Source organism: Mirounga angustirostris, unplaced genomic scaffold (genome assembly GCF_029215605.1).
Source record: "Mirounga angustirostris isolate CCGP_5_RB_7025 unplaced genomic scaffold, mMirAng1.0.hap1 SCAF_3, whole genome shotgun sequence".
Classification (NCBI taxonomy): domain Eukaryota; kingdom Metazoa; phylum Chordata; class Mammalia; order Carnivora; family Phocidae; genus Mirounga; species Mirounga angustirostris.
The window spans coordinates 99,519,442-99,663,620 of record NW_026991711.1 but is presented as its reverse complement, the minus strand read 5'-3'; the positions used below and the strand labels follow the sequence as shown (position 1 = coordinate 99,663,620).

Genomic DNA, 144,179 nt, shown 5'->3' with positions numbered 1-144,179 from the left:
GAATGATATTCACTGTGGGCTTTTTGTAGATGGTTTTTATGATATTGAGGTATGTCCTCTCTATTCCTACACTGTGGAGAGTTTTAATCAAGAAAGGATGCCATATTTTGTCAAATGCTTTGTCTGCATCAATTGAGAGGATCATATGGTTCTTATCTTATCTTATCTGTGATGTATCATGTTGCTTGATTTGCAGATGTTGAAGCACACTTGCAGCCCAGGAATAAATCCCACTCGGTCGTGGTGAATAATCCTTTTAATGTACTGTTGGATCCTATTGGCTAGTATGTTGGTGAGAATTTTGGCATCCATGTTCATCAGAGATATTGGTCTCTAATTCTCCTTTTTGTTGGGTTCTTTGTCTGGTTTTGAGATCAAGGTAATGCTGGCCCCATAGAACAAGTTTGGAAGTTTTCCTTCCCTTTCTATTTTTTGAAACAGCTTCAGAAGAATAGGTATTAATTCTTTAAATGTTTGGTAGAATTCTCCTGGGAAGCCATCAGGCCTGGACTCTTGTGTGTTGAGAGGTTTTTGATTACTGCTTTAATTTCCTTGCTGTAGGTTATGGGTCTGTTCAGGTTTTCTATTTCTTCCTATTAATTTTGGGAATTTATATGTTTTATTAATTTATTTTTGGTAATTTATGTGTTTCTAGGAATGCATCCTAGATGCATTGGCAATTTATTTTTGGTAATTTAATTAATTTTTGGTAATTTATATGTTTCTAGGAATTTGGGGTAATTTATATGTTTCTGGTAATTTTTGGTATTTTATATGTTTCTAGGAATGCATCCATTTCTTCCAGATTGCCTAATTCGTTGGCATATAGTTCCTTATAATATGTTCTTATAATTGTTTGTATTTCTTTGGTGTTGGTTGTGATCTCTCCTCTTTCATTCATGATTTTATTTATTTGGGTCTTCTCTCTTTTCTTTGTGATAATTCTGGCTAGGAGTTTATAAACCTTATTAATTCTTTCAAAGAACCAGCTCCTAGTTTCATTCCTACTGTTCTTTTGGTTTCTATTTTACAGATTTCTGCTCTAAATTTTATTATTTCTAATCTTTCTTTACTTCTCTACTCCTGCAGGGTTTAGGTTTTATTTGCTATTCTTTTTCCAGCTCCTTTAGGTGTAAGGTTAGCTCGTGTATTTGAGACTTCTCTTGTTTCTTGATAAATGCCCGTATTGCCATATACTTCCCTCTTAAGACTACCTTTGCTGCATCCCAAAGGTTCTGAACTATTGTGTTTTCATTTTCATTTGCTTCCATGAATTTTTTTTAATTCTTCTTTAATTTCCTGGTTGACTGATTCATTCTTTAGTAGGATGCTCTTTAACCTCCAAGTATTTTAGTTCCTTCCAATTTTTCTCTTAGAATTGAGTCCATGTTTCAAAACATTGTGGTCTGAGAATATGCAGGGAATAATCCCAGTATTTTGGTACTGGTTGAGACCTGATTTGTGACCCAGTATGTGATCTATTCTGGAGAATGTTCCATATGCGCTTGAGAAGAATGTGTATTCTGTTGCTTTAGGATGAAATGCTCTGAATATATCTGTGAGGTCCATCTGCTCCAGTGTGTCATTCAAAGTCCTTGTTTCTTGGTTGATCTTCTGCTTAGATGATCTGTCCATTGCAGTGAGGTGGGTATTAAAGTCCCCTATTTTATTGTATTATTATCAATGTGTTTCTTTAATTTTGTTATCAATTGGTTTGTATAATTGTCTGCTCCCAAGTTAGGGGCATAAATATTTACAATTGTTAGATCTTCTTGTTGGATAGACCCTTTAAGTATGATATAGTGTCCCTCTTCATCTCTCATTACAGTCTTTGGTTTACAATCTAATTTGTCTGATATAAAGATTGCTACCCCAGTTTTCTTTGATGTCCATTAGCATGATAAATGGTTTTTCACCCCCTCACTTTCAATCTGGTGGTGTCTTTGGGTCTAAAATGAGTCTCTTGTAGATAGCATATTGATGGGTCTTACTTTTTTATCCAATCTGATAGCCTGTGTCTTTTGATAGAAGCATTTAGCCCATTTACATTCAGAATAACTATTGAAAGATAGGAATTTAGTGCCATTGTATTACCTGTAAAGTCACTGTTTCTGTAGGCTGTCTCTGTTCCTTTCTGGTCTATGCTACTTTGGGCTCTCTCTTTGCTTAAACAATCCCCTTTAATATTTCTTGTAGGTTGGGTTTAGGGATCACAAATTCTCTTAGTTTCTGTTTGTTCTGGAAGCTTTTTATCTCTCCTTCCATTCTGAATGACAGCCTTGCTGGATAAAGTATTTTTCTCATTTATCATCTTGAATATATCATGCCAGTCCTTTCTGGCCTGCTAGGTCTCTGTGGACAGGTCTGCTGCCAACCTTATGTCTCTATACTTGTAGGTTAAGGACCTCTTGTCTCAAGCTGCTTACAGGATTTTCTCTTTATCTCTGAAATTTGCAAACTTCACTGTTGTATGTTGGGGTGTTGATCTATTTTTATTGATTTTGAGGGGGGTTCTCTGTGCCTCCTGGACTTGAAAGCTTATTTCCTTCCCCAGATTAGGGAATTTCTCAGCTATAGTTTGTTCAAATAAACCTTCTATTCCTCTCTCTCTTTCTTCATCTTCCAGGACCCCTATTACTCTAATATTATTGCCCTGTATGGTATCACTGATTTCTTAAAGCCTCCCCTCGTGATCCAGTAGTTGTTTTTCTCTTTTTCTCAGCTTCCTTACTTTCCATCATTTTGTCTTTATCACTCTCTCTTCTGCCTTCTTTGCCGTAGCAGTTAGAGCTTTCATTTTTGACTGCATGTCAGTAATAGCATTTTTAATTTCAGCCTGATTAGACTTTAATTCTTTTTATTTCTGCACTAAGGGATTCTCTAGTGTCTTTTATGCTTTTTTCAACCCCAGCTACTCTCTTTATAGTCATTGTTTTGAATTCTAGTTCCAACATTTTACTTATATCCATATGGATTATATCTATGGCAGAGAGTATTTCCTCTGGTTTTTTCCTTTTTTGTGAATTTCTCCTTCTAGTCATTTTGTCCAGAAAAGAAAGGAGGAAGGAAAGAGAAAGAAAAAAAAAAAAGGCAGCAAAAACAGCAATAATATCAACAACAACAACAACAACAACTTTAGCAAGTGTTTCTTGTATATGCTGTGTACACTCTGCTGTTGTGTTTTGGCTGCTCTTTCCCACTGGTTCTTCCTTCTACAGAGTTCCTCCTTGCTTGTAGTGGGGAGTGTTTGTTCCTTTAAGTAGGTATGCTTTGATTTGTTTGTGAAGTTAAGCCAGAAGCTGATGTTTTGGAGCTTTCTTTAATCAGTAGACTTGGTATATGCTGGGGTTTGTGTTGGTCTTCTGAGGGAGAGGCCCGCTGTGCTGGCTCATGAGCTAACTTGGGCATGCAAGATCTTAAACAATTTACTTCTCATATACCCTTTCTGTGGAAGTCACTGAAAGAAACCAACCAAGAGGAAGATGTGGGTTACTGGAAATAGGAAATCCAATTTAGGGGAAAAAAGCAAAAGACAATGATGAAGATGGTAAAGAGTCCAGGATGTTAATTATAACCCTGAGCAAACCAGTCCACACTGCAGATTGTACCAGTTATCTAGTACTTCATAACCAATCAACCCAACATGTAGTGGCTGAAGACAACAATCTTTGCTCACATTTTGCTGGGCAGTTCTTCTTACTGACCTTAGCTAGATTGACTTATGCATCTGTGGTTAGTTGGCAGTTCAGCTGGAATTGATTGGTTCCAGATGGCCATCCTCACATGTCTGACAGCTGACTGGGTGTTGGCTAGGGCCATCAGGGTGCATGGGGTATGTTTCTCTCCTCTTCAATCGGGTGAGTCTTGCTCTTCACATGGCAGCAGGGTTCTAAGAGCCCAAAGCACAAGGACTTTTCAAACCTCTACTGTGTCACATTTGCTAACATTTCATTGGCCCAAGCAAATCTCATGGTCAAGTTCAGAATCAAAGTGGAAATTGTACTCAGAGTTATATAGAGCAAGGGAGCATGGATACAAGAAAGGGAATCTTTGTTGACCATTTTTGTTAGCAATCTACCACTGAGCTTAGCAAAAGATTCCAGGAGAAAATTCTTTAAGATGACAAAATTGGCAAAATGTTCTCAATGTATCTGAACATGCTGAGAGAAGATTTTGACAATTGTCAAAGAGTTTGATGTTCAACTTATGAGAATCATAAAGATAACTAAGCAAGGGGGAAAAATAACAGGATATCTGAGGATATCAGAACATTGTTCAGCAAATAAAAATAACCACAGTTTGCAACAGACTTACTGGTAGTGTTTAGTCATATGCCAGTCAACACTGAATATTGAACTAACCAAAATTACAGATTGACCATATTAGGAGAAAAAAATGGGGTGCAAAAAGTGGGTATAGATAGTGGGGCAGGAAAGATTAAAGAGTGGAGCCCTTCTCTCTGGTCCTCTTCCTGAAGGAAAATCAAGACATCATATTTAAAACTAGAGAGTCCAGAAATAATAATGCAAGAATGCTACCTACAGAAATGGGTACTAATACCAAAACAATCAGGTAAAAGAGGAGAAGCTGCTGCCTCTGGGAAGGAGGAAATGATAAGTGGGGGGAGGAGGACCTGCTGTGTTTCACAATCAGCTGTACAGAAATATTTGTATTCAACATGTGCATGTTAACTTAAATACAAATAAAAAAAGAAAAGAGACAGAAAATAAAATGATCAGTGTCTTTAATACAGAATGATATGTAGTAGTCTCTAATATCAAGTGACAAAACTCAAGATGCAGAATAACTTGTATATTAAACAATTATTTATGTTTTAAAAATGGAGTGGCAGATATAAATATATATTTTGTGTGTGTCTTTAATAATTCAACAGCAAGCTCTGTTGAGTCTACGTTCAAAATAAATCCCAATTCCAGCCATATCTCTCCCTGCATCGCTCTCATCCTTCAGAAAGCCATCACGTCATGCCTCTGCTAGGTTAGCAGCCTCTCATTGCTTGACTGGCCTCCCTGCTTCCATCCTTAGGTCTTGTCTCCACACAGCAGCCCAAGGAATCCAGTTAAAGGAGAAATTAAATCACATAATCCCCCTGTTCAAAACCTTTAAAGTATTTTTTCAATCTGCCAAATAAAACCAGACTCCTCACCAGAGCTCCACAGCCTCATATGATCTGGTTCTGACCTCAGTTTTTCTTGTTCTACTTCATTCTTACCTCAGAGTCTTTGCAACTCATAGCCCCTCTGCCTAGAGTGCTTTTCTCAGATACTGTGAGGCTGGCTTCTCACTCAGATCCGTGCTCAAATGTCATTTCCCCAGAGAGACCTTTCCTAGTTCCTCTCTCTGTACCCTCCCTCCCTACACACCACCTACCTATCATTGTCTATCACCCCACCCTCATTCATTTTTCTTCATAGCACTTAGCACCACTCGACATTTAATTATATATTTAATATTTAGTTGTTTATTAGCTATCTCTCCCAACAGAATGTAATTAGTGTCCCATGAAGAACCCTACAATCTATAGTCCCATGACAGAAGCCATATTTGTCTGTTTTGTTTATTGCCTTTATCCCCCAAGCACCTAAAACAGGGTCTAGTGCATAGCAGCTATTAATACATTTCTCTTGAATAAATTAATCAACAAAAATACACACACATACACACACACCAACTATTTATAGTGGCTGCTTTGGGGAAGGAAATTGGGAACTTGGGTGTCAGGCATGAGAGAGCAAGAGAGACTTACTTTTCACTTCTCTATGTCCCACGACCTTCAAACTCCTCCAGCAGCCAGAGTCCGGGTGGTGGTCTCCATGGTACCACACACCATGGTGCACTAGGGCGAAAAGGGGAAAGGTGAGAACATTTATTTAGATTTACTTTATTCTTAAAAGAAAGAAGACATTATTCATATTGAATTCATAGATTTTTGAGTACATGTAAATTATTTATAAATTACATTCTGAATTGCATGTTCAATATTTTTTTTTACTGACAAGGATATAAAATCAATAGAGTTTTGGTCTGTAAATTTGGTCACAAACTGACACGTTTGATTTGTCTCACACTGTTTTAAAATTGTTTGAATTAACATTCAAGTCCAAAATTTTCACCTAAGATTGCAGATATCTGGGGTTTTTTGAGACATCAGAGTTGCTGTGGATACCAGTTCTATGATTCATAGAGCCATGTGAGCACAGCCCTGTTTAGAAGGTGTGTAATCCTGTGCACCATGGTTTTCTCCAATGGCTTTCTGTGGGTTCTCATGTTTAGCTCACCTCACTTCCTGCAGGCATTTTAGTTTACGACCCTTTTCTGACTGTTTTTCAACCTCAGCCAAATAATTTGTACCTCACAGCTCAGAAGATTGAGTTTAGAACTATCCCTATCTCTGCACTGCACTTACTCATTCAATCCTGTTGGGCAAGAGTAATAGGGGACAAAACAGATGTTGACACAACCATGATTAATTGGAGAGTGTGAATCATAGTCCTGCATTGTGTCCTGGCTGAGAGCAGGCTGAGAACCACTGTTCTGCGATTTTGTGCCTTGATATCCTGATTATATGCAGTCCTTCTTTGTTATATTTGTATTTACAGCCTCATAGAAACTTCTTGTAAGGAGGGCTTTACATAATATGTAAAGTAAAATACACAATGATTAACATAAAAAAGCATGGATACTCTTGAAACTAATATAACATTCTATGTTAATTATACCTCAATTAAAAAAAAAAAAGCATATTTACTGCCAGTACTTTATCACCATCGTTTGTATAGCTAAATATATGGAGATAGTAAAAGACACACACACACACACATATGGTCCTTTAGTAAAAGCAAGAAGAATGTCTTGATCATTTTTCTTTCCCTCTAGTGCCTAGGGAAGTGGCTTTGCTATAACAGGTGCACTATAATAACTGGATGAATAGATGAATAAATGAGTGAATAAAGTCCATGATATCTACCCGGATAATAATCATAGATACTATTTATTAAGCATTATCTGTGGACTGGCCACTGAGCTAAGTCCTTAATGTCATTTTCTCATTTAATCCTCACAATAATTATATACGGGCAGTGTTGTTGTTTTTTTCTTTTACTTCTACAAACAAGGAAATAAGACTTTGAAAAGTGAAATGAGTAGTCCACAACCACACAACTACTAAATGGCAGACCCAGGATTCAAACCCAGGACTTCCCAAGGCTAGTAGTCTTTACTAAGAAAAACCAAAAACAAACCAACCAAACAAAAAACCCTCTGGATGAGAAGATGTTGAAATTTATCCAGTATTTACATCCACTGACTTAGTTGTCATGAAAAATAAGCTATAAAATCAGCATATTCTGCAAGAAGAGAACAGAAGTTAAGGATGTCTTTAGCCGAATTAATAGGGAGGGAAGAAAATTAATAGGGCATTCAGAATAAAACCCAGGACAGGTTTAAGCACATGGCCAATAGAAGTTACAACATTCACATTTTAAAAACTTGATCGGAAGTTAGAAATGACCTTGAAAAATAGTAGACAGTTGGAAATTACCTGTTATAAAAGGGGGAAGTTGCTCCCTGGGCCCAACTTCTATTTATTGTAGATAAAAAGTAGTGAGCAGACCAATTAAAAAAAAATACAAGATCAAAACTCCAGTTTCATTCATCCAACAGGAGCGCTTCCTACATGACTAAGGGACTGCTGGGCAAAAGAGACATCAACAGGTTGTAGGCTTAGGCTCCACTCCCAAGGAATTCATCATCTGCTAGAGGAGTTGAGGAGTTTACACATGAGAGAAAGAGACGACTAGGTCAAGTGAGACCCAACCTGGGTGCTCCTGCCAGGAAATCAGAAAATTTTGGACCGATGGCTGTTAAATGGAGAACTTTGGGGCAGCAAAGGGTTAAGAGACCCTCTCAGGGGCACCTGGGTGGCTCAGCCCTTTAAGCATCTGCCTTCAGCTCAGGTCCTGATCTCAGGATCCTGGGCTCAGGTCATGATCTTAAGGTCCTGGGATTGAGCCTGACATCAGGCTCCCCGCTCCACCAGGAGCCTGCTTCTTCCTCTCCCTCTTCCTGCCGCTCCCCCTGCTTGTGCTTTCTCTCTCTCTCTCTCTCAAATAAATAAATAAAATCTTGAGAGAGAGAGAGAGAGAGAGAGAGACCACCCTCAGCCCAGTCTGCATACAATAGCACACACCACTGAGAGAGAGATGTTGTAACTGGAGTCCTTAAGATAAAAGATTTAAATAAATTAATCAGAATTGTTCTGAACATGATGATAAGGGGCACAGATGGCAGAGGGTGAGGCAACAGTTGAATAAGAAGAGCTAAACATATTTCTCCAGAAGATGGGTTCAAAGCAATTTGTTTAATGAAAAGGAAAATATGTTAATTAGATGGAAAGCTGAGGGCCTGGTGTGTGTGTGTGACTATAAGTAAAAAATCCAAGAAGAACTCCTAAGCTGGTTGGCAGACCATTCATGGGGTGATGTGAGGGAGATTTTTAGTTTACTTTTAAATTTTTTCTATTTTTTTCCCTATTTGAACAAATAATACATGAATATGTTTTCCCTTCCACAATTATAAAAGTTATAGGTCAAAATAAAGTCCCCTTTGGCCACATCTCAACTGTACCACATCCAAATCTCAATACTTCCTCAAATGATTTTTTCTGAAATGTGAAGTAAGACACATGTAGTATTTGAACACGAGCCCCCAAAAAAGAGGGGGTTGGGGTAGCTTGCAGTAATAATAACACTAACTCCCCTTTAGTAAGCAGGTGCTGTGCTACTGTCTACATATAAATTATTAGCTCATTCAGCAAATGTTTTTTTGTGAACTCCCATGTGCCAAGAACTAGGAATACAACAGTGACCTCAAATAGTTTGGAAAGCTTGGCCTATTTTTCTCCGCATACTGTTAAGAAAAGCAAGACTCCGAGAGATGAAGGCACTCCCCCAAGGTTACTGCAGAGACAAGTGGCAGTGCTGGGATTCAAACCTGGTCTGCGTGTCTTCAAAGACTGGCATTCCTTCCTCCACTATTCCCCGGTTGTTTTCAAACCTTTCATTTTAAAAGCAGAAGTCTTTTTTAATGCAAATAAAATGATCACCTCGCAGCTCAATACAGGAAAAAAAAAAGTAGAAGCACTTTGGTTTCCTTTCAGTGGCCTGCTTGTAAAAAAATAAGTGTGTTCTCAGCAAGAGGACCAGATGGAATTGCTCAAGGAGTAAAAACTCACAGGACCAAGTGTCCTGTTGTGAAAGAGCTTCAGGGACAACTAGCAAATGTTAATGTTGATGGAGAGCATTAGGGCTAGTGAATTACAAACCTGAAGATGGCTGGGAATGGCAGATTCCTGTCTGTCTCCCAGTACATGTGACCCTGCATTGCTGATCCTAGACTCACTGGGATTCTGAGATCTGGTATTGTTAAAAGTTCCCCTTGGTGACTGGTGCTCACCCAATCAATCTTCCACCCGTTGTCCCAATCTGGAAATATTTGACTAGACTTGTACCATAGGGTCACTGTTTGGGATACCGAGCATTTGTGGATTATCATCCTGAAATGCCTTGTTCCCCTCCTTCTGCTTTGATTTTTCATTTCTACCTACCCCTCAGTTACGAGCCACATAATCCTTTCTAGAATGATGTAGGTCCAGTATTCCTTGCTTGGTCTAATATTTGCTTCCTAGTTACTGCTCTAATTTCTCATTCTTGTTGGTGAGTTAAAATGCTCTTCCAGATAGTGCCAAGCTCATTTGATTCAGCACCTCGGCTTCGCATTCTGATGCTGTGTCCTGGAAAATCCCATATCCCCCTCCCTCTGCCCTACCAATTCCCCCAGGTCAATCCTGGCTTCATGGATTGGACCCAGGACACCATTCCTTATTATAATGATCAGTTTTACCATTTCCCCTCTGAGGAATCATCCAATATTTGCTTCTTTCTTTTTTTTTTTTTTTTTAAGATTTTTTTTTTTTTTTTAAAGATTTTTTTTTTTTATTTACTCATTTGAGACACAGAGATACAGAGAGAGAGCATGAGCAGGGGGAGCAGCAGAGGGAGAGGGGGAAGCAGACTCCCTGCTGAGCAGGGAGCCCGATGCGGGACTCGATCCCAGGACCCTGGGATCATGACCTGAGCCGAAGGCAGACGCTTAACCATCTGAGCCACCCAGGCGCCCCTTTTTTTAAGATTTTATTTATTTGGAAGAGAGAATGAGAGAGAACATGAGCGGGGGACTAGAGGGAGAAGCAGGCCCCCTGCTGAGCAGGGAGCCCGATGTGGGACTCGATCCCAAGACTCCAGGATCATGACCTGAGCAGAAAGCAGAGGCTTAACCGACTAAGCCACCCAGGTGCTCTATCTGCTTATTTCTACTCATGGAAAGTTCCTTCTTCACTAAAGAGCCTGTCCTTTGCTGGAGAGTAACAATGGCTTTAAGAAAAGATTCCTCTAAATCTTTGGCTAAAACTAGCTACTCTATAGTTTCTGCCTATTTGTTCTCCCCTCCAGAATAGCGTTTCTCAGTGTGGCCCCCAGACCCAACTGGTAACTTGTTAGGAACGCAAATCCACAGGCCCCGCTACCAACCTGCTAAACAGAAACTCTGGGGAGGGGGCTCAGAAATCTATATTTTAATAAAAGCCTTCAGGTGATTCCGATGTACTCAAATTTGAGAACCACTGCATTAGAAAGCAAGACTCTTGGACCAACTTTCCTGGACACATTTAGCTTGATGTAGAGTTTTTAGTTGCATTGATACTACAACGTGTTGGTCCAACTCCCAAATGACACTTCACTCTTTCCAGTATAGTTTGTCTCTTGGGCAAAGGGCATATCATTTGTTGTAGGTTTTTTTTGAGGGGTGGAAACAAATCTTTTATTTTTTTTTATTTCTAGCTATGCCTAGGGAGAAAGTGTTCTTTAGGCTAAGTTTGATAAGCACTGGTCAGTTACAGAAAATAGTCAATATGTTTCTAGCATAAACACAGAACCTTAGTTCTTGATACTTAGTGTGTCCTGTAAATATTTAACTGACAGATGGTTTTGAAAATGTATGAGAGATGTGATGGTTAGTTGTGGTCAACATCAAGCTTGGTTAATCAGGAAGACTTTAGGAGGGACATGAGAATGATGTTGGACATGGACAGAACAAATGCAATTTTACAGGCAGAAATAGGGATAAGCACAATGTTGCAGGCAGAAGTCAAGCTAATAAAAGTGGCCTCATACACTGGTTTCAGTGGTTTGGGAATCCAAATGCCTGGAATTCTACAGTTCTGTCACTTACCAGCTGTGTGACTATGCTTTGCATCTGTAATCTGGAGTGTCACAGTGGTACCTCCACGTGGTGGGCAGCATCTAAGACGGCCTCGAGATTTCTGCCCTGTGGTGTGCATGCCCCTCCCCTGCAAGTATTGGATGGCACCAGTGAATATGATGAAATATCACTCCTGTGAGTAGGTTATTAATCAGTTGCCTTAGAGTTAATCAAAGAGAGATAATCCTAGGTGAGCCTGACCTATCAGCTTTTAGAAGAAGGTAAAGCCTCAGAGAGACTCTCCTACTGCCATGGAAGAAATCAAACAACTCACGAGAAGAGAAGCCACATGGCAAGAATCTGAGGGTGGCCACTTGGAGCTGAAAGTAGTCCCCTGCTGGGAGCTAGCAAGAAAACCAGGACCTTGGTCTCCTTGCTGCAAGGAATGAACTCTGCCAAAAACCAGAGGACCAGAGCCCCAGATGAGTTCATAGCCCCAGCAGACACCTTGTTTAAGCCTGTGAGACCTGCAACAGAGGACCCAGCTAACTTGTACCTGGACTCCTGACCCACAGAAACTGTGAGAGAATAAATTAATGTCATTTTAAGCCACTAGGTTTGTGATGACTTGTTACAGAATATTAGTAATAGAAAACCAATATACTATCTCAGAGGGTTGTAATGAAAATATGCTTCTAGGGGTGCCTCCAGTACCTCAGCGTCTGCCTTTGGCTCAGGTCATGATCCCAGAGTCCTGGGATCGAGCCCCACATCGGGCTCCCTACTCTGCGGGAAGCCTGCTTCTCCCTCTCCCACTCCCCCTGCTTGTGTTCCCTCTCTCGCTGTGTCTCTCTCTGTCAAATAAATAAATAAAATCTTAAAAAAAAAAAAGATGCTTCTAAAGTATTTATCATAGTGCTTAACATATAGTAAATGCTTAATAAACTTAAAAACATTAGAAATGATTTTGGATGACCAGATTTGAGAAAGAAAGGCCACAAGGAGCAAAGGTTCTGTTGGGAAAGAAGTTACATGTTGCTTGCAGAGGGAGCATGGTTAGTGAGGCAGATGTGGCCTGGTGGGAAAAGGCCTCAAGCCCTCTGGTCTTTGGGGGCCATTTGGTGGGAGGGGAAGTGAGGTACCAGTAGAACAAGACTCCGGTGAGATAGAAACTGAGGATCTCTGAAAGGCCACACTCATTGGGCCATCTAGAAGGATGACATCTTATACATGTGTCATTGTTCCAACTGTGTGCCTTGTCAGTGAAGGGATTCTTGAGCACTTGAGCGTTGAGACAGCGTTTCTTTCTCAACACCCACCCCCTCGGTGCTGTTCCCTTAGCAATGCTTTCTTCCTGTTTCACTAACAAAAGCCTGACTTGCAACTTGGGTTTGTCCTTTGTTCCACACTCACCTTGCCAGTCAAATGGACCCCCATCACCCACCCTCTGACCCCAGTCTTATTAAGGACCTCGTCCTGAACTGACCCCATCCAGACCTTACCAGTAATCTCAGTTGTTTTTGACCCCTATAGAATCAGCCTCAACCATGTTTCATCGCTGTCCTGTCCTACCTGATGGGGTTCTGGCTAATTTGGGCAAACAGGGCCCCTTCTCAAAGAAAACATATTTTTAGTTGACTGAAAATAATTAATTAATGACAAGCTTTAAGGTGGTTTGAATTTAGAAGAATCTAAAGTGGGAGAACATTGACTAAAATTGTCAAATTTACTTATTGAGAACAAATGGCATGCAAAGTACTGGCCCTGATATCATGGTGATTCAGAGAGTGAGAGGTGTGGTTCATCCTCATTTACCCTATTTAGGAAATGAAACATAAGAAATTACCAACGCAAATCATACCTAATAACTTAATATGGCAAAACAAGAGATGTTACAAGAGAGCTCATGACTGATTACCAGATGGATGGTAGGGATAATAACTTCCACACAAGTTCTAGAAGGACCGTGTCACTGTGGGATTTGGGGATCAGAAAACATCATGGAGGAGGAGAAAAATGTCGATCTGTATTTTAAAGAATAGGCACTGTTAAGGGCTGAATTATGTCCCCCCTCCCCCAAATTTTCATATGTTGAAGTGCTAGCCCTCCAGTACCTCGGAATATTATAGTATTTGAAGATGGGGTCTTTAAAAGGGTAATTTCCAAATGAGGTCATTAGGGTGGGCTATAATTCCATATAACTATTGTCCCTATAAAAAAAGGAAATTAGGACATAGACACACAGAGGGGAAGACCATGTGAGGACACAGGGAGAAGGAGGTCATCTACAAACCAGGGAGAGGTCTCAGAAGATACCAATCTTGTTATTGGATTTCCAACCCCCAGAACTATGAGAAAATAAATTTCTGTTGTTCAAGTCACCCAGTCATGGTACTTTATTATAGCAGCTCTAGAAAATTAATGCAGGCAATGTTTGGTATCACTTGCCCTTTGAATGCCAGGGAATTAACTGATTCCATAAGAGAAATAGGAGATAAAGGGGCAATAGAAGAGGCTAGATAAAAACAAGAAGATGAATTTCAGGAAATGGTGGAGATAAAATTAAACGAATAAGAAAAAGTGGACAGTGATTGCCAAGATGAACCTTTGCTGAGGAAAGAGTAGCAAGATTATGTACTCCAGCAGAGATACCTTTGTTTTGAGTCAATGGAGGAGAAAAGTTTATAAGCTCAATGACAGAGGCAGGAAGAAGTAGGAGGAAAGGGGTTCCAGGGAAATCCATGGAGGTGAAGCCCAAAGGAGATAAGAAGCCCCGTGGAGAGTGCCTAAGCTATTGAAGACAGGAGGATAGAGGAAGAGGAAGTAACATGAGTCCTGAGACTAAAGGAAGTAAAAAAATTAAGAATCTAAGGAAGTAAAAGGAGTTCAAAGTAAGCCTAGAGGAGCTAAAAATAAACCATACACATATGGGCCAAGCATTATATAAACCAGAAACAGGTCATTGAAATAACAATAGATCCCTCAAATTTAGAGTTACTGGAGGTCAGAAAGGAAAGAAACAGGGAATAATTTTATTTTTTTAAAGATTTATTTATTTATTTTAGAGAGAGAGAAAGAGTGCAAGCAGGTGAAGGGCAGAGGGAAAGAATCCCAAGACTCCGACGCTGAGCACAGAGCCCAATGTGGGGCTCTATCCCAGGACCCTGAGATCATGACCTGAGCTGAACTCAAGAGTCAGACACTTAACCAACTGAGCCACCCAGGTGCCCCCAGGGAATAATTTTAAAATAAGAAACAAAGTAATATAGGAAGAAAGATTGGGTTTGGGCATCTACTTTTTAATCCTTGACTGGATCCTCTGAGTTAAAAATTTCCCCATTTTATACCAAGTTGGAAACCAACCTAAATAATAAAATAACCAATGGAAAAGGGAAATTAATTACTTCCTTCAGATGGAAGGAAGATTCCTTTTTGGCTATGTTGAATAGATTAGATATAATTTACTCAAAGTAGAGCTATGGACAAGTGAGTCACTACACAGCTCTTTGGGGGAACCACAAAGCCTGTGACTCCTACTGGGAAGGTAGGCATGTTCCATACCACACAACTGATCCAACCCCTGCCTAATCCCTCAACCCCCACTTCTCCCACCTCAGTGTTAGCCCACAAACAATTTTTAGATGTGTCAAAGGCCTATGAGATGTTTTGGCATAGAACATGTATGCAAAGAGGGATATCATCAGGTCAAGCAGACTCTGTCTCCTAGAAATTTGATACAGAACTGACAAGTTGCGAATAAGTTGAAGCTTTGCATTATTAGAAAAGGTGAGCAAGCACACTTAATGAACAAGCGAAAACCAGGGTAAGTTGAAATCAAAAGGTATTCACAGGGGAGTTGAGAAATTGGTGAGTAGGAATGGAAATGGAGTGGTGCAGGTGGAGGGCTGCTGAGTCACGGTGGGATCCCTGAGCTCGCCAAGATGACCCAGGTCAGCGACTCTTCCCAGGATGCCTCTAGTGCCTGAATGACTGCCAATATCCATGAGGTCTAACCCCATCGCTTCCCCTGAATTCCTGGGAGGTTCTTAGAGCCCTTACTTCCATGAATATCCTCAAGATACCCCTGCTTCGAGGAAACAGTCAAAAAAACCAAAAGACAACCAACAGAATGGGAGAAGATATTTGCAAATGGCATATCAGATAAAGGGCTAATATCCAAAATCTATAAAGAACTTATCAAACTCAAAACCCAAAGAACAAATAATCCAATCAAGAAATGGGCAGAAGACATGAACAGACATTTTTCCAACGAAGACATCCAAATGGCCAAAAGACACATGAAAAAGTGCTCAACATCACTCAGCATCAGGGAAATCCAAATCAAAACCTCAATGAGATACCACCTCACACCAGTTAGAATGGCTAAAATTAACAAGTCAAGAAACGACAGATGTTGGCAGGGATGCAGAGAAAGGGAAACCCTCCTACACTGTTGGTGGGAATGCAAGCTGGTTCAGCCACTCTGGAAAACAGTATGGAGGTTCCTCAAAAAGTTGAAAATAGAGTTAACCAAAGACCCAGCAATTGCACTACTGGGTATTTACCCCAAAGATACAAATGTAGTGATCCAAAGGGGTACACGCACCCCGCTGTTTATAGCAGCAATGTCCACAATAGCCAAACTATGGAAAGAGCCAAGATGTCCATCAACAGATGAATGGATAAAGAAGATGTGGTATATATACACAATGGAATATTATGCAGCCATCAAAAAAAAAACCACAACGAAATCTTGCCATTTGTAATGATGTGGATAGAACTAGAGGATATTATGCTAAGCGAAATAAGTCAATCAGAGAAAGACAACTATCATATGATCTCACTGATATGAGGAATTCTTAACTGTGGGTTGCTGGAGTAGTGGGGGTGGGAGGGATGGGGTGGCTGGGTGATGAACATTGGGGAGGTTATGTGCTATGGTGAGCACTGTGAACTGTGTAAGACTGATGAATCACAGACTTATCAGACTTGTACCCCTGAAACAAATAATACATTATATGTTAAAAAAAAAAAAAAGAAGAAGATAGTAGGAAGGGAAAAATGAAGAGCGGGAAATCAGAGGGGGAGACGAACCATGAGAGACTATGGACTCTGAGAAACAAACTGAGGGTTTTAGAGGGGAGGGGGGTGTGGGGATGGGTTAGCCTGATGATGGGTATTAAGGAGGGCACGTATTGAATGGAGCACTGGGTGTTATACACAAACAATGAATCACGGAACACTACATCAAAAACTAATGCTGTCATGTATGGTGACTAACATAATATAATAAAATTAAATTAAAAAAAAAGATATCCCTGCTTCTATCACCCAAATGAACCATTAGTTTTTGTAGTGTAAGGATATTGACAACCATCTCAATAAAAACATTGGCTAACATTTATTTAACATGTGTCATGTGAAAAACACTGGCTGTTAACTTTATATATTCAGCTTATTTAATTTTCTCAATCTATGAAGCAGTATTATTATTCTCACCAATTTATAGATGGAGAAACCTAACTCAGAGAGGTTACCTCACTTGCCTAAGGTCACACAGTGATTCTGAGGTAAAGCTGATTCTGAATCCAGATCTGTACAACTTCAGATCCCAAATATATATAACTATATTTAACTACTATCGAGTGACTTTCTTTAGGGTCATTTTGGGACTAGAGAGTGGGAGTCAATTACTAATAAAATAGTCGTGCATCTTGCTGAAATTTCATAAAAGAGAAGTTCTGGAAAGTTCCCCCAAAGTAAAAAATGGTGAAGGGAAATTAATTACTAACTTCAGATGTGTAATACATGCCAGATGTATTATTTTATTTTAATATATGTTTAAGGAAAATATGTATTTTTTTCTAGTTTAATTATGACCTGATTTCCCTAAACTGTTTTTCCTCACAAAGCCTTAAGCTCCTTAACAATGAATTCTCTACAGAGAGGTTTTTAGAAACCAAACTTGGATATAGAAGAGATATTACTTTGCATTAAAAAAAAAGGAAGTGAAACTGTAGAGTTTGAAAATTTTTATATGCAAGAAAAAGAGGCTATGAAATATAAAGTACAAGACTAACTCCTTTACTAATGCTGAAATAATAACTAAGATATATTTCTCAAAAATTGGGAAACTTAGCAGAGGTATAAGGAGGATATATCTATTTGAGAATGAATAATAATGTCAAATATGTATTAACACCATGAGGGCGTAGATTTTTTTTGTTTCTTTGTTTCCTTCACTGCCGGCTTCTCAGAAGCTACAACTTCCAGCATATAGTTAGTGCTCAGGAAAAATGTGTTAAATAAATGGATAAATGACTCAAATTCAAGACACAGAGTGCTCTCTGAACTCTATCTCTAATGATACATGCATTTGAGCAAGTCATTTAGCATCTTTGGGTGCAATATTTATTTATTTACTTATTTATTCATGAGATTTGGGGGGGCTTCTTTATTATTTTAAAAGATATTGTAAGAAGATAGGATTTGTTCTACTGAATTTCAAAATTAATAGCATGCTACTGGTTTAAGAATAGGCAGGAAATCAATGGAATGGACTAGAAAATTTAGAGATAGATGTGTGTGTGTGTGTGTGTGTGTGTATCTCAATTTAGTCTATGTATGTTGTGTGTATGCATTTAGAATTCCATAAAGGGGGCATACAAATTCAGTATATAAAGTGAAATGAACTGATTTGGGACACCTGATTATTGTTTAGGACAAAGAGTAATGTTCATTTCCTCTCATATCATATACTTAATTCCAGATAGATTAAGGACCTGAACACTTTTTAATAAAAGAGAAAATTATAAAACTACTAAAAACAAAATCTACAAAAATGTTGTTATAACTTAAGGTGCTAAAATCATTTTTTGGAGTAACATTAAACATGTAACTTTAAAGAAGACCAGGTAAAATGTGAACAATTATATGTTTTATAATTTATATTTAAAAGTACTATAAACAAAACCAGGAAGTGAATGACAATCAAGGAAATCACAATTATAACATAGAAAATAAAGAATCCTTAGCCATGATAGAGATCGAGTGCCACAAATCAATTAGAATTATAAATAATGTATAACACGGTAGGAGAACAGGAAAAGGGAATAAGCAAGACATTCAGAGAAGAAATTATATAAATGGATAACATACATCAGAAAATCTAATGGTAAATATATACGTGGCCAATAAACATGAAAATTCACTGATCATTAGTATAAGTTGGTACAACCGTTGGAGGCCATCTTGGCAATATGTCTCAATAGAACTGACCTAACTGAACATGAAAGTGTAGGGCAAGAGAGTGCTAGTTTTGAACTGAGGCAGAACTGGGTCTGACACTTGCCTCTGCTATTTACCAGCTGCATGACCTTGAGCAAGTTTTTTAAGTGATCTGAGTCACAGGTCCTCATTGAAAAGGAGAGGGTAACAGTGCCTCCCCAGCTTGAGGGAGTATTGAGAAAATGCATGTACAGAGCCTGGCAGATGGAAGGGGCTCAATAAATATATTTCTTCTCCTCTTACTTTCCTTGTTCTCCTTTCCCCCTTCCTCCAGATTATCTGCCAGCTTTGATTGGACTGAGGAATGATTCAAGGCAGGAAAGTCTAGCTCCTCTTTCACAAAGTCACAGTTGGGTTAAAGCATTTATATGTATGTCGGGGAGAGCTCTCAAGAAAAGCAGCAAAGCGAAGTGTTACAGTGAGTGAAGAAAACAGAGCAGAAAAAGCAAATTACAAGTAAAGATTTGGCAGCATCAAGGTGATAAAAAGACAAAGAAAAAGTTAAACAAGAATGAGAGTAACACCAAATGCAAAGCTATAAAGAAAATAGATTAAAATGCAAATAATTATGCACATAGGAGTGCATGAGAAAACAAAAAGTGTCATGGAATTAGGAGGAAAAGTTAGACACAAGGAGATGATACCACACACTGATGTTAATGATGTTACTTTAAAATACTTCTGAAATTATGAAGGTTATATCACATTACTAAAGCTTAAGGGAAGTAAAAGAAAAAATACTCCCTACATATTTCATGACTATCATTCTAGTTTATGCCCTGGTAGTATTTTTTTCATAGGCATATTTTTTTGAGATATATTTCATGTACCATAAAATTAACTCCTGTAAAGTGTGCAATTCAGTTCTTTTAGTGTATTTGCAAAGACGTGCAACCATCACCACTAAGTCTGAAATATTTTCGTCACCCCACCCTTCTCAAAAGCCCATTAGCAGTTACTCTCTATCCCCATGCCTCCGGCTCTGGGTTCTACTTTCTACCTCTTTGTGTTTGTCATAGGCATGTTTTAAGCCAGTTGAATTGGAGGCGACTTCCTTATTTCACTTAATAGTTTATCAGAAACAAGCTTTCCATAAATGGATAAATAGTTTTTAAATTTTTGTATAGAGAAACCATTGCTAAAATGTTTGCAGAGGGTACAAATTAAAAGAAAGAAAAGAAACAGAGAAAGAAAAACAAAGGATCATTCTAGGATACCAATTAAAGGATGAAGATGTAAATAATTTATCAGCAAGCAGGCAACATAGCTTAAGAAGTAAATACCAACTTGATCAGATGATTGAAGGGAGGGACATTTTCTTGGGTTCAATGATCTTAACATTGTGCTATCTTCTAAATCAAAGCAGTAGAGGTGCACATTTACAAAAAAATCAATGGTGCTGAAGAGCTTATTGCAAAAGGTCAGAATGCTTTGCTGCTACATCCCAGCCCTACCCCACCCCCTTGCTTTCCACCCAAACCCTAGACCCAGACTTGAGGAGGAACCAAGTTTAACTTTGTAACAATATTCTTAATTCTTCTGCATGATTACTTCCCTATCTCTCAGTAATACGGTCAAATTGTCACTTCTTCATTTATCAGACAGACTTTATCTGTGGGCTTCCTTCCCATTCTGATAGAGGAGTGCTTAGTTCACTTACACCCTCCCCCACAATATGACTGCCTCACTATTTTTAATTCCTCTAGTGTAATTATAGGTAATGCATTTACTTTACTTCCTCTTTGTACCTTTCTCAACATATGTAACTTTGTTTCCTGTTCCATTAACTATAACCTACATCTCTCAACTCTATTTTGTATGGGTCCCCTCCTCTTCCAAAATTCTCTTACTGATGTTTTCTGTAACATATCAGTAAAGAAGTGTAAATGACCAGCACAATGGAATAAAAAGTTTTAACAATGACATTTTTAAAATTGTGAAATATTTCATGCACGTAGGCAATAATAAAGACTAATGTGGGAACATACCCATAATTACAGAGAATATAGATCCACTTTTCAGCTTTATCAGATCTTAACATTGTGACATAGTTTCTTCCACTTTTTAAAAAAAGAAAGTGTTACCAATCCATTGAGGGCCTCTATGCTAAGTATTTCTCTTCCATGTCAGTGTTTATCATTATATCAAAATCTCTCTTGTTAATTCAGTGTGTATCATTCTAATGCATGATTTTATACTTTTGACACATACTTTGGCATCCATATATATTATATACATATATAGATTGTATATTAACAATGACATTTGCAAAAGAAACATGGAAGCTACTGGCAATTGGGAAGTACGAGTAATTCTAAATTCCCAGATTTTTGGTCAAATCTTATCTCTAAGCAAGCAGAAAGTTCCCAGAGCATGACTCACAAGGGACAAAGTATACCTTTAAAGAGTAAAAAGTAATAATAGCTTGATGACTTAAGAGGAATTATGGGATAGGCCAAAGGAACGAATCAGGAAAGTGATTTTTAATTTTGCACCAATACAGATTTAAGATTGGGCCACCCATGAAAGAAATGAAGGGCTGAGATTAAAGAGGACATCCCCTAGCAGAGTCTCCTCACTGCACACACAGGGTGGGTAGCAAGAGAGTGTCAGAGAACATGAGGCAAGGCTGATCTTTGTGGTGCGTAACAGTATGGATCACACTTCAGAGAAATGAAGTTTAAGGAAGGGCCAGAGATCTGTGTACTGACCCCATTTTCAGCTTACGCAGAAGAAGCCATCCAGTAGAGCTAGAATGTGTAACAGAAGAAGCCTACCATCTAGCATTTGAACATTGAGCACATGCCAGAGAAGCAGAAGTGACTGTCACAAAAGCAAGTTCAAAGTTAAAAGAAGGGGAGGCAAAGGAAAACTCAATGCCATAAAGATATAAATGTAAGGACATTCGTTTTTCTTTTTTTTTTTAAAGATTTTATTTATTTATTTGAGAGAGAGAGAATGAGAGAGAGCATATGAGAGGGGTTAGGGTCAGAGGGAGAAGCAGACTCCCCGCCGAGCTGGGAGCCCGATGTGGGACTCGATCCCGGGACTCCAGGATCATGACCTGAGCCGAAGTCAGTCACTTAACCAACTGAGCCACCCAGGTGCCCCGTTTTTCTTTATTACTAAACAGACTTAAAATTGTTACAAGGAATTTTTTTTTTTAAGATTTATTTATTTATGTTGGGGGGAGGGGCAGAGGGAGAGGGAGAGAGAATCTCAAGCAGACTTCCTGCTGTCTGTTTGGCTGGCGAGGAGTCCAACAAGAGCCTCAGTGCAGGGCTCCACGGGGGGCTCAATCTCAGGACTCTGAGATTATGACCCTGAGATCATGACCTGAGCCAAAATCAAGAGTCAGATGCTTAACCAACTGAGCCGTCCAGGTGCCCCTACAGAGATTTTTTTAAAGCCACCCATAATTGCCATATTACTATACAGTAATCTTTTGTTTCTTCAGATTCCTTCATAATTTTATACAACCCCCTCTACACACACACATACACACACACACAGTATGTATACAATATTTACCTGGTTTTAATCATAGCATAATATACAATTCAGTATGCCACTATTAAAATTTCATGTTTACATTAACACAGTTTGTTATTAGATTTACTCTTCTTTTTTAACATTTATTTAGTATTTAATATTTAATTTTATTTTGTTTTATTTTTTTTAAGTAGGCTCTAGGCCCAGCGTGGGGCTTGAGTTCACGACCCTGAGATTAAGAGTCACATGTTCCAATGACTGAGCCAGCCAGGCACCCCAGCTTAGTCTTTTTAATGTCTGCATCTAGTACCTTTTCAGTTGTATGTTATAAATATGCTCCTGTAAGCACGGTGGGTATTCTCACCATAAATAGGGGTGGAGATACTAAGAAAAATTAGGAAAGGAGCATTTTTAGAAGGAAAAAGGTAAATGTGGGAGAGTTAGAAGCCAGTTGATTCAGCGGAATTGGGTCCCTGCTTCTTGGACATTAATTGTGTATGTTTTAGCACATATGCAGTTCTGCTTGGGGGTATTTTTAATTTTCTTTTAATTTGAAGATATTTTTAGTGCAGGAAAAAAATCCCCACAGATGATAGGAAAACAATGTATCCAAAATTAAAGTTCATCATTTTTTTTTTTAAATAAAGAAATACCCCTGAAAAGTTGAAGTCTCCTTTGGATCCTCTGCAGTCACATGGGTAGCCTCTTAAGGACTCCAAGGAACAACAAGGCAACTTAGTTCAAGGCAGTTCACGTAAATGGTGATAAAGGAATGAGGGGTGGGTGTGATCTACGAAGGAAGACTTCAGTCTTTAATGCGCTGCTGTTTCTAACATAATTGCAACAATACTCTACATTTGTGCAATGCATTAGAGTTTGCAAAGTGCTTTTGTGGCCTATAGAATAGGGAGATGTTAGGTAAGCTTCAACCCAGGCTGCCCCACTCCCCAGGGGTGCATATGGAATGAAGTAGCAGCAGCTACAGAAGGGGCTTCCTGAGCTGCACAGAAAGTAGTCTTCGTCCTTCCTGAGCTGCACAGAAAGTAGTCTTTGGTCCTTCCTGAGCTGCACAGAAAGTAGTCTTCGTCCTTCCTGAGCTGCACAGAAAGTAGTCTTTGGTCCTTCCTGAGCTGCACAGAAAGTAGTCTTCGTCCTTCCTGAGCTGCACAGAAAGTAGTCTTCGGTCCTTCCTGAGATGCACAGAAAGTAGTCTTCGGTCCAGTTAAGGAATATTTATCAGGTCACACTACTTCAGGCTCTCTTCCTATGAAAATGTGAACGTGCTAAATGCCTTTTCTTTAGATCAGTGTGACTCAGGAACAGCTTTCAACAGGTCAAAGCTGAGAGCTCCAGCAAATCTACTGTTAACAGAAAACACTCTTGGCGCCATCAAGAGAGCAATACGGGACATAGGGCTTCTCTTCACAATAAAGACAGCAGCGCTTTCCAAAGTGCACACCTATCTGGAAATTGCAGTGTCTGTGGAGGTATGAAAGCAGGAACAGAGGCTGCATGCTAAGCCCACAATGCTGAGCTTCTCCAGGTGTTTCTTTTAAGGAATCCTGAGGTATGTTGCTGAATTACAGGCTCTTTGATGCTGACAAAAAACATGGTGAAGAAAACACAGAAAAGACAACAAAGATGCAAGTTTTAGAAAGAAAGAGAAAGAAAGAGAGAGAGAAAGAGAGAAAGAAAGAGAAAGGAAGGAAGGAAGAAAAGAGAAAGCAAGCAAGCAAGCAGGTAGGTATTTTGGGGGGATTAGTGTTAATAGGGGTACATGTGTATATATATGCATACTGACTCCAATTTCAACTTATTTAGAAGAAATTACCATTAGTATCTACAATGGAGAAGCATAGATTCAAGCATATTTAAACACTTTTAACATAGGCTAGAGAAACAGAACCAAGAGTCATAAAAGAAAGAACAATATTTCTAATATATCTATGTACAAACACATACATACATATCCATACAAACGCACACATGTATATAATGCACACACACACACATATATATTTATAAAATATAAATTTATGGATAAAGTGAAAAGATCATTAAGAAAAGATACAAGAATTAGGACAGACCAGAAATGTCAGTAAGCTGTAATTTTTCTCGTTTTCACAAAAATAACTGCTGGCTAGAACCAACATGGTGATCCTAATTAGTATCAGGACTACCCTTTGGGTGAGGTGTCCTGTTCCGCCCTCTTCCCTCCCCCCATCACAGTTGACTGCTCCCCTCTATGACCCAGAATACTTTCACTTTGAGTCTTTCTTAGCATCCGTCGCAATCATGATGTGTTGTCCTATGTGCTTCATTTGTCCTCCTCCACTAGGCTTTGAAGTCCTTACGATGAGGGCTGTGTTCCATTCATCTTCATATCTCTGGCAGCTAGTGCAGTATTTGGCCAATAGACGTACCCTGTGTCCTCATGGAAACCTAGCCACTGTCTGTCTCAGACATCAGTTGTACTGTTAAAGCACCTTCTCCCTACCTTCCAGGCCAGTTCTCCCAGCATGGCTCTCTTCTTTATGCAGAGAATCAACATCTGTCCTGTTCTGTTCACAGGGGCTTTCTTTTACTTTCTTCTATAGGGGAAGAAAGGCCAAGTCTTTGCCACAAAGGCTGATGCTAATTGTTCTTATGTGCTGTTTAAAAAATAGGGGCGCCTGGGTGGCTCGGATGGTTAAGCGTCTGCCTTCGGCTCAGGTCATGATCCTGGGGTCCTGGGATCGAGTCCCGCATCGGGCTCCCTGCTAGGCGGGGAGCCTGCTTCTCCCTCTGCCTCTGCCTCTCTCTCTCTCTCTCTCTCTGACTCTCATGAATAAATAAATAAAACATTTAAAAAATAATAATAATAATAAGACTATTAGAGACCTAAGATTAAGTGCTGAAGTGGAAAAGCAGGGAACTTGATCTAGACAGGAGGCAGAGGTCTAGGAGCCCCTCATAGATGAGATTTAGGAAAGGAGAATGGGGGTAGGTCTTTTTTTTTTTTTTTTTTGTAAGATGTTATTTATCTGAGAGAGAGAGAGAGCACGAGCAGGGTGAGGGGCAGAGAGAGAAGCCGACTCCTCGCTGAGCAGGGATCCCGATGCAGGGCTTGATCCCAGAACTCCTAGCTGACTGAGCCACCCAGATGCCCCAGGGGGTAGGTCTTTTAAAGCCAAAACTCTTAAACCTTGTCTGTCCCATATTAACAAATTAAAAGGTTTGAGTCATGTTGTTTGGCTGGTGATATCTGCATTTGTTGTTGTGTAATTACAGGGCTAATTAGGATGGTCTTCTTTGGAATACAGTATGCATTTGGGCTATTTTGGGATTATGGGATGCAGGTGCCTCATGACCTGCCCGAGGGAGATTATGTCATCCACTTGGGTGTCAGCAGATGCCCTGGTTTCGGCAGGCTTGGTGGATTGGTCAGAGTTCAGCAGCACACACAATTACCCTGGGGTTTGAGGGTAGAGTTTCCACCTCTATTTCTGGCAGGGAGATCAAGCCCCAGCCCTTGTCACGTAAACTGTGTGTGACTCAGCACTTCAACAGTCCTTCTATGAGGTAAGGGAGAGGAATGAATATTCATTCAATGTCTATTATGTGGCAGAAACTGTAGTGCACTTAGAAACTTTATAAATGAGGGGCACCTGGGTGGCTCAGTCGGTTAAGCGTCTGCCTTCAGCTCCGGTCATGATCCTGGGGTCCGGGGATCAAGCCCTGCATCGGGCTCCCTGCTGGGTGAGGAGCCTGCTTCTCCCTCTCCCTCTGCCTCTGCCTGCCACTCCCCCTGCATGTACTCTCTCTCTCTCTCTCTCTCTGTCAAATGAAAAATAAAAAAATCTTAAAAAAAAAGAAACTTGGGGCGCCTGGGTGGCTCAGTTGGTTAAGCAACTGCCTTCAGCTCAGGTCATGATCCTGGAGTCCCGGGATCGAGTCCCGCATCGGGCTCCCTACTCAGCGGGGAGTCTGCTTCTCCCTCTGACACCCCCTCGTGCTCTCTCTCTCATTCTCTCTCTCAAATAAATAAATAAAATCTTAAAAAAAAAAAAGAAAGAAACTTTATAAATGGTAGCAAGTTGATATCACCACTTTACGTAGGATGCCATATAGCTATTAAGTGGTAAATCCAGGGTTAAAAGTCGGGTCTAGCCTGGCTTTAAAACTTTGGTTGATAGCCCCTGATGCCCTTTGACTACCTCAAATGGCCGCAGTGGCTCTCACGATACCAATGAAGGGCTGGGCAGTTGACTATAATATTAGGGTCCAGATATTTATCCCATTGTGAACTTTCTCTAGGTCTTCTAGGTTTTGTGTTACTTTGCCAAGTGAAAAACTAGAAATTTAGAGCATCAACAGAACTGACCAGGGGCATAATAACTCTCTAATCAGATGGAAAGAAAAAGGCAAAACTGAGTGAAAACAAAGAAAGGTTGAGAGTATTTAGGGTATAAGAAACTAATGAATTAACCAGGTCTAATGTTTTATTGTTTTTTTTTTTTTTTTAAAGATTTTTTTATTTATTTGACAGAGAGAGACACAGCGAGAGAGGGAACACAAGCAGGGGGAGTGCGAGAGGGAGAAGCAGGCTTCCCGTGGAGCAGGGAGCCCGATGCTGGGCTCGATCCCAGGGCCCTGGAATCATGACCTGAGCCGAAGGCAGATGCTTAATGACTGAGCCACCCAGGCACCCCTGTTTTATTGGTTTTGATAGTGGAAAAGCAGTATGTAAAAACACATGATATAGAAAATGCCCTGTATGATAGAATTCACCAAAATTCCAATGAAGTAAGTCATCTGAAAGTGCTCTAAGAGCATGAAACACCCCACAATTATGAGAGATCCTTTGTGCAAGGAGAAACCTTTATCTATGTATTTTTTAAAGATTTTATTTATTTGAGAGAGAGCATGTAAGCACATGAGAGAACAAGCATGAGTGGGGTGAAAGGCAGAGGGAGAAACAGGCTCCCCCTGAGCAGAGAGCCCCATGTGGGGGTCGATCCCAGGACTCAGGGATCATGACCAGAGCCAAAGGCAGATGCTTAACCAACTGAGCCACCCAGGTGCCCCAAGGAGAAATCTTTATCAGAGGAACTTGAAACATCCTTATGTTTGCCTCTCCTTCAAGAACTAGAGCAGGTTTAACAGTTGCTCCTTGATGAAGAAACAGCTCATGCTTCTTTTCTCAGTTTGGCAGGTAGAGAACAAAATTAACCTTGAGGAGAAGAAACTTTCTGGGACTATATGAGGCTCCATAACTGTATTCTGAATTGTGGCCAAGAAGGTTGGGTAGCACTTTTCAAACTATTTTTAGAAAAATACATAACGAGTGCGATAAAGTTGTATAATCTAAATTAAACATTAATGGCATGCCTAGGGACTTTGTACCATGAAAATATTTTTACTTAAAAAAATCAATTTTTATTTTATCTCTTATATTCACTCTCCTTCCACTAAGTTTCTTAGTGCCCTGTCAAATCCTCCCCTGCCACTTCTCATTCTTTTCCTCTCCAATCTTAACATCTCTCACTGTACTTAGGAGAAATGGTTTTTTTGCTGTTCCTTCCCTGATTCTTTGAGGTACCTGATCAAATACTTTTCTGAGTCTGAGTGCACATTGTGCCTTCCTCCTTTTATTCTACCCTTCTCCTTGTTCTTTTATTCCTATCCCTACCTCCTTAGAACTTCAAGTTCCCACTACAATTTCAAATATAGTATATTTTGCTGTTCCTTCTACAAGAGAGTTTAAATGCCTCTAATTACACCGTTTTTCCCATTCTTCCTCTCTTTTGCAATTCAGATGAAGCATAGCAGTACCATTTACTTGATTCTGCTCTCTGATTTGTCATGTCATGTTGATGGATTTCATTTTACATGAGTCTTGCTTAAATGGTGTCCCAGCACCCCATCTGTGTCTGAAAGAATTGCTTCACAGGCAAAGCAAAAGGGCCACAGAGCTGTAGCCACAATGGGCTTTCCTATTCAAACAGTGCCAGGTTGCTATTCAACTCTTGGTTGGAAAGTAAGTTTAGTTACATTTGCCTGAAAAGATCCCTTCTATTTAGTCAGATTGGCAAGGTCTTGTTTTAATCTGGACATGGTCACAAATGAAAATTACTATAACCATATTTCCATGGGTCTAGACTAGTATTCTTCAAATAAAGTGGGGTCTGTGCAACTTCCTTGGACAATTCTTGGACATCCTCATTCCTTCCTTCCTTCCTTCCTTCATTTATTTAGAGAGTGAGCCAGGGGGAGGGGCAGAAGGCAAGGTAGAGAGAGAATCTTGAGTAGACTCCATGCCCAGCACAGAGCCCAATGCAGGGCTTGATCTCAGGACTCTGAGATCACAACCTGAGCTGAAATCAAGAGTTGGATGCTTAACCGACTGAGCCACCCAGGCCCCTTCTCCTTATGCTTGACAACTACCTGAGAAGTTGTGTTGAGAGAAGAATAACACATGTATGTGGCAGGACAGTATTTTGAACATTAACTTACGTTTTCCTCTTTTCCCATCCATTCTTTCCTGTTAGCCCTATCCCTTCCCTGACACTCACCCTTTAGGCTACTAATTCTTTTTTTTTTTTTTTTTTTAAGATTATTTATTTATTTATTTGACAGAGACATCGAGAGAGAGCACAGATAGGCAGAGCGGCAGGCAGAGGGAGAGGAAGAAGCAGGCTCTCCGTGGAGCAGGGGGCCTGCCACAGGGCTCAATCCCAGCACCCCGGGATCCTGACCTGAGCCGAAGGCAGATGCTTAACGACTGAGCCACCCAGGCACCCTAGGCTACTAATTCTTTTGCCTTTATTGCCTCAAGAAAAGAATGGAAGCAAACACAGATTTTTGGGTTGTTTTTGTTTTTTGGGTTTTTTTAGTTAGAAAAATAGACTTTGAAACTCTAAGCAGGAAAGAGTTGGAGTCTGTGAAGGTAGAAGATTAAGCTTTTGAAATTTCAAAGCCAATGCCTTAAAGGACTCAAGGCTTGGACTGTGTATAATATGTCAGAGCCAGACTTTTCTGCCTTTTGAGACTAGCAAGGGTCTGGATCCAGGAGAGCCAGTGAGGAAGCCAGTGGTGGTTTCAGAGATGTACACTTTCTGCCCGAGAGCAGAGGGAACATGAGCCTCCCAGGCTAAGGTAAAGGCAGTGGGATCCCAGAGTTCTGTTCCCCGGCCAATAAGGAGCAGAAAGCAGAAGGAATGACTGGGAGAGCACCAGGGCTCCTGAGCCTGAGGCACCTCCCTAGCACAATTCTAGGGAATGAGTGGGAAGTGGTGAGAGGAGAAAATCCTGACTTAGCTGATGTCACATCTCTACCACTTGGTGGCATTTAAGGTCACATATAGGAAAAGAAAGTTAAACAGTTCTTGTACATTTATTTTCATGGCCTGAAATTCATATACACTACTCAGTGGGAACAGATCTCAGTTCAGGTCAGGAGTCTCTTGAAGCTGTGTGTGTCACTGGGCAGTTACTCGGCTTTTGGGAACCTTGGGTTCCTCATCATTAAAATGAGGATGTTAATATTAGCTGAATGTAAGCAACAGACATTTTTGTAGGTCAAAATTGTTAAAAATCAGCAATTTCCTGTGATACAACCTAATAACTACTTCACAGACATAAGAAAAAATTAAATAGAATAATGTTCTAGTACTGTCCCTTGTGTTTAGTAAGTGCCTAATAAATATGTGATTTATAAAAAGGTATGTAAATAAAACCCTGTGATCTAATGGTCATAGCATAATCTGTGCTTAAAATATCTGCTCCATACTACACAGAATATGAAATGCCTGTTAGGAGTTCTCTTTCTTCTCCTTTGATCCTCTTGCCCTTCTTCCTCCTCCTCCTCCCCTCCTCCCCCTTCTCCTGTTGCTTCTTCTCCTCCTCTTCCCCCTTCCTTCTTCTAAAAGTCTAATTCTTATTCTCTTTCTTCTTTATACAGTTTAATTTTTTAAAGAGTTAATATGTTTTCATGGTTCAAACACCAGAAGAAATACAGTGAAACATCTCCCATCACATCACCGCCCTCCATCTATCTAGGGTATTATTTCTTGTATATTTTCCTGATGGTAAACACATGTAAAAAAGTGAGCATTGTTGTGTGTGTTAGAATTCTAAGATAGCTTTAAAAGTATCTGTATTTATATGTATATGAACGTATGTATGTATATACTTACACATGTTTTAGCTGTAGTCCAAGCCTATCATCTAATGAATAAGAAGCTGAGGCCCACAGAAATCCTGCCTTTTTGCCCGAAGTCACTCAGAGAATCAGTAGGGCTCGAACATTAATTATACTTATACACCACTCTACAAGGTCTCACGTTACAAATATGAACCTTAAATGTAAATAACCTATTTTGTTAGACAAATAGAGCCTTTTTTTTTTCTTTTGACTTATGGGTCATGGAAGCCAGATTAAAGTACGTCACTATTCTTGACTTCCATGTTTGGAAATTCTCCTACTCAATAAAAATTTTTTTGTAACCCCAAAATCAATACCCATGACACTTTCATGCTCATTCCCAGACATGAACAGAGTGGCAAAATTTGAGTTGCTGACTGTGCATGTTCCCAGCTAAGGTCCAACAAGGGGATTCTTTGCCTTCTGATACTATAAATAAACATCCCTTTTGTGGTCTATCTACTGCTAATTTTTTGCATTTTTGTGCTTTTTGCAGTTGATTTTGCTGTTTAAAATGGCCCCCAAGCAGAGTGCTGATGTGCTGCCGGCTGGTCCTAAGTGCAAGAAATCTGTGATATGCCTGAAGGAGAAAACAGTTAGACAAGCTTCATTCAGGCAGGAGTTGCAGTGTTGCTGGCCATGAGCTTAATATTCATGAATCAGCAATGTATATTAAGGAATGTGCCTTTAAACAGAAGCACATATAAAATAAGATTATGTATTTGGTTGACAAAAATGTTGTGACCAGAGCCACATAGGAACCTAACCCTGTATTTCCCTTAGGAGCAATGGCTCAGTACTTGCTAATTCCATGGTGACAGAGACTATACAATATAGATCCTGTGACTATTAAGAATCAGCTGTGTATTAGAGCACAACACATAAAGCTTTCCTATCTTACTTTTTAGTTCTTAGTGTCAGTTTAAGTTTTTCTTAAATATGATAGCTGTGCCATCATATCCCACAATTTTGAGCCTAAAAAAGATAAATTTTCCATTGCAGTGCACACATGGCTTTTAAATGGTAGGGGTAGAGGTATTATAGGAGGGCACAGACTTAAAAGAAAGCCACTGCTGCTTTGAGTGGTTCAAATATCTTGCCAATTTCATAGATCTTGTACCATTTATGAAATAAATAATGTGGCAGTAGCTACCAAGTTTATAGTTCCTTCAGCAGTGTTTATGTTTTTTGTTAGTGTTAAAGAAGTTTACAGTAATCTTCAGTAAGAAATTATGAGTGCATATCATTCTCTCAATAACATGTAATCTAACCTTATTTTGCCAATAATAGAAAATGCAGTTCTTATCTCACTGATATGAGGAATTCTTAATTGCAGGAAACAAACTGAGGGTTGCTGGAGTGGGGGGTGGGGTGGGAGGGATGGGGTGACTGGGTGATAGACACTGGGGAGGGTATGTGCTCTGGTAAGCGCTGTGAATTGTGCAAGACTGTTGAATCTCAGATCTGTACCTCTGAAACAAATAATGCAATATATGTTAAGAAAAAAAAAAAGAAGAAGAAGGTAGCGGGAGGGGAAGAAAGAAGCGGGGGAAATCGGAGGGGTAGACGAACCATGAGAGACGATGGACTCTGAAAAACAAACTGAGGGTTCTAGAGGGGAGGGGGGTGGGAGGATGGGTTAGCCTGGTGGTGGGCATTGAGGAGGGCACATTCTGCATGGAGCACTGGGTGTTGTGTACAAACAATGAATCATGGAACACTTTTTCTAAAACTAATGATGTAATGTGTGGGGATTAACATAAGAATAAAAAAAAAAAGAAAATGCAGTTCTTATATTAATTACAATGAAAACCAAGGGCTGCTTAGCAAGTTTTACTTATAACCCCAAGTGTTGCTACCATTCACATTACAGTGAGGAATGGGTATATCCTTGTGATTTGATAAAAGGTACATATTTCCAGAAGGGACAGCATATTAAACTTTATTGCTCTCTTATTGCTGCTTCATATCCTTTTGGACTGTTATACTTTATAAATAGACAAAGACAATTCTACTGAATTATACTTCAATATGAATGAGTTTACCAAATGGGCTCCCAACCTAAATTCTACCAGAAGACTGTGGTGGAAAGAAATGGGTAGGTGGGCATGGGAAGAAAGGTTCAGCAAAAGACAATGAGCTAATCTGTGTAAATGACCAGTTAGAAGTTGAGCTGTGTCCCTCTCAACAAGATTTGCTGAAGTCTTAAGCCCTAGTACCTCAGAATGTGACTTTATTTATAGATAGGGTCTGTGCTGAGGTGATTGAGTTAAAATGAGATCATCAGGGTAAGCACTAATCCAAAATGACTGCTGTCCTGACGAGAGAGAAATTGGGGTGGAGAGAGACACACACACACAAGGAGAATGCTAGGAAGAGATCAGGATGATGCTTCTGCAAGCCAAGGAACATGGAAGATCGCCAGCAAACCACCAGAAGTGAGGAGAGAGGCCTGGTACACATTCTTCCCCCCAGCCCTCAGAAGGGAGCCACCCTGCCCACAGCTTGGTCTTGGACTTCCAGCCTCCAGAGCTGTGAGACAGTAAATTTCTGTTGTTTAAGTACATCCCCCCCTCCCCCTGGTTTGTGTACTTTGCTACAGCAGACCCAGGAAACTAACACATGGCCCATCACTCCTTGGAGAATAAAACTAGTCCCTTATGGGGCTTCCAGTTTGGCTTCATCTCAACAAAACCAGAAACCCATTTGCTTGGGAGCTAGACCTGATGAACTGAATCCTGCTCAAGATCATGAAACCACAGCCTCAACCTTGCATGGAGCACAAAATCTGATTTCAAAACCTATCTCAAAGGATGGCTCACCCCCAGGCCCTTTAGGTCACTGACAACTGTCTTAGACTCTCGCATCCAATGAAGCTTGACTGCCTTTGTGTCATGGGAAGTTCAAATTAATGCAGAGAGAGAAAGAGTGTCTGGGAAGAGCTGCAGGGGACTTTAGCAAGGTCTTCATTGTTATTTAACAGTAACAGTGTAAATGCGTCTTGATTCCTACCCTGGGTGCTGATTACTTCTTTTTTTCTTTTGTGCAGGCAACTCTACTTGGAACTATTTCGGGCTCAGAGTGGGCATGATTCTTTGTTCACTCTGCCCCATTCCCCGAGGTTTCCCTATTGATGGGAGATTACTAATGAATGAAGATAAGAACTAAGTGAAAGTGGCTTTAAAAAAATTAAATAACTATTTCCATTGTGTTATATATTTTCAACAACACATTCATTAGTTATTTTATATCTCTACTGGACATTTTGGGATGTGAGCCTTGCAGTACCTACATAAATTCTTCTGTGATGATAATTGTTTGGTTCTTTGCCTAACCACTTTCCAGGTATTGTGTCCTCAGGGTATGAGATGGGGTCCAACCAGAAATCAGAGCCCAAGTGAGGTAGTTCAGTTGAGGGAATTTAACACGAGGAACTAGGTACAAAGGTGTTGGAAGGATTGGAAAACCAAACTGGGGAAGGATGGGCACCCCAGTGAGTAGCCATAGCAGGAAGCCTCTCCTATCCATCCCTAGGGTCAACAGAGTCCTGGAGCCATTGATGCTGGCTGGACCTGGAATGGGAATCATAGAGAGGCAGCCACTGTGGGAGAAGCTCCCTGAATCAGAGAGGAGGAGAAATACCTTGGTTTCTCCTCTTCTTCTGCCAGTGCTCCTACTTTGTCTTTTTATCTTTCATTGTCCTAATTTCTTTGTGGCATAGGCAAGTGAGCCTAGCAAATGGAGTTGGCAGGAACCAACTTCCTTCAATATAGCTAGAACAAGAGAAGAGCAAGAAACTAGCACACGCATACCGAAAACGGTAAGTTGAGAAGCATAAAACAACCTCCTGGAGATCAGGGGAAACAGGAAGTTATAGGTTTTCACAATAATGAGGCTCTATGAAGTACATTTACACACACTGGGAAATAACAAAGGGTTAATAGGCTTAGAGAGGTACAATTCAGTATGTAAAAATTTAGTACAAATACCCAGTTTGAAATGTAGGCATTAGAATCCAAAAAATACTTTTTTTTTTTTTTAAGATTTTATTTATTCATATGAGAGAGAGAAAGACAGAGAGTACGAGCAGTGGGGAGAGACAGAGAGAGAGGAAGAAGCAGACTCCCCAGCGAGCTGGGTACCCAACGTGGGGCTTGATCCTAGGACTTGGAGATCATGACCTGAGCTGAAGGCAGATGCCATCCAGACGCCCCCCCAAAAAATACTTTTCTTAATTTTTGCTGATATCTTTGCTATTTTACATTTTTTGGTTATCTGAAGTTAATTCCCACATCTGCTTGGAAATTGCACTTTGAAATTGCTGATATTAACTTGCTTACTTGTCATTGCTTTTTCTCATGACAGTAGATTATAAAGAAAAGTAACTATTTGAGTTTTCTGTCTATTTGAAACTCTGTAAGTAAGATGTTCCTGTTTAGGGGTACCTGGGTGACTCAGTCATTAAGCGTCTGCCTTTGGCTCAGGTCATGATCCCGGGGTCCTGGGGTCGAGCCCCATGTCCGGCTCCCTGCTCAGCGGGAGACCTGCTTCTTCCTCTCCCACTCCCCCTGCTTGTGTCTTTAAAAAAAAAAAAAAAGATGTTCCTGTTTAGTACTCAGTGGGCACTTATCTGCAATAAGGAAGCCAAAAATAATAGGGAATAAACAAAAAAAGGAATGATCTAATCAATGAACAGAATGAAAGCATATACTTTCAAGTTAGCCTTACATTTTCTGTCCTATTATTTATTTTGCATGGTAGTGACTCCTTGGGGACTCTTATTTATTTATTTATTATCTTATTTATTCCATGTAGCATCATATGAGAAAAAGATTGATACCTTAAAGTGATCTACTTAAAAATAATCTCTGTAGATCCATATGCACTTAAATTGAATTGAAAATTACTCGTCTTTAATTAATTAGCTTAAAAGTTTCAAAAAGTAATTTTTTTTATTAATCAAGCTCTTTTTGGTAGAATTTAAATATCTGTGGCAGATGCCTGGTTCACTAATTACACATGCATCTTGCAATAATTAATGTTTGGAAGAAAGCACTGTATCTGGCATACTCTTATTCATCATAAAAATGTGTATTTTGGAAAGTAATAAAGGAAGCATGTAAAATTATAGAAACATAAGTTTCTATAACCACACACACACACACACACACACACACACGAGGCCTTAAAACTATACAGATAAAATGAGGCTGCTGTAGCTGTAATTATCTAGGTAATTAATAAAATTCATTCACCTAGAAACATGAACATCAAGTATGTGCGGACACTAGGGTAGGCTCTGAGAACATACAGTCACATAATCCCTGGCTTCAGTTTATAAGCGAGAGAGAAAGCCTAAGTAGCTACTAGAGGGGCTGTGAGAAATGACTACTGGCAGGGACCCCACCTAGCGTAAAGAAAGGGGGTATCCCCCGGTGGAGATCATTAGCAAGTTTTCAAACTCAGATCCGAGCCTCTGGATCTTGGACAGCCCAATCCCAAGCCTTGGCTTCCTGCCTGTGCCAAGCTCCAGCCTGGTCTCCCACCTTGAGCTAACATCACCTTGCTGTACACACAGCTGCGCCTCCTTGCTTGCCTCTTACTTCCAGTTCTCAAGGGCGCCCCTTATAAATTAGATTCCACCCCCATCCGCCCACACACACCACTTCCCACATCAAACAGATCGTTAGGCCCATGCGTTACGTTTCTCAGAAATATCTCTGAGTGTGTACCTCCTTTGCACCCCCACAGCCTCGGCTGTAGTGTGGGTGCTAGCCATTTCTTAATTTGTTCATTCACAACGGTCTCCTATCTGGTCTCTCCATCTCCTGTTTTGACCTGCTGTACTGCAACTTTCCACTGGCAAGGAACTATCGTTCCAAAACATGTTGTTCTCTTTCCCAGTATCCTCTGGAGGATCCCCGTTGTCTACATACGGTAGTTCTCAAACTTGCATGTGTTCCAGAATCACAGAGGGAACTTGCTTAAAACACAGATTCTTCCTTAACCCAAACTTCCAGAAGTGGTGCCTGGGCAATCTGTCTTTTTAACAAGCTCTCCAGATGGCTCTTTGCTGTCAGCTGGGTCCTAGTTTGGGAACCAGAGTTTTGGAACTGCAAGATCAGGTCCAAACTTAGCACACGAAGTCATTCACATTGACCCTGACCCTGTACACAACTTATACCACAGCTGCAATTCTATCCCGTTTCTTAAACTCCCACAGTTCCTTTAAGCTTTTGTGTCGCTGCACATGTCATTCTCTCCAGAATTGCCTGTCACCTGCTTTACCCTGGCAAGAATGCCCGACACCTTCTTTTGTTGAAGCATTGCCTGGTCTCTCAGTGAGTTATGGGTCCTCCTCTGCTTCTAAAGTCCTGTACAAATCCCTTTTCACGGTGTACTTTAACATTTATTTGTCTGTTTCCCTACCTGCACCTTGACTTCTTCAAGGGGCGAGGCTGCGAATTACTCATCTCTTTAATCTTATGTCCAGCCCTGTTCCTGGTTCGTAACTGGCCCATAAGTAAATGAACGAATGGATAAATGAATGAGCAGAGTTCTAGTTACACTGTGATAAAAATTAGCTATGTATGAGGCCATTACTCTTTATGAACTGAATAATTATATGCCTTCCACTGGAATACGATTAAGTGAAGTTAGCACAAGCTCATCAGCATTAGAGATGAAATGGAAACCAAAATAAACAAATGCTACTGCAAAACCATAATGGTTGCTTTCCCAGTGCAAGATTGAGGGAATAATTAATCATTTAAATTAATATAATGTTTGGCACATGTCCGACATCTTAATTTTTCATTTGCCTTTGTGTTCATTTGTGGACTGACAATATAGACATATACATGCCATACATTTTTTTTTTTTTGGCAAAATCAGTATTTTTCAGTGTATTTCTGTTTTTGTTTTTTTTTGGGTTTTTTTGTTTGTTTGTTTTCTGGTCTTGCAATATCCTCTTCTAGAGGGCTGGTAGTATTTTTTTTTTTTTTTTTTAATGAAAATACTATGAGCCCCCAATGACTAAGCAAGAAATTAGCATCAGTTACAATTAAATTCAGTTACAAATTTAATTGTAAATTAATTTTAATTTGTAAATTAAAACTTAATCGCATCAGTTTACAATTAAATTCAGTTACAAATTTAATAGACTTTGTTTTATGCTTGCCTTATATTTATTACTTCTCTTTGGGTAATAAACACTTTTTCCCCTGTGTGACTACCTCTCCTCCACTTCCTATCTACGTGCTTCTTTTTGGTGGGGTTGGTAGGGAAGAGGTGGAGTATGTGACCCAGGCTTAGCCAACTAGTCACCAGGAAGGGGCCAGGAAGGACACCCAATCCAAGCCAGCCAATGAGTGTTACTCCCCATTTCTTTGTTGGGGCCATTGAGAAAGATGTACTCTCTGTCCTGCTGTTGATAAACTGTTAGAACATAGGCCATTTTTGCCACTGTGTGAGTAATGCTGCCTGAGAATGAAGCCAACACAGTGGCAGGCAAAGCCAAAATGAAGGAAAGGCAGATTCTGATATTTTTGAGCTTTGCATCCAGAGATGCCTGAACCCATATGCCTCTCGGAATTTACACTTATTTGAAATCCACTCATTCTAAAGAAAAAAATCCCTTTTTATTTTTGAGCAGACTTGAGTTTGGCTTTTCTTATTTACTACCGTAAGTGTCTTGACCCACTGGAAATTATGCCAAGATTTTATAGCATCATTGAATTTGTTATATTTCACAAGAATTGTTTGGATTTTCTTTCTTTCTTTTTTTTTTTTAAGATTTTATTTATTTATTTGACAGAGAGAGAGAAAGCAGGGGGAGAGGGAGGAGCAGGCTCCCTGCTGAGCAGAGAGCCAGAGATGGGGCTCGATCTCAGGACCCTGGGATCAGAACCCGAGCCGAAGGCAGCACTTAACCAACTGAGCCACCCAGGCACCCCAATTGTTTAGATTTTTCTATATAGCTTTTATCCTCTATGAATCTCTAGAGATATATTTAAGTAGAGGTACACTCTACTAGTTTGTTGTGAGAGCTTAAATAAGTCACTTAATTCTGTGTTCCAGTTCCCTCATTTGCTAAAGTGGGGAGGTATACTAAGCCTCTCATGTAAAATTATTATTCTATGAGAGAAACATCAACTCGATGTTAGAGCAATTGACTACTATTCAAGGACCATAATTTCCTAGGCATAAATGCTGCGGTGGTACATGGTGTATGTCAGGGAGGGTTGGGGTTAGGGGGAGAAAGCACAAGGAGAAAGTTTGATAACTTCATTTTGGATAAACCCCAAACAGTTAAGTAATTTATTATTTTTCAGGTTGTCATTATTAGGTTCTTCTATAATTAGTGGACTTGTTCCAGAAATGTGAGGACTGTCACAGGTTGTCAAATTTACCAAAGGATGAATATAAATGTGTCTGAAAAAATGTATTCACAATTTAGTTTCTTCTCCTCAAACTGGAACCAAATGCAGTTTTAGATTGAAATAAGAAGCCCAGACATTTTTCAAATATGTGTTTTCAAGAGCATTGTAATGACTGAGAGGCAAGCAGAAAAAAAAAGCAATAAATACTTAAAAATCTGAGTTGCTCGAAAACTAGAATCATTTTTTTTTTTTAAGATTTTATTTATTTATTTGACAGAGAAAGACACAGCGAGAGAGGGAACACAAGCAGGGGGAGTGGGAGAGGGAGAAGCAGACTCCCCGCCGAGCAGGGAGCTCGATGTGGGACTCGATCCCGGGACTCCAGGATCATGACCCGAGCCGAAGGCAGTCGCTTAACCAACTGAGCCACCCAGGCACCCTAGAATCAGTTTTAATAAAATAGCATAATATGTTAAGCTAAATGCAATGTACACATTGGCCACATTGTAATTTTAGAGAACTAAGAACATACTTGTTTTTATCCTTCATTGAAAAAATAATCAAGGTACCATTTCCTGGAACATTTTTTTTCTCTAATTGGCAAGCATATATATGTGACCTCCAGTTCATCTACACCTAACAAAAGTCACTGTAACCTACAACGTGTGTATGTTTTCCCTCTCAAATCTATATTTTTTAGTTTTAGGTATTAATACTTAAATTAATGACTTGCTCCTAAGACAAATCGAACTTCCTCTGATTGGGTTATCCTAAAAGCTTTCTATGATTATGTTGTGACATTTGCATTGGAGTTTCAGTCTGGCTAACTTCAGCGATTTTCCTCTTATCTTATTAGACCTTTTTAAATTACAAAATTAATGTGTATTCATTGTAACAAGACAGAAAATACAGAGTAAAAGGAAAAAGTTAATAACCTCCCTCTTCAATCTCATCCCTTTTAGGTTTCCATTGTTTTCTATGCAACCTTCCGTAACGTCTCTATGTTTATACCACATATAAGTATGTACAGTGGTCCCTCTCGATCCTTGGGTGATACATTCCAAGACTCCCAGTGGATTCCTGAAACCGTGGATAGTACTGATCCCTATATATGTTTGTCCTGTACGTACATGCCTATGATCAGGTTTAATTTATAAATTAGGCACAGTCAGAGGTTAACAATAACAATAAAATAGAACAATTGTAACAACATACTGTAATAAAAGTTATATGATTGTGGTCTCTCTTTCTCAAGATACCTTTTTTTTTTTTTTTAAAGATTTTTTATTTATTTTTTGACAGAGAGAGACAGCAAGAGAGGGAACACAAGCAGGGGGAGTGGGAGAGGGAGAAGCAGGCCTCCTGCTGAGCAGGGAGCCCAATGCGGGGCTTGACCCCAGGACCCCGGGATCATGATCTGAGCCGAAGGCAGACACCCAACGACTGAGCCACCCAGGCGCCCCCCTCTCTCAAGATATCTTATTGCCCTTGTTGTGATGCTGTGAGGTTATAAAATGCCTACATGATGAGGTAAGTAGGGGAATGAAACAGGTGTTGTGATGTAGTGTTAGGCTACCGTTGACCTTTGAAACTACCTCAGGTGCTTCATCTGCTTGCAGACCATGGCTGTCCCTGGGTAACTGAAACCATGGAAAGCAAGACAGAAAGGGGGGACTAAGGTACATATAAAGTAATGAGAGAAAAACTCTCTAAAGGCCTCATATACAAGGGAAGCCATTTTAGCTTTCATTGTAAGTCAACATGACTGTACATAAACTTCGTTCAAACCCAAAGCCTGATTTATGGCCCGCCACGCATGGATAGTACATCTGCTTTGTGAATGAGCAGCCCAATGGAAAACCGTCTTGTCCTTGAGATGTCCATCAGTGCTCCCACTGCCTGCATTCCTTTACGATAAAATTCATGATTCCTCCCTGTATATGAATCTATTGTATGTTGAGCTTTGACAAGACGTATTTAATTCTGGGGGCGCCTGGGTGTCTCAGATGGTTAAGCACCTGCCTTCAGCTCAGGTAATGATCCCAGGGTCCTGGGATCGAGCCCCAAATCAGGCTCCCTGCTTGGTGGGGAGCCTGCTTCTCCTTTTCTCTGCTACTCCTCCTGCTTGTGCTCTCTTGTTCTGTCAAATGAATAAATAAAATCTAAAAAAAAAAAAGTATTTAACTGTGTTAAAAACTGTTCATTCTCCGGAGCACTTTCTTCCCTGTGAAGAGCGTGTTTCCTGGGCAGCTGTCCTAACTTGGGCTCGAATTAAACTCTCCTTCTTACTTTTAGAGATTCTTAAAGGTTTGTTCATTTTGCATCAGTAGAGCTTTCCTTCCTTTCTCCCTCTCTTATTCCTCTCCTTTTTTTATTTTTCCAAATATTCGATCACACTAAAGATCAAAGGTCACAAACTGGTGGCCTACAGTCTAGATAGAGCAAAGAAAATGTTTTGTTCGCAAAACATTGGGGAATATTTAATATGAAAAACTGGAAGATCTGGCTCCACATGCCTACATGGCAATGATATTACTGATGCTGCATGGGCTTTCCAATTTAACGTGGTCCTCTCCATTCCCTATTGCTCACCCACTAATCACCTGTAAGCATTTGAGTTTATATCCTTCTGATATTAAGCCATACCAGTTGCTCAGTAACAACTTGCTTTTTGTATTTAGCATTGTATCATGGCATTATCAATCAGGATTAGATTCAGCTGCATATAAAAGAAATACCAAATTATGGTGGCTTCACCACTAAGGGTTTATTTTTCTCTTACGTAAAATAAGTCTGAAGGTGGGTGGTCAAGGGCTAATATGGCACTTCAGGGCAATATGGGACCTGAGCTCCTTCCATTTTTTTCTGCTCCATTTTCCTTAGGACATGGCTTCTAGTCTCAAGGTCAGTTAATCATCCATAGTGGCTGAAGAGCTCCATGTACTTTATCCATGTTGTAGGCAGAAGAAAAGTAAAGGAAAAAAATTGGTATTCTGAGTAAACCCTTTTTAAAGTTATTTTCTAGAAACTCCACTCAACTACTTCTACTTATATCTCACTGGCCATAACTTGATGGCACTGCCACAACCTGGTGCAAATGAGATTGAGAAATGTCGCCTTTTGGCGGGCACATAGGTACCCGAGTAAAATCCAGGTATTGTTATTAAGGAGAAAACAAAAATATCAATCTCTGCTACATTTCCCTGCAGGTTATTACTGACATTTGAAAGAAATTGTGAATGCCTCTCAAGACCCAAGCTCCCCTTCTTCTATGTTAAAAGAAACCTGAGATTTATCTGGTCAGAGAGGCACTTGAAGAATGTATTTCTAAATCTCCAAATTTTAAAATAATTCTTTTTTTTTTTAGATTTTATTTATTTATTTGACAGAGAGAGAGACAGCGAGAGAGGGAACACAAGCAGGGGGAGTGGGAGAGGGAGAAGCAGGCTTCCCGCGGAGCAGGGAGCCCGATGCGGGGCTTGATCCCAGGTCCCTGGGATCATGACCTGATCATGATCAGACACTTAACCGACTGAGCCACCCAGGTGCCCCTAAAATAGTTCTTCATGATCATAATCTTCTCTCTCTTCTGTTACAGTACTTTTATTTTTTTCGGATTCGCCAAAATGGGATTCCTAAGACTAATATGTACTAATACACGGAAATAAATGAATTGATATCGATAGCTAACTCTGTAGGAGGTAGGGCAATTCACATTCTCAGGAACAGTGTACAGTGCATGTACATTTCTATACACTTATCAGCACTGGATTTTTTTTCTCATTTTATTTTTTAAAAGGTTTTATTTATCTGAGAGAGAGAGAGAGAGAGAGAGAGAGAGAGAGAGTGCGCGCACATGCGCACAAGTGGGAGGGAAGGGGCAAAAGGAGAGGGAGAAGCAGACTCCCCGCTGAGCAGGGAGCCCGGGTTCAGGGTTCATCCCAGGACCCTGAGATCATGACCTGAGCCGAAGGCAACCGCCTAACTGAGTGAGCCATCCAGGTGCCCCTTTTATCTCATTTTAAATGTTGTGAATGATGGGTTAAAAATGGTATCATTGTTTAATTTGTATTTCCCTTACTACCAGCAATGAAAAGCCTCTTTTTCTATGTCAATTGCCCATTTTAATTATCCTACTCCTCTGTAGGGAGTTTGTGTTAATGGTCTTTGCCAATGTTTCTGTTGGATTATTTGCACTTCTTAAAATTCTTTTTAATTCTTAGAATACTAACTTTTGTTATATTTAATATAAATATTTTTTAATCTATAATTTCTAAAAAAACCCTTAGTCAATGAAAATCCAATTGTTTATGTAACCAAATCTTTCTTTCTCTTTTTTTTTTAAAGATTTTATTTATTTATTTGACAGAGAGAGAGACACAGCAAGAGAGGGAACACAAGCAGGGGGGGTGGGAGAGGGAGAAGCAGGCCTCCCGCCGAGCAGGGAGCCGATGCGGGGCTCAATCCCAGGGCCCTGGGATCATGACCTGAGCGGAAGGCAGACACTAAATGACTGAGCCACCCAGATGGCCCCCAAATCTTTCCATTAATGGCTATGGGTCTCTAATTAAGAAAGTCTCCCCCACTTTGAGATTATACAAATATTTTCCCAATTTTCTCCCAATATATTTAAAGTCTTATTTTTGCTATTCAACTCATTCATTCAATTGATATTTGTTGTGCACTTATTATGAGCCAGTTCCTTTTCAAATTTTAGAGGGCACGTTTTCTAGTTGGGAGAGAGAGATAATAAGCAAATAAATCCATATATAAGTAAGGCATTTCATTAGAAAATTAAAACATGGTGACATGCGGGAGTGAGACAGGCTCCTCCAGAACAGGTGGTCAGGAAAGGCTGTCCTGAGCAAGTAAGATTTAAATGGATTCTGCAATAACTAATGATTAGGGCAGAAGTCCAAGGAAAAGATGCAGGTAGAGATGGCCTCAGTGTGTGTGAAGAAGAGCAAGAAGGCTGATGTGGCTAACTCATGAGGGACAGCAGAAGTTGGAAAGGGAGGCAGGCACCAGAATACGATGGGCTTAGCAGACTACCATGAGGAATATGGATTTTACTCTATACTGCAGATTTGTAGTCCATCTGGAACTTGTGTTTATATGTAATATGATGTGTGTGGGTGGGCGGCGGTTGGGAATCTAACCTGTATTTTCTTTCATATTGATTTACATGCTAAATAAATTATTCATTTTTTGTAGTGGTGAGGGAAACGAGACAGTGATAGATCCCACAGCATCTCACCTCATTTCAAACACTGTACAGATATTATTACTATATGAAATATACTTTCAATTGAAATCAAGCATATAATGAGTATAACATTTTTTATCCCAGGGATGTGGCCATTGAGTAAAATCCTTCCAGAACTTCTTTTTAGAAGTTCACGGGCAGCAGCAGCTGGTAAGTCACTTATGAAAACCAGTTTTATTACTTTATAGTCACACAAAGCTGCTGATCAAAAAACATAGCTCTTGTTAATCAGCCATTTTATTCACTGGACTTGGGCTCTGAAAAAAGTGACTTTAGACCAATTCCAAAAATCAAATCTACCCACAAAAGGCCAAGATTTGCCACCAACGGAGACATTTAAGAGAATGTGCCAGGGGCTCTGAAGGCAAGTCTGTAAGAGACCTTCTAAAAATATTCTGCACAATGGTAGTATTAAAAGAGTAAACCCATAGGCCCCAAGATAACTTCTGTGATGAGGAGGACACATTTTTGGATGTTTAAGTCTGTATGTTTAGGTAATAAGTAAAAGAGTCATTACTTTATAATTAAACCACAGTCCTCTTGATCTGTCCATAAGATCATTCTGTAACTCATGCTTCCTTAAAATTCAAGCTTTACAACAACCCCATAGGTTAGTTATTTCTGCAAATTTACAGATGACAATAGATTAAAGAATTCACACTCAAGACTCTCTTTTTTTAAGATTTTATTTATTTATTTGAGAGAGAGAGCGAGTGCATGAGCAGGAGGGTCAGAGGGAGAGGGAGAGGGAGAGAGAATCTCAAGCAGATTCCATGTTGAACATTGAGCTGGACAAAGGCTTGATCTCATGACCCTGAGATCACGACCTGAGCCAAAACCAAGAGTCAGATGCTTAACCAACTGAGCTACCCAGGCTCCCCCACCCTCAAGTCTCTTGATTCTAAGTTCAGTGCTGTCTCTACACACTAAGTTAGTTGACTAAGATCACACAACTGGAGTAGGGAGAAGCCAAGGTTCACAGCCACTCCCTCTAACCACTAGGCTGCATGGACAGCTTGATCATTTATCTATCTGCCCTTAATCAATACTCTCTGTGGATCTGATTGGTCTGCTAATTTGCAAATAGTCATTCTTGTAGAAATTATGTTGATTTAAAAATAATAACATTTCCCATTTTAAAATAATGGAGATTGAGGGATATATGAATTTCTTGGACACTTAAAATCCAGAGACATTTGCTAAGTTGGCCTGAAAGCACAAATAACCTAGGAAATCTCACAGTAACTGGTAACTAGCATATCACTCAAAATTAAATAATACTGTGACATTACAACTAAAGAGCCCTGAAAAGAGCTGGGCTTTGGTCTGGGTCCTGTTCCCTAGTTTCTCTAAGATACTGGGAAAGTCACTTGCATTCTCTGGTCTTCTGTATCACTTAGTATTCTTAAATTTGATGTAAGTAATGAAAGCTGATTACTACCAACTTAAGCAAAAGGGGCTTTCTTGGGAGAATATTACAAGACTCACAAATGTTTGAAATGTTGGGGACCAGGCTTAGAAAGTGACAAGCACCTGGTTGATCTGAACTAAAAAGAAATCGGGGTGCTATTAGGGAAGAATGGATATGGGGCAGTCAAGCAAACCCCACCCATCCACCACTGCTTTCCTTTTCATGTCTAACAAGATCATCTTTGTGAGCTCTTCTAGCTCCGACATCCTCTGCTTCTCTGTATTTGGAGGAAGGGTACATATGCAAACAGGGTGGTCAGACGTGTTCCGGCTAGATGTGCATCTGAAGGCTGCATGCTGCTGAGGAAGGCTGAATCACAGCAGCACTACAGAGGTTCACCAATTTTGGCACTAGCAAGTAGGAAGTAGGAGGGGTCTTAAGCAAGCAAAGTGTTTGAGTAGACAAATTATGAGGAATAAGCACAAATCATTTTTCTGAGTGTTAGAAGCTTCCAAAGGTTTCTAACAGTCACATTCTTTACAAAGGGCAGACCTGACTACATGAAAGAGACTATCCTAGAAGGTTTCCTCATGCCAATGAGATATAGTATCTAGCACTGACCTGAGCTGCATATTGGAAAGCAATATACATGTAAATGTTAAACAGCTTCCCAAATCAAAAGTTGAAAACTGGTAGCCCGCAGGTCAGATATAGCCTGCAGAGAATTAGTTACCAACAGATAAAAATACAGATTTTCAATTTTTCTGGAACAAAGGGAAGCTCAGGCAACACTGGGTCTACATCTCTGCATAGCAAGAGTTTTCTACTGCCTTTGCTGGGGATGTGGACTCTCCATATTGCCAAAATTCCTCAGGGTTCCCTTCAGTCATAATGGCACTTGCTTGGACCCTGGGAGCATTCCAGTTCTTGACCGTTGATGTAACTACTTCTGTGACAACCCACACAAAACCTGTGTGTGAGCAGCCATCTTGAGGATCCACCAGTGTGGGTTTCCCTGAGCGACCTGTTCAAGTTCCTAACCTCGGTTCTTGGGGCCCCTTTGGTAAGATCCTTTCACTCCGACTTACTACTGGTAATGCTGGAAACAACTATTTACCCCAACCAACCCACATGTCCCTTTTCTGTCACAGCTGATCTTCAGGCATCTTTTCTCTCAAATGACCATAAATATCTGATGTTGTAAAAGGCAGCAAAGAATCCCCATTTAGTATCTTCTAAAATGTAGGGAAAAAAACAACTATGCATCTGAACAGAGAACCACTTCTGCATGACTTCTTGTTAGACAGTCACTGAGAAAAGCCTCCCTGGGGGATTTTTATCTATTTTCTGTGAGTAGCTGTGGATGTGCTGGGCTCTAGTTGGTAATGATGATTCCCCTAAGTTGTCTCTTCTGCACATATTTGATCCCATCTGGATGTTACTGCAAACATAATTCTATCCCTGATTTATAGCACACGATAAGACCATTCACTTTACTCTTTACTTTGTGGGGTCCATTCCCTACAAAGCAGTCACATTTCCTTGCTTAAATCTCTTTGATGGCTTTCAGGCTGCTTTCAGGCTAAACTTTAAGATTCGTGGGGAAGTATACAGATCCTTGCAGTTTGATTCTTACTTATCTCCCCGGCTCCATCTCCTATTGCATCTTCCCCGGCTCACATCACTTTGACCATTTGGGTCTTCTTTGAATTTGTGAAAGAAGCCAAGCTCTTTCCCACCTCAGGTCCTTGACTCTTGCTGTTCCCTGTTCTGGAGGGCTCCCCTTCCTCCTCACCCTTTCCTCTATCTCCCACCTCACCTTTAAAATGTCACTTTGTCAGAGAAGCCTTACCTATATTCCACTTCTCTCCCATTCTCCCACCCTTATCCCCCATTTCTCATAGCCCCCTGCTCTCTGCGACTGCTTTTAACACAATTTATGTTTTCCCACTAAACTGAGAACTCTTAAGAGCAAGGACCTAATCTATTTTGTGCCCAGTGACTATTCTGGGGCAGTACGGTCCCTGCCATAACTGAGTAGGTGAGCAATACTTATGTCAAATGAATGAAAAACCCACTTTCCATACCGCAGCCCAGTCTAACAACTTACTGTTATCTTCTGTTGTGAATAAGACATCCATCCTTTCTTAGGGAAAATATTTTTTATTTCAGCCATATAAGCAAATTGATAATTTATCAGAAGATTAGCCTGGGGGAAAGCTGTTAAACCTCTACATTCCCCAGGTGGGGTCCCACACCATCACCTGAGAAGTTGTTGTAAATGCAAATTACCAGGCCCTTCTCCGGACCACCTAAACAGAAAACACTGGGGATGTGGCCCAGCAACCTGTTTTAACAAGCCTTCCAGGTAATTCTGATGCACATTTAAGTCTGGAAACCATTGTTCTAGGCTCTCCAGTTTTTAGCCTTTTTTCCCTATTTTTTTTTTTTTTTTGTCCTTAATTCTTGGTATAATCCTCCTGCTAAAGTAGTAGAATCTTAAACTACCGCAGATGGAATCTCTGTCATCATCCAAAAGCCTTGAATAACGGCCTATTGGTGTAGGGTACATTATGCAGAACGTACCCCCAGGAGGTTTGTTTTCCTCGTGGGTACAGGCCTGCCCCTGGGGGGCCTGCAATCTAGACAATGTTTTAACACTTGTTACGTGCAATGTTGTAACAACGCACAGGTGTAAATGACTAAAAACTCCGCACGAAGGCAGAAGAGCTACGGTGCAAGCCTTTGTTCACCCATCCCTCCCGACTGCTCACCCTCGGTCTGATATCGCTCTTTTCCACTCAGAAAAGCAGACTCTTCAAGTTACAAGAGTGTTGTGTGCCGCTGAGAACGTTTTCTATTAGGCCGGTTTTCCCCGGGGCACTGGAGAAGATACTCACGGCTGCGGGAGGCAGTCCCATTCGTCTCTCAACCTAGCACAGAAGTAATTGAAACTAAAAAGCCCTACCAGCTTCTGGAGAACCGGAGGCTCGGGCCGATTTCCCCGCCCCTACCCTCTGGGAAAACCCGAAGTGGACTTCCTTAACGTCGGGACGCGAGCGGCGGCCGCCGGCAGCACGTCACTGCGCATGCTCTCTCGCCCCTCCCGCTCGGAGCCGGAAGGGGGAGCGCTCGCGGCCTGGGCCTGGCCTGGCCGGGGCGGCGGCACCGGCGGCCATCTTGGCTTCCCGGGGCAAGGCGGCGTGGGGGAAGAAGTTGTAGGGTGGGGGCAGGAGGGAGGAGGAGGGGAGAGAGAGGGGGAGGAGGCCGCGGCGGGGCAGGGCGGGGACTGCATGCCCGCCTGGGTTGCGGAAGTGGTAGCCGCTGACCGAGCCTGCTGCTTTCTCGCTACTGCTTCGGCTTCCCGGCTCCCCCCTGGACGGAGAGGGCGACCCGGCTGTGGATGGTCAGAGAGCTCCGATCTCCCGCCGCTAATCCCTGGCCCCAATCAGCACGGAGCAGACGGCGGCAGCGGCAGTAGCAGGCGAGGAAGATGGCGGGACGGCTGCCGGCCTGTGTGGTGGACTGTGGCACGGGGTAAGGGGGCTGACGGGCGGGGGTGGGGTGGGGAAACTGAGGCGGAGGTGGGAAAATGGCGGGGGAGGGTAGAGGTCGGGAGATGGGTGCTGCGGTAAGGTGCTGCCGCCGGCCGTGTCAGTCTTAGCCGCTCTGTGTTGCCAGGGGTGGGGCCCGGAGCCGGGGCCTCCCTTGTTGCCTCGCTTCACCCGTTGGGACCGGCGCGGGGGCGCGGGGCCGAGAACCCCCCTGGGAGCGGCTTGCTCCGCGCAACCCCTCCCGGCCCTTCCCCCATCGCGGTGGGCAGCGCCGCCCAAGGAGACGTGGGGCCGGTCGCCCCACCGGGGCCCGCGGTGCGGTCGGGGTGGTCGCCGACCCGGCGCACCCGGCTCTCCTTTTCCTCCACGTCCCTTCCTGCCCGTGAATTGGGGGACCGAGTGGATCGAGCGCGGGGACAGCCTGGCAGAGGAGCGAGAAAAGAGAAGCGCTCCTTGTAGGTTTTGCAAGATTGCTGTGACAACACTCTGCCCAGGGTGTGGGTGGGGAAAGGGAAGAATCGGACTCTGAAAATGGGAACCTAGTCGGGGCTTTTATTTGACCACCCACCTCTTCTTCCTTTCCGACTCCGGGTCTTTTCCATCTCCTACTGCGCTTTTACCGGTGAACCAAGTCACATTTTAATTTGAGAGAGAAAGATGTCATGTGTTACTTCTCTTGCCTCAAAAAAGTCCCCCAGTGAGCAAGCGCGCTGCAACTTCCTTAGTTTTGTCAAAGCCGCTTCCTGCTTTCGGCCTTTTATACCCTTATAAGGTAGTTTTTCGTTTCCAACCTGAACACATCTTACTAGAACTTTAAAAATTAAGCGTATTTCAAATAGATTGAATTACTGGTGCTAGTTACCAGGTTATGTGAACTTAAAAATATATGCATTAGTGTTTCGCTGGGAAGGAGGAAGGGAAGCACCGAGGAGAATAATTTGTGTGTGTTCATTCTGTGAAGGTATCTCAGATTGAGAAGGAAGGTACAGAACTATAAAGGGACGTGGTTGCTTTTCAAGGAGTTACCAGATCTGTAGGGTAGCCTTTTAGCATGTAGACTGGCGTTAAAGTGTATAAATAGGCATTTTAGAGTTTGGCACACTTTGTATTTTCATAGAGAATACTGTCTATATTTTAATGTGGAATGACTTCTTTATGTTACAGTGTTAGGAGTGTGTGTGTGGTGTGTGTGTGTGTGTGTGTGTGTCCTGTGCGTATATATTTTTACATTTCTAATTCCAAACATAATCCAATGGGGGGGGGGCGTGGGTTGTGAGAGGTAGAGTATCAGCCTATTTTCCCTCCTTTTATTATTCAGCAAACTTTTGTTGCCTAAAGGATTGTGTGTGCTCCTAATTCCATTTGCTCTCTGTAAAACAGCTCTAATCTTCATGCTCAGAACTTCTGTCAGTGTGACAGTTTCTAAAATCCCAGCCATGCATGTGGAAACAACTGATTTATTAACATTTTCTTTTGGGAAACACCAGCCTACTTTAGCCTTAGAACTTCCAAATGTACTGTTTTGGTGGACAGCTTATTAAAGTTATTATTTTTTTATCCTAATTTCCTTGAGCCAGTATTTTTTTCCCTCTCTCTCAGTCTAATTGGTGAGTAGTTTCATGCTTAGGGTCAGTTTTAAAATTAGATTTGGCCCCAGTGAGAAGGAATTTTCAAGTGCATTTTGTTGAAGTGAAAAATACTGCTACATAATTAATATTTTATGTTTTAGAAACTATTGGGTTGTTAATAAAATTAGTGTAGATAATTGTAATCCTAATAAGTAACAGGGTAACAAGTAGGATGTTACTTTTTCCTCATTCTATTTTTCCTCTTTTGAAATCAGTTCTGGTTATTTTTGAGTTAGTATACTAGGTATTTCATTGAGGTTAACTGTCCTTAAGTGACCTCCTTCTGATAGGGCCACCCTGAATTTGAAACACATGCTGAGTAACCAGGAGGTGCAGGAGGGGTTCAATCTATACTTAGGATTATTTTTGTTTTAATATTTTCAGTTATTACTACATTATTACATTTTACTTTATTGCATTAGTTTTACCTCACAAAGGTGAGGTAGTTATCTGGACACTCATGATTTAAATGGAACTGATTAGGATTCCCCATTGCCTCTCACCTTTTTTAACATCTGTCAGAGCTCCATTTATTTTGGTCTTCAAAAGTTTTTTGGTCTTTTGTGTTGCCTATTAATGCAACTCCTGGAAAGTCACACCTGCAGCTTTATTAGCACATAGAAGATAGCTCGTTGAGATTGGGCCTGCAATAAGCGTATTTAAGGAAGGCCTTCATAGGGAGTTTTATGTTGCAGAGTACTGTGATCCCCAGATGCAAATTGTGCGCCTATAATTTGTGTGTTTCTCTGTGCTTTAGAGAATGCATTCATCTATTTGGTCTATAATTACAATTACCCACTTAATATAAGTGAAAAGCTATAACTTGAACCTGGTTGCTCATTCCATTATGTAAGTTAGGAAAAAGATAACTGAAAAAAGTGGCCATCTAGGAAACTTGATGTTCTCGGATAAGAAAAGCTGTAGGAGTTAGGAAACATGCGGCTTAATCCCCAGACTTAAAGTTAGAGATCCTCCAGCAAAGATCCTTTATCTCAACATAAGATAAAGAATCACCTAAGCTCAGGGCATAAAAGAAAATAACTCCTTTTGAAAAGAATTTAAAAAGAACTATTTCTTTAATACTGAATGATATCATATCTACACTTTTGGTTTGCATTAGAATAGTACTGCAGAAAAAAAATTTGGGTAGAGATTTTCATTGATCGAACTGGTTGCTTTAGAACTAATTAAGGAAGTCAAATCTGCTACCAGTGGTGAGGGAAACTTTTTTTTCAAAAGCTATTTTATAACATTGTTACACTTGCGAATTTAAGAGGATCCTAAATTATTTTTTGCATGTTTTCACTCATTTCTTCAGCGTTCAGGCCAAATAAAGGAACTCCTTATATACATTTTATGCTATAGCTTGATTACAGAACTTTACATGGTTAAATTTCCTTTTCCCCTTTATGTCTTCCTTTTTTACCTGATCAGTACTGCTTTGGTAAATTATTTCCATTATGATAGCAGAGGTTAATACGGCCTTATTGTAGAACTATATATTGGTATCTAGATATATTCAGATTTAGAATGAATTCAGGAATTTCCGTAATCGACTTAAGCTTCCTAGCATAATTTTAAAATGTAAGCATAAATATTTTGTTGGAGTCAGTGGATGGGGAGCTTATATAATTCATACTGTGGTCACATTCTAGCAATTAGTATGGATAGGATGATCTTTGAGAACCAGTGGGGAAGGGCTGAGTGGGTGGGGGAAAACATAAATGGGAAGTTCATGTTTCCTTTGTGAATTCTGAATATAATGTTTAATAATAACACTATTTCTCCAGCCATCTCCAAGGGCAGAAACATTTGTAGTATCTTGTTACCAAAAAACACTGAAATTCTTATTCCTTTAGGGGTCATGTTTTGCATGCCCTTTGAAGTAAGTGTAACAGGCTCCTTCCTGTTGAGAAGTCACTTTTTTTTAGCATCTTTTTTTTTTTTTTAAGTTTAAATTCAATTAGCCAAGGTACAGTACATCTTTAGTTTTTGATATTATGTTCAGTTATTCATTAGTTTAATATAACACCCAGTGAGGGTTGCAGAAAGGGAGATGGGTCGGGGGATGGCATATCTGGGTGATGGGAATTAAAGTCACTTTCTTACTTAGACTTACCTAAAATCTTTCTGCTTTCCTTTCCCACCAGTCTCTCTCCCTGCATGCACGTTTTGTGTTGAAATATTGACTTTGGGTTGTATATATATATATATATGTAATCTAATGAACAGCCTAATTGTAAAACACAGTTGAGAAATTTATTTTTAAGCACAGAATGGGAAGCTCCACTAGTGGAGGACTGCTGGTCAGGATTTTTATTTATCTTATTTAGTTTTGTGACTGTCATTTTTACCCCATTTTACAAGTGAGCAAACAGGATTAGAGAAATTTAAATTACCTTTTTAGTGGCTGTAGTTAGCAGTTGGTAAGAGTTGCTATTTGGACTTGAGCTTTTCTGTTTTGAAGCCCTGTGTTCTATTACACTGTGGGCATTCCTGAGCCCCTTATCAGAACTATGCACGTTTCTTTGTTTTTGTTAGTAAGGTTAATTCTCTTCTTGTTTAAAATATTGTTATAAATCCTAGCCTTATGCATTTGATTTAATGAAATAGAGAAACCATTCTTGTGGAAATCTTTCAGATTTGAGATACATACATACATACATATATACATATATATGTACATATGTGTATATATACATATATGTGTGTGTATGTATATGTGGATATGTGAATTCCTAGCTTATTTCCTTGTCACTTTGCTTAAATTGAAATTCTGGAAAAAGTTTACTCTCTACATTTTGTTTAATCAGGAAATACTAACAGCTGATATTTATTAAGAATTACATGTCAGACCAAGTGCTGAACGCTTTATTATCTCATTTACTTTTCACATCAACCTAAGAATTATTTCTGTTTTAAAGAAAAATTTAGGGTTTAGAAGAAGTTAAACTATATGCCCAAGGTATTATAACAAATAAATGTGGTACAGCCCCTACTCTATATAATAGTCTCCTTACATAGAGGATGAGCCTTTGACAAATCATTTAGATATTTTTTTGAGAGAATTCATTTATGATGTTTTAAAGGCAGAAAGCAGTGTTAGTAATTTAAGAATTACTTGCACACATAGAAAAGGTGGTATTGCCAAATCAAGGCTTACTATATACTTGGCGGCCGGTCAGACACTCTTGGAATTACAATGAAAATGTGTAATACAGTCTGCTCTCAAGAATCTTAAGGAAGTTGCAGGGAAGGTAGGGTATGCGCTCTCCTTTTAAGGATTTGGATATATATAGGAGAAGGGAAAGCATATACAGCAGAAAGAAGAGAGTAGTAGCTGCTTCTTATGTTTAGCCCTGTTAGCATACATTGCACCGCCCCCTTCCATTCGAATTGAGGACCATGTAATAATGCACATCTAGATTATGTGATGTGAAGGGGAACTAACATTTATTGAGCACTTGCAGCAGAACTTTGATTCAAAATATTTTTACTTGATAGGAAATAAAAATCCTTTACAAGAGGAGTTAAATGTTGTAAATAGGGCTTTTAAAATATTTGCAGAATGGAATGCAGTTGGATCGGATGTAGAGGAGGTATTTGGGATGAAGTTATGGAACTTGACACATAATATGAACTCACATCTTTGTTGAATGAGCGAGCAAATGAATGACGGAACAAGAATTAGCGGTATGGTTTAAAAAAAAACTGCCTGGGAAACACCCCATGCCCAGTGACTCAGAATCTCAAATTTAGATGATCTTCCTAGATGATTTTTAAGCAGCCCTCTCAGCACCAGCTTTGCAGAAATTCTAAAATAGGATATTGGCAGTGGGAATAGAGCAGAAGAGAGAAGTTGGGGAAAGGTTGCTTCTTTTTTGTTTGTACTTCTGCAGTTGTTTTGTATTATGGTTAGCAAGGGCTTTGTAGTCATAGCTGTTTTTGAGTTCAAGCTTTTCTAGTTGTATGACTGTACACCTTAAACTCTGCAGGTCACATTTTTTCCATGTGTAATTTGGAGATCATTGTATCTACCTTGTGGGTGGGGTTTTTTGGTTTGTTTCTTGTTTTTTGAGATAATGCATGAAAATGGTTAGTCATACTGCTTGACACACAGTAAAAACTTGATACATCATAATTATTACAGTTATCGGTTAGTTCTCTTTTATTGAATTGACATTTTTTAAGGACAGGAACACGGTGTCTTATGCTTATTTATTTTTCTTCTGCACTGCTTGGCTTAACACAGTGCACAATCAGAATGTTTTGCTGACTTGAGAGATGGAGGTATTGCTAGGGCTTGGCAATTGATCTTGGTAGATTGTAGTCATCAATGAAGAGTTCAGAATTTTGAGTTTGAGTGGGACAATTAAGGGAGTTGGTTTTAAGAAGCTGAGTAAAATTGTTACTTGAATTTGTTACTGAATTTGGATGATTATCATAATTGGAAATATTCTAGAGGAAGTTGAAAATACAGGAACTTCAAGAATGAAGGTGGAGATGTGGCAATCATCGTTACAGTTTATAAATTGAAGCTAATAAAATGATAAAGAAAAACAAAAAGATTGGATATTTTACTGTTCCTTTTAAAAATCTTGGATATGTAATCTGGCTTCTTGAGCATCACAGCGAGAAGAATGAGGGAGCACACATGGCTTGGAAGTGATGAGTGATCAGGTATGCTGACAGCCAGTCTTCTGTTTCATCCCACTTTTTAAGAGGCAGAATCCATAGGAGGAGATTTTAGCTCAGCATAGGGCTAAATTTCCCTCCACAGTGCTCCTCCTTGTCCAGTGTGCTTCCCCACCAACAGGTGGAAACAGCTGAACGATCGGAGTAGGGGCAGGAGTGTGGAGTGGTTAAAATGTAGCTTCAAGCAGTATGTTTTCTGAAACCAAATTCCCCTATAATAAAGGCATTTGAATGCTTGTCTGTAATTCTATTGGAACTTGCAGGCTATTTAATGACATTACTGATCTATAATAGCCACTGGCATAAAGAGGCAAGACCAAAGCAGTTAAGTAATAATAACACTACATTAACACGCTTTATAGTTTATCAAGCACTTACAAATTCATGTATTATTAAGTAACAGCACAAGATAAGGTGATGTTATTGGATTAATGTTTAAATTTGGTTCTCCAAAATAGGATAGTGACTAATACTACTTTGTGTGCTGGTGGTTTTATATATTTATATGGACCTTGATATCATACAATAAATATATAAAAGATACCTCCATAATTGATTAATACCAGAACAAAAAAAACCAAATAATATCTTAATTTTTCCAGGGGACCATTCGTGTAATTTTATTTTCTTTCAAGATTTTTTTCAAAACCTTTCATAACTGTTGACTTAAACTCAAGTCATTCTTACATACTCCTTATAACCAGGAAAGGAACAGCCTTGAATTTGTGTCGTCTGATATATTTTCCTTTCTAACTCCTCTCTACCCCTAACACATACTTCACAAAAATATTTTCTTCATCTGTTCTGATGCTGAACATTACATCTTTAAATATTCTCTCCTTTAAGTCTTCTTGCCCATTGTGGAAATGCAATTCCCTTGGGAAGGGTGTCTTTAAGACTTTTTTTTTTAAAGATTTTATTTATTTATTTGACAGAGAGAGAGACAGTGAGAGAGGGAACACAAGTAGGGGGAGTGGGAGAGGGAGAAGCCAGCTTCCCATGGAGCAGGGAGCCCAATGTGGGGCTTGATCCCAGGACCCTGGGATCATGACCTGAGCTGAAGGCAGACGCTTAACGACTGAGCCACCCAGGTGCCCTTGTCTCTAAGACTTTCTCAGTTACAGTACTTAGTGTGAATGAGAGGTTGCTACAAGGAGATTGAAAGTCTTAAGATGGGGAATTAGGGTGCAGAATGCCTTACAGTTCACGGTTGGTTTTGGAACTGTGTAAAATTACAAACTGTGTCTTTAGTATCGGTCCATGATAAAACTATTGTTTGCTTGCTTAAAGTCTTAGAGCTTAGTATAATTAAATATGATGCGTTTTTCTTTAAGCATTTATTTATTTATTTATTTATTTATTTATTTATTTATTTATTTATTTTAAAGATTTTATTTATTTATTTGAGAGAGAGAGAGAGAAACAGCATGAGAGGGGATAGGGTCAGAGGGAGAAGCAGGCTCCCCGCTGAGCCGGGAGCCCGATGTGGGACTAGATCCCGGGACTCCAGGATCATGACCTGAGCTGAAGGCAGTTGCTTAACCAGCTGAGCCACCCAGGCGCCCCTCTTGAAGCATTTTTAACTTCAGTTATTTCAAGACCACAAAAATAGCATTTAATGTGTATTTGTGAAACTTACTTTAGTGAATTAAGGGAAGTGCCTAATGACTTACATAGAATTATGGAGATGAAAAAGACTGAGAAATAATTTAACCCTCTTTATTTATAAATGAGACAGAAGTCCAGAGTTGAGAAATGTTTTTCAGGATTGCTCCTACTTATAAATTGATAGCATTGTTGAATTCTCTTAAATTTTCTTAGGAGTTCACATTTATGAGTTATAGTCGTTGGAGTTTCTTTTTGCCAGTTGAAATAACAATAAATGTTTTTTAAAGTTAAAGTAGTTTGGTTGAGGCCTGGTTCAATACATGCTTCAGAAATCTTTAAGCGTTTTTGTTGTAATACAAATACAAATGCATACTAGATGGCACAGATGCAAAACTAATTTTGTTTCCCATCATACCATATTTTTTTTAAAGATTTTATTTATTTGACAGACAGCGAGAGAGGGAACACAAGCAGGGGGAGTGGGAGAGGGAGAAGCAGGCTTCCCGCTGAGCAGAGAGCCTGACTTGGGGCTTGATCCTAGGAGCCTGGGATCATGACCTGAGCCAAAGGCAGACGCTTAACTATCTGAGCCACCCAGGTGCCCCCCCCATCATAACATTTTAACACAAATTCAGAAACTGTTTTCATAAAATGAATGCCTTTTTAAAGGAAATACGCTTTTTTATTGTTTCAGGCATTTAAATTTTAGAAGTACTTAATTTAGTTTTTGGATTTCAGTTATTTAAAATGTTACGTGGGATATGTACAAATCAGCCTTTCAGAGAGCCCTTTAGGAGTTATGTTTTTGAGATAATTATTTATAACCTTTTCAGAAACCCTATGAAGTGTAGGTACTGTGATATAATAACTATCTTAAAGGTGAGGAAACTGAGGTATAGAGAACTTAAGTAACTTGCTCAAGTAAATGTAGCTATAGTTAAGTAGTAGATCTAGCATGGAGCCCTCAGGCAGTCTGGTTCCAGAGCCCACTGTTAATACTAGGCAGTCTGGTTCCAGAGCCCACTGTTAATACTAGGCAGTCTGGTTCCAGAGCCCACTGTTAATACTGCCTTCAGTTGGGGTATAGTCAGTATCGGTGGTTACATTGTTAACCTAGTCTTTGAAGAGTATTAAAATTTAAACATACGTTTTTTAAAAAAAAAATGTTTTTAGAACTGTTAATTTTTAGTACAAATATGAGATATATAGGGAAGTCTTAGTGACTAATTCATTGATTTGATTAACCCAAAACACAAGCAAGTTAATCGACATAGCATTATTTATTAACTGCAGGGACAGGCATTATATGAAACATGATAAAGCTGACAATTGCTGGTTAATTCAAGACAGCTTAACTAAGGAAGTGATGTTTAATTACATATAACTTCAGAATAAAGGTATACATATTTCTGAAGCTGCAGTTTGAATAATTGATGCCATACAAAAGTTATTTCTCTCATTAATGCCTGCATTAAAAAAACAAATGAAATAGTCGAACTTAAGAATATAGGATTATAAAAAAGAAACTTTTTATTAGACTCAGAGTACTTAATGTTTGGTATTTGAATCTGAAAATAGTGAATATATAGATTGAGAGAAACACATGGGTTGCCAGAAAGTAACTTTTTTTTTTCCTAAAATAGAATTAAAGAGATTGTTATCTTCTGGAGTTTAGGATGAATTTTGATGCATTTTATCTAAAAAGTACACAGTTTTAGTAGAAGCTTATGTTTCCTGTTTGAAAGTATGTATTTTAAAATTTTGCTTCATATTAATCAAAATGGTAGAGGTAATAGAGCAAAGGAAAGAGGCCTTTTTTTCTTTTCTTGATTAACCTGTTATTCAGATAATGGACTGGTTGAGCATTTTATTGCTTCCAAAATGCATTTCGAAGGGGCCTGCTTTACTTGTTTCAAGTTGCCTTGTTGTCAGGAAAGTTATTTTAAAAGTAAAACAAAACTTTTTTTTTTTTTTTAGTAGTGAAACAGGATTTAAATTGATAGGAAGATTCTGAGAAGTAGAAATGAGAGAAATGTAATGTGGTTATATCAGTGAGAAATCTTGGATGCAAACAACAAAATAACTAGTTAATGTAAGCCAGAAAAGTAATTATTGTGAAAGGGTATGTAAGTGTAGATCACAAAATTGATGGGAAGGCTGGAGAACCAGGCTCAGAAAAGCAGAGAAAAGGAGAGACCAGGCAGCGAGAGTCTGCTATCAAAGTCATGTTGCGGGAATTCGGCAGGATGCTGGCAACTAGATACTAGCAATATAAATTATAAAACATCTCTTCATCTTGTAGTTATTCGGTCAAGATTCAAAGTTCTGACCTGAGCTCAGATTGGTTAGATAGATATCAATCATGTGATGTGTAGTAGGTGGCAGGAGTAGAATGTATCAGTATCGGGTCGGTCATTCTATAAAGGGATGTGAGGTTTTGTGACCTGCAAAGCCTTAATCTTTGGTGGATTCATCAGAATAGGAGTAGGGATTTGATGCTGGCAGAAAAAGTAAGTGTCTACTATTGGGAGAAAGATGAGGAGGGGGGAAGTTTGTTGTCCATTTGTCTTTATGTTGCCTTAAATTCCTCATTTCATTTTGATAACTGCATGATCCTTTTTAATAATTAGCACTTTGAGTGGACATTCTTTTCCAAAAGTGCAAAAACCGAGTGAGTTTCACACAGTGTTCATTCTAAATGTGTGAATCAAGAACAGTTTTTTAAAGGAATAATTAATGATGGTGTGAATAATATTGGATTTTTCATTAGAACAGAGGTGTAACAGTCTAGTAATTTTGGGATTATGGGATATTTTGGAAAGTAGGACCAACTTGATAAATGCAGTGATACGATAGGCCATTTATTTAAGCCTTTTTTTTTTTTTTAGAATAGTGAACCTGAATTATAATTAAGAGAATTTGAACTGCACTATTTTTTTCTTTTTCAGAGATAATGGGCCGTATATATTTATTTATATACAACAAAAAAACTAGGAAGTAGGAAATAGCTTTTACATCTATTTTGTTAATAGTTGGAAGAATTGTTTTCCAGTAACGCTAGTGAGCATCTGTGCAAATGCATACTTTTGCAGTACTTGTGTTATAGGGAATATAAGGATGATTAGGAAATGATGCCTGCCTTTAGGAAGCTTACATGTACATAATAATAACAATATGGTAAATGCTCTGCCAGGTATAAATGAAACTTTTTTGGAATCATAGGTGAAGGAAAATTTACTTTTTCCAGGGAAGATGTAAAAAGGCTTCCTGGTAGAGATCATAACTGAAGTAGGCCTTTAAGGATGAATAAAGTACTGATAGGCAGGAATAAGACTAGTGTACAAGGTAAGAGAACAGTGGTAGGAAACAAAGTGAGGTGGAAAAGTATAGGTTGAATTTGGATATATTAGGTTTGGTATGGTACAAGGAAACAGTGATGTTTAATATGGTACAGAGAAGTAGTGAAATACTCGATATGGTACAGGAAAGTAGTGAAAGTGTCTAAGGTATGATAGGTGCTCAGTAAGTGCTTCTTGAGTTGAATTAAAGAGATATGTTGGAGCTGGGTTATGGAGGTCTGGAAGTCCTTGAATTCTGCACTGCTTTGGTATTTATATTGTAGGTAGTACGAAGCCATAATCTATCATAAACCAAGTTTATGAGAATAGGAAGTATATTTGGTGACTTCATTATGGTGATTTATGGTGATAAAAATAATAACTAACAGTTATATAGTACATACTGTGTGCCAGGCACTGTTCTAATTGCTTTATATGTATTAATTCATTTGCTACCTAATTCTATAAGGTAGGTAGTTACTCTCTTTTAAAGATGAAACTGACACAGAAAGAGTAAGTGGGGAAGATCCCATAGTTAGCGTGACAAACTATACTGTTAGTTCTTTCTCTAGTTTTATTTTGGAAGTAACCACTCATATTTAAAGGAGACTGTACAAAAGACGTTGACTTTGGGAGCTGGTAGGTATTTGAGTTCATTTCTAGCTTTAGTATTTTTTTTTTTTAAGATTTTTTATTTATTTATTTGACAGAGAGCGAGAGCAGGAACACAGGCAGGGGGAGTGGGAGAGGGAGAAGCAGGCTTCCCACGGAGCAGGGAGCCCAATGTGGGGCTCGATCCCAGGACCCTGGGACCATGACCTGAGCTGAAGGCAGATGCTTAACGGCTGAGCCACCCAGGCGCCCTTAGCTTTAGTATTTCTTTGCAGTGATTTCTTCTTCTGTGAGGTGCAGTTCCCCCAATATGGAAACAGATCCATTTTGCATGGTTTTGATAGCGATTAGGGATACTATAAAGCACATAGCAAAATAACTGACATACAGTAACAACGGCAGCTATAGTTAAAATTGCTATAAAAAGGTATTGCAAATCAATGAGATCATATGATAATTGTCTTTCTCTGATTGACTTATTTCGCTTAGCATAATACCCTCTAGTTCCATCCATGTCATTGCAAATAGCAAGATTTCATTTTTTTTGATGGCTGGGTAATATTTCATTTTGTGTATATATATACCACATTGATAGGAGGAATTTAAGAAACAAGGCTGAGGATCATAGGGGAAGAGAGGAAAAAATGAAACAAGATGAAACCAGAGAGGGAGACAAACCATAAGAGACTCTTAATCTTAGGAAACACACTGAGGGTTCCTGGAGGGGAGGAGGTGGGGACGGGGTGGCTGGGTGACGGACATGGGGAGGGTATGTGTTACGGTGAGTGCTGGGTGTTGTGTAAGACTGATGAATCACACACCTGTACCCCTGAACCAAATAATACATTATATGTTAATTAAAAAAAACCAAAACAACAACAGCAAAACCCCAAATAAAGTCATTAGAAGGCTTAAAAACAACAACAACAACAAAAAACTAGAAACAATCTAGATGTCCTTTAACTTGTTTAACAAACTGGTACATACACCATGGAATAATACTTAGCAATAAAAAGGAATGAACTATTGATATATGTGGGGAAAAAAAAAAGGTATTGCAAGTAATCAACTACTTATTTCACCACTGGAATTCTCAGTTCTATGCTGAATACTATGGTACATACAGAAAGCCATGGTATGATTTTATTCTTTAGGCTTACAGTTTAGTTCCAGAGATGAAACTAATGTATGTGAAATAACTAAAGATGGTATATTAGTAGTTAATTGGGGAGATTAATAAAGGCTGTAGTTTTTGGGAGGATGGTTTATGAAGGAGCTGAACTTGCTCAAATTCTTGGAAAAGACTAAGTAGGTTATGATAGATGGAAAGGAAGGAAAGCTTTGTTATTGGAAGCTAAATTGGAAGCTTTATGATGGTAGGATGCCTTTTTTGTTCACTCTCTCCAAGTTATGGCCTCGTGCATAGTATTTAATAATGCTCAGTAAATATTTTATTGATGAAGGCAAGTCAGGCAGGAGTTTCAAAATATTTGAGGGAGGGATCCTTTAGGAGATTGCCCTACTTGGAGTTGACCCTGTTTGGAGCTGTGGGACAGCAGGTAGTTAATTTTATTTATATCTTAACTTATTCGGAAGGATTTTAAATGGGAAACAATGGTTTAGAATTGATTTGATTGGCAGTAGATTGTGTAGATCATTAAGCAGAAGATTGATAAAAGTTAAACTTAACGCAGTATCAGTCTGAGTCTTGTATTCTATTTTTAATAGCTCTGTTGAGATATGATTCACGTACGTAAAATTTACTTTTTTAAAGTGTATAATTGAGTTATTCACAAGTTTGTGTAACCATCTCCACAGTCAACTTTAGAATATTTTCATCACCCCAGAAAGTACGTCATACGCATTAACAGTCAAACTTTCCATTCTCCTTTCCTTCAACCCTCTGGAGTTACTAATTTCTTTCCTGTCTTTATGGATTTGCCTGTCGTGGTCATTTCATGTAAGTGGAAATCTACATCTTTAAGTGGTGGATAGTTGGACTGGTGTACTAGCAAAGAGGTTGGGAAAACATTGCTAAGTCTTAGAATAATTATAGGGATGGGTAGAGAAATAAAAGGAGGCTCATGGATAAAGGAAAATGATCTGGGGTGGGGAGAATTTACTGAATACTTAGTGCCATCTACTGTTACCTTTTTAAATCCTCATGGCAGTCTTGTGAATTCAGTTTTATGCCTTATGAATTAGGAATAAAGTCTACGATCATAGGATAGTATGGAACAGACATGTCACTCATGACTTTTTGATTCTAAGGTCCATATTTTTTCTTCCCCACTAGTGAAAAGGAGTTAGATTTTAAGTTTTAGATCTAAAAGGACTGGGAGAATTCCATTTCTGTTAAACACAAAAGAGTCCACTTTCTTCCACTCAACAGTTTTATCAGTTTTTTTGTGTGTCACGTTAAACATTGACTTTAATGTAATGAGAAGAACATTGGAGGGAATTGGAAATGCTTTTCAAATAATTGCTAATTATCTTTATAGTCAATACTCCCTGTGAATTAGCCACTGCATTCTTGTCCTAAAAGTTCCTAACACTAGAAGTACAAAGAAGACTATAGCTAAGCTGAGAATTGAGGTATTACAGAAGTTAAGCAGTGGGTTTCATTTGTAGACCTCCATTTTCTTTTAAAATTTGATATTTATCCTTAGTATATACTTTATTTTTATGATACAGTAAAGGTGGAAGCTGGTCATATTGAGATAGAATTCTTTCAACTTTAAATTGGTGGTTAATACTCAGAAATTTTGGAAAATGGGTTGCACTATATCATTAATGTTCTTTCTATCCTAAAGTTTGAGGGTCTTATATTCATTTTGTTATATGGTTTAAGATTGTGGAAACATGGAAAGTTAAAATTCTAGTGCTCTTTCTCCCTTACATAGGCTGTAGATTATTAACTGGATTTAGTGTGGTAACCTCAATACATGTTTGTTCTTTTCTGGAATGATTTTTTATCATAGCTTTTTTTCTAGTTCATTTTGAACTGTTTTTTTTTTTTTTTTTTTTTTTTAAGATTTTGTTTCTGTTTAGTGGTTCAGTATCAGTAACATATTGGAATCTTCAAATAGCTTTTTGCTGTGAGATGATTTTCAAAGCAAAAAGAAATACGAACCATTGTATTAAGTTAAAGTACTCTTTGTCAACCATATTGCTTTTAATAAGTAAAATTTGAATTTGCAGAATTAAAAATAATATCCATGCTAATATTTTTTAACAAGCATAACTGGTTTTACTACTTGAACATATTTTTCTTAAATGGATTCTTTTCTTTTAGAAAAGTACAGTGAATAATAGGACAGATACTCCTGTTTATCAGAATTATTGCCTGCTAGCATTTTATTATATTTGTTTCATTTCTTTTTAAGAGTGAGAGTGCATTACTGATGACTATTACCATTCCCAAATCTACTTTCCCCTACCCCAGAGGCAGTTAGGACCATGATAGACCAACCATTTCTTACATAAAACTCGTTTGTTTTTTGCCATTCATTACTCCCAGTGCAGGTCATCCCTCCTTTGTAACTTTGTTACACTGTAACTTCATTACATTTCCACTACTGTTCTTCTAGTCACTGAGCCTTTGATAACTTCAAAAGTGCTTTTTGAATTCTCTACTCTGTTTCTTGCTCTAAGCCATTTCCAATTCCTTTTCCCTCCTTGCTGGCCCAAATCAGCATTGGAGATTTTTTTCATTGTTGTATAGTTCAGGGAGAGTTTTTGTAAATTTAACTTGCTGCCTTGGGGTCACAAAGGAAAATTTTGGTTTAGTTTTCCAAAATACTATATTGTGCTAGCTTCGCCTTTTTCATTTTATGGTCTCTTTTTAAAAACCATTTAGAAAATGACACTTTCTTTTTAAATACAGGAAAGTGTAGAGAAGTAAAGTAGATTCATAATTTGACTGCCCAGATAACCCAGTGACGGGTTTTAAATCAAAGTAATACGTAAGCAAGTTCATGCATGAATTATTTCTGGGATATGTAAGTGATTTACTCTTGGAATGGCAACTGGGTGGCTAGGGGATATAGGCATGGTTGGAAACTTAACATTAATATTTTTTCAGTATTATTAAAATTTTAATGATGGGCAAATGTTATCAGTTTAAAAGTTCTTGTACTTAAAAAAAGTAATGTATATGTATGGTTAGATCATTTAAGACAGAATAGTGTATATTTAGAAAACAAAATTCTCCCTTCTCTCCATCCTGCTGCCTGGAGACAATCACAATTTACAGCTTCTTTTGTAGAGTTCCAGAAGGAAAAAATGTATGCATATTCTAGCATTCTATAATAGAATTGTTCTTGATGTGTAATTGTATTTTTACTCTGCATGTAAATGTAAATTTCTGTTTACAATTGACATCAAAAAGAGATACCACATGAAAGTCTCTTTGAGATTTCAGGGTATTCACAAAGTGTAATTTCCCTGTTTAGAATTGACATTAAAAAGGACTAGGTTTGAAGTATTCTTAAGATAGTGCAAGGTAACAAAGTGTACTTTAAGCAATAATAAAAGTACACACACATGAACACACGTAAGTACACACCATTTATAAAGAATGGCAAGTTGGAAGGCATTAAGACTCTACTGATTTTGCTTAGGAATCATACTATGAAAATTGAATGTATCCAAAAGGAATGATGAAAATGGAAGATTTGAAAAGGGCCTGCGAGGAAATGAAGGATTGGGGTGAAATAAAACAAAAACAATAACGGAAAGAAGGATGAGCATTTATTTTATGTAAGTGCTAGGATTTATGTGTTCTGTTCGTAACTATAATTATCAAGATTTATAAGAGTAATTCCGTCTACTTTAGATATTACAGTGTGTTTTGCAGGGGTTGAGGGATATGAAAGTCAAGTGGGTATTTAGAGGAGTCTGGGGAGGTAAGTAGGCATCAGACCATAGCATGTTGAGGAGTGGTCTTCAAACTAGTAAAATTAATTGAGATGTTCTAAAAAAGCAGGGGCTTGATTTTTCAACTGTTAAACCAAGCTTGGATTCTTAGGCTAAGGCTCACTTAGTTATGGTATATATATATACCCTTTTTGCATATTGTATTCGTTTTGTTAAGGATTTTTGCATCTGTATTCATGATGGATATTGGCCTGCCATTTTCTTTATTTGAAATGTCTGTCTCTGATTTTGGTATTAGAATTATGCTATCCTCATGAAAGGGTTTGGGATGAGTTTTTTCCTCTTTCCTGAAAGAGCTTATGTAAAATGATTATTTCTTCCTTAAATGAGTGATAGAATTTACCAGTGAAACTTGGGCCTGCAGTTTCCTTTTTGGAAAGGTCACTGATAATTTCTTTAATAACTATGGACTTATTCAAATAGATTTTTTGTTTCATCTTGTGTTGATTTTGGTAAATTGTATCTTTGAAGGAATTTGTTCATTACATCTTGAGTTTATTACGATGGCATGGTTGTTTATAATATTTTTTCTTACCATTTTCATATCTATATGATCTGTAGTGTTAACCAGCTTCCCACTCCTTTTGTTGGCAATTTCCATATTATTTTTTCTTGATCAGCCTATCTTTTCATGGTACCATCTTTTTCTTGTTAATTTTCTCTATTTCCTATTAACTTGATTTCTGCCATCCTGTTTATTGTTTATTTCTATTTATTTTCGGTTTACTTTGCTTTCCTTTTTCTAACTTTTTAAGGTGGAATCTTAGGTCACTGATTTTAGACCTTTCAGTTTTTTCCAACATAAGCACTGAAACTTGGAATTTTCCTTTTAAGCACTATTTTAACTGCATCCCACACATTTTGATGTTAAAATTTTTATTTTCACTGTTAATCAGCTTGAAATAATTTCCCTTGTGGTTTTTTCTTTGAGTCATGGATTATAGTTAGAAGTGTTTAATTTTCAAATGTTTGGGGTTTATTTAGGTATCTTTTTATTGTTGGTTTCTAACTTAATTCCTTTTTAGTCAGAGAACATTGTATTTATGATTTTAATCTTTTACATTTATTGAGATTTGTTTTATGGCTTAGCATATGGTCTAGGTCAGAGATTGGCAGACTTCTCTGTAAAAGACCAAATAGTAAGTATTCTAGGCTTTGTGGGCCACATATGGTCTTTGTTTTATGCTAGTGGGCCAGGCATGGTCTCTGCTGCTGCTTTCCTCTCCTCCCTTTTGTCTTCACTTCTCTTCCTTCTCCCAAAAACGCAAAAAAAAAAAAAAAAAAAAAGTAAAAGCCATTTTAAATTCACTAGTGATACCAAAACAGAGGCTTTTTGTTTTATTTTATTTTTGGGCCATAATTTGCCCATCCATGGTCCAAATGAAGGTACCATGTGTACTTAGTAAGAATTCATATTCTGCATTTCTTGAGTATATTCTGTAAGTATCAGTTAGACCAAAATGGTTATTAACGTTGATCCTCTATGCTTTTACTGATTTTCGGTGTGGGTATTTATCATTTTATCCATTAACTGAGATACTGTAAGGTTGAATTATCTCAGCATTTAATTGTGATACATTTGAAGTATGTTGAAACTTATGTTAATAGGCACATACACATTTAAGACTGTTATGTCTTGATGAATTTATCCTTTATATTATTATAAAGTTACTCTATCTCTGGTATTTACTCTTTTTCTTACAGAGTAGTTTTATTTGATATTAATATAGCCACTCCAGCATTCTTAGGCTTGCTTTTTGCTATCCATCCATCATTTTTCATTCTCCATCTTTATATTTAAAGTGCATATCATGCAGACAACATATAGTTGGGGCTTGGTTTATTATTATTTTTAAATCAATGCTTCCTTTGAATTGGAGAGTTTTGTCTCTTTTAATGTAATAATGGCTATGGTTGGACTTAGGTGTACTGTTTTGTTTATTTTTAAAAAATTGTTGTCCCTGTTTGTTGTTCTTTCCTCTTTCCTTCCTTTTGAATTATTTGAATATTTTTTGGAATTCCATTTTAATTTACCTTTGGCTTTTTAACCATACCTCTTGGCATTTTTTAATGATTGCTTTAGGGATCTAAATACACATCTTTAAGAAAAGTTGCTACTCACAGTTTCTTTAGAGTTAATTTAAAACTTCATGCAGAGTAGAGACCTTGCATCTCAGGAAGTCTATTAACTCCCCTGCCTGCTGCTTCCCATGCCAGTGCTTCCCACTGTCCTTTTATGTTGTAGTTGTCATAGATATTACTTCTACATACAGTATAACCCCACAAGATAATATGATTTTTGCTGTAGTTATAGGTATGTTCAAAAAACTAAATGTAAAAAAAGTCTTTTTACATTTATGTGTTTACTGTTTCTGATGTTCTTTATTAATGCCTCACTGTCCCACTGGTATCATTTTCCCTCAGCGTGAAGAACTTTAGTCCAGGTTTGATGGCAGTGAGTTTCTTTTGTTTGAAAATGTCTTTATTTCACTTTCATTTTTGAAGGATATTTTGGTGCATATAGATTTTTGGGTTCACTGTTGTCCTACCCTCTTCAGACTTTAAAAATGTTTTTCCACTGTCTTCTGGGCTTCGTAGTTTCTCATAAGGTGGTAGTAATTTGAATTTTTGTTTCCTGTTAATGGACCTTTTTCCTCCGGCTGCTTTCAATATTTTTTCTTTATCTTTGATTTTTAGTTTGACTATGATGTGCCTAAGTATGGTTTCTTTGTATTTATACTACTCTGGGTTTTTTTTCAGCCTTTTAGATCTATAAATTGCTGTCCTTCACTAAATTGGTAAAGTTTTCTGTCATTTATTCCTTCAAAAAGTGTTAACTGCCCTGTGTCTTCTCTGTCTGGGACTTCAGTATATCACCTTTTTCATATTGTCTCCCAAGTTTCTGAGGTTCTATTCTTTTTTCTTCATGTTTCTTTTTTTAACCACCACCACCCCCCCCCCCCGCCTTTTTTTCAGATTAGAAATTTCTGCTGATCTGCCTTCAGGTTCACTGATTATTTCCTCTGTTACCTATGTTCTGTTGTTCAGCTCATCTGGTGATTTTGTCTATCTGGTATTGCATTGTTCAGTTCTAGAATTCCATTTGTTCTTTATGTAGTTTTAGAGTTTCTGGTGATGTTTACTATGTTATTAGTCATTACAAGTACACTTTTCTTTATTTCATTTTCATAGTTATAGCTTCTTTCCAGTCCTTATCTGATAATTCCAACATTTGGGTTATTTTGTCTTCTTTTTTTTTTTTTTTAAAGATTTTTTTAATTTATTTATTTGAGACAGAGAGAATGAGAGACAGAGAGCATGAGAGGGAGGAGGGTCAGAGGGAGAAGCAGACTCCCTGCCGAGCAGGGAGCCCGATGCGGGACTCGATCCCGGGACTCCAGGATCATGACCTGAGCCGAAGGCAGTCGCTTAACCAACTGAGCCACCCAGGCGCCCGGGTTATTTTGTCTTCTGTTGAATACTTTTCCTTGGAGAATGGGTTACATTTTTAAATTCTTCATGTGTGGAGTAATTTTGGTTTATATGAAGAAATCACCCTTGTTTATCTCTTTTCTTGTTGATGAACATGTTTTGCTTACACTTTTGGGCCATTATGAATAATGCTGTTTTGAACAAATGTGTACACATTTTTGTGTGGACATGTGTTTTTATTTTGGGGGGGTATGTACTAGAAGTAGAATTGCTGGGTCATATGGTAAGTGAATGTTCAAGTGTTTTCCAAAATAACCGTATCATTTTGCATTCCAACTATGAATGTATGAATGTTACCTCAGTGTACTTTTAATCTGCATTTTTTTAACCCCAAGGAGTTGAGCCCCTTTTCATTTATAGCCATTTCTACTTCTTTTTCTTCAAATGGATACTGTCTTTTACCTTTCCTTCTTCCTTCCCTCCTTTCCTCTTTATTTCTTTCTCTCCCTTATCATCACCTTCTGGGTATCCTATATATATTAAGGAGATTAATTCTTTGTCTTTGAGTACAATTTTTCTCTGTTGGTTTTCTTTTGGCTACTTTTGGTATGTTTTGTGAAGAAGTTTTTAATTTTTGCATAGTTGAAATATCAATCTTTTTTAGTGTCTGGTTTTTAAATTATAGTTAGAAAGCCTCTTCTACTCCAGGGTTACAAAGAAATTATCCTGTATTTTAAAACTTACGGTTTAATTTTTCTTCCCTTTTAATCTTTGATGCATTTAGATTTATATTACTTCAGCATGTATGGTATAGTATGTACCCAATTTAATTTTTTTCCAGGTAGCTACAAAGTATAGGTTTTTTTAAAAAATTGTGGTAAAATAACATAACATGAGAACATTGTTAAGTGTATAGTTTAGTGGCATTGAATATATTCACATTGTTGTGCAACTGTCACCTCCATCTTAACTTTTTCATCTTCTCAAACTGGAACTTCCAAACTGACTGGTATGTCCTACTTACTGTCTAAAAATTTGACTAGGTACCTTATATAAGTGGAATTATACAATATTTGACCTTTTGTGATTGGCTTATTTCACTTAGCATGATGTTCTCAAGGTTTCATCCATATTGTCGCATGTGTCAGAATTTCCTTCCTTTTTAAGGCTAGTATTCTACTGTATGTATTTACCACATTTTGTTTATCCTTTCACCTGACAGTGGACACTTAAGTTGCTTCCTCCTTTTGGCTTGTATGCACAATATTGCTGTGAACATTGGTCTTCAAGCCCCCTGCTTTTTCTTTTGGGCATATACCCAGAAATGGCATTGTTGGATCCCATGGTAATTCTGTGAAGAATTATCATATTGTTTTCCACAGCAACTGTACCATTTACCTTACTACCAGGAATGTGCAAGGGTTCCAGTGTCTCCACAGTCTAACCAACATTTGTCCTTTTCTTTTCCCTCCCTTTCCTTTCCTGTCCTGTCCTGTCCTTTCCTTTCCTTAATAGCCAATCTAATGGGTATGAACTGGCATTTAATTTGGTTTTGATTTGTATTTCCTTAGTTATTAATGATGTTGAGCATCTTTTCATGTGTGTATTGGCTTTTTGTATATCTCTTTTTTGGAGAAATATCTATTCAAGTGCTTTGCTCATTTTTTAATTGTATTTGTTTATTTTGTGGTTGAGTTGTAGGAGTACTTTATATATTCTGGATATTAACTCTATCAGATAAAGATCTTCACTTAAAAATGAGTTCGCATCTGGATAAACCCGTTGTGAGTTGGAAGTATCCTATGTCAAAAATGTATTTAATACATCTAATCTAGCAAACATCATAGCTTAGCCTAGCCTACTTTAAATATGCTCAAAACCTTACATTAGTCTACATTTGGACAAAAGCATCTAACAGAAAGTCTATTTTATAATAAGGTAATATGTAATTTATTGACTGCTTGTACTGCTAGTAAAAAACAGAATGGTTGTATGGGTACAGAGTGATTGTAAGTGTATTGGTTGTTTATTATGATCACGTGGCTGACTGGGAGCTGAGGCTCACTGCTGTTGCCCAGCATCACCAGATGTATCATACTGCATATTGCTAGCCCAGGAGAAGATGAAAATTAAAAATTCAAAGTACAGTTTCTCCTGAGTGCATATCACTTTTGCACCATTGTAAAGTCAAAAAATTTTGAGGTGAATCATTCTAAGTTGGGAACTGTGTGTATATGATTTGCAGATGTTTTCTTACATTCCGTGGGTGCCTTTGCGCTCTGCTGATGGTGTCCTGTGGTGCAGATTATGATGGTGTCTAATTTATTTTTTTGTTATTGCCTGTGCTTTTAGCATCACATTCAAGAAATCATTGCTAAATCCAGTGTCATGAAGTTATTTGTCTATGCTGTTATGAATGTAGGAAAATGATTAAATGTTTCCATATAGTTGATATGCTATAGGTAGCTATTTTTGTCTTTTTGGGAAGAGCACATTTATTTTGATTATGTATTGACCGTTCTGTATTATGTTCATTAGATTCTTCTTTTGGTGTTTGTTCTGAAAGTAATTTATTGCTGAATATGCTCAGCCTAGGGAATTTGATTTCGACCAGGGATGGAATGTTGATTAATTTGGTGAACTTGATACATGAAGGTTTCCTTAAGGGAATTTCTTCTGTAATATGGTTTCTACTTCAAATATCTTACTGCCGTATTTGGGAGATGGTATTTATGCACATGAAAATAACAATATAGGCTTGTATAGTGAGTGGTTGTTGAAAAAGAGTTTATTGAATGACTAATAGTTAAAATGATCAGGAAGGACTTCATGAAGGAGTCCTAAGTTGTGGTGGGAGCATTTTGAGAGGGTGCAATGTAAGCACAGATAACATGCGATGGGAAATTGCAAGTTATGTAGGGGAAAATGAGTAACAAGTGCAGTGTATTTTGAGCTGAGTTCATGGAAGCAAATGATGGGAGACACTTAAAAACTTTAATTGTGGCTTATTGTGAAGTACTGTAATATTCAGCTGAAGAAATCAGAATCATGTAATATTTTTTTTTTATCTGAAAGGGACTTTAGGAATTACAATGAATTAATCATTTTATAGAAATGGGAACAAGTTTGTACTTAATTTTGTGGGCAGTACAGCTTCATTTGAAGATTTTTGAATTAGGCAATGATTTTTAGGGTGATTATTCTTTGTAGGGGTCATAGAATTGGAAGTAAGGTATTCTGTTAGGGCATTGCATATAATGACTTGAACTGCTTGGTGACTAATGGCAAAAAAAAGTGGAGGGATTAGATGAAGGAATAATTAGGTATTAATCCTTTCACTAAGTGTTAAGAGAGTAGACTTTTAGAGTGTTGTGGCTCAGACAGTTTTAGAGTGTCTTGTTTTTTATGTCTTTATTGTAGTAAGACGTAAGTCAGTTCAGTTTGTCTCCTGTAGGGGCAAAGTATACTGTTGGAAGGATAGAAAAGTTTTCAGAGTGGCAGTAATACTTAACTTGAATTTTGTAGGATGGGTAAGAGTTTAGCAGCTGCATTCAGTGTTGAAAGGGGAGCATCTCCTGTAGTTGGAACAGTGTTAATAGTGGTTCCGTGGCATGAAATGAGTTGGTCTGTCCAGAAACTGTTAGCAATTTTATGGCTAGGGAGACTGGTGTAGTGTGTCAGGGCTGCTGGGAAAGGTGGTCAAGAGGCAAATATTAAAGGAGCTCTTTTCTATGCCTTGCAAAGAAGTTTTGTTTGTTGGTTTTTTTAAACGTGGACAGTGGGGAATCTTGGAAGAGGTTTAGTCAGAGCATATCCTATTTGGATCAGTTTATGTTTTCTACTTATTTTTAGTGATTTAACATATTTGGCACTCTAAGTTCTTGAACTTAGTTTTGAGACTAAAATATCCCCCAGGGGCGCCTGGGTGGCTCAGTTGGTTAAGCGACTGCCTTCGGCTCAGGTCATGATCCTGGAGTCCCGGGATCGAGTCCCGCATCGGGCTCCCTGCTCAGCGGGGAGTCTGCTTCTCCCTCTGACCCTCCCCCCTCTCATGCTCTCTCTATCTCATTCTCTCTTTCAAATAAATAAATAAAATCTTTAAAAAAAAAAAATATCCCCCAAAGAGAGCTTTTTTCCCCCTCCTCCTTATATTGGGGGAAAAAAAAAGTTCTGCAGATATTATTAGAATCCAAGAATTTCACAGCAATTTACCTGCCTGCTCTTTAGCAGTGAGTTTGAATATGGAATAATATAAAATGTGACTTTCTCTTTAAAGCCTGCTCATAGTTAATAGGTTTTCATGCATAGCTACAGAAAAAGTCCAGCTGTCTCCTGTGTAGCCCACAACATGCTGCTTATTAAAGCTCAGTTTTTATAGTTCCTAATCATCGTTACCATTATTTTCCTATTTTAAGATTATAGGCTGAATCCACTGTGGCAAAACATTTAAAAATTACAGTTATTTTGAATAGTAATTCATTCAAATGGTATGAGAAATATTTAATAAAAAATCTCCTTATCACTCCTGCCTGTCACCTACCCAGTTCATTCCCTGGAGACAAGCAAAATTAGTGTTGCTTTATATTCTTCCAGAGATATTCTGTGCCTGTACAATCAAATATATTTCATATGTTCTTACCGCTCTTCCTTACTTTTGTACAAATATAGCATACTTAAAACATTGTTCTGTCTCTTGCTTTGTTCGATTAACAGTACATTTTGGAGATTGTTCCATATTAGTCCATAAAAAGCTTCTTCAACCTTTTTTTAATAGCTGCATAACATTTTAGCATATTTAACTAGTTTCTCATTTCATGTTTATTTTTAGTCTCTTGCTGTTATAAGCAAGATTGTAGCAAATGGTCTTGTTATATGTTATTTCAGGTATGTATGAGTATCCCTGTAGGATCAGTTTGTAGAAGTAGAATTTCTTGTTAAAAGCTGTGGGTATAATTTTGGCATAGCTTTGGAAAGTAGGGATGTTTAAATGCATTGAACCTATAGAATTTTGTATATTTACTCACAGTGGAATCTCACTTCATAACAAATGGAAATCTGAGAAATAAGTTCATAATTGCTAAGATATTAGTGAAATCGTCATAATTCTCCTTTTCGTTTTGCAGGTATACAAAACTAGGATATGCTGGAAACACAGAACCACAGTTTATTATTCCTTCCTGTAAGTATTCTTTTAAGTCACAAATAAGCTGATTTAAAGATCTTTTCCGTAATACAGTAAAAGATAATTGTTTCTGACACTGTATAAGATTTAGTCCTTTAGAAACATGGTTTGCTAAGTGTGACCTCATTTCCACACCTCTCACCATTCATGTTAGCTCTTTAGTTCTTTGTTTACCAAATCTACCAAATGTCTCTTTTTAAAGACAAAAATAAATGAGCTGATAAGTAAACAATTTTTTGCTTTGAGGATATTGCTGTTAACAGTGCATGGATGTAAATATTAAGTAGTGCATCCTCCATCACATACATATGAAGACTCTTCTTTGGTGTGTGGACGTGATTACCGTTTGCCAGGCTTAGGCTTATTGACATCCCTGATGAGAGTCCATGTTTCAAAAGAAGGATGGCATCTCTTTTTTAGAGATGTTGACTTTAGCTGTTTTTTAGTATCTTATAACCATACTTAAGTTGTGTTTGTTCTGTCCTCTTGTTAACTTCATTCTGGCCTGGCCATTGACTTTCAGTAGTTTGTCAGTAGTTTTTAGAAGAACTCTCACACTTGGTTTGTTAGTGTTCTCATTTGTTAGCATGGATTATGTATCTCGTTCTTGATGGACATACTTTTGTACTTTAGACTTTCAAACAGTTTACCTTTCATACATTATATAGTAGTACCTCTGATCTACTTGTCCTGCTGCCATATGAAGACTTGAAATTATCAGATGAAAAACGTTTGGAGCCATTGCTTGGTGATGCTGACTCCTAGAGTGTCCCCAGTTTTACACAGGAGTTTATGTGACTGAATATTTTTGTGTATTGTATTCTTCTTAATTTATGAAAATAAGGAAATGGAAAAATGAACATGTAGGGATAGTAGTGAAAACAGCTTAGGTTTCAAATCAGTGAAGTTGAGAGCAAGGTAGAAATTACTGGGCTTGTCAAAAACTGCATATCTTTAGTTTCAAATGGGCACTCATTGGACATGAATAGGTCAGTGGTTTTGTAATTAATATAGCAAGGACAAAATTAAACGTGAAATATGGGAAATGCATTGTCAAAATTGTATTTAAAAGGGGAGCTTATACACACACACACGCATACATACATGTATACACGTGTGTATATATTTTATTTTTTTAATTTTAACTCTCCAGTAACAAACCTGTTTGGACTTTGTACTTGTGATATACTTTTAGATACTTAACTACGAATTTATTATGTAAGAATTTAGGCTACTACCAAGTGGTACAAACTTCCAGTTATAAAATAAGTTAAGTCATGGAAATGAAAAGTGTACAGCATAGAGAATATAGTCAATAATACTGTAGTAGTATTGTATGGTGACAGATGGTAACTACACTTAACCATGGTGAGTGTTGAGTAATGAATAGAATTGTTGAATGAGTGTGTTATATACCTGAAACTAGTATAACATTTTATGTTGATTATACTTCAGTTAAAAACAAAACAAAAGAATTAAGGCTACTACCTAAATCTAATTCTTTAAAACATAGAATGGATTTTAGGTGACATTGATGAAATAGCTCATTCACATGACTATAGTGGTCTTAGTTTAGTGGTACTATTGTATTTTCCTTATGTTTTATTTATGCATGTTTGTTGTCTACTTTGAAAGACAGGTGTGTGTGTGTGTGTGTGTGTGTGTGTGTTTTAACTTTTCCTCCACATTTGTGTATCAGTATATTGGTTGTTCTTTATTTTAAGAATTTGATGACAAATACTAGCTTTTTTTCTGACTAATATGGAATACTTTTGTGGACTTGTACTTGACTTCGGTTATATTTGAGTTTAGTGTTAGAATCTTAGGTATGTTTATATTAATTTCCTAATCCTAAGGCCACCATAACAAAGTACCAAAAACTGGGTGGCTTAAAACATTAGAAACTTACAGTTCTGGAGGCTAGAAGTCCAAAATCAGGGTGTCAGCAGGGCCATAATCTTACTGACAGTTCTAGGGGAGAAACCTTCCTTGCCTCTTCTAGCTTCCCATGTTGGTGACAATGCTCGGTGTTACCTTGTGTATGCATCACTCCAGTCACATGACTGTCTTCTCCCTGTCTTCACATTGTCTTCTCTGTGTGGCTGAGTCCAAATTTCCTTTTTTGTAAGGACAGCAGTCATAATGGATTAGGGCCCACCCTAAAAATCTCATTTTAACTCAAAAGACCCTATTTCCAAATAAGGTCACATTCTGAGGTACTGGGGGTTTGGACTTCAGCATACCTTTTGGGAAGACAGTTCAACCCATAAAATGCCAATTTTGTTATTTCATAATTTATAATCTTTTATAAGGTTATGTTGTGATTAAACATTTATTTCATGAGATTACTGATGTTTTATGTTCTTAAGTGGCTGTGTTGTCTTTGTTGGAGACCCATATAATCTTGATCTTTTGAACCTTAGGATTTTATCACCATTGTATCCAGTCTCTATTTTCATCTCTTTGCTAAAATGTGCAATTTTAGTTTTCATTGTCTTTCTTATGAGAAGTTGCAGCATGTTAAAAATCCATTTCCCTGCTGAAAGAAGATTTTTGATTTTGGAGTTTTTTTCCACCAATTTTAATGCTGCAAGTCCAGTGTTTAACCAGCAGATACATACAGTTGATTGCCACTGATGAGCATGGATATTTGATCTGGAAAGCCTGTTTATATGGTTCAAGGTTATTTGCATACATCTTTGTTTTTCAGGAAACTTATAGTGAGCCATCTGGATGTCTATGTACATTATAAATAAATTACTAGAGAAGCTTTCTAAAATTTTGAAGGAGTAGACTGGATTTAGAATGTCATTCATTCAGTATTTTCTACCCATCTTATTAGGGATATAATTGTTATTAAATGGAAGTGTATTTAAGTGCATGCAGATAATTATTTTGAATGAATGACTGCTTAACTTGATGGATTCAGAAATTTATAACTTAGTTAAAAATATATAACAGGTTTTAGGTCAAGAACTGTGTGCTGGATTTCTGAAATTATTCGAGGGGAGTATTGTGATTTTTACCTAAATGATTTGAAATTTCCCTTTGTATATGTGATTAAAGTTTAACAGAACCCTATGCCAGTGTTATTTTTAAATTACCAGTCCATAATAGTGCAAATAGAAGAAAGCTTTTTTAAAAAAAATTCTCCTTGCAGTTTTCCCATATTCATTTGTTAGTGTTTCCAGTTTTTTCTTTCTGATTGTCCATTAAGCATATATTGACTTGGTGGGATTATAATTTTACTCAAATGGAAATAGATCTTACATAGTTTTAAAAAATACAACTGAAACATTCCCACAGCAGTACTCTTTTTTGGCCTTTTACACTTGAGGCCTTGTCTGTGGATGGAAGTTGAGATTTCATTGTGTTAAATGAATTTTGTCATCGATTTTTTAAATGACCTCTGTGCTTTAACAGTTTTAAGTGTGTTAGATCATGTTTTGTTTAGTAATACTTTATAATGGAAGAAATAGAAGTTAAAATTCTGTCTCATTTGAAAAAAGCAAACTTTGACATGTATAAATAACTTTTATTTTTGAGGTATTGCTATTAAGGAGTCCGCAAAAGTGGGTGATCAAGCTCAAAGGAGGGTGATGAAAGGTGTTGATGACCTAGACTTCTTTATTGGTGATGAAGCAATAGAAAAACCTACGTATGCAACAAAGGTATATTTTTATGATTTGTAAAAATAGTATTTTCTTTTAAAACTCAGTTTGTTTGGGATGCCTGGGTGGCTCAGTCGGTTAAATGTCTGCCTTCGGCTCAGGTCATGATCCCAGGGTTCTGGGATTGAGTCCTGCATCGGTCTCCTTGCTGGGCAGGGAGCCTGCTTCTCCCCCTGCTTGTGCTCACTCTCTCTCTCTCTCTCACAAATGAGTAAATACAATCTTTTAAAAAAATTATTTCAGTGATTGTGGCATCTGGAATTTTACTCCGTTACAGGCCTGATACCCTCAACCTCTTCACCAGAGAAATTTCTTTTTCCCTGTAGCTTTTCCCAATCTTGCTTTAACTCTTTTTTTTTTTTTTTTATCCTGAGAGGAAAATTTTCACTCACATGAGCGGTATTTACTTTTCCATACTCACTAGATCTCAGAGCTGTCAATGTGAGTGGCTTTCTTTTACCTCCACATTGCTGTATCTAGAGACATGTTTAGTTTTGAATGTTATGTTTGAGGTACCTGAGAGACATCTTATACATTGTTAGGCAGTCAAGTAATGTGGCTCTTGGAGCTCTGAAACAGGACAGCTGGAGACAAATACTTGGAAGATATCAATAAACTTCTAGAAAGGATGAAATTAGGGGAATGTACTTGGGAAGAGGCCCAAGATGGGGCCTGTTCAATGTACCAGTTAGGTTTGGATAGAAAAGGAAAAGCCTACAAAGGAGACTGAGAAGCCGTGGTTAGAGAGCCTGGGCTAGACAGGAAGGAATGTAAATAGTGTGGAATCTATCAAGTAAGCTAGAGCCCATATATTACTTACTGTCTTTAGCTGCAAGGATGTCATTTATAACCTTAATAAGAATAGTTTTAGAAGAGTGAGAACCCAGTGAGGCTGGGTTCAGGTAGGTTGGATTGTGAATGTTAGGCCAGGAAAAAATGACAGTAATGTTCAGTGAGGTTTCGCTGCAGTTGGGAGGCAAAGATAGTTGAATAGACAAGTTGTGGGGTGAAGATGGAAGAGATGTTTAAATGCTAATGTGAAGGAGCCATTAGATTTAAGTAACAGGAAAGATGGAGTCCAGTCCAGGTCTCTGAGAAAGCTAGAGGAATGGGATCCAGAGCACAGATGATCTAATTGATCTGTGGAGGGTCTCTTACATTATAAAGAAGTGAAACGGATAAGTATGGAATCAGTTTTATAGATTTGGTGGAGGAAGGTCGGATTCCTGACTTTTGGCCTCTGCTTTCTCTGTGAAATACATGGTGACATCATCTCTGCTGCCCAAGGAGTCGGGGGAGAAGGTGAAATATGAGTGATAGGACATTTAAAATTATCATTGTGAAGAGTGAAGATGAACAGAGTAGCGAAATAAAGACTTGCCACACAAAGTTAGGTTCATTTGAGAATAGCAATTACAAATTCTTAGTTTTATCCACCTAGTTATGTATGTGCCTTCAGTGTAATCAGCATTCCGGGTATAGGCAAATTTAGTGAAGTGTCATGCTAGGTTGGGTTTTGATAGGTGGAATAACAGAAGGAAATATGAATACTCAGAGTGATGGAGCATAAAATCTAAACTCTGTGTGTGTGTGTGTTTGGGCAGGTTTGATGGCTAAGGAATAAATAAATAAAAGCCAGTGGACTGCAAGTCTAATTGTGATCAGGAGTATAGTGGGCTGCTAGAGTATGGTAGGAGGAGAAAAGGTAGTAATCAGAGAGGGTTGAATTTGGATTTTAGGAATTTAGAGATGTAATAGTGATACTAAGATCTAAACTGCAGCCAAAATGGAAAAGAAATTTTTGAAGGTGATGAAGTCAGTGAGCTAAGAGGCCAGAGTTTTTCTTCACTGATTGTGTTCTCTTAAACACATTTTTAAGTCTTCCAAATGCTACAAACAAACCAAACAGTAAAACTTCTCTCAATCTTTATGTGTACTCCTTTTCCTCAGCCTTTTAGCTATTGTTTTTCTCTTTCTTTTAAAACCAAACTTCTTGGGGTACCTGGGTGGCTGAGTCGGTTAAGCATCCACTCTTTATTTCTGCTTAGTTCATGATCTCAGGGTCCTGAGGTTGGGTTCAGTGGGGAGTCTGCTTGAAATTCTCTTCTCCCTCTCCCACTCCCCCTGCTCACTTGAGTGCTCTCTCTCCCTCTCTCTCAAATAAATAAATAAAATCTTAAAAAAAACCTCACCAAACTTCTTATTTAGTTTCAGATTCTTTGAGCACAGATTATTATTAAGCTCTTTGTTAATCCCATTGTGTATAATAATCTTCATCCTTCTTGATTTGTCCATCACAGGATTGCTGTGGTGATTCTCTTCCTAATATTTACATTATGTATTTTAATTGAACCGTCTGAAAATATGTTGTGGGAATAATTTCATTGATCTCTAAATAGTAAAGTATGCGTCTCCTAAGGATGATCTACAGTGTCATTAAATCACACCTGAAAAATGCTGTCCTGATTTAATATTCTCCATTTTTTGATAGTTTTATTTACTTTTGACATTAATAAGATTTCATTTGTGTTTTGTTTTAATAGTGGCCAATTCGCCATGGTATAGTTGAAGATTGGGACTTGATGGAAAGGTTTATGGAACAAGTGATCTTTAAATATTTAAGGGCAGAACCAGAAGACCATTATTTTCTTTTGGTAAGTACAAATTATAATTTCACCAAGGACATTTTTGAAGAAACAATGAGAACGTTTTCATCACATCTGTACTCACTAGGGCATACTTTGTTGTTTATTATCCTGTGTCTAAAAGACTTTGTTATAATGCTGTATTGTCTTTAAGATCACCCTGTTCTGGGTTTTAGTAGAGTTGTAATATGTTGAAGCAACAAGGTTTAGGCACTTAGAAAGTGCTTTTCATAATTAATATGTAATCTTTATGATAGGAACAGTAAGATTCAAAAAAAGTTGGAAATATGGCGCTTCGCTTTTTTTATTGAACTGATGTATTATTTCACTAGTAATTCTTGGCAAGAAAAATACGATGTAATTTTTAAACTTTTCTTATTTTTATCAAAGCAATGAATGTTTATAGCTTACAAAAATCAAATGCTGTAAGATTTAAAACAAAAAAAAATAGCACTCTCCTTCCTCACCTTTCCCAGCCTTTGATTCATATTATCTAGAGACACTTTGGATTTTTAAAGAGCTTTTTGTGATAGTTATCTCACAAATTTAAACATCTTTTCTATTTCTTGTTTGTTTATTTAAATATTAGACACTACCTACTGACTTCCTAAGTAGGAAAAATGAGGCTTTTGTTTCTTTTACCCTCCTTCTCAACACAGAATCCTTATGTTCTCCCCCTCTCTACAGTATAGTTATATGAAATGTACATTCTATATTTTATTGTTATTTGTGAATAGTTTATGGGTAGACCACATAAAGTTGAAAGAATTTTACGATAAATGTACACAACCTAGACTCAAGTATTAATTTTATTATAATTGCATAAGATATCAGGTTATCCATCACTTCATCTTATATTTTTAATTACTTCAGAATGAGTTTGCAGATAGTTTCACCCCTAAATACATTAGCATGTGTATCATCAACTAGAGATCATTATTTGTTTATAGTTCTTTTATGTATGTAAAATTCACATGCTATAAAATGTATAAATCTTAACTCTACCATTCTGTGGGTATTGACCAGTCATTGGCATACTTTCTCTGAAGGTCCAGATAGCAAATATTTTTGGCTTTGAGCGCCATCTGGTCTCTGCAGCTACTCAGCTCTGCTGTTGTAGCAGGAAAGCAACCTTAGATGATACCTGAATGTGTTCCAGTAAAATTGTATTTACAAAAACAAGTGGTGAGCTGGATTTGTCTTATAGGATGCATGATACAATTTGCCCATCTTCTGGTTTTAACAGATGATACATCGGTGTAACCTAAACCCTTATCAAGATATAGAACATTACTATCAGCTTGGAAAGTTTTCTGATGCCCTTTCCTGATTAATTCCTGCCCCTGTGCCTAGAGGCAACCACTGTTCTGATTTTTTCTAGCACAGATTGGTTTTGCCTATATTTGAGGTTTATATAAATGGAATTATAAAAGATACGATCTTTGGTAAGACTTCAGCATAATTTTTGAGACTCATTCACATTGTTGCATGTACCGGTAATTTGTTGCTAGATCATATTCTATTGTATGAATATGCCTCACTGTCCATTTTCTTGTTGATGATTACCTGGGCTGTTTCTAGTTTTTGACTGTTAACGAATATTTTGGTTATTGTGAACATTCTTATACAAGTCTTTTTGTGGACATGTTTTCATTTGTCTTATATAAATACCTAGATATCTAATTGCTGTGTCATAGGGTAGGTGCTTCCAGGACTTTTTCCAAGGGGTTGTACCTTTTTGCACACCCACCAATAACGTGTTAGCAATCTGGTTGCTCTACATTCTATCCAACGTTTGGTGTGTCAGTCTTTTTAATTTTAGCCGTTCTGGTGGGTGTGTAAGATTTCTCATTTTGGTTTTAATTTGCATTTTCCTGATGACTAATGATGTTTTATTAGCAGTTTTTTAATGTGTTATTAGCTATTATTATATTTTCTTCGGGAGGTCTTCTGATTATATTTTATTTTATATAGAACTTTTGTTTTTCTTAGAGTTTATAATTTAACTGCCTTAGTTTTTTCAGTTTGCTTAATTTTATATGTATCTATCACTAAATTATCTCCAAAGCCTTGAACATAGTTCCAAAACTCTTTCAAATAAGTTTAAAACACATCATGTAGTTTAGCTATTAAAGATTTTACCTAGGCACAAAGTCTACTCCTAGTTGACCATTTTCTTTAAAAACCTTATAGTATTTTAGTGCAAAAAAACCCCAAAACACCTTATAGTATTTTTTTAAATTAACAAAAAGATTTAATTTTCAGTGAATTCAGGTTTTATCCATGTTTCTCTGTAATTTGTGCTCTTGAAATTTAAAGAATCATTCTTACCTCACGGTCAAAAACATCATTCTTCTGTTTTTATGAAATTTAAAAGTTTTTGCCTTTCATTTTAAATATTTGAGATAACAAAAAGAATGGTCAAATCAGATTGGTAAGAATCAGAGGTCTTACCCGGTTTCAAGCTTTAATAATTTAAATGATTTAAGTAATCTCGAGACATAAGGGAAACATGAAGTTCAGGATTGCAAGTACTGTTTCCTCAGTCCTCTCTCACCTCATTAGAATGTGTTCTGGCCCAGACTTAATCTGCAGGTTTCTAAATGATGTATGTGGTCATATAAACTGAAGAGAACTATGTAAATATCTCCAATTTAATACTCTTAACAGTTATATAACTTAAATAACAGTTTCCAAGAAGCATGGCATAAATTTGTAGAATCTTGGCTTATTTACTGTAGTTATAAACAGACCCGGTACATCCTGCTGAAAACATTACAATATATAGGTGAGAATTCTGCTGCTAGAAACACCATTGGTATGTCTCCCTGAGGATCTGTCATTACCCTTTTATAAGATGATTTGACTAGGTCTCCTTTCTCTCTCTCTCATTCCTTTAATCAGTGTTTAATGATGTAATGTAGGAATTTGGTTTCTTTTTTTGTGTGAATAACTATACTATTTTCATATATGCATAGATCTGTTCGAGTTCTTTTTATAGTTTTTCTTTGGTCTATTTGTCTATCTTTGTATCTCTAAATTTAAGATTTTTAAATAAAATTTTGACATAAATTATTTCTTATTTAAAAATTGCCTAAAAGTTGTCAAAATAATCTGGTCTTGTCGATTTAAAATGTTATTCAATTTAATAGACTGAACCTCCACTGAATACTCCAGAAAACAGGGAATATACTGCTGAAATAATGTTTGAGTCCTTCAATGTTCCAGGCTTGTACATTGCTGTGCAGGTAAGAAAGTTCACAAGTCAGGATAAGCTTGACTCTTGAATTTTTATCTGGTTTAATTCACTTTTTTTTTTTTTAAAGATTTTTTATTTATTTATTTGAGAGAGAGAGAATGAGAGACAGAGAGCACGAGAGGGAAGAGGGCAGAGGGGGAAGCAGGCTCCCCGCCGAGCAGGGAGCCCAATATGGGACTCGATCCCGGGACTCCAGGATCATGACCTGAGCCGAAGGCAGTCGCTTAACCAACTGAGCCACCCAGGCACCCTAATTCACTCTTAAAAATATATTTTTTATGACCTCAAAGCATATCATAGTTCTCTCCTGAATCAGTAATTTAGAAATCATAGGAAATTGAGTTAGTCAACAAAAGAAATGTTGAAGGAAGTAAGTTAATGATCTTTAGATAATTCAGAGCTTTTCATGGGACAGAAATAAGGGTATTAATATTTATTGAATGTTTATTCCACATCAAGAACTTTATATACGTATTCATTTATCCTTGAACCATTTGGTGTGTCCTTTTTTCATAGTTTGTTTTGATTGACTGATTTACTGCTAAGTGTATTTGACCACCTTCTCCTTTGTGCCCTCTGTATTCTGTGTATCATAAATCCCTGTAATATTTTATTGAACTTACTTTGTAAGTGTATTTTCATGGAATGGCTTCTCTCCCACCTCTCAGGATCACAGCTCACCTCTTGTTTTTTAACCCTGTAGTGAATGTGATGTCTAGCATATCACAAATGCTTAATAAGTATGTAAACTATTGTATAGTTATCTTAGGTAACAATGATTATGATGTGTGATCCTGTGTTAAAATAGGAGAATGGCCTAGATAACTTTCTAGGTCCCTTTCAGCTATTACATTGCAAGTAGGTAAAAGTTTAGCTCTGTTTTTAATTACTGGCCATGTATCTTGTTGGAGGCTTGGATTGTATGAAATTCAGTTTTTAAAAAATCAGTTAGCTGTGTTAATTTCTTAATTTGTAAACTTAAAAAAAAAGAATTGTACTTTATTTCCCATGCCAGTCTTTTTCATAGAAAAATGTAATTTCATCAACTTTGTTTCCTATTAAATCATATTTAGAAGTGTATAATGGCTTTTTCTGTGGTTAAATAACTTGTTATATATTCCTAAATGCATGTTGCACTTAGAAAATTTGGAGCTAATCTTACGATAGAGATACTTGTTCATAGGCATCTGTGTGTGGAATAACTGGTGATTGGGTGTTTGTGTATTTCTTTACTTACACTTTGTGGTTTGTATACAGGTTAGCCCATATAAACATAATTTTAAGTCCTGGCAATTTTAGTACTGTGATACTTCATGTTGGTCTTCCCCATTTTGACCCTTGTAAAAACATGGAATATTTATAAATATGCCCCTAAAAGTAAATATAAGCCTGTAAGTTTGTCTTAAAATGTAGGATGTGAATAGTTTTATTGAATAATGTAAATGAGTTTTGTGTATTGTCTTGCCAGAGGTGACTATAGTTGCCCCTTGAATAACACAGGTTTGAACTGCATAAGTCCACTTATATGCAGATTTTTTTCGATAAATAGAGTACTATAAATGTTTGGCTTCCTTACGATTTTCTTAACATTTTTTTCCTCTAACTTATTTTACTGTGAGAATACAGTATATGATGTAACATACAAAATGTGTTAATCGACTGTTTATGTGTTCTGGTCAACAGCAGACTATTGGTAGTTCAGTTTTTGGAGAGTCAGAAGTTATACTTGGATTGTCAGCTGCTTGTGTTGGAGGGATCAGTGCCCCTAACCCTGGTGTTGTTCCAGAGTCAACTGTACATTTAAAATTGAAGTACTCTGTGAAATATTTTTTTCTATTAACTCTTTGTGCTTGTTTTTATTTTTTTGCCTGTCACATTTCTTTTTGTCTAAGGCTGTTCTTGCCTTAGCTGCATCTTGGACCTCAAGACAAGTAGGAGAACGGACATTGACCGGTACAGTAATAGACAGTGGAGATGGTGTCACCCATGTCATTCCTGTGGTAAGGATATTTTAAAATTACCAAATAGTCCTATCAGATAACAAATCTGGCAGAGTTAAATGATATGAATTAATGCTACTTTTAAAAAAAATTTTAAATATTTGAGAAGTTTACTCTGATTTGGCCATTTGTTCAGCTAGGGCTGTATTTTGTTCATATTAATATTAAAATTCTATAAACAAATTCCAAAATCTTCCTTTGTTATTAGGTTGGTACTGTAATTAGAATATGATTTAAAAATATTAGAAATTGTTTCTAATTCATAATTAGAAAATGTTGGAGTAACCAGAATGGAAATATGCCTTTTTTTTTTTTTTAAGATTTTATTTATTTATTAGAGCACGAGCGAGAGCATGAGTGGTGGTCGGTGGGGGAAGAGGCAGAGGGAGAGGGACAAGCAGACTCCTTGCTGAGCAGGGAGCCCGATGTGGGGGCAAGATCCCAGGACCCTGGGATCAGGACCTGAGCCGAAGGAAGACACTTAACTGACTGAGCCACCCAGGCGCCCCTATGCCTTTCTTTACATTTATGTATGTATGTATGTCTTGAAACAATTTTTTTTTCTTTTTTCTTTTCTTTTTTTTAATTAACATATAATGTATTATTTGTTGCAGGGGTACAGGTCTGTGATTCATCAGTCTTGCCTTTCTTAAACGTGGAATTCTGTCTTCTGGTTTGGCTGTGTCTGTGTTGTATGGGTTAGCCAGTTGATAGTCTCTCTTATCCTTAATTAACAGATTTCAGTTTGGTGCATAGGTTAACTAAATAACAGTTTGTTATAAGCACGTGGCCATTAATGACTTCTGGGAATTATTTTATTTTATTTATTTTATTTTAATTAAGCTCTACGCCCAGTGTGGGGCTTGAACTCATAACCCTGAGATCAAGAGTCACATGCTCTAATGACTGAGCCAGCCGGGTGCCCCTGGAAATTATTTTTTTGAATAAAAAGCTCGAGTTATGATCGTACTTTATGGTTTGGATTTAGTAAAGCCTATTAAGAAAAATGCACCAGATTGGATTATTTGTTAGAGATAGCATTTTTTCTGCCAAGGCCCTTGTGCTTCCAATTCTTAATGACAAATTAGGCTTTTTATTTTGCCTAATACACTAAAAAATGACTACTTGGAATCATACTGATAGTATTAGATATATAGAAAGGTTTATCTTTTAAAATTTTTATATTATATTGACTATCCTGTAAGAAATGAAATTATTTTGAACTTTTATTTCTTCATTACTAGTCATTCCTATTTTTAATGCATCAGGCAACCTCTTTTGAGAATTATATACTCAGGGTGACTACTTTTAGATTAGATGTCATAATCTACCCTCCCAGTGTCACAATAGTTTCAGTAATAATTGCCCCTTTTTTAGTAACAGCTTTTTTGTGATATAATTTACACACCATGTAGTTCACCCATTTAGAGTGTATACTTAAGTGGGTTTTTTGTATATTCACAGAGTGCATCCATTACAACACAGTCAATTTTAGAACATTTTTATCACTCTAAAAAGAAACCCTGTATCTGTTAGCAGTCAGTCTCCCCCTGATAACCTTAGCCCTGGCAACCACTCATACACTTTCTGTCTCAATAGATTTGCCTTTTCTGGACATTTCATGTAAATGGAAATCATACACTTTGTGGTTTTCTTTTGTGACTGGCTTCTTTGATGAGGCCTAAAGTTTTCAAGATTATCCAAGGTGTAGCATGTATAGTACTTCATTTCTTATTATTCCCAAATAATGTTTCATTCTATGGCTATACCAGATTTTATTTTGTCATTGGGGGATATTTTAGTATCTTGGAAATTGGGATGTGTCCAATATTTCATGTTTTTTTTTTATAGTTCAGTTTTCTTTATTAGGTACATAGAGATTCTTAAGATTTTCATTTAAACCTCAGAATCTATAATGTAGGTTATATTGAAGACCTCAGTTTATCCATTAAAAATGCAAATAAATGAATTGCTTTAGATCACCAAATAGTAGGTTTTGGAGCTAGGATTCAGACTGGTTCTGTCTGACCCCGGTCTTAATATCTGCACAACTAATCAGTAATATCAGTATCTTGATAATATTTAAATAGGTAATTTTCAAATATAAGTTATTAACATGAAAAAGAATGAATTTTTATAAGGATATTAAGAATTGGATATTTCTGTGTTTTGTTCTTTTTTTCCTTTTGCTTTCTTTTTTAATTAATGGAGTATTCTTTCATAATTCCATTTTATCTTTATTGACTTATTAGCTGTGTTCTACTTCTTTGTTATTGTCATTTGCTTATTTTTTGGTGGTTGCTCTAGGGTTTATAATAAACATCTTTAATTTATAATCTAACTACAAATAATCTATTTTATAAATAGGAAGTGTACAACAATGTACTTCCCTTTTGCACTATAATGGTCACTCATTTTATTTCTACATGTTACAAACTTATAGTGCATTATTAATTTGTTTCATTGTAAGTAGTATATTAGTTTTGTTAGGGCTGCTATAACAAAGTACCACAGACTGAGTGGCTCAAACAATAGAAAATTAATTTTTTCACAGATGGAGGCAATAAAATCAGAGATCAAGATGTTGGCAGGGTTGATTTCTTCTGAGGCTTCTCTGTGTCTTCTCTCTAGGTGGCCTAATTTTCTCCATTCATCTGCACATGGTCTCCTTGTGTGTCTGTGTCCTAATCTCTTCTTTTAAGAACATAAATCATACCAGATTAGGATCCACTCTAATCACCTCATTTTAACTTAATTACCTCTTTAAAGTATGTACTATGGTGAGCGCTGTGAATTGTGTAAGACTGATGAATCATAGACCTGTACCCCTGAAACAGATAATACATTATATGTTTAAAAAAAAAAAAAAAAAAAGTACCTGTCTCCAAATACAATCACATTGTGCGGTATTGGGAGATAGCACTTCAACATAAGAATTTTGGGAGGGGTAGGACATGTCAGCTGAGAACAAATCTCCTCTTTAAAAGAGATTTTGAAAAAGATAAATTTCTTTTATATTTACGCACTTAGCATTCCCAGTGCTTGTTTCTTGGTGAAGGTTCAGATTTCCATCTAGCATCATTTTCTCTCTGCCAGAATGATGGCCTTTTAACATGGCCTCTTTTTTTTTTAAGATTTTATTTATTTATTTTAGAGAGCATGTGTGATGTGGGGGTAGGGGGGAGGAAGGGGCTTAGGGGGAGGAAGAGGGAGAGGGACCAGCACACTCACACTGAGCGGGGAGCCCTATGGGACCAATCCCACAACACTGAGACCATGACCTGAGCTGAAATCAAGAGTTGAATGCTCAACCAACTGAGCCACCCAGGCATCCCTGCCTTTAATATGTCTTATTGTGCTGGTCTACTGACTCTGAACTCTTTCCACTTATGTACATCCTTTGGAAAAGCATTTTGCCTGCATTTTTGAAAGATTTTTTACTTGGTGTAGAATTTTAGGTTGATAGTTTTTTCCTTTCAGTATTTTAAAGATGTAGTTCTAATGTCTTTTGGTTTACATTGTTTCTGAAAATAAGTCTGCTGTCATTCCTATGCTTGTTTCTTTGTGATATTTCTTACTTGTCTGGCTCCCTTCAAGATTGTGATGTACCTAAATGTGTTTGTGTGTGGTGTTTTTTTTTTTTTTTTTTTCTTCCCTTTCCCATTTCTTCTTGGGGTTTGGGTTTGTTGAGCTTCTTGAATCTATAGATTTGTAGTTTTTTTTTTTTGTTTTTTTTTTTTAATCATACCTGAAAATGAGACTATCTGACTCTGCTTGGGTTCTCCGACCCATTATTGCTGCCTGAGAACGCTTCCTAGGCAGTGAGATGGGATGTTTATAGCACTCCTATTGTTTGTTTTCCCTTATCATTGGGAACACTGCCCTACTCTACCTGTTCAGTGTCTGAAAATGTTTATTTCATTTCATTTGTCCTGTTTCTTTTCTTTAAGGTGAGAGGATAAATCCAATCCCTAATACTCTGTCATGGCCAGATGATACTCTTTGATAATGAAATTTAATTTTTTTTTTTAAAGATTTTATTTATTTATTTGACAGAGAAAGACACAGCAAGAGAGGGAACACAAGCAGGGGGAGTGGGAGAGGGAGAAGCAGGCTTTCCCGCTGAGCAGGGAGCCCGATGCGGGGCTCGATCCCAGGAGCCTGGGATCATGAGCTGAAGGTAGACGCTTAATGACTGAGCCACCCAGGCACCCCAATGAAATTTAATTTTGTCAACATTATTTTTTGTACTTCCGACTCATATCAGTAAATTTATGAATTCATTGTGTAGAATTTAATTATTTGGCATTAATGATAATGCATATAATGCCTCAGCCTTGTGAAATTGGTACCTACTTCATTAGGAAAAATGAGTTTGTGGATTAGTGATCAAATTTCCTACAATGCTATCTAAATTGTTTATTGAAATTATAAAAGATTTTAAAATAATTTCCTATCTGGTCTGCTATCAGAACATTTAAAACTTCTGAAATTCGTAATTTCTGTGTTGTTCAGTCATTTCAGTCTTGGTTATAAACTCTTACCAGTAAAAGAATAATCTAAGTTCTGGCCATTCTTGTTCATAATATGTGTACAGTATTATAAATTATATAATGTAGTATTGTGAGGAATACAGTTGAAGAATAAAGACTAGAAGAATTCTCCTAGGATAAAGCAGTATTTGGGAATATAAACACACTAATTTGAGAAATTAATCTTTGATGGTTATTTAGGTTATATTAATTTTGAAATCATTGAAAGTAAATTTGCCACTTTTTTTTTTTTTCATCTAGGCTGAAGGGTATGTGATTGGCAGCTGTATTAAGCACATTCCAATCGCAGGACGAGATATAACATATTTTATTCAGCAGTTGCTGAGAGACCGAGAAGTAGGAATCCCTCCAGAGCAATCCTTGGAAACTGCTAAGGCAGTAAAGGTAAAAAAGTAATGATGAGAGTATGATTCAGTTAGAAATTAAAATCAGATTTACAATATTAACATGAGAAACTATCAGGTGAAGAACAGTACTTAAAAAAACCTTTTGTTTAGCCAATTGTAAATTATTACTCTTAATTATATATATGTTTTCTCTGTATTTCTTGTAAGGAAATTTTGCAGGATTATCAACTCTGTGCCTGTTGTTTCCACATTTCACATTTGAGTCAAGAACATTTTTTTTTTTTAAAGATTTTATTTATTTATTTGAGAGAGAGAATGAGAGAGAGAGAGAGAGCATGAGATGGGGGAGGGTCAGAGGGAGAAGCAGGCTCCCTGCCGAGCAGGGAGCCCGATGCGGGACTCGATCCCGGGACTCCAGGATCATGACCTGAGCCGAAGGCAGTCGCTTAACCAACTGAGCCACCCAGGCGCCCGAGTCAAGAACATTTGTACCAACTGACGTTAGCATACATTTTTGTGATTATTCCCTGTGTAAAAATAATTAGTTCACTTCACAGTCCTTGTATCTCAGTTTCTTCACTGAATTCTTTATTTTAATCCTAACAATTTTCTGTTAAAAAAAAAATTTTTTTTTTATGTAATTGTTTCATTTCACTATAGAATAGAGGTGGTGTTTGGCTCAAGTGATATAGCAAACAGAAGAAAAATGTGAAGACTAAGGTGTTTTAATAATTTGTATGTTATATAAGTCTTTGTTAGATTAGTGAGTGCTTCATGTAAACTGTCAAAATACTTAGCATTGCTTTTTAAATTTATCATTTGCCAACCTACAAAAATTTCAGTGGGTTTCTCATATGTTTTCAGTATGTGAAAGCAAAACTGCCCCAGCAAAAATAACTTTATTGCCTATCTTTGCCTGATTATAGGGTTTCTTTCACTCTTCAAAGGTTAGGAATGAAAAAGAATTTACTACTTCCTAGTAGTAAAGGAATTATGAAATGGCTGCCAAAACTTACCCAAAGGTTGGCATCAAAATTAAATATATAAAAAATAAACATGAATACTGCTTCAGCATCTTTGGAGTTTAAAAAAATAACAAAAGCAACGAGGATTCACATCTGTTGGAGAGAATACTGATGCTCAGTCTGAATGTCTTTTAAGAATTATCATTTCCATGTAATTCCTACTTCCAACGTTTGGAGAAAGAAGAGCTACAACAACATAATCAAATTGTCCTTTGTTTTCCATATTCTTTCCTTTTATGTCTTTCGATTATTAGTAATAATGTTTGCATCTGTCGTGGAGTAGAATTCTTGATGTACAAAAATATGTGAAATGTGTGTTTTTCTTTTAAAAAAAAAAATGAGACTTGGATTTGGGAGTCCATAAATTGCAAATAGAATGTTATAACCCATAACATTTTTTAATTGTGTTTTTGATGAAAACTTTTACTTAGTACTTATAACCAGATATTCAGCAATTTAGCATTGCAGGTGATATAGTAAAAAAGAATAGTTTTTATTTTCAGCATTTTTTCTCTTGCTCATTTACTTAGACCATATTCAGTTTTATTCCAGGAAGGTATTAAGGATTAAGGGTCTGTATTATATTGTGGGTTATATCAGCTATTACTTATTCTCCAGTTCTGTATTTATTTTATGTTTTCTCCTCTTCATAATGCAAACTCCATTAATTATTGGAACTGTATAAAATGTTGAATGACATTAATGTATGTTTTCATGAGATAGTAGAGGTTCTCTCTTTAGTTGGTCAAATCTTATTCACTTTATATATGAAGCCAGGAATTACGTGTAGGAGATGAGAGATGAGTTGTTTATTTGTACCAAACATAAACTAATGTCCTAACATAAAATTTTCTTCAGCTTAACTTCTTAATTTTATTTTCTGAAGATATTTGTTCATTTGATTCTAGTTCGCTAAAAATATGTCATCCTTTTCTACTGTTCCTAAAATGAAGAAATAATTACTCATTTCTTTGTTTTCTTAGGAGCGCTATAGTTATGTCTGCCCAGATTTAGTAAAAGAATTTAACAAGTATGACACAGATGGATCAAAGTGGATTAAGCAATATACTGGAATCAATGCTATCTCAAAGAAAGAATTTTCTATTGATGTTGGTTATGAGAGATTCTTGGGACCTGAAATCTTTTTTCATCCAGAGGTAAGTTTTTTTTTTTTCTTTAGATGGAATTGTTTTGAAATATTCAGCAGAAATTATCAGTCAACCATAGAAATTCAGGAAAGAGTTAATCTCAGGAACTTTCTTTTGTCTACTAAAATGCTATAGTGAGTTATTTTCAAGAGGAAAAATTGCCTATGTGAAATAGGCTAAACAAGTTACTACACATATTTAGAAAACTAAAACATGTCTTTTTTAATATTTGTGGCTTATGTGGGGTCATGGAAAGAGGGGAGCCTTTAAAATTTATGACCATTTAAATGAAATATTTTTGGAAAAATTCTAGAACTACCACTGGCCCCATATAAAATAACCATTAAACCAAGAACCATTAGTTGACTATCATAACAAAATATTAGTAAAATAGTTTTCTGTGTCTAGGAAATGTTAGCAACATGCAGGTTTTATTAAGTTAATGAAATGTGTGCTTTAAATGAAAAATTCTTCTAGTAACTTAGTATAAGAAATTTATTAATAGGATTACATTAAATGCATACTGTGCTTATTTGGCATTAAAAACGGCTATTTTTAAATATTGTTTATTCGCTTAGCAAATAGTGAATATAATTTTCATGGTCTCAGTTTAAGTATGGGATATTTAAAGATGAAAAATTGTTTTATGTTGCTCTTACTGAGTTCAGAATAAGGGAGATGAATATCTAAACAGGTGTAGTTGCTTTAATATGCATGGATTTGGGGAGGGCATAGGAACAAAGAGCATCTAAGTCTGCTTGGGGGAACTAGGGAAACTTCTTAGAGGAGGTGACAGTTGAGGATGAATATGTATTTGTCAGGCAGGTGTGTTAGGGGAGTATCTTTCTGACAGAGGAGATAGGCTGGGTAGAAGTCTGGGATAGGAGAGAGCTAGATAATAAAATTATAAAGGAAGGGGTTGGTAGGAGATGGGTCCAGATGGGTGTTCATGAGGGACTAATATGCTATAGAAAAGAGTTTACTGGATTCTGTAGTTGTGCAGAAATCTTTAGTGCAAATGACACAGATTCATGTATGGTATTAGAAAGGTCACTCTGACTGCACTGGGTTGGGTGGATTGAAACAGAGGAGTGAATTGTGTTGGAAACAGGTAATGATGAGAGTGTGATTCAGTTAGAAATTAAAATCAAATTTACAATATTAACATGAAAAACTGGAAACAGGTGATTTTATTGCAGTTTTCCGGATGAAGCCTTCCATCTATTCCCCCTCTTCTGACATTAGGGATCCCATCTGCCCCTGCTCTCAGGCCAAGTGGTTTGGGTGGGTCTTGGGAGAGATGCCCCTGGATCCAGCCAGTCTGAGCAGGACATTCCCCCAGCCATGGTGTTTGGTTCAGAGGTGGGCATGTGCCCTGAGCCCATCCAATCAGAGCGAATCCCAGGGATTCTGTAGGTACTCTTAGAAGAGCATAGCTCTCCTAGTGGATTTGAATCTGAGGAAGAGAAGCTCATCACCAAGTGGAGCTTTAGAATGAAGCCAACACATGGGAGAAAGTAAGGTCAATAAGAATGAGAAAGAGGTAAGAGAAAAGCAATAGAATCAGCATGACTTACTGATTACTTAGATGTGAGGGGAGTAAGAATATGAAGAATCTGTGATGATTCCTATATGTGTATCTTGAACAACTGGATGTGAAGGATATGAAAAGGGATTGGAGATCATGATGAATTGGCATATAGCTGTAAGTTGGGAGCAAAGGAGTGAGCACCTGGGATAAGGCATTGTGGTCGGACAAGTATATGGGTGTTTTAAGGCTTAGCACATTTTCTTTGCAATCTTTAAAATAAAAATTCATAAAAGGATATATGTACGTAGTTTTAAAAGTCACATAACACTGACAGGCTTAAACAAAAACAGCAGCTCCTCATCCTCCACCCCTACTCTCACTCTTTTTGTGTTCTGCAGAGCATTCACTAGCTCTCACTTAGCCAGCACTCTTGGTAATTACCTGCACATTTCCAGATATTTGTCCTCCTATTTCTTGACATAGCAATGTAAGTAATGATCTACCAACTTCCTTTTAGGTTAGTTGATATTTCCTTAGACCCTCTTCCCTCAGCCTGTCTGTATGTTATGTTATAGTTATTAGCTAAATCAGTAGTTTCACAGTATATGAATAGTATTATATTGTTAGTGTTTTTTGCTTTTGAGGCAAAATTGTAATATTGTAAATTTTTTCTCTTAAAATTGAGCTTTTCCTAAATTTTTGCCTCATTTCTTCATTTGTGTCATTTTCTCTTTGTTCATTTATTTCATTTATTCATTGAGGTTGTAATTAACTGTTTTTACAAGATCTGGAAGGGATCCTGGGGGTCTCACTATTTCTATATAGAGAAATTTAACAGGTTTTTTAAAACCTTGTTTTACTTTTCCTTGTGGTTTCTTATCGTTTCAATTTTGGGGACTTCAAGGTTCTACAGGGTGAATGGATTGACTTCTTAGCAGTATGCCCCTCTGGAAGCACTTAGGATGTAACATTCCTTTTTTGTAATTTTCTTTTGTCACTTTAGTAGTGATTTAAGAAGATAGATAACCACGTAGCTGGCAGTCAGGTCCCATTTTTCTCTGGGGTCATGTGTATGTGAACTGCTGAAGTCAAATGAATTAAAGGTCATGAGTTAAGGAACATCAGTTGAAGTTGAAATACTGGAGAGAGATACTAAACCTCCAAGTGGAGGACAGGAATTAGAGAATTATAGAAGATCCAGGACCAAAGTCCTAGATGAATAGGATCATTACCCCAAGATAGGTAATAGCGTGGGAAGTAAGAGATACCTTGGATTTTAAAGGAGGAAGCATTTGAGTGCAGTACTCTTGACAGACATCCTCAGCTAAGGTCTTGACAGTCTCAAAAAAATCTTTGACATGTTAGATACGTAAATAAACTGTGTTGTTTTGGTTGTGCCATGTTGCTTAGGAAAGGGATCATTGTCTGGATGTCAGTTTATCTTGTTGCTAATGTTTCATATATAATTTTTTTCTATTAATCTTTGTCATTTGATATACACCAAGCTTTCTTCATTAAGTTTTTTAAAACTTTGAAACACCTTTTACTCTATAGCATTTTTTTCTTTGTAAATAATTTCTTCTGTGAGAAATCCATGTTTTTCTTTTCTTCAAAGTTGTTTTTTAAAATCAGTTATGTATATGCACATTGTTTAAAAGTCCTAGTTATTGAAATTCTGACAAAAACTAGGAGTGTCCTGCATACTTCTCTCCCTAATTTTTTTCCTGGAGGTAAGCACTTCAACCTTTTTTAGTTGATTCTTTTGGTGATTGCCTTCATAGCTACAGTTTGCTTTGGTTGCATTGCAACTTCAAGTTTTTTCAGTTTTAGGCATTTTCTATCAGTTTCCAGCTATGGAGGAAGAGGATTGCCTTTTCTCCCTTTTTTTTTGCCATGACAAACAGTGCCTTTCCATACCTTTTTGTCCCAATAATTACAATTTCAGTTAGGTAAAAATTCAATGCCTACATTTTTGTGAACACAAATTTTAATCAGATCTTTGAACACAAATTCTAATTAGATCTGAGTCATGCAGTTTACCATGAAATATTTTCCTGTCCTATATTTTGTTTTCCATGGGAAACAATAACTTATTTGCTTAGTTTTAAAATCATGATCCTTAATTCACTTCTAAACTCTATCCACCAGTTTTATAACTGTCTTCTCAGGATATTCAGATGCAAAGGGTTTTAAAAGCAATTTACTTTTCCAGAGCATATGTTCACATGTCCCAATCTGAACCTGCTTCCTTCTGCACCTGGTACAGAGTTGTCATATTCCTTCACCATCATTGTGGGGATTCCTGTTGCCTCTCACTTAAATCCCTCTTCCCTCCATCCCATACCTTTCCCTTTCTTTATTTTGGTGGAAATCATTTCCCATTGGGGTTCCTGATAAAAAGGGCACATGAGGGATGAAAATTTCAAGACCTTGCGTGTCTGAAGATGTATTCATTTTATCTTCATACTTGTCTGATAATTTGGGTGTAGAATTCTAGATTGTAAATCATTTTTCTTCAGCATTTTGAAGCCTTAGCTCAGTTGCTTCCCATTATAACTTGAAGTAAAAAACTGTTCTGATTTCTAAACCTTGTACAGGGCCTGCTTTTTTTCTTTCCAGATACTTGTAGATTATCCCTTTGTTCCCCTGACATTCTCGTGTGCTCTCTCTGTTTTTTCTTCTAGTTGTACTTTTTCTTTTTGTTCCCCTCTCTAGGTGATTTCTTCAGTTTACCTTCTGAACCTTCTGTTGAATTTATTTCTGGTAACATACCTAATTTTCAAGGGTTTCCCCTACATCTGCTCTTGAATATTTCTTTTTTATGATGCTGTGTTCTTGTTTCATGGTTGCATATCTTCTGGTTCTCTGAGGATGTTAGTCTAGGTTTTTTGAAGGTTTCTTCTTTCTGCATAGTCTCTTTGTTTCAGGTTGCTTTTTCTCTTTGTTTTGATTACTGTATTTTTCATGCTAGAGATTTTTGGGGGCCACTCATTTAAGAAGGGGACACTAAAAACCTGATTGGAAATCTGAGCTTTGTGGGTAGGGCTTTTGACTATGGTCTTTACTTTGGAGGAATGCCCTATGTGTGTTTCCTTAGATCATTTCAGATGGTTCGATTCCCAAAAAGATTACTGCCTGGAGGGTAGAGGTTGGCAGCCAAATGGGAAGAGGGTCAGCATTTGTGTGTTGGAGTGGGCTGCATACCTTCACTTAAAAGCCCCCAGCTTTCATTCCTTTCAGCCATGTATAAGAGTCTGGGGGCTCTCTAATTTATTCCCTTAAGAGAATAGATAAGCCACCTTTCTCCTTGGCTGAGGAGGAGGTATTTCATAGACTTCTGTAGTTGGGATCTGTGACTTTGCTTTTCACAGAGGCTTTCAACCATTGTTCCTTCCTGTCCTTCTTCTACCTCACTTTCAGTGCTGATAGGTACAGCCAGTTCTTTTTGGGGGTGGTGGTGGTGGTGGTGATAGAAAACAGCCTTATTCTTGGCTTTCTCTACTGATGACTTACTGAGTGTTTTGGAGGGAGTGTATAGTCTTGTCCATCTGCAAACATTGCAGTTTGCCAAATTTTGTTGCTGTTTCTTCTCTTTCTGTTCTCTCCATACATTTGGGATTATTCCTTTTTTTAAAAAAATTTCTTTCGGGTGCCTGGATGGCTCAGTCATTGGGTGTCTGCCTTCAGCTTGGGTCATGGTCCCAGGGTCCTGGGGTTGGGCCCCGTGTCGGGCTCCCTGCTCGGTGGGGGGCCTGCTTCTCCTTCTCCCACTCCCTCTGCTTGTGTTCCCTCTCTCGCTGTGTCTGTCTCTGTCAAATAAATAAATAAAATCTTTAAAAAAAATTTCTTTATTGGTGCATTTAGTACGGAGAGCAAGTTGAGATATGTGTGCTTATTAGTTCACCATGTTTTTCCAGAATAGACTTTTTTTTTTTTGTATACTATGAACTGTGTCACTTCCCAAGTGAATTTTAAGATTCTGTCTTCTGTAGTTCTAGATATCCTCTGTCATTTGGAAAATTCACTCTGTTTTTTGTTTTGGCTAGATGAAAGTGTAGGTATCTAAACTTGGACACTAAACATAAACTGTATGAAAGAGTAAGGATATTTATTTTTTGAATTGCTAAATTCATCACAAATGCTTGAAAGAACTGTTTTTAGATGGAATAGGGTTGGCACTCTGATTTTTTTTTTTAAGGGAAATGTAAATTTTTTTGACAAAGCTATTTGGACTGCTTTGTTTACTTGGGTGTATTCTCTGTAAATTTTTCAGAAAAGAGGTTAGATACTCCTCCCTTGATAGCCACTTGCAGTAGTATTAAGACCTGATCAGAGAGCATTTAGAGACAGGACTAATCCTTTTGCTGAAAGTGAAACCAAAAGGCCTAAAAATATTCTTAGTGGGGACCCTAGGTTGAGCATAGTCAAGTATTGAGTAACCTACAACAATTTATTGTTAATTCTTACTCTTTCCCTTTATTAAGTATCCATTGTTTGCTGCTTTACTACATATTCTACTCCTTCTCACCTGGGATTCTATATAGCACAATGGCCCATGAGCTTTTTGTGAAGATGTATTTAAATCAGACTTCATTTCTTTCTTTGCAAATCAGAGTATCTGTGGGTTGATTATGAGTATGTGAATATATAAAGCTCGTATAAATTCTTTCCTTTGTATGTTCTTGATTAAAAATTGTTATGAGAAGGGCATAGCACAGGAATGAATGACCCTATTCCTGCCTTTTACTTGCTCATGTTATAGCAGATAAACTGTCTTAAAGGTTAAGGAAAGAATTATGGGAGGGTTAATCTGTTGAGCACACGCGCTCCTGTGTGTGTGTGTGTGTGTTGTTTAGGTAAATATTGAAGGAATATGGCTAACAAAGACAGTGTAGAGAATTTGTAAGTTCTGTATTAATAAGTTGATAAGATACTAAGATATTGTAGAACATATTTTCTGTCATTAATATTTTCTGTTGTTAATGTTCTTTGTCCACATTTTGGGGATTAAATCTCATGACCAGGTCTCAGGTTGAAGTATCATTATGGGATCATAAAAGCATGTTTTGAGAACTTAAGTTTCCTTAGAAATTTCATAGTCTAAAATCTAGAGAATTTCTACAGGTCACAAAATAAAATTTTCAGGATTCCAATTCTTTTGCTCATTCTAGTTAATGGTGGACTGAGCCATTCTCTGCCTCTAAACTAAGCTTGTGTATACATGGCATACAGAGCCAGCCAAGTTGAGTTATATTCTCCCATTTTCACAGAATACAATATGGACAACTTCTGACAGATAGAACAAATAGTCTATAGGTTGCTTTCTCAAGGTTCAGTATGAGCCACATTTCTATACCCACTCTTAGGTATTCATTATCCCAAGGAATTCTATATCCCTGTTAGGGTTTCTTATGTATACTCATCAGCATGCTTCAGAAGGATAGATGTTGGCTGTCATTTTTTTCTCTTACTATGATAACAGAAGTCAGTAGAATCTTTGTTAGGGATATCTTACTTCATCTAAATTAAAATATCTTGTATCATTATGCTTCATCACTTAAGTAACATTAAATCTCTTTTCATTGTATGCCCAGACTCTAAATAACTTCAAACTAATTTTAATAACTGGAAAAAATGGACACATCTAATAGTTACCAGTCAAGTTATAGAATCCGTTTAATGAACAAAGGAACGTTGTTTCTCCCATTAGACAAGCTAATGGGAAAAATGAGAGGCCAAGAGAGGTGGTTGGCAACTCATTTTCTAGACAGTTACTTTAAATTTTATTCATTTGAATAAAATAGACTTGTTTATTTTGACAAATTAGAGCTGAATTTTGACCTTAATACCTAGGAAAAAAGAAAAATCCCATGTAGCATTTCCTTTCTAATTTTAAAGAGTAATACATGGCCACTTACATATATTTTTGCAAATTAGGTCTTTGTTCCAGAATACAAGTTTAATTCTGAGATCTAACATTTCCAAATTATTTATATATATATGTGTGTGTATATATATATATATGTATGTATATGTTTGTATAGTTCCTCTTAGGAAATACACAGTATGATTTTGGAGGGTCATAGGCCTGCATGTAAAAATAAATGATGGGGAAGAAAGGAACCCTTCCTTAATCTTACTTCTCCTTGTATAAGACCTGATGTTGTATATAAAATTTTTTAAAGAATTTTTAACCTCATTCTGTTTCCATAATAATTGAAGTTGTCAAACTGCTTTACATCTCAAACCTACCTATCCAGTCTGTTAAAGAATTCTGAAAAGTTTTGTGTAATACGTGTACCTTCCATTCCAAATAAATACATAGTAATATTTTAATATTTATCATATTGAAATCTTATTTTAAGAAGTAAAATATTATAAAAAGAGTATCTTACCTTCCTCAGACCTTTTCCTTTTCTATTTGGTTTCCATCCTTTTTCCTCCTGAGGGCAGTTGCTGTCATAAATTTAGTGTATATCCAGTTCTTATGTTTAACTGTGCATGTATTTACAAAAACATATATTTTTAAAGGATTTACATATTTGGAATAACTCAAGTTTTTATGAAGTTATATTTTTAAAAAATGAGTTTTGCTTTTGAGTGTCAGCTATTTGGAAATAGTTTAACTATGGTGTATCATCATGTGAGTATACAGTTCTCATTATTCATAGTAGATACTCCTATAAAGTTGCTGTGAATGCTGAATTAGTGAATACTGAACCATTGCTCATAGCGGGAAACGGTTCAGTTCTGTGAGCCTTAGATTCCAACACTTTTGTCAACTGAACATGAAACCTTGTTTTATTTGTGTTTCTGTTTAAAGACACACTGTTTAATATATATCGTTGATTTATTAGCATTGATATCACGGCCAACAGCAAAACTGTGACTCATGCCTGAATGCACCTTATCCAAAACTGTATTTTCTCCATGACATATATCACAGCCTTAAGCTTAGGAACAGTAGATGGCATTTTGGCACTACTGTGGTTGGGGACCCTTTTTATTTTATTTTATTTTATATTTATTTTAAGTTTATTTGAGAGGGAAAGAGCAAGCGAGAGCACAATAGCACTGGGAGGGAGAAAGCAGACTCCCGGCTGAGCAGGGAGCTCGACGCAGGGCTTGATCCCAGGACCCTGGGATCATGACCTGAGCTGGAGGTAGATACCCAACCGACTGAGCCACCCAGGTGCCTCGGGGACCCTTTTAAATAGCAAAATCACCTGCAAAAATGTGGAAACTGTGGCACTAAATAGATCATGAAAAGGACACTTACTTACAGCATAAAAGCTGAAATGAATAGACAGCATTTCCTTGTTTGACCTCAACTACAAATGTGTCGGTCAACTCATTTTCAGAGCTCTGCTCATGTGCATGCCTACAGATTTTTACCAGCTCATGCTATATGTGTGGTTTTACATTTTTGCTATTCTGATAGTTATGAAATGGTATATATCATCATTACTGTAATTTGATTTCTTCTGAAATCTCTGATTTCTGTGTCTTTAATTTTGAATTAGAGACCAGAATTTGTTTGTAAAAAGTTCTTTTATTTTTAAACTGAAAACTTCCTTAATTTTGTATTGTGATATGTATTAGTAGTGATCTAATTTCTGTCATATATCCACTTTTACTTACTTTTCAGTTTGCTAATCCAGACTTTACTCAACCTATCTCAGAAGTTGTAGATGAAGTAATTCAGAATTGCCCTATTGATGTCAGACGTCCTCTCTACAAGGTCAGTATTTACAGCAAAATTGTTCAAGGTCTTCTTTTAAAAAACTTCTTTATATTTCTGTCCATTGTTGAGTATTAAATTTAAAAATCCTCTCTTCAAAAGCCTATGATAGTATTTTAATACTATTTCTTATGTCTTTATTTTTCTCTTTCTCTCTAAATAAAAGTCATACTTATTTATTTATTTTTCTCCACTAATATAGAATATTGTCCTCTCTGGAGGTTCAACCATGTTCAGGGACTTTGGACGTCGCTTGCAAAGAGATTTGAAAAGAACTGTAGATGCCAGGCTGAAATTAAGTGAGGAATTGAGTGGTGGCAGATTGAAGGTTGGTTTTCTTAGTTATTAGGGGGAGGGTTGATGGTGCCTTGATTATTGTAATAGGGATGGGAGATGTCAGCCAACTTTTGCTTTTACTTAGGAAAATAAGGATTTCTATCAGACTTTCTAATGGAAGTGGTTAATCATATTGAGATCTTATTTTAAGAAATAAAATACTAACAAAAAGAGTACCTTACCTTCCTCAGACCTTTTCCTTTCTCTCTTTGGTTTCAATTCGTTCTTTTTCCTCCTGAGGATAGTTGCTGTCATGAATTTAGGTATATCCAGTTCATGTTTTTAACTATGCATGTATTCAGAAAAACATACGTTTTTAAAGGATTTACATATATGTAATCATTCAAGAATATCATATTTATGATATTCTTGGTCATTTGATTCCTCTAGGATATTATCAACATTTCTGGAAAATATTCTTAGTCTGTGTGAGTGACATTATTTCATATGTCTCTCACAGATAACGTATATAGAGAAGACTTCCTTGCATACTCTAGGGATAATATTCCTTAAGGATCCACACAATTTTAAATAGTACTATAGCAGTACAACATAGCTGAGTTGAGAGAGAAGCTGATGTTGTGGGGTCAAGCCTGCTTGCACAGACTCATTCTAGCGTCCCCCACAGCAGCCTCATAGTGTGAAATCGAATTGGTGGTTTAGCAGAAATAACTTTTCTTTTACATGTCCTGGACTTTGGGTTTGCTGTCAAAATCAAAATTAATTTTAAATTCTCAGATATCTGCTTTCTATATTTATGAGACAGTTTTTCAGTAAATATTATGTTTCATCCTTGTTCAATGTAGAATATTGAAGCAAAACATTGATTTAGAGGATACATTGCTTAATAAAAACACGTTTTATTCAGCTTGGAAAATTATCAAGAATTAGGGCTTCATCTGAGACTACTAGTCGTTCAAAATTACTTAAAAGTAAAATACAATCCTCTAGGGTTTGCTGCTGCTTTAGAAATTGCATGACCACTGACTGTTTTCAGCCCCTAAATTTTGATTATCTTAAATTTATCTCTTGGGGAGCAGTAAAAAAGTATGTTTAAGTAGTTGTTTAGTTTGTGGATGGACTCATTATAGACATACGAAATGAAACATGCTGTTTTTGAGTGTAATATTTTAATAAAGTGAAAATTTAACATTTTTAGGCTTGTACATTTAAAAAACAAGAAATGAGGAATTTTTTTTTCCCTCCGTGATATCAGCACTGTACTGACATTAATGATACAGGAGAAACCCAGTTTACTGGAGGACTCTGCCTCCCTTTTTATTTTACTTGATATTCTTACTGATTTTCATATCATTTTAATATATCTGTATCTAAATCTGGCTTTATTGCCTTTCAATCTGTAATTTTTAATGGCAACTAAATAGCTTTTCTTAACAAAAAAATAAGCCATTTTTTATGACATGTAAATATTTTTAAACTTTTTTTTTGAAATAATTTCGTACTTACAGAAAAGATACAAAACCTAAAGGAATTCCTTTATATCGTTCACCTAGATTCTCCAAATGTTAGCATTTTATATTTGCTTTATTCTCTATCTATAAAGATACGTACCTATGCAAATATACACACATGCAAATATTATTCTCTGAACTATTTGAGAGTGAGTTGGAAATATAGTGTCCCATCACCCCTAAATATTTTAGTGCGTATGTCCCAGAACAGGACATTGCAGTTGTCAAAATCACAAAACTAATCTTGATACAATAAAAAATCTAGTTATAGACCTGATTCAGGTTTCACCACTTCCATTATTGTCCTTTATGGCAAAAGGGAGAAAAAAAATACTGGTCTAGAATCCAGTCTAGGACCACATGTTTGAATTAGTTATTATGTCCCTTTAATCTGGAGCAAGTACTCAGTCTTTTTTTTGTATTTCTTTCTTTTTTTTTTTTTTTAAGAGTTTATTCATTTTGGAGAGAGAGTGAGCAAGAGAATGCACGCAAGTGCTCTTGAGTGGAGAGGGTTAGAGGGGGAGGGAGAGGGAGAAAGAATCTGAAGCAGACTCCACACTGACTGAGCCACCCAGGTGGCCCTTTTTTGTCATTCTTATTTAACCTTATTGCTTTTGAAGAATATAGACCATTTATTTTACAGAATGTTTCTCAGTTTGGGATTGTCTGATACTTCCTCATGATTAGTTAGGTTCAGATTATGTACTTTTGGCAGTAATACCACAGAAATGATGTTGTATCCTTTTTTAGTGGATTGTATCACTAGACACATGGTATAATTTGTCCCAGATGTTAATTTTGATCAGTTGGTTAAAGTTGTGTCTGCTGGGTTTCTCTATAAAGTTATTATTTTTTCTTTATGTGTAATAAGAGTCCTATGGGAAGATACTTTCAGACTATCCTGTTTCTTATCAAACTTTCAACCACTGGTTTTAACATCCATTTTTCTTTCCTAAAATAGTTACCACTGTGTGGTAGTTGCCAACTGGTATTTTGCAAATTCCATCATTCCTTCTATGGTTTTTAGTCTCATTTTACTGTAAGGAAGAATTTTTCTTTCTCATTCATTCAGTAATACCTCTATAAAAACCTGATTTTTCATATTATTCTTTAGACTATATCATCAATATCATTGTGATAAAATAACCTATCATTAATACTATTAATATCTTTAATTTTGATGCTCAAATTTTTTTCAGATTTGGCCAGTGGGAGCCATTAAAGGTGGCTTTTTGTCCTTTTGATGTGGCCCTAGTATTCTTTAGGCTTTTTGCTACTCTTTGACCCAGCAAAATAATTCAGATTCATCTTGTACTTTCTGTTCTTCAATATTAGAATCAACCTTTTTTTTTTTTTCCTGAGACACCCTTGTTCCTTTTAGTGGAAAATGCTATTAAGGAACCAAATTTTGGGGATGGGTGGCTCAGTCGGTTAAGTGTCTGCCTTCGGCTCAGGTCATGATCCTCGGGGTCCTGGGATCAAGTCTTGCATCAGACTCCTTCCTTAATAGGGAGCCTGCTTCTCCCTCTGCCTGCCACTCCCCATGCTTGTGTGTGCTCTCTCTCTCTCTGACAAATAAGATCTTTAAGAAAAAAAAAAGAACCAAATTTTGGACACTAGGTATATTCATTGTTACTGAGGGTCACTGCCTCGGGCCTTCTTGGGAGTCAGAACTAGGATGTACTTGTGTGCATGTATATACACACACATCTGTATCCAGTTTTGTATTTATATAAATTAAGAACTCTTAATTCATAGTGATACTACTAGCTCCAGAATACCAGAAGTTCATTGTAGCCTTCCACTTTTTCATGTTTGTAATGCAGTTCTCTGACAGTGAGAAACTTGGCTTCCATTATCTACAGTGTATTGATGTTTTTGCTCGAACTGGAATACTTATTATAGTGCTTTCAGAATTGTTAATCCATACCACAGTGAGAAGTATACTAACTGGAGTTCAATATTTACTTAGTTTTTATCTTTTTTAAAAAAGATAAGGAGAGGGAGGGAGAGTCCTAAGCAGTCTCTTGACCCTGAGATCATGACCTGAGCTGAAACCCAAGAGTCAGAGGCTTAACCCACTGCGCCACCCAGGCCCCCTTACTTAGTTTTTATCTTAAGACAGAGGGCTAGTCATAATACTGTGTTCATAAATTACTTGGGTTAGTCCCTTTCCCCACTTCAGTGTGGTTGTTACTGTCTTTTTTTTTTTTTTTAAATAAAATTAGCTTAATTTGTTTCTGTTGTATTCTGTTTTGCTTTATGTGCATCCTGCCTCTTTTAAAGTTTTATTTACTTTTGAATATACAGTTTTGTGTATATACATTAAAAATTAAATGATACAGAAATTGTTATTTGAATTTACTGTTGAACTGCTCTTACTGTGTCATTTTTAGCCAAAACCTATTGATGTACAAGTCATTACACACCACATGCAGCGATATGCAGTTTGGTTTGGAGGATCCATGCTGGCTTCCACGGTGAGATAAAGCTTACATTTAAAATTTGATTTTTTTTTTCCAGTTAGAAGAAATAGCCAATACATATACAATATAGAATAACAAGGGAAATTTCTTTAAATTTATCTGCAATATATCTGTATATTACATGAGGAAGTTTTAAAATTGGTTACATATATATGTACATAGTATTTTAAAAAGTAGAAGTTATTTGGATTTTATTTTTTGCTTGTTTTTTAGAGTGAAAATTTAGTTTTAAAATTCATCTGTAGGGAAAGTTCTTTTAATCTTGTGATGATACAGATATTAGAAGGTTCATTGTTTTTTCTGTGCAAATATTTAAAAACACTAAGATCACTGCATAGGAAGTATGATGTTCGAAAGTTAGTAGAGGGAATTATTCTAAGGGCCCTTTCCCCAAACCAAAACATCTTAAAACCTCTTTAAAAGGTAATTTAGCATCATTAGCCTATTAAATATCAGTGCTTTATCCTGTAGTACACATAATATTAAATAAAATGAAGAAGCTTTTATCTGAATTATTGAAAATTACATAAACTTGGATTTTTAAAACCATTTAAAAATAAGAGGTAAAAGTTACTTTCTTCCTTAATTTTAGTTATCTTCTGTTTGTGCCATATAATAACCTGGTGAGTTTGTAAGTTTGCCCTTTGAAGAAGTTAACAGAGAGAGAGCCTCTGTCTATACCAGACCTTTAGTGAGGAAAGCAAGTTAATCTAGAAGTTTTTGTATATGACTAAGAGGAGTTTATATTTTATTTTATTTTAAAAATTTTATTTATTTTAGAGAGTGAGAAAGAGAGTGAGTGTTGGGGATGGGGGAGCAGAGGGAGAGGGAGAGAGAATCTGAAGCAGACTCCCCAGCGCTCAGCAGGGAGCCCAACAAGGGCTTGATCCCATGACCCTGAGATCATTGACCTGAGCTTAAAGAGTCGGACACTTAACTGACTGCACTGCTCAGGAGCCCCTTATTTATATTTTAGATTAATGCTGCTTTTTTAGAGTACTGATTTATTGTACAATGTGGGGAAATCTTATCAGAATAGTCTGAGCTTTTGAGAATCAGTCTTCCAGTCCTCAGAATTTCAGAATCATGCTGAGGTAGGGGGATATGTGTTAGGACATGTGTTAAATCCTACTCTTCATTTCTGATAAAGATTTATAGCTGATTTTAAGTCACGGTTTCTAGAATTTTTAAGCTTCATTCAAATATCGAGATGGACTAATAATAAACATTTTAGATTTAACAAATCTATTTTAAAGCATACTGAGAGGGTGGTACATTTTTGACCTTTGTAAAAATGCATGTTTTTATTTTCAGCCCGAGTTCTACCAAGTATGCCACACCAAAAAGGATTATGAAGAAATTGGACCTAGCATTTGTCGTCACAATCCAGTGTTTGGAGTCATGTCGTAAAATTGATTTCATAATTATTGGGGTTAGGGAGGTGGGGAAGAAATAATCTTTCTGATTACCTGTTTTGTCTGGATGGCTGGTTTTGAGGTTTTAAACCTGACTTGAAGTAAGAAGACCAAACATAATTATACAGGAATATTTTAATAAGTATATCAACATGAGAATGTAGAGGAGAGCCAAAATGATTAAGTGTTTTTCTTTAGACTGGATATTTGAATCTTATGTGTAACAAAAAGAAGTGGGTTTTAGTTCTTTCTGTGCCCTGATATTTTGTATATTATTGAATTATCCAAGATTTGATGGGATTTATCGGTATGTAGATAGCTCTATAATGCTTGAGTTGTACACTTCTAAGTGTGCAATGCAAGAGCTTGTTTATATTTCATACTTTTTATACTTTGAGGAAAAAAGTCAAAGAAAAACTAGTATTTGAGGAAAAACAAGTGACCAAGTAAAGGATAAATTAAGAAAAAAAAAAGCCTCATGAGACTTGGCGTACACACACACTCATGGGATTCCAGTTATTACAAATGGCTTCCACCCCCTTGTACCCCACAGTGGTTTTCTTTGCAAGTGCTTTTGGAACTAAGAAGCTAGTATCTTGGATTAACTGATGCCCACTAGTGCTTTCTGATTACTCGAATCCTGTTTCTTGCTTTAAAGAAAAAGTAAAGATAAGACTGTTGGACCAGTACTGCAGTTCTGTAGTGTCATTTCTTATTAAAAATAAATAATTTGATTACCAAAATTGGTATATTTAAAGCCTAACACCATTCTAATAAAGGCACAAATTTCTTTTTAATACTTGTTTCAAGCTCTTTAATCTCTTTATAAGTTAACTAATCTATTTTCTTCAAACCTCTGCGATAGTTCTTTAAAATCACAACAGTTGGTTAGCAAGCTCACTTTTTTATGTGCTCTAAACAAATAATTGTGAAATTTTAATACATTGAGTGCTTTCATTTTGATAACTGGATCTCCATTTGATATTTTCATTTGTATAACTCATTTGCAGTCTGAAAATTTTTTTAGTGCCAGTCCCTGACATATCATGGAAAGTTAATTTTCTTTGCATTTTAAAATATCTGGACCATGAAGAAAAAGTGATGAAAATAAATTAAAACTGAATTACCTTTTCTAATGTTTTTTTTTTTTTTTTAGAAGCAGTGTCATTCTACTTTGTGTGTATGTATTTTATATGATTTCTGTTTCTGTTGGAATAGTGGAATTCATTGAAATCTCTATAATGTGTATGGTAGAAAATAATCTGTGAACTTGAAATTTTACCAGTTATATTTATAGAAGAATAAAAATAGAAGATGTTTTTTAGGCTTTTTAGAACTTCAGCATTAATGCCAGTGAACACTTGAACTTCATTATCCATGAAAATGCACATAGAATTAGTATATGTCTATCTAAAAGTTAAAGAACAATGAAAGGGTCTTTGTTGTTTGTATTTAATATAAAGGTAGAATTGAGGAGTAAACTTTAGATTTCATTTAGAATGAAGCAGGATACTTAAAATTGTATTAATCATTTCTGTGAAACTTGAGGTTGGGAGTAAAGAGCAAAGTGTATGTCCTCTGGTAGTGGTAGTGTCAGAATCAAAGATCTTTTTTTTTTTTCCCCCCTCACTTAAAAAAGTAGTTCATGAACATGTTAAAAAAAAAACAAACAAAAAACAATTCAAACAGTACCAAAGAGTAGTGAAAGTAGGTTTCCTTTTCACTCTATCTTTTCTTATTTTCCCATTACAGTTAGAAATGTCCTTGTGTCCTTGTAATTTTCTGTGAATATAGAAAGAAGTATAGCTCCCTTATTTTAACACGAATTGGAGTTTGCTACATATACTGTTCTTCATTCTGCCTTTTCAAAGATCTTTTGATACAGAACTAAATGGATAAGCATTAAAGATTTCATCCTCTTGGTCCAATAAAGTATTATTAGCATTGCCTTAAATATGTCTTTTCCACCTAGTATTATTGAATAGTAAATGAGTAAGCTCAAAAGACATGTTTACAGAGCCACAGATTACAATCTCATGCATACTTTTTAAAGATGTTAACTGATATAAAAATGTGAAGGTCAAAAATTTTCCTTTAAACTTACATGTATTTAGGGAAACAAGAAGACTCAAACGTTTCCTATATATTTCTGGATAATCCTTTTCCTCTGCCTTTATAGGACTTAGCTATAATATGATAGAAACAGTGCTCTTATTTCTTCACATCTTTCCTATCACTGTATATCGTTTTTCAACTTACAGCACCTTTGGTTGTATATGTATAGATGCTGGCCAAGATGAATTCAAATCTGCAACACTGATTCGATGTCAAGCTACATGAGCGTGGTACATTGGAAAAACACCAAACTGAGACCAGTGATTGAAATTTTTATTCTGGTTCTACAAATTGATGTTAGAACTCCTTCAACTTTAATTTTGTTGTTGTTGTTGTTAAAACATGGAAGATAAATTTGTATAATCTTAGACAAATTCTTTGAACTTTCTGGACCTTAATTTAGTTTACATAGAAGGTGGTGTTATATGGATTGTATGGATTAACAAGGCAGTTTTTATGATTTGTGAGAATTGATTCATTTGTGATAGTAAAGATGTTTTCTGATGTCTCCATTTTAATAGGCAGGGCTTTGATCAATTGGGAAATATTAACGGACAGAAATAAAGTAGATGATGTTTCTCGAACTTGCCTACTCTTCAGTAAGCTGGTTTCCACAACTTAATCTTTACCCCTTAGTAAATGGCATAGACCTTCTTCCGGTCTGCCTGCCTTTTTGATAAAAGATACAGCAGTTATCTGTTCAGGTCCACCAATATAATTTTTTGGTTTGCTTTCAAAGCTACTTGAACAAGTTGAAATAACTGTTCCTGCAGTTATTTGTAGGAATATCTTCAGAAATAATAATATGAAGTATAGGGATAATAGGCTATTATATTATTTATTTACTTTCTCCAGAGAGGTCCTAGAGAATATATCTACAGAAATAGAAACTTTCTTCATTCAGATAACCATAATGGTGGTACCAGGGTACTTTGTAACATTGTTGATGAAATTATTTATAGTGTCAAAGGGTATTTGTGCATTGTAAAGAGTGTTGTTGTTCTTCTAAATACTGGACTAATCAGTCCGTGATAAAGTCCAGTGTATTTCTGCTTTTCTTACCAGCTCAGCTTTGACTCCTGTGACCTTCTACTCCTTTATCTGGTTCATATCACCATGCCTGAGTACCTCCAATAGCCTTCTGCAGTCTCTGTAGTTGTTAGCACCTAGATTCCCAACTTAGGTTAATGTCACTAAATATATTACCTAAAGTACACAGAAACGAACATACTTAAACTCTGAGTGAAACCTCCTACTCTGTGCCCTAGAGCATATTTCAGTGTAATAGCATGTAGCCTATACTCTTGGCCATGGGCAGATTTGTCAGCAAGAAGTTATGGGGAACTTTTACAGCAAATCCTAAAAATAAGTACTTGGTTTTTAGAGTTAGGCCCATATCACATCTAAGCTGATCTTAAGAATTTTTAAATCTGTAGGAGGGTCTGGAGGCTTGAAAGGATTTCTGCTACTCTTTGTTGATGATTCCTCAATACTGTTCATTCCTCTTCCATAGTATTTGTTTATCAGCATACCAGCACTTTCATGATAATGTGCTTGGTCTTGATAGAATCTTAACAAAAATAAATTAAAATCTGGTTGTCTCTGGTACTTTCTATGCCATAACCCAGTTTAACTGAAGGCACTTGGAACTTGGGAGCTGAATTAAATAACACCTATTTGATTTCAGAATTGTATTAATCTTGCTCCAAGTGAATGCAGCAGCAGTAAAAAAAAAGGGTACAAAAATACAAATGAATGATTTAGCAAAAATGGCAACTGAAAGAAAATGAGAAAATTAAAAATTAGAAAAAAATTGTGTTATTTTGATTTAACAAATGATTGATCTTTACTGTTTTTCAGCATTCTATCACTTTTGGTGACTTTTATACATTACATTAAAACTAAGGTGCTGAATCAAAATGGTTTCACATTTATTCAAACACTACAACTCATTTATACTACCCATGTACTGCATCAGGTTTTGGGCCTCCAGTCCCAGAGGCATTTCTTAACCACATACTGTGTTTCAGTCACTGTGTCTGATGATGAATAAAACTTTCTGTCCTGAGCTAGTGTAGTGGTAAATACACAGAGGAGTGAGATTTCAGAGATGTCTTAATAAGCCTAGGGTTTTTCTTCATAAAGATGATGTTGGCTGTGGTGGTGGTTTTGAGGGAAAAAAACTCGGCTAAGTACGATAAAAGTTACAATGTGTGGCTCTTGTTTAAAATTAGTCTTTTATGTGTTCCTGACATTCTTAAAACAATGAGAAATGTTAAATCCAACGATAGTTGAAGAAAGTAATTTCATAGTAGGGATCATTCTTATTCATTTGGTATTTCTAGTGCCTTACATATTACCTGGCACATAGTAGTGGTTCAGTAAATGTGTTTGATAGATGAATGGATGAGTGAATAAAATCCATCTTTCATTGTGAAATTAAAACTTTGAGTAATTTGTGTATATAGTTTTTGGTCCTTTAAAAAATACCCGTATTTATTGAGGAAGTAAAACTGAATTACTACATTTTTCTGTTCCTCTAGTTTTTATCTTAAATAAAACAGTGATATTCTGTATAAAACAGTGAAGGATTATTAAGTGATCATAAATTTTCTGAAGTGGGCCTTCAGTAGTTCTTTAGGTTTTGGTAGTTTTTAAAAGTCTTTGTAGTATAAATGATTGTGCACTCTAAAGCTGAGCATTGTACAATGCTAACTGAAATGCTTTAAAATATTTGGTACCATTCAACAACAATAGTAGAAAACTCTACTAATTTCTAGCTTTGCTTTTTTGTGGACCAGTTTTGATTCTCTCTTATCCAAATCCCATTTTGAGATAATTTAGAGATAATGACTTAAATTAAAACTTCCACCATTTTCTTTTCTTTTTTCTTTATTTGAGAGAGCATGAGAAGGGGAAGGGGCAAAGGGAGAGGGAGAAGCAGGCTCCCCACTGAGCAGGGAACCTGATGCGGAGCTCTATCCCAGGATCCCAAGATCATGACCTGAGCCGAAAGCAGACGCTTAACCAACTGAGCCACCCAGGTGCCCCCAAATTTCCTCCATTTTCAATGCATGAGAATTATTGGTATGGTAGATTGTTCCTCTTTCTTGGAGGCTTATTAGAAAGTTGATATTGGAATTGAGAGTACATTCTTTCTCTTATTAGGAGTACACAGTATCTTCTGCAAACAAATTAAGAATCTACTGTTCAGAGGGTTGTGCAGTAAGAAAATATGAGACTTGTGCTTTGGTGCAGTAATGCTTAGAGATCTCTTGTACCTTTTTGAGATGACCAAAGTACAGAGCAGTTCTATTAGAATAGACTGATTTCTCTTTCCCAAGACGTTGAATGGTGAGTAAGAATTTGGTAGGTGGAGAGTAGGTAGAGAAGATATTTTAGGTATGGAAGAAGCAGCCTGAGTAACAGTGAGTGACTGTGGGCAGGGATGAGTGTGTTATGACTGTAAGCAAGTTGGAAATAGTGGCGGGTTGCATTGGGGATGTCTGCTGTCCTCACGCATGGACTGAAAAACTTAAAAATGGATGCAGTTAAGGTTGAGACCACTCATGCAAACAACTGACATCAGTAATATGGAATTTTCAGTTTGGTCTAGTCCTAATCATATTGTACAGATGAGGGAACACACCAATATTATAAGTGACTTGGCAAAGGCCATATAAGTAGTTAGGGGCAGAATAAGACTCGGTAATGATTTTTTTAATGTTTTATTTATACTGAATAGCATATGGCTTATTAAATAGTTTTCTCAAAATTTACTTGGCAATGACCCATTGAGTTGGGAGAGCTGATACCATTATTGTTGTAGATGCTGCTGATGAGAGGGAGGTATTAAATGACCTTCAATATGTCTACCAAATCATGCGTGATGCCCATAGTTAGCAGGTTAAAGTGCTGAGCTAATAGCAAGAGCCTAAAACTCAGCAAGTCTGTTGGAGACTGAATTGGATGTTATGAGGAAATGATCTCTTTAAAAAAAGAGAAAGAAAAAAGAGACTGCTCTGTATACAGAACAGCCTTTGAAACATTGAACTGTTGTGATCCAGGCCAAGTAGTATATTTGAGCTCTTGCACATTTTGGCCATGTCTCTCCAAAATAGCTAGATTTATGTACCTATTAGCAGATCTCCTACTGAAACTTAAACTTGTCAGTGACATAACTGGATTTTTATGAATTAGAAAGTACCTGAACTGGTTTTAGAGACTGGGAGAGCATCTTTAGGCTACAGATAAAAGTGAACTTTGTGATAATGTTAGGAAATACAATTCTTGGCATGTGGCAAGTGCTCAAATATTTGTTGAATAAAGTTCTGGATAAAAAGCACTTGTGAAAATGGTGTTTCTGATCCTATCACTGTTTTGATAGTAATTAAGAATACTTATGATATAAGTAGGGTGATAATCTATTTTTAAAATAGAGCACATGTTTGGGGCACCTGGGTGGCTTAGTTGGTTGAACATCTGACTCTTGATTTTGGCTTGGGTTATGATCTCAGGGTTGTGGGATGGAGCCACACATCAGGCTCCACACTGGGCAGAGGAGCCTGCTTGGGATTCTCTCTCCCTCTCTCTAAAAAAAAAAAAAAAAAAAAATCACGTTTGGTACGAATTACAATACTATTTACATATCCATTTATAGCTGTCTTTTAAAAATTCATCCCTTTCAAGATGGTCCATTGAAAAAGTGTTTCAACACTTTTACGAATGTATGTTTTAATAAACTCAAGGTGAATGATCTGCTAATGAACTCATATTCGGATTACATTTGAATTGTATGTCTGTGGATTCACCTGCCTCTAATATATCTCAAAAGAAATAGGGTTATTTGATTTGAACAGTACTAAATTTTTCTACCTATTTTTTTTCTTCACATTCATAAAACAGAAAGTTGCAACTTTGTGGGCATTATTCTTTAGGGCACTTGAAGCATGACTGAAATGGCTTTAAGTAACTGCTCCTCCCCCCCCCCCCCCCCCCCCCGGCCCCAAGGAAGTGACTTCTTAAACTCCCAGGTAGAAGAATTTTCATTCAGGCATTAGCATTCTAGTAGCAGTCTTGAAATTGAAGTAACTACTTGTCTTTGACCTCTTTCACAAAGAAGACCGTGGTTTTTTCAGAGACATTTAGCAAGAGAAGAAAGGAGAGGCAGATGTGGCTTTTGAGTTTTGAATCTTTCAGTCCATCCACTAGATGTCTCTTTTTCTCCCCTCATCTGTGAATGAATATATTCCAATTAAATTTGCTGCTGTCAAAAGCAAGTTGGATCTAAGTTACGGAAATAACACATTTCATGTTTCCATTTAAAGTGTGCCATTTTCAGCAACATACCCATGATTTCAGTAAAAACAAAGATGTTCCTTAGGCTGTGACAGTAATTCAGTGGAATTTATTCAGCAGGATCAGTTTGGAACGTTTTATATGCTCAACACTGTTCAAGGTGTGTGGGGATATAATAGGCAAAACAGACATGTTTCTGCCTCCTGGAACTTTAAAAGAATGTTCAGGCCACAGCAAAATATATTAAAACTTCAATCTGAGAACCATCATCATTTATATTCTTGTTTTAAGGAAAGCCAGAAAAGGTAAGGGTTTGGGTAATATTTTAAGCTTTTTTTCATGCTTAAAGTTCAGTTTTTAATAGTACTTCCTAGTATTCTCCACGTTTCTTTATAATTTTGTACAATTTCTCTTTAGTGATAAGGATCATTGAAAAGATGTAAAGTTTGATTGCAGAGTCAACAAAGAAATGGAAGACAGATTTCCTTCCCTAACTATTAAGGTACATGGACATGATAATTGCCTTTAATTCATCATGCAGATATCAGGCAACCATCAGCTTAATGTCCCACATTTTCCTATTAATATATGTAGTGTAAATGAAGGTTCTTTTCTGGAAACAAAGTTCAAAAACTATTATTGTTTTGCAACATGTGATGTAGAACTCCATGAGTAGTTTGTTTTACATGATTGGTTTAGCCAGTTCTTACTGTTTTAGCATAGAACTAACCATAGGCAGCCTGGTCCTAAGATACTTGAACTTTGGGATGGGAGAGGATTGTGATTTTGGTGGTAAATTCCAGAATATATTAAGTCCGGATATTCCCTCCTCTGTTCTATAGTCTAATAATTTATTGGTTAGTGATTTCCCATAGAAAATCCCAACTTTTTTTTCCTAACCGATGAACATCTTAACAGTTGTAACAAAAACAGACTTTATGGTGTTCTGTGACCTAATAATTGTGTCGTCTGGGTTGCTTGTGTTCTTGGGTAGATAATGGCCCATTCCCAAGAAGCTTTCCTGCTTGGGCCCATTATGGTCTCAAAAGTGAGCAACATAACAATAGCAGAAGGAAGTGATTAAAGGTTAAGTGGATGTGGGGCATTTTAGCGGAAGTAGTAAATAAACTGGTTCTACTTTATCAAACAAGCATTTTTCTCTTCTCTGTGTGCTGCTATGTTCTTCTAGAGCATCCTCATAAACCTCAAAATGAACTCAGCACAAGCCAAAGCTCACTCTTCAAAGAATCTCCCCCCACCTCTGTCCCATGGCTATTTGAGTTTGGGGGATGGTGATTCAGATTGAGATCAAAGCTCCCTGAAGCTAAATACGAATGTTTTGAAAAATGAAATAAATGTCCCATGTATTGTTTTGACTTTGCGTAAGTTAAATTTTAGGTGGCCTTGAGTTACTTTGCAGTGAGGGAACTTTCAGATTACACCAGGTGGGAGACCTCTGGCTCGAAGACACAGCTATAGTAATAACACATGTCATGTTGCTCCTTATCTCAAAAGGGGGCTCCACATGTTGAATGAAAACAAAGCAGTCTTTTTTAGGGAGAGGCATTGCTGACATTTGTCATCACTGCTGCCTCTGAACGTGTGTCTTATGTGCCCTGAGATGAATGCCCGTTGTCCCAGATGTGGCTGATCATCAGGACGTGGAAGAACGCTTGGTAAGGAATGTTCTTTAAGAATGGTTTTCATTTGGTAATCTCAATGTTGACGTGAACTCTTGCTTGCAGTTTGGTGCAAAGCAGAACTGCATTATGAGATGGGAATTCTGGCGTTCACCAAATCCTTGTAAGTTTACCCTAGTTATTCAATGAGTAGAAAGAGTCTAGTGTCATTTCTTTAGGTCTTGTGAACAACAGCTTTTTGTACTGGTTGCTCTCTGGTTTTCACCCACCAGGCCAGTTTACAAACAACTTGAAGTGTGTTAACATTTCATGATGAGAGGAAGTGGAAACGTTCCTCTGACACAAAAGCCCTTTACTTAAGGGGTACTTCGGGGTTAAGAACAGTTTTCCACTCCCAAATGGTTTCATTATATTCTCTATAATGGGTGTGATTGTTTGATGATGACATATTTGAACTGAGATGATCGAACAGACATTACTTGAACAAATAAAAACTTGACAGGCTATGCCTTTTTAAGCAATTATGTATGCCTAGGGCAGGATAAGATAGAAAGTGCTGATTATTGTCACCATTCATAAGAGCAAAATCTGAATGATGCAGATTTGAAAGTATACTGCTCTTGTAGAAGAAGGCTAACCCCTGTGCCTAGCTGCTTGCTTCTTTTGCAAGTTCCCTTTGTAGGTGCAACGTTGCTGAATGGATGGATTCCTGTTGAAATCTTGTTAGATGTTTCTTCCAGCTGAGGAAGAATGGCCTGCCTTCAGTTTTGCAAGTGGGAGGTCTTTCTTTTGTTAGAAGAGCTTCCTAACCTGCCACTTGATGTCGCCTGATCTTAGTTTTGCTTGGGCCTGATATGCCGCCATTGATGAAGTTGAAATATTGCTATTTCTTGGTAATCAGGTTAAATCCAGAGGATATTTATGAGCACCCACCACATCGGAGACAACTGCTAGATCTTGATGGGGATACAGCACTTTGTATTTGTAGTCTAGCTTGGAGACAGCTCTGAACATTACTAACCAAAATGCAGGGCATTGTGTTTTGAGTTGTCATGAGGTGAGAAAGTAAAAATTAGCTCAGACTAAGAAAATCTAAATCTGCCTTGCCCTGCATCAGATACAGATAACACCAGCTGGAGTTAACAGGAAAAAATATTTTTCCCAAGGACATGCTGCAGCTGTAACCTGTCATAACAACTCCCTTCCAGTGTCTACTGCTTTCTCACTCAGAGGAACTTTGTTCTCTAAAACCAAACTATCAGAAATTTTGCTATTTGAAATGACATGGGTAAGAATGAAATATCCCACTTTTACATAATTTACTTTGATCCAGAGAAGTTGCCTCGGTTTCCAAACAAGGTGCAGAGCTTCAGATAAGGGGTTTGGGACACAGCACTCCACATCTAAACTTTAGTTTCCAAGGATATGGGCCCCTTGTTCCACTTTGCAGTCCAGATTTGATGTCCAGCCCTCTACGTTCAGTCCTGCTTTGCTCTGAGCATATTGCCATATTAATTTATTTAAATTTTTGTTTAAATGCCCAACCCCAAATCTTGTAATTTCCACCTTTCCTCCATGTGCTGTGTCCTTCATAGTAATGGGTCAGTAAACGACTTTGTCAGACTATTGATTTGCTCCTGAGGTCTTAGGCTGATGGGCTAGGACAGAAGTGCATTAAAAGTGCAAAGCACAGTAGGATCCAGAAACTGATTTTGACTGAGTGTTCAGGAACACTTCAAGAAGGCAATTGCATTAATGATTTATTAGGTGTCACTCTTTAACAGTTTGATATTACAGATTTGAGATCATGTAAACTTTCTCCTTTTTGACAATTAAATTTTTTTGATTTTTTTCATTTTGACAATTCTCAATCTAGCATTAAATATATGTGTATGTGTAATGTATTTACATAAGATGTACATTACATACCGTCCTGTGTCGAGTTTTTTTCACTTTTATGATTTTATATGTAGATACTTTACTTCCACAAAAGTAGCATCTCTTCTTGGACGGTAGAGTCTGCCTGCTTAAAATTTCACCTGAGTTTTTTTTCAATGTCTTGGCTGGTGTTGTGCAGTAGATGTTCAATAAATACTTTCCACATTGAATCAAGGAAGTTTTGTGTCTTAGCTATTTCTTTGATACTTTACCTAAGTTTGAAACCAGCAGATTGTGGTATCTTCATCACAATTCCACCTCTACCTTATAATATACAAATTACGCTTAGGCAATGAGGCACTGAGCAATTGAAGCTTTTTATAGCTCCATTTGTCTGCAGTCACCTAAATGTCAATGGATAGATGTGTTTGTCATAATGTGTGGTAAGTGCAAATAAGCCCCCTGTTAGCAGTATCATGAGAGATAAAATAGATGCACAGGAACTCAAAGAGGTGATCAGCTGTCAGATTCCACTCTAAGGAAATAACAATGTCATTTACAGTTGAAAATGTGCAGAAGTAAATGCACAATTCCTCACCTCAACCTGATTTGTTTTTCAAACCTTTGCGAATTTACTTTTGTTCATCCACCACTTCAGTTGAAGAAGAGTGAACTAAACCATCAATTAAAAATAGCTCAGGAAAATCACTGAAGACATTAATAGATTGGAATGTAGCAACATTGAAAGCACAGCTTCAATTTACTCAAGTGCCTTCACCCTGGGCCTTGCCCTTTATGTAGGGGACTGGTGGAGAAACGGAAATCTCTGCCTCTCAGAGCCTGGAATGGGGACTGTGTCCTTGATCTACCGATATCAATACCTGTACCCCTAGCATTTCCCCCCATCTTTCTGCTGTGCCCTTCTTGGTGGAGAGGCTCTGTCCTCAGGGTGTCTCCTCCTGTGGTTGACAGATGATGTTGCTGTTTCGGGCTTCACATCCAGACATAATCAAGTCCAGCAGCAGAAGAGACCTCTCTTCCTGGGTGGTCATTTAATTTTAAGAGAGGAAAATTTCCTGCAAGCTTCTCAGAAGAGCTCTCCTTATGTCTCAGTGATCAGAATTGCCACGTATGTCTGTCCTAAGTGGGATGGATTTCAATGACTGGCTTAGTGGGAGACCGAGCGGAGGAATGTGACTTACTGAAACCTGGCAGTTTGGAAGGGGTGTATGTGCCCGCGTGCTTGGTTGTTACTTACATGTGCAACCATGTCTGCTGCACTCCGAGCAGAGCAGGGATTCAAGACCAGTCTGTCTCATCCCGAAGCCCGCGTTTGTCTCACTCCCCAAGCTCACATGTGGATGAGGGTTTCCTGCATGTGGCTCTTGTAAAAACATGACTGGAACAAATCCCAGTTTTTGAGAGATTTGCACTTGTAATTATATTTGGGTTACATAAGTACTAAGATGTGTTCACTGGCTCTGAACATTAGCCAAGTGGTGCGTAGAACAACTGTGGTCTTGAGGGTGCCCCCCCCCCCCCCCCCAGCAAGAGGACGGCAGCATAAAACAATTCTTCTGACTGGTGTGAGTGTTTATAGTGTCCCTCTTGCTCTCTCCTTACTGAGAAGTGCTGGCTACTGAGTTTGGGAAGGTAAACAGATTAAGGAGTCCCTTGAATTTCAGGCTAAGGGATACAGACTTTGTTTCCTTCTTGCTCCAAGGAATATAGAGTCATTGAAGATTTTAACCAGAGGAAGACATGACCCCGATTGTGATTTAGGGAGACTAAACTGTCAGAGTGGATAAGAATTGAGAGATTTATTAGAGGTTTTTACATTTGTGGGAGGTCTGACTCTCAGTCCACCGAGTCTGGTGTGCCAGAAATGGCCATTTTTTCATTTTCTTCATGTTTAGTTTTCAGTTTCATTCTGCTGGGCTGATAGGAAATTCAGTATCAGCCATTCTTTGGCACTCCTGCCTTCCCAAGAATGCTCTGGAATCTGGAAGGATTACTACATGCCCGGTAGGCCTGGGAAGAACCCCTGACCTTCATTCCATCATGGTCGCACCGACATCCATGAAGGCTGGTGGCTTCCTATGGCTTAGAGTGTGCGAAGCTTTGTGAATTCTGGGACCCTTGTAGCCCAAGGTCCAGGTTTCCTAAAGACACCAGACGGCAGTCTCTGAGTGGTGTTTCCTTCTCCGGGTTCTGCCATCAGTACCACTGCCATCACCGTCCCCCAATCTCCGACCTCTTTTTAAACTTTGAATTCAGTGAAATTTATAGACCTTCTGTGTTGAGTTGGAAGCATTTGGATAAATGGAATACCCATATAACCACATCCCATTGAAGGTACAGACATTTCTCTCACTCCAGAAAGTTCCTTCCTGCCCCTTTCCAAGCAGTCCTCTTCCTACGCTGAGGTAGCTAGCTACTCTTCTGAGTTCTATCCCCATAGATTAATGTGCCTGTTCTAGAATTTCATATAAATAGAATCCTACTCCAGCTTCTTTCCCTCAACACTTTATCTGTGCGACTCATCATATTGTTGTGTATGACAATAGTCATTCGTTTTTGTTGCCTAGTATTTTTTTATTGTGGAATACTATTTCACTTTTTTTTTTCTTTCCCTTCTCTCTTCCTCTTTCCATAAAAGCATCTCCTCCTTCACCTTGTTGCTCTCAAAGGCACTAAGTATGTTTTCTCCAATAAAAGCCAGAAAGGACTTTGCTAGAGGCAAGAATGCACAAAGTATTCACTGTCTTCATGGAATAGAGGAGGGAAAGGCAACATGAAAACACACAAATTGATATCTCAACAAATTAGCCTGCCCCACGGTCATCCCGGGAAGAGGTGATGAGGGCCTGAGTTAGAGTGGAACATGGAAACAGGGTAGAGAAAGCTGGTGCAGGGTGGCACCCATGGAGGCACCCATGGAGGAGCACCAGGCCTGGAAGGACAAGGCTGAGCAGTGTAGCCTGGGTGGTGCCTGACATGATCAGGTTGGGAGTAAGGATGAGTGTTGGTGCCAATAGCAGAACTAGGAGTAGAGCAGGTCTAGGATGGAAAATGATGAGTTAGTTTGGTACCTGTTGATTTTGAGGGGGGTATGGAAGGTAACACTGGAAATGCCCACTGGGTAGGTGAAACTAGAGATCTCCAGCTCAGTAGCATCTTCAGAACTGAGGGTGAGGTCAAGAGTTATACACATAGGAGGTGAATGTTGAAATCATGAAAAAGGAAAGTTAAAGGAGATAAATAGGCAAGGACAGAGCTTTGAAGAATGCCATGCAGAGGGCTCAAGGAAGAAGAAGAGTCAAAGGGGCAAGGAGGGGTGGCAACAGTCTCAGGATGAGAATAGCAGGGTATGGAGTGTCTTGGGAACTAGGAGAGCAAAGGATAGGGGAGTAGCTGGCAGAAATGCCAAAGCTGCAGGGAGCTGACCAAGAAGAAGACAGAATGGCAGGTCATTAAATTTCCCAACTGGAAGCTCACTGCTGGCTTTTGAGGGATCAACTACAGAAGAGAAATGGGAGTTGAAGTAGGTTGCATGGAGCTGAGGAGTAAAAGAGGGTACCGAGACACAGCCAGTAACTGTAAATAGCTTTTTTTAAGAAATGTGCACTTAGAGGAGTAAAAGAAGGGCTCAGGGGTAGCAGGAGAATGGGAGGAAAGGCTGGAGGACAGGTTGCAAGGTTTGTGTCCTTGGGAAGCATTGAGCAAGTGGCCTGGGCAAAGGAGGCAGGAGAGAGTGTTTTTTTTTTTTTTTCTTTTATTATGTTAATCACCATACATTACATCATCAGTTTTTGATGTAGTGATCCATGATTCATTGTTTGTGTATAACACCCAGTGCTCCATTCAATACGTGCCCTCTTTAATACCCATCACCAGGCTAACCCATCCCCCCACCCCCATCCCCTCTAGAACCCTCAGTTTGTTTCTTGGAGTCCATAGTGTCTCATGGTTCCTCTCCCCCTCCGATTTCCCCCCCTTCATTTTTTTTTTCTTTTTTAACATATAATGTATTATTAGTTTCAGAGGTACAGGTCTGTGATTCAATGGGGAAGCCAGCTGCAAAGATGGAGCCGAGGAGTGGGCTCTCAGCTCGGGATTGCCATAAACTGTGATCCGGGGCACAGTTGGGCCACTGCTCTTCCAGCAGGGACCCAACAAGTGGCAGATCCGGGGAGGAGTGGTGCGGGAGTGCACCGCAGGAATCTGCTGGGTTTGGAGACTCCAAACAGGGTTGTGTGCCAGAGATAGAAACGCTCGGTCACAGGCTGGATGAGCATGGAGTGCAGCCGGAGACTGGGGAGACAGGAGTGATTGACTGCTTTTCTCTGGGGGCTCACTGAGGAGAGAGTGTTTCTGACTCAGTTTTCCAGAAGAGTTGTAAGAGACAGTAGGATGGAAAGTGCCAAGGGATGAGTGAATTAGAGGAGTCCGTCTTCTGTTGGAGGAGGAGGAGATGATGGGTGAGCCCTTCCTGGGTGAGAATGGAGCATTCCCGCTGCAGTCGCTTGTTGTCAGCATGACATGCTCCTTAAGAGATTTTTCTGTTCTATTTACTCTGAATATAAACCCTGAAGTTTATAAAATGACCCCTTTAGGGTTCAGGAGGTTGGATTTCAAAGCAGTGCATATAGGGGAGGCCTTTTCCAACTGCTCAGGCTAGATGGTAGAGATCATTCTCCCAGGAGACAATCTGTAATGTCTTATATTGTGGCAGATGGCAGCAAGCCCTAGGTTAGGAACCCAACTATGATTTATTAGCAAGAGATACTGGCCATGTGTCCTCCGATCAGATTAATCAGGGACGGAACTATCGCATAAACAGGTGAGATTAGCATTGGCTGGGAGGCTGGCAAGGCAAACCTGGGACATACTCGACTTTGAATTCAGAAGCACTGCTTATTTGCATTCATTTTCAGAATTATACCTGCAGCACAAAAGGAGCTCCCAGAAGATTGGATGGGCTTCACAGTGAATATGATGCTTGTGAGCATGCGGTTTGCTCAGACTAGGATGATTCTGTAACTCCTTGAGTGCACGCCAGTGTATAGCAAGACAGAGACACTGTGGCTTTTTACTTGATTGCCAGGATCCTGGTTGTGTTCTGGAGGGTTGAAGTTGCCAGAAATCTGGCTACCTCTTAAAAAGGATGTTATATTTTTTGAAACCTCTAGCAAGTATTCTCAGTATGGCTACTGTAAAAGGTCCAAATATACACAGGTTGAAACATATGCAAATATATTTGTTGAACTTCTAGGTGGAGGACACTGGTCCAAGGCTGCCGCACTCATTCACATTGTGGTGGCTTCTTCATCAGATACTACAGCTTTATTACTGACCCCTCGAGAAATAAAGGACACCTCCCACCTCCCACCTCCCTTCTCACACCTGTGGATCTTGAGACGTTCTGTCATTTTCTTCTCTTACCATGGCCTAACCTCAAACTACTTATGGTTGGTGATATACATAGCAACATACAAAAGAATAAACAGTGTAGGAGGCCATCTTTCTGGAAGATTCCTGTATTCAAGGACAGTCGTTTTTCTAAATGTTTAGAAATCATTTCCTAAATTCTACCAGTGCACCCTGAGTGAGGGTAGTTCAGGAAGTGGAGGCCCTAACCGTATGTTGCCTTCCAGCCCCCACCTTCCTTCTTCCCTCCCACCACCATCCTGGGCTTCTTGCATGTAAACTCGCTCTGCCTGGAGTTGGATGCGGCACAGCACTGATCACCTGGAAGATGTGCTCTAGGCCTCTGGGAACACATACTCTATGACAGGTGGCGGCAAATTAAGCCGGCAATTGAAAAAGGACCTCTGTTAGAGGAGCCATTCCAGAGGGGGAGAGGCAGGGAAGACAGATTGCTGGAAAGTGGCCAGAACCATTTGGTGCTCGGCATCAATTTGATCAATAAACACTTCCTGAACACCTAGATAGAAGCTATTCCAGATTCCACAGGCACACACAAATATCAGAGAGACCAACATTCTGTCCTGTGTTTAGGAAGACGGACAACACATGGAGAGGTGCATGGACAATTCTAGGCTGGCAGAAGTCTGAAGAAAGGCTTATGTAAGGTTGAGCTGAAAATTATAGCCACCACACAATAATATGATAATGCATGTCGATGGCTATGTCCTAGATGATATGCGGACAGTGGGAGAAACAAAACTGTGGGGTTTTGGAAGGGACACTGGACAGTCCCCTCAATTTAAAGATGAGGAAACTGAGGCCCCTTCTCCATGAGCTGAAGTGGTTTGTTCAAGATCAAGGTCACTCAGTTGTTGGGAACCCTGTGATTAATAGTACTACGACCAGGAGTACCAATAATAGTACTAATGATAGTACTAACTGCTATTATTGGCTAAGATTATAGAGCACTTATGTGTGCCAGCCACTATCCTAAGTGCTTTAAGTATGTTAACTAATCTAATATAGCAGGTTATGTTATTTTCACCCCGGAAATGGTATTCTCACACATGGGAAAACGGAGGCAGAAGAGTACCAGTACCTTGCCCAAAGTTCAGCCAGTAAGTGGTAGAACTGAGACTCACATGCCACAGTTGGGCTCCAGAGCTTGTGCTCTTAATTTCTCAGTTCCTCATGGCCCCTCAGGCCTCTGACTCCTGGTCCAGTGCTCCTTGTCCTTGGACTGGGCATTGTCAGTGAGGTCAGGTGGCACTGAATGAGGGATTACATGACAAAAGTGATGTTTAAGATTACCAATATGGCTTCAGTAGTCTACAGTCTCCATACTGTAGACTAGAGAAGAAATGGAGAAGGGACAGCAGAGAGAAGAGTGTCTAAATACACTTATGATGAATGTTTGGACCACAGCAGGGATAGAGAAGATTACATTGGACAGGAATGGTTGGTTAGCAGTCATTCACTCCGTAGTATGAATCAGTCTGTCCTGTTGCTTATCCTTCTAGAAATCAGAACTCTATGACTGTAGAAGGAAGGAATGGAGAGAGGGTACAGCAAAGGGAAAGGGCAAAGGAACAAGAGTAGAAATGGGACAGATACTCATGACTTCCCTGTATTCCTCACAGAGGTCCTGATCTTTTGGGGGTGGTTCAGTGTACTTTAGGTAAATGTCCATTGCTCATTGAATGAGGTAAAGAAGGAAGAGAACAAAAAACAAAACAGAGAACAAGAAAGATGCCATCTCTTAGTGGGAAGGAGACCTTAGCTAGTGGGTAAAGATCACTTAAGAGCCCAGCATGGTTTTGCAGATTGGGGTCTCCCTCAGGGAAAGACCCATCTCACTGTCCTAGCAGACAGCCTTCAGCTGTAGAGAGCCTCCTTATTCTAGGTCCAGGCCTTCCTCACGTGACCCACATCCAATGACTGGCTGATGCAAGGGCATAAAGGTCAGGACAGAGGTTCAGCAGAAGGGGCCATGGTAAGCCGGGGAGAGGACCCCACAAAGGGTCACTGGCTGTGCGAACATGTTCATGGAATGAGGTGTGACTAGATTTCTCAAGATAAAACCCTCATCAATAAGTTTCTGTGATAAAGAGAAGCAAGAACTGTACTTTGAGAGAAAGAGAACAGACAACGAATAGCTGTTTGAATTCTTGGTAAACTGGACAGAGGAGGCCAGAAAACAGAAACTCTTCTGGATGCTTCTGATTGGTTCTGAGAATAACTGCCTGCACGTGGAGTCCAGCATTTAAGGGGCTCAGCCCATATTTGAATGCAGAGCTCTCCTTCCATCTCAGAGTAGCATTTCCATTGGCATGCTGCTGCATGGGCTCAAATGCAGGACGTGAGCAGTTTCCCAACTATCCACCAGATGGTACCTTCCTACCAGATATTAGGTTTCAGGTTGTGGCACTCCACAGTGTTTTTCCACCCCACAGACCAGCTACAGAATCAGACGCCTGCCCTGGCTACTGTTAAAGGAAAGGAAGCTGATGAGAACACATCTCAGGGTGGGAGCGCTGAAGGGCCAGGTGGGGGCGACTACAGTGTTTTTATTTTCACGAATATGGGACTGAAACCAAAGTGTCCTTTTTGTGATGGGGAGAGCCATGTGCAGATATGTGGAATCGAGTCCTAGAGAAGTCTCCCAGGGAGGACAGGACTGTGAGTTCAGCTCCCGATAGGCCTGGTCATAAAAGTCCTCGGTGCCGCCTTGGTGGTGTTCCTCTGGAGTCTGCTCTGCGCTGCTGAGTGCTCTGAAATGTAGCCAGTTGTCCCATAAAAGAAAGCCTCTGTTGGAGACACTTGCTCATTGTTGAACAGTTTGGGTTCTGAGGCCTGAGCAGCAGCCTCCCCGGGTTGCTTAGTGTCCTTGGAATGGGAAGGCAACCGGTCTTTACTGCAGGGTGACCACCGTGTCCAGGTTTGTCTGGTACTTTCCTGCTCCTGGCACTGGGGTGGTTGGTCATCCTGCCTGCCTGGAACAGTACACACCAGGGACAAGGCTAGACCTTCACACATACGCAGTGAGCCGGGGGATTTGGGGCGGTGCAATAATATTTTCAAATTATGAATCATTTCGTCGCTGTTGTTTTCCTACCAGATTCCTGTGTCCCCTTTTGCCAGTGAGACTTATGTCAGGGAAGGCAACGTTCTGGAGGAAAGGGGTCTTCTCTTGGTTTCTGAGTTTCAGAAGTTTAGGCCGTAGCCGATAGATTTGGGAGAAGATGTGGTAAATAAATGCAATTTCCTCAGGTTGGGGAGAGAGGAGAGAGTGGCTGGGGGGATGAGAGATTGGGCCTCTGAACAGGGAGACACGTTGACTCTCATCTGCTTTCTGCCAACTGCCCTGGCAAGGATGGCTATGTGTGCTCTTAGGGTGAGGGCCCTGAGCCCCCGTGGCTGGGGGGGAGCAGAGGAGGGGTGTGCAGACCTCAGAGAGGAGACGGTTGTGTTCTCGCCCCAAAGCAGAGGGCCAGAGAGCTCCAGGGGCCTCGGAGAGGCGCAGAGCCAGCAGGGGAAATCTGTGGGCTTGCAGGCACCTCTCAGAGAGTGGACTGTAGCACAGTGCCCCTCCAGACTCGTGTCCACCTGGGGCTTCACCACACGGCTGGATTTGGTGCAGATATTGTCAAGTTAAGATGAGGTCGTCCTGGATTAGGGTGGGCCCTAATGCAATGCTTTAGTGTCCTTATAAGAAAAGGGAAATGTGGACCCAGAGCTGCACACACATCTGTGAAGATGGTAACGGGGCCAAGGAACGCCCAGGACTGCCAGGAGTGACAAAGAGGCCAGGAAGGATCCTGTCCCAGAGCCTTTGGAAGGAGCCCGGCCCTGCTGACACCTCGATTTCAGACTTGCAGCCTCCACAGCTGTGGGAGGATAAGTAAGTGTCTTGTCATTTTAAGCCAGCCAGGTTGTAGTGCTTTGTTCTGGCAGCCCCGGCCAACGATCCTGACAGGAGTGAGGATGATGGAGAGGCACTTAGCGTGGTCACAGCTGACGAGCAGGGGGGTGGGGAGGCCAGCACAGAGACCAGCACTGAGCACCAGATGGGCCCACCGTGGCACGGGACACCTACAGCAGGAGCCCGGACTATGGGCAGTGACATCTCTGATGTCAGGAAGAAGGAGGCCTAACACAGCAAGTACGTAAGAAAAGGAATGATTGCTATTAAACGTGTCTTCTTGCTTGGGTTTGTGGGCTAAGATTTGCTGCTCCAGGGGCTGAGGCTTAGGGTGTCGACCAGCGAGTCAGCCACGGCCACCGAGCAGTCCACCGTGACAGTGGGGTTCAGGCCTGCCCCTGCCGGCTTGCCAAGCCCTCCTGTCCTTCATTTTCATCCCCAGTTTTCCCTGCCACCTGCCTGACATTGTGGCCAGACGGGACTGGGCCCTGTGCTCCAAGCGCAAGCCTGTACTTCCTACGCCAGCCCTTAGATCAGCGGTACCTTTGCTGTGTCCTGTCTGCAGGCTCCCTGTTATGCCAGGCCTGGCACAGGAGGGCTTTCCGAGTCTCCCAAACACATTGTCATCTCCTTTTCAACTCTGACAGTTGTCCTCGAGTATTTTTGATGGCAGTCCCCAGTGTGTCTCGTACTCCTTTGTATCCCCCCATAACACTAGCATGGGGTATAATCATTGCCCCAAATGCCACTGTATTCCACAACACACTGTGGGCCATACGTCTTGGTTTGTGACTGAAGCAGGCCCTTTATGAGTTGGGGCATGGCCTCTTGCCTGGGCTGCACTGGCCCAGTGGACAGAAGACTCTGTCATCAGGACTGAAATATCATCAGCACTCACGGGTGTGATTTATGATTTTCCAAAAAGGTGAAGGAAGAATAAACATTTGGGGCCACTCTGTCTGAGGAACTGGTCCACGTGCATTGGGGGCGGCTCTTGTAGCCTCCCTAATAAAGCAGAGTAGGATCTGCAAGTCCCTTGGGTGGCCTGATTTTATCACCTCACTGACTGCTTTTCACTCTCGTATCTTCCTCTGCAGATGCCTGAAGTCCCCTGAACTGGCCACACACACCTGCATTCTGGAATCAGAGATAAGACAGGAGAGGCAAGGTTTCTGGGAGGGAAAGGGAGCGATTTACATTCTCACTGAGGTCTGAGCGGATGCTAGCAGATTCTTTCCCAAGAACAGGTTTCACCTTGGAGGAGGAAGTTGGGCAGGGAGAGAGCAGGGGTACCCTGAGCTGGCTCACTGGCCAGGGTGGGGGTGAGCAGAAAAGAAGGAACAAGTGGCAGAAAGAGGGCCTGGGGACCCAAAGATGAAGTTCATCTACTTCCTTTTTTTTTCTGTTATGGGCCCTGTCTGATTCTGACATTCAAGGGATCTCCAGACTGTTGATTTCACAAACCTAAAAAGCCATTTACTGACAACATTCTGAAACACCGGAAAGGTTACCACTACTATTTGGTTAAATAAAGATGTAAAAAATAAAACGAAAACCCTATCACATAAAAGAAAGGATGTTTTACTGGTAAAAAATTGGGAAAGAAAATCTCAGAATAAAGGACAGTCCTTTTAAATTGGATGAATATAGCTTTAAAGGAAAAGAAAAAATGACTATCTCCCCCTTCTGTGGGCCCAGGAAAATGTTGTCAGAGACCAGCATCCCAGTAACCAACTGGTTTATAAGAATCACATCCACCCTGATTCTGAAGGCCCCACCAGTTTATAGTTCATGACACTATGCTGCCCCCTGGTGGGCAAAAGGAGTTGCTGTAGCAGCTAAAGGGGGTCTCAAAATACACTTAGGGCCTCCTCCCAGCAATTACTTGTATGTTCATTTAACACCCACCATGTGCCAAGCAGGGGCCATGTGGGGTGAGGACACATGGAAATGAGAGAACCCGGCCCTCGCTCTCAAGGAGGTTTCCTATAACACTGATGTGCCAAACAGAAGTTGACAACAATGTTTGGCTTTGGGTGTTGAAATGTCGGCTCCCCAGCACCATCCCCCCTGCCTGCCAGAGGCTGCATCATGGAACCTAGTCAGCCCCTCAGCGTCAGAGCAGGCCTGTCACTTGGGTCCAGGTGGCCACCTAGAGCTTTATCTCCAGCCCTGCCCCGAAGCCAGGGCCCGCATGCACTGATGAAGCTGGAAGGTGGCTGGTCCCGCACAGGGCGTTTCTGCTCTCAGCTAGCTCTTCAGCAGTCTCACTCCTACCTATTCAGCCACCCGTGGGGCAGGCAAGCCTACGTTTTCCATGAAGTCCTTTCACGCCTACTCCAAACCCACGAGGACCTCTATGACCTCAAGATTCCTCTCTACCATCGTTTCCTCTAATTGAAATTTTTCAAGTAGACAAAAAAGTCCCTGATGGTTGAGGCTCTCTTTTAACAGTTCTCTAGCCATCTCCCCTTCTCAGAGTACATCCTGGAGCTCTCAGTTTTCTCCTTTAATATGCAGAGAAGCTCCCTACCTCCTTTCATATATTAGGGCCACACTTACGCCTCATCAAAATATTTTTGTATCAAAAATGGGAAATCATTAAGTCAGTTTAGGCTAAGTTGTTTGGCTGTGACAGACAATCCCCAAATCTCTACAGCTTAAAATAACAAAGGTTTATTTCTTCTTAGTGCTACATGGCCCATGTGGATCACTTGGGGATAAGGCTGCCAGAATTAGCAAGGACCCTCAAATAATCAGTAATTTTTTTTTGGAATAAGTATGTCCCCCAAAATGCACACTAACAATTATTATCATTTTCTGAACTTCAAATTTAACTGGGAATCCTATAATTTATCTGGCAGTGCTACTTGGGGGCTCTGCTGCTCGGCCCCATTCTGGACCCAGGCAAACATCACAGGAAGAAAGGGGATATGGCCATTTGCACACTGGCTCTTGAAGTTTCCTTCTGGAATATATAGCATTTCCAATCCCATCTTTTTTTTGTTTTGTTTTGTTTTGGTCAAAGTGGGTCATTTGGTCATTCCTAACCTCAAAGGGTTCTGCCATGTGCCCAGAATGAGAGAACACGGGGCTATTTGTGAAAAGCCCAAATCCCTGCCCTAGTTACATATTCTGGTAACAGCTGCTAAGAAAATACTACTTTCTCCATCTTATTACAATAAATTATATCAAGTGTAATCTTTATCCTTGTGATTTCTATCTAATGGCTTACTATTGATTTCTTGTAAGCAGAGAAAGCTTTCCTTACCCATTTAAATACATGGAGACAACTAAACGCTCCCTTTCAACTTTTTTTCTCTGCATTAAACACCTCCCCATGCCTCCCATATTTCCTTTGATGTAGTTTCCAACCCTTTACCATCTGGTCACTGGCTACTTGGTTATATCTGACTGCGAAGTGAATGTGATGGGAGAAAAACAAAACAAAACAAGAAAAGGTGGTTTCTTGTAGGGATAAGCCAAAGATGACGTTTTGTGTAACCCTTTGTTTTTGTTCCCTGTATGGCCTACAGAAGATCAGCAGTTTTTCAACCCTCAGCAACAACAGAATCACCCAGAGAAACAAATAGGTGAGGTACACGCTTCTCCACCAGGGATTCTGATTCAGTTGGCCTGGCCTAGGCCTGGGTATCTGGACTTTGTAGCAGTTTTGTTCTGCTTATCTATAGCTACATAACAGACCAACCCCAAACGGAGGAGCTTAAGGCAAAAATAGTCATTTTATTATTATCTTTCCTTGTCCTTGGGGCTGACTAGAATCAAACATAAGAAACCAACTAATATTTTAAGAGAATTGTATGGGCAAAAATGCTACCAGCTTGGAGTAAAAGAGACTGCACCCATTTGATACTTAAAACAAACTTTGCCAACCCCCCAACATTTTATAGGTTGGGAGTGGGCTGAGAGCTCTGCTTAACCCCAAAGAGACCATATTCCTTTTTAGATATAGCAAAGGAGAATAGTGAAAAAGGAAGGACCTCTCAGTGGACAGAGCCAAGGACCATGGAGAACAGTGGACTGGGGAGTTTCTCTGGGGGGAAAAGAATCAGTGGGAGCTAATCAAAGAATGTGCCCCTCCCCTCCCTTAGGACAAGGGGCTGCTTATAGTATCTGCTTGGAGGGACTGGAGGGACTGTTAATACTCCCACGTTGCCACCTCCAAGTGGGAGTGTTTATTGTGTTCCTGCCCCTAATTGCATATTGAATTTGCCTGTGGGAGCAAGTGACTTACTTAATTTCTGAAGCATCCCCACCTAAAGGAGGCACATCCAAACTTGCTAGAGAGGTGCTTGTGCTTATGCATGGATCTTGGACTTTGAGCTCAGAATGGCACCTGGAGGGGAGTTTGACATTGTCTCTCTCGGGGAGGGTAAGTGTCCGCTTACGTGCGCAGGGAAAGGAACTGCATGTATGGTGTACAGCATACAGATGGTGGTGGATTATGTTCTTATTCACCAAATATTGTGGTACCCTTCTCTGCAGGGCCTCTCCCTGTGGTGAGAGGGCTTTACATCCTGATCCTTTGGTATTCAGTGTGACCATTTGATTTGCTTTGACCAGTGACATGTGTGTGTCAGAGGTGACAGGAGCCACTTCTGAGCAGAAGGATTAAGAACCCCGGTGTTCACTTTTCCCTCTGCTATGACAACTGGTGATGTTCTCGATAGAAGCTGCTTTTCCAGCCTTGGTCCTGGAGTAAGGATGATGCAGAACAGAGCCACAGCTGACCCACAAAGAATGCAGCATATAAAAAATTTAACTTCTGTTGTTGTAAGACCCTGGATGCTAATACTAATGAAGAGGGGTTGGGCACCCTGACACCTCTGAGCAGCCTTGGGTCTCTCTTGCATGATGACTACCAACTGCAGAAGAACACAGCCTTTTGGCTGCCCAGTTTTACTGTCCTCTCTGAGGAAGACTGAGTCCCTTCACATTTCAGCATGCCTGCCATCAACAGTAGGTTTTGGAGAGCATCCTGGGAAGTGCCAGCCTCCAGAGAACCTCCTGTTGACAGTATTCATCTCTGTGGAGCAGAGACTGTGGGAAGACCTTTGGTATTCTAGGTTCTGAGCTAATAAAAGCTGGCTGGACACAGCCAGGTATTTCAAGATGGTGGCAAGTCAGAGGGTCCTTCCATTCTTACCTGCTGGGGATTTCTGTTGCCTTGGTGACATCTCAGTCTTGGCATTCTCATTACATGATGAAGACATTGGTGGTGACAATGGGAAGGATGAGAAGATGAAAGAAGTGGTACCCATAGCTGGTTCTAGACAGCAGAACTGAGGCTCAGGTATTGAGGTAAATTAAAGATACTTGTCCCCTGAAACCTGGATCAGCCTCAATCATCCAACAGAACCAGCACACCAATAGAATGTGGCTGAAGCAATAGTGTATGCCTTCCAAAGCTAGGTCAGAAAAAGCCTTGCAGCTCCTGCCTTGGTCTCTTCGAATGCTACCTCAAGACTCCAACTTACTGTGTAAGAAGTTTGGCTACCCTGGCATCACCATGTTGGCATAGTTGTATTCAGGTGCTCCAGCTGACAGTCCAGCTGAGCCCAGACTTCCAGCCAGTCCTGCCCAGGTCCCCAAAATATGAGTGAAACTGTCTCGGGCCCTTTAGTCCAGCCAACTCACCATCGAAATACCACAGACCTACCTCAGTTAATGCTGATATGCTAATAACTGGCCTGCTAAATATGCTAAATTTGGCCTGAATTCCAGACCCACAAAATTATGAGATACAATAAAATGGTGTTTTCTTAAGACAGGAAAATAATGGAACAGATACACATGCACTTACTACTCACACCTTGGTGCCTGGTTTTCCTTTTCTCTTAATGTGGATCCTTCATGTTGCATGCCTGGATGCTCTAACCAGATTTCACCAGTTCGGAGGTATGATTAGCCTGGGATCTCCACCTTCAACAGGGATTATCCAGATAAACTCTTCATTCAAACAGGGTTTGGGTTACCCTGAGGGCCCAACTTTGTTCTCAGCTTAAGTCTAACAAGTAATCAATCCAGTGTTTAGTGAGCACCTCCATGGGGAGGGAACTATGCTGGATGGTAATGTATGAGGTCTTGCTACAGAAGGTGAAACAGCTCACTGTGGTTTAACACTCACATGCTCAATTAATTTTGTTTCTTACAGTTACCTTGTGAGGTAGGCATTATTTTATTACATGAACAAGTAAGTTGAGGTCAGGCTGCAGAAATAGTAAGTGCCAGAGATGAGTTTTGAGCATCTAGCAGGCTTATCCACCAAACAGGCTACCATGGATGTTAAAGCCTTATGAGACCATGAGATGTTAAAGCCTTCATTTTATAAATGAGAAGATTGAGGACCAGGAAGAGGGCATAATATCACTGCTGTGTTCTATCACTAACCACGAATTCTTTGGCCAGTACAACTCCATCCTGGCCCTAAAGGGTTTCTGGAGTGCAGGCCAAAACCATGTTGAGTGAGTGTCTTTAGAACTGTTGCTTTAGGGGGGAGGTAGAGGAGATGATGTTGGCACTGCCCTTTCTTGTATGTTCCCAGAGAATGCAAGCCTTTGGTTATCCTCCTGTTTAGCTCCTGGCTGAGAAGTGGGGGCTGTAACTTGGCCAATGAGCAGTTTGTGGGCCCAAAGCATTGTATTGGTTTTATGGGCTTTTCTTTGGAGAAAGCATCCTCCAGGAAACCATCCACCCCTGAAGTTTGGGATAAGTCACAGAGAGAGTTCCATTTTTGTTTCAGAGCATGGAAAAACAGAAATAAGTCACTGGGGCTGTTCATGAATCAGAAGTTACTCAAAAGACCATTCCTGGCTTGTCCTGGATCTCTTGGTCTGCTGGAAAAGCAAGATCCAAGCCAGTACCCATCAGCCACAGTGGGAACTGTGAAGAGGCTTGTGCAGAACATGAAGTATTTACAAGTGGAACAGGAACCCTATGTGACCTTGGAGAAGTCCAGATGGAGTGAGTAACTCTAAGTTGAAGTCTCTCTGGAAGTTAAGTATTTATGAAGCACTTTGCACCCACAAGGTGAATTTCAATCATTTATCATCCAAACTCACAATATTACGGTAACATGTAAGTTTTTGTATTATGGCTGATGACCCAAACTTGAACTACTGCCTGTAAGACAGGGGATATTTTCATGCACTTGGGACATGTTTTTAATGCCATTGTGAAGTAAGATCAGGAACTTTTGAACTAAATACCTGAGTCTTGATCTAGACCTATCATTACCATGCAAGCCTATAATTCTCTCCTGTGGCACTCCTGTCCTGGCTCTCCTGTTGTCAGGCAGCAGTGAAAGGTGAATTCTTTCATATGAATCCCTGACAACTCTTTTCTCTTTATTCCACAGCATTGTGATTTGCCTTTGTGCAGCCCTTTTGTTCTGAGATGACCAGATGACATATTGGGATGTTGATGATTTTGAATATGTGTATGGCTGAGAAGATCACACCAATTAATTTTCATTCAGAATTCAAGGTGAAAACTTCTTTGGATTGTGGCAGTTGAAGCTGTTTGAAAAACTAGGGACTGATTATGTTTTTTTCCTGAAATCTCCAAGAAGCCTCCCGGAAGGCATAGCTATATTTTAGTTCTCATTCAACTGTTCATGTGACCCCACTCACGAAAGGCCTTCTTTACATAATCTACCTTAATCTCTCCAATTGTTTAAAACCCTATTCTACTTTTTGGCTAGAATTATTGACCATAGGATCTAAAAGGATTTTTATAGGTCAATTGGTCATACCCTCTCATTTTACCAATGAGGAAACCAGATTCTAAAAGGAAGACTAGAATCCAGGCATTCCAAGTCTTCCTTCCATACCCTGTTTCAGAATCCTGTGGTGTTTGATGTTGTTAAATGTTTTTCCCATAGCTATACAGAATGCATTTTCACCTTGGATTTTTCTATATTCCCCAACATGCATTGCACAGGACTCATCCACAGCCAATCAACAGTTGACTGTTAATGGCCACCTGCAGTGCTGTGCTGAGAAGAACTCAATCAGATCTGCTCATGGCTGGCCCTCTCTCAATGGTCAAGTTTCTCCCCCAAAGTGACCTCTGCAGAGAGGACTTTAGCCACCCTAGCTAAAGTGACATCCCTCCCCCATCCTCTCAGCCATACTCTATCACCTTTCCTTGCTTAACTGTATTTCTAGCACCTTTCTTTATCTGAAATGATCAATCTTTCTTGTGCATTGCCTCTTCTCCTACTGGAATGTGAACTCCAAGAGGGCAAGGACTTTGTTTCTCTCATCCACTACAATGTCTCTGTGCTTTTTAGGGTGCAGATATGTAGGAAAAACTCAGTAAATATTGGTGGAATTGATGGACAAATGCTGTATTGATTAGTGGTGTCTGCCAGTCAGTGGATAGACAAGTCATGATGTTGGTGCCAAGCTTTTGTCATCATAGGGTTGGGTCATTGGACAACCAATCCTGGATGACAAACTGGCTTCCTCCTGACATGCAGCTTGATTTGGCTTGACCAGTCATTAGGTACTCTGGAAATAGGAATTTCCTTAAATTTAATTCCTTAAATCACCAATTAAGAATTTAAAAGGAGAAGGGCACATTTTTCTGCTGTTATCTCCTTTCCTCAAAAGTATTATAGTGTCTTATTAATCACAGAACTTCTATGATATTATGCAATTCTTCCCACAGCAAATATTTATTCATTGACCACTTGAGTTTTTTCAGTGCCATTTTAAAGGGATTTTTGACTTTCCTATTAATCTAGAATAGTTGCACCATAGTATATAGTACACAGTGCACATTGGTGTGACCAGTTAAGATTCAAGTGTACAAAGCCATGAGCAAGTTCAGGTAACTATCTAAATTAAACTGTTTTAAAGTAAGGTGAGCAGCATCCATTACCTTAGCCCTGAATGTTGGCTGTTTTCATCCATCCTTTCTTGGAAGCCAATATTTGAAATAGGCTAGTGTAAAGCAGGAGAGGCTTGGGGAAAAACAAACAAACAAACAAACAAAAAAAACAAAGAGGGATTTAATGCATATATATAAAGTTACAAATTCATCTTGATTTTTTTTTATCTCTTTTTAAAGAATTGTGGTATATATGGAAACATTTGTAGCAGGTAGAGGTTTTTGGAAATTGGCTCATTTTTAACCCAATCGGTACTGTTATTTCATGTCAAAAGCAAGATATGTTTCAGTGCCCTGGTAAATCTGATCTGATTTAATATTCCCTAGGACTCTGGAGTTGTATACCATCTCTACTCTCCTAAATTTGATGGTGTCAATATGACCTGACATTTAATTATTTGCATAGCCTATTTAAAATTAAAATAGCAACAGGCACTGAGTTCTTTTCAAGTTTTAATACACTCTCCCTTTAAAAATATATTTTTCATAAATTACTCTGCTGTCTGGCAGGCCATCACATTCTTCAGTTCCTGTAATAAAAGGGGAATGGTGCTATGTGGGTGTGAAATGTGAAACGTGGAGGAGAACACCGTGGTTAAACAAGAGCGGACACTGATCAAGTCCATCAATCACAGTGCCTGTTAAATCTCTGCAAGTTGAGAACTGTAGCATCCAGGGATTTGATTAAAGAGGAAATATAAAATGGCAGAAGAGGTCCAGTAGCCTCCTGGGCAGGTCACATCTCAGAGCCCCTGATAAAAGGATGTTGCTTCCGGTAGGGTTTGTTTTCCCAGGGTCATTTTTTTGGAGTTTATTTGCTAAGGAAGGGTGGGTTTATTTGCTGAGGAAATGTGAGTTTATTTGCTAAGAAAAGCTCCAATGTTTCCTTCTCTTGGGTATTGGAAAATCACCAAGTCCGTATTACAGAAGCTTGCAAATCTCTTCAGGCCAGTGTCTCATGTCTTTCCATCTTTGGATGACCCTGATTCTCCTGATTTCCATGTATCACAGAGAGACCCCCTACTCTTTTTATTCCCTCAATTCCAATGTCCCATATCCATGACCACAAGGATTCCCAAGCACTTTTTTTTTTTCTGCAAGCACTTTGGAAGCATTTTTTAACCCTAGAGGCAATGTCTATTTTCATTGGTGCCACCTGGTCATTCTTTGATTTGTTTTTCATCTTGTTAATTAACTCATTCAAAAATATTGTACATTTATAGCTAAGCTCAAAAATACAAGTGTGAAGAAAGGTAAGAAGACTCCAGAGCTCTTCTCTAAGTGCTTACATCATGGAGGAGAGAGAGGTCCACAAAATATGGCGAGGTCTGGCTACCCCAGAGGCTATATGAGGTACAACAGGGGCAAGTAGAAAGGAACTCTGAACTCTCTGGGGGTGGTGTCAGGGAGGGCTCCCCGGGAAATTCTCAGGTGGGAGAGGAGCTGGGAGTCTGGGAATGGGAGACCCAGTGAGAGTGAATGCATGTGCAAGGATTAGAGGTGACATCGGAAACATGGCTTGCTCGGGAATAGCAAATTTGGCAAAAGTGAGTGAGAATGAGGTGTGGAGGTGTGGAGGTGTGGGCAGGCAAGCAGGAGCCAGGTCATAAAGGATCCCTGTTCCAGGGGATAATGGGAAGCCATCCCAGGGTTTTCAATGGGTGAAATGTGTTAGATTTACATGTTGGAAAGACCATTCCTGGGGCAACATGGACAGTAGTTGGGAGTCAGAAGAGATTTGAGTGAAGGAGGAAACTAGGAGTTAAGCTTTAATCTGGATGAGAAATGGCTGGAGCAGGAGGGAAGAGGAATGGGAAAAGGAAATTTGGGACATGTTCTAGAAACCTGCAGGACCAGTGTGAGTTAAGACAGATCTGGTGAGAAGTAAGACTTCAACTCAGTCCAAGGCTGCTTTTACTTTGCTCATAAAACCTCAAGTAGGCAGATGATATGCCATTTGTGACCTACTATTGACTCTCTTGCTTCTAGAGGGGTCCTGTATTTTGGAGGTCTCACTTCAGTGAGATGTCCACCAGGACAGGGAGGCCAAGGGCTATGGGTTCCGTGGCCTGGCCACATCAGAACCTAAAGCCTCTGATAGTTCCACACAAGGCAAGTTGCACCTGTCACACTAAGCTCTGGATTCTGAGTCCTGAGATTCTGGATTGAGCAATTTCCCCTTTTCTCTGCCAGTGCTTTAGGGCCTGAACACCTCTTATGTACTCTGTGTCTTTCTATGGGCAGGAGCTGCCAAGGCTTCTGATACAAAATGAGTGCCTAGCCATTATGGGCGAAAGGAAGAGTCTAGGCCATCTGCTGCTAGTCTGTCTTCCAGCACAGGTAAATGGGTGGATGGTCATGCCATGCATCTCTCACAGTGGTGAATATGGTGAAGAAGCAGGACTGGAGAAGGCTGAACACTTCAGGGCATGTGAGTTTGAATATTTATTTATTTAAAATTTTTTCAACCTGATGAACTCATTCTATGCCAATAAATATTTATTGTTGGATATTTATTTATTTAAAATTTTTAAAATTTTAAGTAGGTTCCACACCCAACATGGGGTTGAACTCACAACCTCAAAATCAAGAGTCACAAGCTCTACCCATTGAGCCAATCAGGTGCCCCCTATTGTTGGACATTTAGATTGCTATTATTAATGATGGGGTAATGACTATCCTTACAGTAAAAAATTATTACACATTCTTAATTATTTCCTTTGGTTAACTTCCTTAAAGTAGAATTGTAGGGCCAAAAAGTGTTCAAATTTTTAAGAAATCACAGCACAGTCCATCTGTTTGGGTCCTGTATGTATGAAATATTGAGAGAATTTCTTTAAGTCAGAATTCATTGACAGTGACTAATCCATCACCATTTTATTATATAGTTCACTTTGCATATTTATATAACTTAAAAACTAAAATACTTATAGTGAATTCTGGTGGCAAAGTTTAGTTCTTTCACACTGAGTAAGTGGCTAGAACCCTTGACCAGTGGGACCAAGAGAACAGTCCCTCTTTTAGACTATTTTGGATATTATTCTGCTTATTGCAGATTGCACGTATCTGTGTGAAATTCTTAATAATTACTTGTGTACTTGTCCAAAGTTCTGCTTTAAGGTGCTGGCTGACTTTATTGTAACTAATTTTTTTGAAAGATGTTACTGCTTGCTAGTTGCCTGTTTTTCTACTGATGAGAAATGGCTGTATGAGGTATGTCCCCTGACTTTCTAGTTAAAAGTTCTGTGTTCTCTGAGGTGCTGAGTAGTCCTAGGAACCATGGTGGTTGAGGAGAATTTAAGTCTGTTCTGTTGGGAAGAGTTTCCTTCTGGGTGGTAGTCTGAGCTGAAAATAGATCTTTCATTGAGCTGTACTGCAGTGATTTCTCACGGAGGGCTCAGCACATGACTGTAGAGCCACTTCACTCCTTCACGCAGTGAACACTTACCAAGGATCTCTTGTATGCCAGGCATCATTTGATGACACTTGTGAGCAAGACAGACAACACCTCTGTCCATGTGGGCTTCCATTCTTGATGGGAATTCAGACAGAGAGCAAATAAAAAATAAGATAATATCACATAATTTTAAATGTCATGGTGGCAGCAGAAGAGATTGATACAATAAGTGTAGCTGGGGTAATGGTGGTAGGAATGCATCATTGGATTGGTGAGGAGGTGATGTTGACCTGAGAATTGAATAATGAGAAGGAGCCAGCCTCAGGAAGATCTGAGGGAAGAGTGGTTAGTGGAGAACATAAGTGCAAAACTGTCCCTCAGCACCGAGTTGGTATGTGGGAGCCACAGAAAGAAGGTAAGGGTGTCTGGGGCAGAGTGAGTGCACAGTGGGTGGTCGGAGATGAGGTGAGGGGCAGGTAGGGAGAGGTGATGTGGACCCTTGTGGGTTATGGTAAGGAAACCAGATACTTTCAAAGTGGGTTGAGAAGTTTCATGTGTTTTAAGCAGGAGAGTGGCATGTCTGTTTTATTTTTACAAAGACTGTGGGAAATGGATTGCAAGGTAGCAGAGAGATCCCTTGTCATGAGTAAATAAAGAGTGTCTGGAAAGAAGGAATGCTAAACTCTGTTCAGTTCTCCTAAGAGGCTGAGATGAGGACAGAAAAACATCCTTTGGCTTTAGCAAAATGGAAGCCATTAAGGACTTAGATAAGAGACTCTTCATTGCAGAGGTCAGGATGGAAAACTGATCAGAATGAGCTGAAGAGAGAAATGTGCTCAGGAGAGAGACTGGGAGGGAGAAGCTCTGGGCTTGGGAGTGGCCACACAGAAGTAAGGCAAAGGAATGCAAAAGGGATCAAAGGAAACTCTACATACTGGGTGGGGTAACTTCCACCTCATTGCCTTTCCCAGCAACCAAAAAGCTGGCAGCCGGGTAAGTGTGAGGCCAGGAGGTGGGAGGACTTCTGCCTGGAGAAACTGTCCAGTGTAAGATAGAATAACGCCACATACTGACATCTAGGAACCACAGCAAAGGAGTCAGATACTTGCTCCCTCATGCTCAGTGAGCTCACCAGGTAGTAAGTATACTGCACTCTGACACACTTAGCTTCCAGTCATGTTTTAGTGCCTTGCTTTTAGACGTGAACAGAAAGCCAGTGAAGAACATATACTCAGAAGAATCCTTTATGATGAAACACAGAGGACAAAACAAACAAACAGGAAAAAAAAAAAAAAAAAAGAACCCGGAGAAGTCAGACAATGTGGAGATCAGACAAAAACTTCCAATACCTTCAGCGACATAAGAGAAGATTTTACATTCATCATTCATGAAAAACAACAGGATACTGTAATGAAGGAATATTCAGAGAAAAAGATAGAAGGTTAGAAATATAAAATGTGCTAAAAGAATTGGTGTAATAAAGTTAAGGATATCTTTCAAAATATAAAACATAACACAAATATGGGGAGAAAGCTAAAAAATTCATACCACTATGAAAAAAATAAAAACTGAAAGAAAAGGAAAATTTAGCTATTTGACAAACCCAAGATTTTAAACTGTAATAAAACAAAGTTTTTAGTGCTAGATATTAAATGAAATGAAAAAGAGACATTTATTGACATAAATAGTTATAATTAAGTGGAAGAATGCATTTTAAGGAATATTGGCTTGTTTTTAAAACTATATTCATGCAAAATAAAGTCCAGAGGATATATATCAAAATAAGTATCTCACTAGATTGTGAGATTATGGGTTATAGTAGTTAGGATAGGCTGAACCATTGTAACAATAGACCCCAATAGTCAATGGCTCAAACTTTTAAAAACAGCTTTATTGAGATCTAATTCACACACTATCCAATTATCTTATTTAAAATGTACAATTCAAGGTTTTTTAGTATATTCACAGGTATGTACAGCTATCACCACGGTGAATTTTAGAGCATTTCATCATCTCAAATAGAAGTCCTATACCCTTTAGCTAACTGTCACGCTTTATTCCTACATTGCTAACCTCCCAACGATAAGCAACCACTGATCTACTTGCTGTCTGTAGATATCCCTATTCTTGACATTTAATATGAATTGAATCATAGAATATGTGGGCTTCTGTGGCTGACTTCTTTCACTCCGCATAATGTTATCAAGGCTGGTCAGTGTTGTGGCACATATCACTACTTCATTCCTTTTGATGGAATTTACTGCATTTTGTTTATCCATTCATCAGTTGATGGACATTGGGTTGTTTCCCGCTTGTTACAATGCTGCTATAAACATTCAAGTACAATTTTTTTTTGTGTGTGTGGAATATATTTTAACTTACCTTGGGTGTATATACCTAGAAGTGGAATTGGTTGGTCATATTGGTCACTCTGCATTTAATTGTTGGAGGAATTGCCAGATTGTTTTCTTAAAGTGGCTGCATCATTTTAAATTCCCACCAGCTGTGTATGAACATTTCAATTTTCCATATCCTCACCAATTTGTTCATTTTTTTTTCTCATGTTTCTTATCTTTGTTGTCATATCTAGGGCTCCTTTGCCAAATACCAGGTCGTGAATGAAGATTTACCTCTATGTTTGCTCCTGAGATTTTTATAGTTTTAGTTCTTATGTTAAGGTCTTTGATTCATTTTGTATTTATCTTTGTATACGGTGTGAGGTAAAGGTTCAGTTCCATTCTTTTGCTTGTGGCTATCCAGTTGTTCCAGTGTCATTTGTTGAAGACTATTCTTTCTCCTTTGAATGGTCTCAGCACTCTTGTGGAGAACAGTTGACCATTGATGTATGGGTTTATTTTTGAACTCCCAATTCTATCCCATTGATTTACATGTCTAATCTTGTGCTGGTACCAATTTGTCTTGATTACCATTGCTTTGTGATAAGTTTCAAAATTGGGAAGTATATTCCCACCTATTTGTCCTTTTTCTGGATTTTCTAAGCTATTCTGTGTTCTTGCAATTCCATATGAATTTAGAAAAGGCTTGTCAAGTTCTACAATGAAGTCAGCTAGGATTCTGATAGATACTGCTTTGAATCTGTAGATTGGTTTGGGGATGATTGCCATCTTTTAAAATTTAACTTAATTTTATTATTTTTTTATTTATTGAAGTGTAGTTGACACACAATGCTACATGGGATGATTGCCTTCATAATATAATGTTGAGCCTTTGATCCATAAGCATGACATGTTTATTTATTTACTTAGCTCTTTAATTTCTTTCAATAATGTATTGTAGTTTTTAGCATATAAATTTTGCACTTCTTTGTTAAATTTATTCCTAAGTATTTTATTCTTTTTAATGTTATTATGAGTGCAATTGTTTCATAATTTCATTTTTGGATAATTTATTACAAGTGTATTAAAATACAATTGATTTTTATGTATTGATGTTGTATCTTACAACTTTGCCAAGCTCATTTATTAGTTCTAATAGGTTTTAGTGAATTCATTAGGATTTTCTATATATAAGATCATATCATCTGTGAACAGAGAGAGTTTTACTTCTTCCTTTTCAATATGATTTCCTTTTATTTATTTTTCTTCATTAAGTGCTATTATATACTGAATGTTTGTATCTCTCCCAAATTTATGTTTAAATCCTAACCA

General features: G+C 38.4%; 1 protein-coding gene and 1 long non-coding RNA gene across 2 annotated transcripts; both read left to right on the top strand.

Annotated features, from left to right (window-relative positions):
* The first annotated feature begins 25,555 nt into the window (after positions 1–25,555).
* On the top strand, positions 25,556–31,386 carry LOC123838553 (uncharacterized). The gene is made up of 3 exons (XR_006789473.3): positions 25,556–25,617; positions 27,243–27,337; positions 30,738–31,386. It is a non-coding gene; the product is annotated as an uncharacterized LOC123838553 (long non-coding RNA).
* A 17,188-nt stretch (positions 31,387–48,574) lies between these two features.
* Positions 48,575–109,235, top strand: ACTR3 (actin related protein 3). The gene is made up of 12 exons (XM_045868984.3): positions 48,575–48,836; positions 74,228–74,283; positions 77,833–77,957; positions 80,501–80,611; positions 83,755–83,850; positions 85,754–85,861; positions 90,655–90,798; positions 92,770–92,943; positions 102,114–102,206; positions 102,409–102,534; positions 106,411–106,494; positions 107,815–109,235. Exons 1-12 carry the CDS (start codon positions 48,793–48,795, stop codon positions 107,908–107,910), a joined length of 1,257 nt encoding a protein of 418 aa, XP_045724940.1. The 5' UTR covers positions 48,575–48,792; the 3' UTR covers positions 107,911–109,235.
* The last annotated feature ends 34,944 nt before the right edge of the window (positions 109,236–144,179 follow it).

Excerpts from the sequence above, each read along its gene's own strand:
- ACTR3 (XM_045868984.3), top strand. The coding sequence starts at position 48,793 with ATGGCGGGACGGCTGCCGGCCTGTGTGGTGGACTGTGGCACGGG. Across the intron at positions 80,612-83,754 it reads AAGACCATTATTTTCTTTTG|ACTGAACCTCCACTGAATAC; the intron begins GTAAGTACAAAT and ends TCAATTTAATAG. Across the intron at positions 102,207-102,408 it reads TCAGACGTCCTCTCTACAAG|AATATTGTCCTCTCTGGAGG; the intron begins GTCAGTATTTAC and ends CCACTAATATAG.